Source organism: Triplophysa dalaica, chromosome 9 (assembly GCF_015846415.1).
Source record: "Triplophysa dalaica isolate WHDGS20190420 chromosome 9, ASM1584641v1, whole genome shotgun sequence".
NCBI classification, from domain to species: domain Eukaryota; kingdom Metazoa; phylum Chordata; class Actinopteri; order Cypriniformes; family Nemacheilidae; genus Triplophysa; species Triplophysa dalaica.
In genome coordinates this window covers 8733740-8877918 of record NC_079550.1, presented here as the reverse complement: position 1 = coordinate 8877918, position 144179 = coordinate 8733740, and the positions used below count along the sequence as shown (strand labels likewise).

At 37.5% G+C, this 144179-nt stretch overlaps 1 protein-coding gene across 1 annotated transcript; it reads left to right on the top strand.

Moving 5' to 3' along the window:
- The first annotated feature begins 31637 nt into the window (after positions 1–31637).
- On the top strand, positions 31638–132448 carry zgc:172282 (leucine-rich repeat and fibronectin type III domain-containing protein 1-like protein). Its single transcript, XM_056756133.1, has 7 exons — positions 31638–32160; positions 73159–73364; positions 86335–87725; positions 116862–117454; positions 121491–121604; positions 121961–122279; positions 132189–132448. The coding sequence occupies exons 3-5, from the start codon at positions 86347–86349 to the stop codon at positions 121556–121558; spliced, it is 2040 nt and encodes a 679-aa protein (XP_056612111.1). The 5' UTR covers positions 31638–32160; positions 73159–73364; positions 86335–86346; the 3' UTR covers positions 121559–121604; positions 121961–122279; positions 132189–132448.
- The last annotated feature ends 11731 nt before the right edge of the window (positions 132449–144179 follow it).

Sequence of the window (144179 nt, the reverse complement as noted above, 5' to 3'; positions counted from 1 at the left end):
GCCAAAATCAAAGATGATGCCTCAGAACTGACAGTATAAACTGAAAATATGTTAAAGAAAATGCCTTTATTGTTGTAAATATAATCTATAGGCTAAATTAGAATACCCTCACGGTTGTCTTTAAAATCTCAAACGGTATGAGTTTTTTTTTTATATATATTTGTTGGTGTTTCCTATAGCCAATAATGAATTTGCAAACAATATTGATCAGGGCTAACTGTCTTACTTTGTCGATTTAGCTTTCATTATTAGTGTTGTAAATCCTGTATGATGGAGGATGTGTACAGGTGTTGATATTGTCCTTCAGGTTGTAATCCTATTAGTTTGTAACTTGGCAATGTAATCATGTATAAGAATAGAGGTGTTTCTACACGATACCCTGTAGGCTATTTCAAAACTATATTGCCCGTGCACATGGGGGGTGGGGGGTCTACAAGACACTTGTGCCCAGGGGCCCCTGAATTCTTAATCCGGGCCTGAGAGTAAAACGACTGCATGGCTAGAGATGCGGTCCAGTTACATACCGGACATATAGGGATATTGGCACCAGGTTTCGGTATGCAACCCGTAGAAGCGGAACGTCATTGTTCCCTATGGATGTGACAGAGATGGCAGAGATTTTAGCGGAAGGACGCCATCGTTCCATGTGCATATACACCGTTTACCAAGAGCGGAGTAAGAGGTTCTATGAAACAAAGATGTCAGAAAATGTCAGAAAAGGGTGCAGCATTTGCTGAAGTGATTATGTTGAATATGTGCAGTTTAATGTTACTAAGAATCAAAACTTTTTTCCTATTAAAACGGGATTATAAAACATGATACTCTATCTATGGCATATAACGAAGCTCAGAAGCAAAAGGTTAACAATGTTAAGGTCATGATTCTCATGGAGCTTGTGAACTGATACAAATGTACAGTATAAGAAAATGCAAAATAAATCATGTTATAAAAGTCTGCCAAATGCATAAATATATACTGTATATATAGCTACAGGCAGACTTCATATTAGCATGATGTAAAATAAACCATGTATATTTTTCCATTGTCATATATACTTTGGGGCAAACATTTATAGGCATATAATTCCCAATGCCCTTGTGCATCATATATACAGGCCATGGTCATATTTCCTATTACTTATAAGAAATCAAAGGAGAGTGATATTAAATATATGTAAAAATACATACAAAAGGCTTTTCTGTATCTTTAATTGAAAAGTAATACTACCATATCTAAATTCAGAATGCCTTAATTTCTTTGTTCATTCATGCAAAAAAAAAAATGTGTGTGTACGTTGTAGGTATGATTGAGATTAACGGAACTAGCTGTATTCTCAAAGTAGCTTAGATGCCTCTGAATTATAATTACGAAAGTGCATTAGTACCTGCAATTTAAAAATGAAACAATGCGACGATTTAATGCAAAAGATAAGATCCCAGATGTCTGAGTGAGGTGTTCTTAATGGATATATTACAAAGCACACAATGTTACATATTGCGAGTTTCAATTAATGCTGCATTTTGCATTTGTTATTTGCATCCTAACCATATTACACAGTATGGCATATTTCTGAGACACATATATATTTATTCACGTAATATATTTCCTCCAGCACAATAAACCCAGTTTCGTCTACCCGCTCTTGAAATCTAATACAGGAGTTTTACAATAATATTCCACTTGTCATGACTCATGATACCGAATATAACATATTTAAAAATATTTGCCAAGGTGCAAGCATGTTGCAATTCGTACTGAATTCCGCATTTAGTATCAAATTCAGCATCTAGTTACAAAGCATTTACTGTAATACCAAAAAACTACAGTTTCTCAGAAATGTAATCCAATAAATGTGAACACTCAGACACTTTTCTTGTTAGAATACTTTTCTAGTGATTCCTCCTAGACATCATTGACAATAAATTGAGAGCAAATCCAGGTTCTTAGATGTTCCTCTTGATTTAAATACCTCTGTATGAACTCTAATCTCCGTTAAAATTTAAGGAGATATTTCATAAAAGTTGTTCATATTTGCCATAGTATTAATCTGGAATTAAAAAGTAATTTTTGATCATATTCTTGCAAGAATTAATTTTAAAATCTACACAAAACACACCCATTGTACAGAACTGGATGATGGAATTTTAAGTTTTGTATGTCAACCACATTCCAACAATTGTTTAACCCACAAAAGAGACCAACAATGCTCCAGTATAGTACTTCTAAAGGTTCATGAATGCCAAACATTTCAGTGTACATGGGTCATCGTCTGGTCTGTGCTCAATACAGAGCTTGAGCATCAGGTTAAATACAAAGTGTTCGTTTCAATGCCACCCTCAGTTTGACATACAGTAACTCTGATGAACGGAGATGCACAAAAATGAGTATGTAGATGAGAACTCTTAAAAACCCCTCTTCGTATAGAAACAAAGCTGCGCACTCTAGACATGCTCTTAAAGCACTCACGCAATTTTACCAGTGAAAACAGACGGATTAAATATATACCCTCCTACTCTTCTACGGGCATGCTGTCCTGCTCCTGTGAACTGGCTGGCTTCCAGCAGAGCACTAAAAGCCATCTCTAAACGCTGTTTGAAATGCAGACGAGATCAGAAGAGCAATTAGGCCCGATTATCACTGCAGATGTTAGATGCCACATAGTTGACGTTGTTCTGCACAAATAGTCTCTGTCAAGTGTGACAATCCCCTCTTCTCAATTGCTCACCCCTGGGCCGAATTCTCATCGAGTTGTGTGCTATTCTTAGAATGTAATACTATTGTATACGTCCACTGACAGGCAATGCTGTACTGTACGAGAAATAGTTTATGAATAATGCCAGGCCCATGATTAAGGCAATAGATTATATGCACACTCGCTTCTACGTTTTGTCTCATTCAACTTAAGTTAAACGGGTGAGTTATACATAAATTCACCCTCCTCAAAATTGTCAAGAAGGGTAAAATTGACGAGGGAAAGTGAAGTCAAGGCATCCTTCTATAGCATGGAAACCGATGCTAATGTTGCATAGTTATATATATCTATCACACTAAACAATATATTGTTTCAGCGATTCTTCTTCTAAGAAGCTCATACAAACAATTTGGGTAAGCAATGACTTGCTCAATTTCACATCATGCCATTCATTACATTTGTTCTGATCCCTGTGAAACAAAAAACGCTGCCAAAATGTTTATTTCTTTAATTCTACATGTAGCATTTGATGAATAACAGAGCAAGATTTTCTTTTGTAGTGTGTGATGACGATGATTGTTTCTGTGTCATGAAAGACTGCTGAGTGTGTGGGCTGGCTATGTCACTTTTGTTTTTGGCTGCAGTGAACATACTGGCCACATAGCTTAAGACAACCAGCTGGTGGGACGGCAAGGGCTAACATTTGTTTAATCTGCAATATGAGTGCTGTGACGCAAATACGGAGGAAGGACCTTTCATTATGTTGGCTTCGTAGTGTTTCTTATTTCTCAGGCCTACAGGAGTTTTTTTAAGATGTAAAAAAATAATCTAATAACTCTAAGACTTGACATACAGTTCGGTCTGAATGTATAAGACTAAGAGGCCTAACATCTTACATGCTTCTTATATGTCAAATTCCTGAGCTATTTCATTTAATATTTAAATCTTCTAGAACTCATATGTCATTAAAGTTGAATTTTTGCCATGTGCTGGAGGACATGTTGAAAACCAAGTTCAGTAAGAATGTGAAAAAGATGTTTGGCATGCATTTCATTTTTTATAACTTTGCTACTGCACACGTCGTTTATTTTGATGATGTTTTTCCCAACAAGCTTTTGTCCCTTTTTTTTCAAGTGGAAAACAGTTCATTTGCATATTCATGATGTGTGTATTACTTCACTAAAATAAACCCTAGACTAAGCAACAAAGAAGCAGAAACAAAAAAACGAATAAATAAACCCCAAATGACTGTGTTACTCTTCAGATTGTGTCAGAGATTTGCAACGGGACCGTGGAATTTAAGAGACATTTTCTCTTCTCAGTGGTTTGCTGGCATGGTACTGAGAGTCAAGCTGAGATTTTTTTCTAAGGACTGTAGAAAACCAGCCAAATCCACTTGACCTCCACAAGTCAGCCAGAGCTATTGCCCTGCTGCTTGGCCCAAACCTTCTGGTCACCTTGAATGTGCTGACAACTACATTTTTAGAGATAGTAAGACTTACACATAGCTTGTCGTACACTTAATTTATATTCTGGTGTGTTGTGCCTGTCACATGGTGATGTCTCTCAGTAAGCTTAAACTACAGTAGACACTTAAATGTCCAGTTTGTGAAATTTAGCGGCATCTAGTGGTGAGGTTATGAATAGCAACCAACGGCTCACTTTTGAAGCACTTTAATGGTTGACACAGAACAGAGATGTTGTCACGTTTTCTTTCTTTGCTGAAGAGATAACGTATACGGCTCATAGATAATAAAAACTCAATGCTTCATTATGTGAGGTTTTCATACACCTCTGAACAGTTATGTATATTATATTGCCTTTCCATTCAATAGTTCCTCCTTAATATCACACATTGTACCCTTATAAATTCGATTGAAGAAGTAATTTATCAATATGTTCTTATTTGCAACAAATTGTTGCTGGACGTAGAATAAATATGTGACCTTACAAAGAGTCTCTTTATGTTAAGAATGGTTTAGAAGAGATCTGGACGAGTTTCTGTATTGAAATGAAGCATGTGCTTATTATAAACCTAGATTGTTTATTTGCATAAGTAAAATAAAAGTTTTTTCACATACTTTCACAACAGCTTTAAGTTTTCTTTTAACCACAGACAATTACAGATCGCAGCTTTAAGTAACAAAAGGCGTGCGATAAGAGAGAAGCTGTTTGCTTTGATCAAGTGCACTATTTGTGGTGTCGCTGGATCAAACACGGATCTCAAACTCTTGCTAAGGGCCAACAAGATTGAACAGGCACTACAATAGAGATAATCACACAGTCATATTCAGCAGAGATAAATTGTGATCTCTCCACTTCAGAGAAAAGTAACTTCTCTGATAAAATGATCAAGAATTAATTCTGGCTTGATTTTTCTCTGATTATTTGCTCAATTTGAGTGCTTCCACAATTCAATTAAACCTTACTGCAAGCATAATAATCAGGCACACGATTTGTGACAATGTTCTGAGGGTTTGCCAATTCAAAGAGCCCTGATGGCATTATCCTCCAAGCATGCCGAATACATATGGTATGTAAACCAGCGTGATTGAATAGTTTATGATTAGCACTTTGTCAGGTGACACAACTCAATACAATACATAGACAGAACACTTGTGTTGATCGACAAGGAGAGGAAAAAAACTATTTGTATTTCAACATGTTGCTGTTCCAAGCACTGAATTAGCTTGATTTCCAAATCCTGTTTTGATTCTGGGCCCTGATTCAACTTCACGGATGACATACAATTTAGACTATGTTTACATGGATAGATTCTGTCCATTTGAATCAGTTCAGCCTTATTACAGATCCCGTAAAAACTGTGAACTTTCCATGTCATGAAATCATCTGCATCACATGTATTTCATGCTAAATGTCTGCACGCAGGAAATGCAGGGTTGACAGGGCAAAGCAACGTAATTGCATTTTTTTTGCCCAGCATGTAATTGGCATGTTTGCCTTTCTAACATATCTAAAAATATGCCGGTAAGGTTGCTAGAGTTACTTAATTATAGGCACGTGCAGAGGGGGTGGGGGGTCTTTAGCCCAGGTCCCTTTTCTTCCATGAGAGAAAGTGCCCTTTGTTATTTTAGTGTAAATGTATGTGCTCGCGAATGTGTTTCTGTTTGGGCACAGCTATCAGATGAATAGGATAATCAAAATAACTAAAGCATATCAGTTATTATTTATTATGATTTACATCAAGAGTCTTTAAGTGCCTTAAACAATAACTTGATAAGGTTGATGTCAGACTCCTCATCTAATAATTATCCATTTTATATTTTGCGTTTGCGTTTGCTGAGAGATCTCAACAGCCCTCCCTCAAATGTGAAACAAAGTTCTTGACACCATTAGTGTGTGTGTCTGTGTCAGTGTGCGCGCGTATGTGGTACAGTAAGTGTAATTATAGCAACAAAAATCATATTAATAATAATAATAATTAGTTAAGCTGCTGTATTTTTGTATTTTGTCAATCCTTTTTTGCATCGTGTTGTCATTATTTTTGCAGGGTTTTGTCATGTAAAATTACAAATTAGCACCAACTGTCTTTTTCAGTTTAGTGTGATGGAAATTGTGGGTTTCCCAATAACACCGAAATAATCAAAATGGTTTATTTGCTTGTGCAAAATAAAAAAAATATTTGTGCAGTCATTTATTCTAAATATAGATCATATTTTTTGCATAGAAAACATACAAATTGTGGCTTAATTTCCTTTGTTGTTGCCTGTTCTTGTGATAAAATTTGTGAATTCTACAGGAGACCATTGTTGGAAAATGAAACAAAATTAAACAACTGGGTGAGTGTGAGGGATCGAAAACAATAGTTGTTTTATTATATTAAACATTCTTTTGGAAAACAATGAAACAAATAATAGAAGTGCCCTTTTTCTACTTGAGCCCCTGCCCCTCAAAATGTCTGTTCACCTCCCTGCTCAATATAGACAAGAATTTGAATCAACATCCAGAAATCTATCTTGATTAATTATATAATGGCTGGAATATACTACAACACTTACAAATAGACATCATATACTTGGAGACTTTTGAAAGTTTCAGATAGAAACACACTAACTGATCAAATCTGCAGACTGGCACAATTGTTCTGGACCAAATCAAGCCTGAAAACCTGGGAAAAATCTGAGCAAAAGTCTTGTAGTGTATTCCAGCGTTATGCCTCACGTGGCTTTTAACATGATGTCTCTGCATATACAACAGAATGCTGCATGCATATCGGGTCCTGATCTTAGGTTAAGCAAGGATTATGCCTTAGTTAAATTAGGTTCCCTTTCTGTCGGTCTCTCGACGTTGTGTCGAACCAACAGATGGCGTTTGATTTGAGAACCTTTCATATTCTGACTAGTCTTGAAAAGGCTTATGAAATTGGCAAATAAAATTTGCATGCCGGAGACGGCATGGGACGGCAAAAGTGAGATGGCGTGCTTCATTCATTCACCTTTTGTTCTTCGGAGCCTTCGATGATTATCGCTACAGTCATCTACTATGATCTTCTGAATCTGCTGGAATCTCACGACGTTGTGCAGTTCCAGAGGTGTTCAAGTTTTTTTCTAAAACAGGTACATTTCTACAGGGTGGCATGTCCCGCTGTTCTCCTGAGTGCACCACACACGGGACATACATGATGACTTCCTGGATAAGTCCTGTCTACACTGCGGGGGATGACGATACAGACATTGCGTTCACGAGTGGTCAATTTCATTGGCCTTTTCAAAACTAGTCAGAAGATGATAGGTTCTCAAGTAAAACCCATCTGTCGGTTCGACATAAAGTTTCGTTCCCTCCATCAAGGAGAGAAAAAATGTTTCAGAAAAAACATATCTGGTGTGCATCTTGAGACAAAGCAAGGACACTGATATATTTAAAGATATGTAAGGACAAGTTATTTTCATTTAAGACAGCTCAAACATTCATTTTAGTCTGGCTCTAGCTTTGAATCTTGTCTGTGAAATGAATGCATGAAATCAAACATTGAATTTAGCCTGATTTTCACAGCCAGGGTCACAAATGGTCAAACATTTTAATGTAACCTTTACACAAATAAATAAAAGCTAAAATAGCGTTGCCCTCCGACACTCTACTGAGGCTGTTTCCTGACCAATCCTTAAGATATCATTTCACATAAAAATCATGGTCAAATCTTTGTGCCCCTCCAAAGTATTGTTGTTGTTCTATGTTTGTTCCAATTCACTTGGGACATCTGAGCATTATCCAAAACTTATTTATGCAACATTGAGGAGTACCATCTCATTAGTCTCAATATGTTGTTCTGATCTACTGCTAATACTGTGTGTCTTGTAGTCTATTCTACTGTAATATGGATAATTAATTAACATGTAAAAATAATTTGTGGTACACAGCAGGTGGTCACACTAAGAGACTGGTTTCAAATAGTAGGATATCTCCCGAGCACGAAACTATTATTTTTTTAAGGTACTGAACACCCAGTGGAAAGCAGATTGTAGCCAACTTAATGAAAAAGTTGTTCAAAGCTCTGGTTGTGCACTGGCCAGATTGGTGTGATAAGTGATTTTTTTCCATGACCTCCAAAGACCCCAATGAAATGCTTTGACAGATCTTGAGAGGTCTACACTATAACACCTGAAGAGAGAAGATCTAATAGCAATCCTGTTGTTCAGTGGCAATTGTTCAGTTCTTGAAAGACAAGTTTTTGATGAGTTGTATGCCGCAAATATATTATATATGTTGAACACACTTATAGTATTGGTTGGTGGCACCAAATTAATATTTAATTCAAATATTTCAATATATTTATATTCTGCTTGCGAATACTTTTTTTTATCACATTCAATTGTGCTCAAGAAAAGATGCAACCAACTAGCCCATGCATATTGGCCAAATCTTAGAAATTGAAACTGGTTCAATGTTAAAAGTTTTATTTTCAAAGCCAATAGCCTTCATAATACAGCCTGGCACAACCACACTTGACAGTTTGTTCCATGAATGCGGTGGAGACACATTTGATAGTGAAGGATTTGTTTGACATCACCTTAAAAACACCTGCAGACATGTCAGATCCAGAGGGCGATGAAGGAACAAACCTGTGTTTGTTTATGATGTAAAGCTATGAAGGTGATAGTTCTTATGTAAAGGCCCACAGTCAGGAGTTTGTTGATGTGTCCGATTGATGACTTGTCAAAGTTTTTACTTATGAGTTTGTAAAGCTAATGTATGCTGCTGTTGCAGTAATAGATTGGTTGCAGGTAGAATTTATAGTTAAAGAGGAAGATCCAATATTATTGTATTGGGCAAAGGTTTAAAACGCCTCTGCAGACAAGATGATTCATCAATATGTTTGGTTCATTTTCCAGGAAGAGAAATATTACAGACATGTTTATTTTCGAAGTTTTAAACGCAGCACAGTGCTTCTCAATGTTTAGCTTCGGGACTCAGATTTTACACTGGACACCAACTGGCAACCCATCAGAGTACCATTGTTTATTCTACAAAATTGAATTTCTCTGGTGTCATACTCTCAGACAATAATCGACAGCACAAAATACAATGGTCAGCAGAAACCATGTTTATCATTTAATGTAGTCTTGCTTGTATTTTTTCCACGCTATTGTTCAAGGTTTTCAAAGATAAGGACATATCACTAGCACTTTGCATGAACAACAAGGTATTGGGCTCGATGCTTAGGAATTATGAAATGCATAGTTTGAAAACAATGTAAATAGCTTTAGATGCTTCAGCCAAATGCACAAATGTTTCCAGCTTTAACCAATGAGCACTATACGTCCGGTTTATTTGGTTTTCTATGTGTACTTATCTGATTCTTTGCATTATATTATTTGCACAGCATAATTTTTCCCCCGTTGTTAAATTAACAACAAAGCCTGATGAGATGCCAGGGATGTGAAAGTTCACAAGTGAAGCTCTACAAATACTACATTTTTTATAAAATTAATAAAGCTGAAAGAACGCTTCAGAGGAAATGGAGGGGTTTACCATTTCAAAAGCGGAGTGAAGCAGGTATACACAGGAGTCTGAGCATTTGAAAGTCCCTTTTTAAGTTTCACTCAAAAAAGCCTCCTAACCAGGCCATGACAGATGCTGTTGAAAACCTTTACCACCATTATTTGCCCAGCAGAAACATTTGCTGCGGTCATACCTCCTACCATCTCGCTCTCTTTTGATTTCTCCTCAGATGTTTCCAAATACTGTCTAGAGTTTAACTTCAGTGGGTAATAAAGCAACGCAAATGCTTCTGTTGACCTCCTGTGTATTACTGCTGGCCTTGTTTAACAACTGAGAACATTATTGCCTTGCCTTTGGTACAATGAACTGGCATTTTTTGGGGGGAGGTTGAAAGCCTGGATTAATTTAGAGATAATTAATCCTTGACACGCGCAAATGAGACGTATGCGTCATTCCAAGATGTTCCATTCTTCTAAGGAGGTACTTTTAGTTTCTATGAACAGTGAGCTTGATGGGTTTCTTTATGCTGGTGAGATCACAATGATACGATTAGAAAGACTGTTTGTAAGATTAACTTGCTTTTAATAACCTGTTTCTGTCTCACTGAGATGATTCTGTCAACATAAAGCATCATCTCAAGTGCTTTGCATAAACCAACAAACTTTATTTACTGTGATTTATTTGATTGTATTTGCAGTACTTTGGCTTGAACATTAATCACATGTACTTGATGTGCACTTCTACATTTGTGTGAGCATGACGACTCAGGTTTTGCTTTGGAATTATATGAATATGTTTAATCAGGTTAAAAAACAGGCCATGAGCTGAAACCTCCATGTCAAATCAAATGTCTTAGCTGCATTAGAAATAACACAAGGCATGTCAGCAAACCAAGATATGCAAACCGATAAAGGGGAATCCATGTTTCTGACTTATCCTGTTGTATAGTCTAGGGCTGTCAGAGAGACAGGAATGATTTTACACCTATTTCATTGAAGTGCATTTAATATTTTTCTATATTTTTATGTAGCATGCCCACAGAAAGATATTTTATGCCAAAGGTTCACAAGTCAAAAGATTTAATCCTAAGAAGCATGATTGGACAAAACCGAGGCTGAAAATACGACATGCATGAAAATGTCCTTTCGGATAAGATGTGAGATTATACAGCTGGCAACTTGGAGCGAGAAATTCTGACAGGATGTATTTAGCTAAAGTCCTAATTTTACCTTCTTACCCCCCCCCTTCTCTCTTCCTGTGTAATACACAAACACAAACCTTTGACTCTGAATGCTGTTTTAATCTTTCCATCCATCTGTAAGCATATTGACAGATGGGAAGGAATTTGAGTCTTTTTAATAGTAAAGCTGGTGTTTTAACTCATGTCATTCTGTGGCCTGGATTTAATTTGACATGGCAGAAGGACCACAGGGGAATTCTTTCGTCACATTTCCACATGAGCACGCTGAAACATGCCTGCTTGAGTGGTAAAACCCTTGGCAAAATAAACGGTTACAATATCATTAAATGCAATTCCGCGCAACATTTGATGTCTAAGAACACCTGAACAAAAGCGGAAATACATCACCTCCACTCGAAACCCGAGCGGATATACTGTACGTCACCTAATTCTGACCTCAACCCGGAAGTAATGTTGGAAACGGCGCTGTTTTAATGTCAATATGTTATTAAGCTTTATTGTTACTAAATGCAGACGTCGCTTCCAGGTTTGTATTCAGAAATTAAACATCATAATAGTTAGCAGTGAACAATAAATGAAACGTCAAATGAATTAATTTCTATAAAAAACAAAAATGTGAACACAGATATTTTAGAATTTTATATTTAAAGCAAAATAACATACAAAACAACCACGTTAAAATGTTGAATAATTTCCACAAATTAAGTTTTAATTGTTTTGAGTAAAAAAACTCTTCAGCAAGTAACAGTAATTAACGATCAACGAACGTTCTTCTCCTTCTTTTCTTTTAATGGCGGGTTGAAACCAACATGTTCTGGTGTATATCACCACCTACTGTACTGGGGTGTGTCACATCAGGGTTTCAGCGCTTCGGTGGATTACATAAAAAAATCAGATTTTCTAAACATGTATTTTAAAGAAATTCATGCAACATCAGCTAACATTGGCGAGACATCAAAATGTGCCGTCAAAAATATATAAATCGATCGTGTTTATTCATCCTTTTTGCGTAATTTCACGGAAGCCATATTCGTTGTTCTTGCATTGCACATGAACATATAGGCATTTGGCAGACGCTCTTATCTAAAGCGACTTACATTGCTTTATCCTATACATTTTACATAGTTATTTGCAATCCCCTGGGATCGAACCCACAACCTTGCTTTTAGTGTAGGGATGCTGAGATACTAGGTTAAAATTCAAACTTCGGAGAGCTATTATGCCCTTTCTTCATTATTGAATGGAACTGACGTATTTCCTGTTCGAGAGTGGAGCTCTAATTGACCCATCGGCTGCAGTTGGACCCTTCTTGTTTATAACGGCTCTTCTTCTCACAGCGTTCACGCCCATTTAATTGCATTTTTCAAGAAGGACACTGAGGTAGAATGTAGCTGAAAGGGGAGGATTTGTGACCCTTTAAGGATCCGATTCCAGAAATGGTATTGATTTTCGATTTCCAACTCTTGGGTTTGGCTTAGTTTTGTTTTATTTTGTGTATGGTTCATGTTTAAATCCGTGGGCAATTTTAAAACTGTTCAGTCAAAAAAACATCTTTGTCATCATTATACCAGCATAATTCAGACCTGGTTAAGTAAGGAATAAATGACGACGGGCCATTCAATGATTTGAAAATGTTAATGCACAGCGTCGTGGCCATTACACCTTGTGTGTGCATTAAATTTCGAAAAATTGAGTCAATTATTCTGCTTATACATTTACATATTTGGTAGAAGCTTGAGTCCAAAGCAACTTACATTGCATTGTACTATTCATTTGTTTCTGACTATATGCAATCCCCTGCGATCGAACCCATGGCCTTGCAACTGTTAGTGCCATGCTCTAACCACGGTTACACAGGACATTGTTCAAATGTTTAGTTTCCAAGTTTGACATGTTATCAGCTTTAAAAGGCTCTTGATGGTAGGACTACTTTCTTCTTGCGTATCTCATTTTAAAGCGTCCGTTAGCAACGCCTCTGCTAATGTGTGGCCTAATGGTTGGAGAGTCAGACTCGTGACCAGAAGGTTTCGGGTTCAATACTCATGGCTGGAGGGTATCGACTGAGGTTCCCTTGAGCGAGGCACCTTACCATCACTTGCTCCCTGGGCTCTGCAGTGATAGCTGCCCACTGCTCTGTGTGTACGTGTGGGAGCAACTTGCTGTGCGTGTGTTCACTACTCACTGGATGGGTTAAATGCAGAGGTCACATTTTGGGGATGGGTCACCATATCTGACAATAAGGTCACTTTCATAAACCAGTGATAATAAATTATGAATTCCTTGTATTGTTTCTACCATCATTATATTTGGCAGCATGAAGGGGAAAACGAACCAGTGGGCTATCAGGGTTTATTAATGTATTTTTTTTCTACTTTCTTATTTTATTAATTTGAAGTATTTCTATTTTGTTTTTTTTAAATGCTTTGTTTCCCCCAATCTCGTCCTCAAAGACATGTTTCTTTTTAACAAAGGGTTAAAAACAAAGCTAGCTTTTGTAGCAGTGTCATAAAGCCACTAATTGGGTATTTACTGATGTGCTTGCATTGTTATTGAACACATAATCATTCCTACAAATTAACCACCACACAACAAGTAATTGTTTGACATGAAACAAGACCATTAGTGCTTCTCAGGTGTTCTTTCATCCACTGTGCAAGTAAGTTATGCTTGTGTGGTAACAAATTCCCTCTATCCAGCTGTCCTTTTGAGACTTGTTAGCACACATCTATTGATTTTTTTGCCTTTGCCAAATCTTCTTTCATGATAATGGTGTCGACTGTCATAAGTGCGGCATGGTGAACAAGCTTGCCCTGTTACTGCAAAGCGGTTTAGACAAGCAGCGTGACAATAAAGTTTACCAAACATGATGTGCGGCACAATTATCTTATGAATTAATGTAATTATGCTAATTGAGGCTAAATGGCTGTATCTAGTTAGTTAAGACATGTTCTAACATGGATTTGGCTGTGTGTGCATTTCGGTGACAATAAAATGCATTCAACAACATAAAGAGCATGTTTTACCTTTAAATCACATAAGATCACATGCTGTTTTCCCTCATTCTATCTCGCTTTCCCACTGCGTTTCTTTAAAGGTAATGACTGATCACATGCCATTGCGCTCCTGTAGCTCAGCTGGCAGAGCATTACAGTGTGTTAACAGCACAAAGGTCATGTGTGCGATTCCCAGAAAAAATACTTTGAGATCAAATTTGTAGTTTTTAATGTGCTGCAAGTAGCTTTTGATAAAAGCGTCTGCCAAATGCTTACATGTAAATCTATCTCTTTGAAGCTGCAGGTTAATAACGTCATGACAACACTGGTGGCACCAGTCACAAGCCACACATCGGCATCTATCCTGATCTGCAATGTTCATGTCAACAGACAGAACATTTTTGCCCCCAAAATTGCAATATCTGTCATATACAGTATAGTATATAGTGGAGATGGTGGTCTAGTGGGTTAAACCACTGAACTGGTAATCAAAAGGTTACTGGTTCGATCACAGCAGCCACCACCAGTGTGTCCTTGAGCAAGACACTTTGCTCCATGTTGCTCCAGGGGGATTGTCCCTGTAATAAGTCCCAGCACAAAGATCATGTGTGCGATTCCCAGAAAAAATACTTTTTAGATTAAATTTGTAGTTTTTAATGTGCTGCAAGTCGCTTTGGATGAAAGCGTCTGCCAAATGCCTAAATGTAAATGTAAATGTATATACAGTTTGTGTATGAGTGATATGTCCGATGAACAATGGTCAAAGAAACTATTCTTAGAGTATTGCTTCCTGATTCCTAATGGAAAAGAACAGATTTGTACAGGTTTTTCCCCTGTTGAACACAAAATAAGATATTTTCAAGAATATAAGAAAACAAACAGTTCTGGGGCACTTTTGACTACCATTGTCATTTTTTTTTAAACTATGTTAGTCAATGGTGGCCAAGAACTGTTTGGTTACAATCATTATTCCACATTTGTCCTCTCATCATATCATCTCTTGTGTTCATCAGAAGAAAGAAATCTACACAGATTTGATACAACTCGAGGGTAAGTAAATTATGACATCATTTTTATATTTGTGTGAACTGTCCCTTTAACTTTGGACCAGGCATGCGTATCCGAAAGTTCTATTTTAAATAGTTTGTATACAGTTTAGAGAGAGTTTTGCCATTTTAAAAGTAAAAGAGATTCAAGTTTAGAACAGCATGAGGGTTTTAATGGAACACATTTCAATTTCACTCAAACTATTTTTATGCTGTTGTTTTCACATTGAGCCAAAAGGATTTGCTGACCAAACCCTGGGTTATGTTCTTCATTTTACGGAGCAAATAGAAGAGAGACTTAAGAAATCCTGCAGTTTTTTAAATGCACTGTAGCATTATATCCCATCTCTGATCTTAAAGTAGCCTGTCTCTCTTCACAGATGTACCATTCCATTAGGGCTTTTACTGATAAACTTCATAAGCTTTTTAGGGTTTTCAAATTCTTTGATATTTACACTCGCATTCTTTCAGTAGTGCACCATCTCAAAACAGCATAATTTTCCCCTGCTGCCACCTATCCATGTGGTAAATTTGACAACCTCCTCTTCATATTCTGGAGTCTGATGACAGCTATGATTGCCCACGGGTTGAGCTCGCAAAACAATCCCACAGGTGCTGGTTTAAAGACAGCCACAGACTGCTAGAGGCACACATTTGGACGTTGTTTCATAGGAGATTTTTCAGATCTATTTAGCTGCGAGATCATTTTGTTTACAAGTTTGGTCAACAATGCATTTCTTATGCTTTTTAATAATATTCTGGTGAGGAAAAATATTTGAATTTGTTTTAGCCTTAGGGCAGGTATAACAACAAACAATGTGTTTTTTGTTTGCTTGGTTGAGATGTCTATTAGCAGCGAGTGCATTTTTAATCATTCCGCATTCCTTTGTATTGAAATAAACATTCATGTGGTTAACTTGTACATCTTTCATGAGCCTAAATTTGGAAAAAGTATGATCTATTCTGTTCCAAATGGACTAAAGCCAGTAACAGTGATAAATACAAGAAATCTCATTAACGAATGGAAATGGTGCCTTTCTTCATTTACTTCTGGTCTCGAGCCCACAACAGCTCAGGCGATTTAAAAGTTAAAAGCAGCCGCCGTAAATCATAGTCAATGTTTGGGTGACTCCAGCCCTGTCTAATTTCAACTGAGATCAAAGGATGTTCAAAACACAAATTTATTTGTCACTTTCAAATAGCACTTGCACGTCACTCTTTTGTCATTACCCGTCCCTGACATATCTAATATTTTTGAATATGCTAAATGCTGTCAGAATCACTTGAGAGGAAGAGATGTATTGAAACGGATGATGTAAACCAGCCTGGCATCTGAAATGAGATAGATAGCGAGAGAGGGAGAGACAGAGAGAGAGTATTCGATCATTTCCTCACTCTAAAATAAATTGTCTGGCTGGCTGAAATTAGAGATGGATTAGGTTCTGCTGTTTATGATCGCAACCTTGATTGTTTCCAAGTTCTGCATTAGGGTAATATCCATCAAACTGGAGGGCTCGACAGATAATTCGAATATTTTGGGCATGTGTGGCATGCAGATGTCATAGAGTGCAGCGAGAAAGCTTGAGAAAAAAAGCTGTTATGTTCGTGAGGAGATTTTTGTATATCCGAAGAGCAAGTGCATTTGTCTTGATGGGGTTCAGCTTAATGAGAAAAGAGTGAAAACGCAGCAAACCCAACAGCTGCTGAATTCATTAAGTGTTATATTAAAATGTATTACTATTGAGGCCCTTTAATGATCACAGAACTGCAAATGTAAGCTATAGAGAAGTATCTGTTTCAATATGAATGTTTCATTTAAATATTAAGTTAGTTTGTTTGGAGAAATAAAAATAGAAACAATTGAGACATCTGTTAAAATACATTAAGTTACAACAATACAAGAATATTGTAGATTGTAAAATAATTAAGATATTTAAAGGGACATTTCTCCAAAAGATAGAAAAAAAATCTATCTATTGTAGTCAATGGGGTGGCCAATAACTGAACATGCATTCTTCTAAATATCTTTCTCTCTGTGCATCATGAGAATGAAATTTAGATGGATTTGGAGAGAATTTCAATTTTGGGGTGAACTGTCCCTGTAAGTGAATTTATTTGTGAATTTTCTCTCTTATGGGCAGGTTTGTTGAGTCCATTATAGTCAACGCCTCATCCTTCAATATAATCCTTTTAAAAGCTCCAATGTGTTGTGACAGGTTCACAAACATTCTGTGTTGAAATGTGTCTCTCAAACCGCTGAGCTTCAGACGATGTATGAAGAACAATGACAGGCATCTTTTCTTCTATAAGCAAAAGCTTCTTCAATATAAAAATATGAATCAAACCTCATTTATGCTTATCATTTAAGCAAAGAGTCCTTCAGACATTTTAAATGAATCGTTCAGATGTCTTGCTCTGAACCTCAAATGTTTTCTTCTCTCTTGCCAAACAGTGGGGTATTGTTTGACTTGATGCAACATGCTCAAAGACTTCTGCTGGCCTAAGAGAATGGTACTCAACAATAAATACATCCAAATCCTGTGCTTTACCGTATAATGAGGCTTTGTGTAAACTTGACAGTTAAACGAGTAAACCTGAGTGTGGTATAACAGCATAAACCTTTTAAAGTTTATCCAGCAATCTGCTGTAGTTGCTTGGCATTTCTGAGGATCCTCTGTTTTATGATTTTAAAAAAAGATTTTTGTTGGATTTTGATCTTACTGTTGGAAAAAATGGGAAACCAGCAGCTATTTTTTGTCCTTTATGTGCCATAAATCACAGTCTGCAACAAATCTGGAGCTTTCCTGTAGCTCAGTGGTAAGAGCATTGGTTGTGGGTTCGATCCCAGGAAAATGTATAGGATACAGCAATGTAAGTTGCTTTGGATAAAAGCATCTGCCAAATGCATAAAATGTAAAAAAAATTTACATGATGTGTTTTATAAATCATATAATCTGTAACTGTACCACTAATAGACTTACTTTAAAAAAAGGTTAAAAAAAGGTTATATTCCAGCAGACAGGGCGGCAAAAAGTAAAATAACATTATTTCTGCAAAGTAAAATTATGTGTTGTGTTATTTTACGGCCAGTTTGTAAATTTGCAGTTTATTTTTTAATGTTTTCATTTTTTTACAGTGTAGAATATTTCTATATTAAAGTCAGAGTTTTCCATTCACTCCCACTACAAGGGGCGACAATGTTTGATTTACTTCACACAAGAGCACATATTAAAACAATCATTTTATTGAATCAATTTTCCAATTCAATAACAAAGTTGTTCCCAACATCATAGCAATGATAAAATCTTGTTTGGTTGCTGGAGGCAATGATGTAGGCGTCACCCATGTTCCATCAACGATAAAAATGATAGGAGTTTGGTTTCAAAGGAATCAAACTTTAGACAGTGGGAGAAAAATAATGAACATCCAACATAATTTTTTTAATCTCAAGCTTTATCTCAATTTCATAAGTCTCATAACTTTACTCTTGAATTTATGTGATTGAAGAAATTGACTGTCTTACAATTGTTCCAGTCTTCCCTACTTATAGTTTTCTGGTCACGGAGACTCCAAGACAGTCCTATGATTGAAGCTGTTCCAAAACCCAGCCTACCTAGACAGCATTTTAATGCACCATAGGTATGCTCCCCATATCTTACCGGTTCCTGGATCGCATCTTCTATCAAAGAACTTTCATTAATGACATCATGCGTGTGTCTTGTGGTAGACTTGACCTTATTTAAAATGACATACAAGTTTCTCGCAGGTGCTGAGCCTCCCATCATAAGGGTTTTGAGGATGAAGGCTGATTTGCAGTGAAAACAGGTCGACTAAATCAGGCAACATGCCCCCACATACATTTAAAGTACCTTAAATTATTCCCCACCTGTCTGGCTTTTCTTACCTGTTTGAAGTAGAACGAACAAAGGACGAGAGTATTTCTTTAACATTACATCCTAGTCTTAATGTCCAAAAATTACCGAGGTATTCTGAGGAATATTATACATCTATCAAGAAAAAAGTAGAAAGTTTATGACTTTGCTAAAATATATATATATTTTTTCACTTAGTATATTCGTTTTTATCCAAGAGAACTTACAGTGCATTCAAGATATATTGCTCTATTATTTATCCTTCCAGAGAATCGAACCCATGACTTTTGTCTCCTCCCTATGCTATCGCAGACTAAAATAATATCAAAACCTAAATTTTTTGTGTGTGCTAGAATGACAGTCCATTCAAATATCCCCAAAAGCATTACATTTGTACACCAAGGTTTAAAAGCTTGGTGCTCTGAAGCAAGTGTGAAATAAGCACCTCTGAAGAAAGCAAAACATTTATAATTTATGATTGCTCTATAGCCCTCATTCATACGCCTGTTTAATTGCCCTCTGCAAATAATTGGATTCACCTCTACTCAACGAAAGTCTTTTTCTGACTTTCTGATCTCCACTCATTGGATTTGCACATGTCTGAGCCCCACGCCATTCTGCATTGATGATCAGCTCTTCATTCACTTACCCTCCAATGTGTATTAAAACACAACGGCCCTAGGACAGATTAAGAACCGCTTAATAGAGCTCTTCTCACCTAAAGTGCCGTAATGAGGCAAAGCTGCCCTGGCAGACAAACGTCATTCCATTTCCATAGATGTCTAACCTTTGATTGTCCCTTTTGAATTGCCTCTCAATCTCTGCTCGCAGATGAGTTGATTTATTTATCTTTCACCGAGGTGTTTGTGTAATTGTCTCTTTGTTTTTACACCATTCCATTTTCTGACCCTGTCGTGATGGGCCCTATGGTGCCGTGACCTGATCCGAGATCAGGTCTTGGCTTGGGGGGCAGTGGGCCGTGAAATTAAGAGTCACAACAATGTTAGCAAAAGGTTTGTGGCTGTGTTATATCTCTACAGATGAGCCCTTGATAATTCATAGCCTCACAGCATGCCTGTCTGCTTCTAATGAGGGACAGAATGACATCTGCAGTGGCGGAGGTGCAATGCTGGGTCGCACACTCCAAGGGCCTGAATATGAACATTCACATCTTGTATGTTACAATAAAACTAAATTGATTATAAAAACTGTGCTCATTTCATCACAATAACGGTCTCTTAGACCAGTAAAATGTGATGAAGGGATACTGTGAAAACCGTTCAGCCACTGTTCTCGTACAGATTTGTGGTTTTTGGTAGTGTTTACTGTTTGTTATGCAGAGACCACGCTGTCATAATTTGTTAATCTCAGGAAGGTTAGGTTAGGAGAAGTGCTCATGAATATTTGGCAGGGTGGGCAAGTGAACAAATAAAATGTCTGCAGAGTAAGTCACAAAGGAAGCAATGGCGCTTATCCAGCCAAAAAGGAGGTGCGGTTACAATGAAACACAAGCTGCAACAGTCACATACAGCAGTGGTGGTCAAACTTTTTCATTGTAAGGCCCCCTTTGTGAAATATAAAGACTTAAACTTAGGATTCTATTAAACCAAAAACATATTCAAATATGATGCTGGAACATTAATTATTTTGGTTGGTGGTCTTATTTTTCTGATGTTTGATTGCAGAAAATTGATAGTACATTTCTTTTTCATAATATTCCACAAAAATTGTTTTGAGAAACACTGATATATTTATAAGTACTTATAAACAACCAAATATCAATGCTGCCTTTAAAATTCAACCAAATGAATGCATTATAGAAGATTCAATTTGAAACCATGAATTTCCGCCATCCCATCACATGTACTGTATGCTGTCTGATAAGGGAGGCAAGGATATCATATACAAACACTGTAATGAGCAGGATAGTCTTTGCATAATTTATTCAGTTTATTTTCCCCTCTACATATTAAAATGATAAAACATTCAACCTATCAAATACTTTTAAATGATAAAAAAGTGCTATTACTAAATTTTCTGTTAAAGTCCATTTAGAACTGCAGGTATAACTATTCAAAAACCCATATCCAGTACGTTTACGCAAACCTGCACAACTGTGTCAATGTCCGTCCAACCATAAACAAAGTACACAAATAGAAAGCAAGCATCCTTTAAAATGTGGTATAGGGTTATTTACATTACCACACCATATGGCACTACTGTGTTCTTATATTCGGTTTCATAACTCTGGAGATTTCCCTGGACATACAGGAATCCACAGGGAAATGGAGCTTCTATTCAAACTTCTGCATTAGACACAAATAACAGCAAGCAAATAAACAAATGAAGAAAGACAAACGCACAAAGCAAAAGTCGTCTCATTTTGTCATGCTTTTAATTTTTTTTTAATGATGTCATTTTATCATGGGAAAATAAACATGCATTAGCGAGCTATGCAACTCAAGGATCATGGTTATTTTCAAGTTTTAAATATGGAAAGAAACACACTCTCTTGCACTCTCGAAAAAAACTTTGTGTGTTAGTGAATTTAGCACAATATGTGTCATTTTGTGTTGATTGTGTTAAATAAATAACAAGGGGATATCATTATGTTTAGGGAAAACAAAATGTGTTGTGCTTCATAGGCACACAGGTGTATTGTATTTAACACTACAGTTTTTGAAATGTTGTATTTCATAACTGTTTCACGAGATACATTTGTATTTTAACCTCACCTACGAAGTATTTACGAATTCGTAGCTACTTTACAAGGTGACTGATGTACGGTGTGAATTGCACAAAAACGTATGATCTAAACGCAGCGTCAATGGCGCAAAAGACTGTATGTAGTCATAAGAATTATCCACCTCGAAAAATAGTTACGAATTCCCATGCGATTTTGTGAATTCATACAATCTTATTGCTACGTTGTAGTACGATATGCTTGGTCCCACTGACAGTTAAGTTTAATGGTAAAGTTCACTCTTGTCTTTCTAATTTTTGTTTTATATGATTCACATTGTACAGGTATGTGTGTATCCCCATTAGATCAGGTTGGGAACTCCGTCACAATACAGACAGGAGCTGAGAGTTCTCCAGAGAGCTAAAACAATAATGCAGTTTATCAAGAGTTTGATATTCAGAGTATTCCCTCTTGTGTTCCCATTAAACATGGGAAAAGAGGGATGCGAGATCCCGGGAAATGTTGCCAAATTAATGATACAGAGAGCATGAACACCGCATTTCACTCAGTCCTACGCTTCAAATGATTGATTTGATTTTCCCTCTGGATAAGAGAGGTATAAGGTACGATTTATGAAACCAGGTCTTAGAAGAGAACGCTAGAGAGAGTAAGGGAGAGGGATAATTTACATACAATCAATGTACCCTTTATTATGTTGTTTCCCCTTCATATAATTTTACATCACTGAAGTTGGCTTTGAAGTCATATACTGATCTACAGAGTATATTATATTTTTAGAACTTTAAATAAAGAATCAGATTTTCCAAACAAGTCATGGTAACTCACTATCGAGATCTAAAATGACACACATGGTTATTAATACACTTCTGAATCTTAAACCCATGTGCTATAAGTCCTTGGGAGGAGAATCGCAACTGTTTTTTAGGCTTTGATTGTGTTTTTTTGGTGTTTAACAATGGATTTTCACATTTCTGATAAAAAAAACGATTTATATTTCACATATTTCAAGTCTATTGTTCACCGATGTCCGTCTTACAAAACGACTGGATTTCTTTCGATCTATATAAAGTCCCTCCTTATGAAACGCTCTGATTGGTAAAGCTGACCAGCTCTGTCCTGATTGGTTCCCAGGTGTTAAACAGAACAGCTTTCACAGCCGATGTTTAAGTCATGGAAGCTGTTATTTGACCATTGGATATTTTAGAATGTGTGTAGCTGAATTCTTATTACCAGGTTGAAATGTGAGATGTGGTTATGCAAGATAATGAGGGTTGTTTATGTTTTCTTATGAGTGATTTGACTTATAAACCTTCATTTATAAAACAGAAAATCTCAGAATCAATTGCATTGTATTTGCTTTTAATCTATATGAATGCATTCGGATGAATTCTCAAAAACACTGGCAATGAGATGTCCAACCCAATACAAAAGTGTTTCCAGCAGCTGGGGTGCCAGAAACAAACTGTAAAATGACATGCCCCCCCGTTTTCTTGTAAAGATGCTGTATTTTTCTGTAATAGAACCATATTTAAATATGATATTTTGAAAAATACAATGAAAAATATGTTTAAAAAACAGTAACATTTTGTAACGTAGTTCTTTGACATTATGTGGAAAAACTGTAATAATATCAGAAAATGTCCTGAATTTTTTTTATAAACATGTGAAGTCCAACTCTTACATTGGTGCATTTGGCAGACACATTTATCCAGTGCATTCAAAGGCATACATGCACATTTTTTTCCTGGGACATTGTTAGCACAACGTTTTCCAACCGAACTTCATCCTTTTGGGAGGATAGGCCTATTTATCTTTAAGACAGACTCTTTCATCCCTTTGCTTCTAATGGTTCTTTCCAAGTTGTAAGAGACTACGAGTCTTTTTACTGCTCCTAGGTTCCTACCAGCACTGATAAAGTATCTGTACAAGACTATGCCAGCTGGGTTGTACTTTGCCAGTAACACCAGGTCTGAAGAAAAGTTCCTATTCTATTCGTTTAGAGATGGTGTGAGGTTAATAAATCTCCAGATGTGATTTTTTTCGAGCACATAGGGGTGAAGGACCACAGAAAAGGTTGTAGTGCAGTCAATCAAATCCTATTCAGTTGTTGTGAATAATCATATATTTTGGTATGCACCCATGATGATCAAAAAATGGCCATAATCAAATAATAATGTGTTAAGTATTTTATTCACTGGATTACGCAGTGGAAATGGCCTCATATTACATACACTACAGATGAGAGTTGGCCACTGCATGGTATAAGTTTTGCAATGTAGACTGTACATTATATTAAATATTTGGGGGTTGAATTTCCCAGCAAAAAATACATCATCATATACTATTAAATTACTTGTGCATCCTTCATATTTGGATTTTGCTCACCCCTTCTGGAAAATGCAATAATGTTATTTTCAATCGTTGAATCACATCACTAAAACGAGGTTTCCTTTTCATGTTATCATCTCAATTCCTCAATCTTGGAAATGGCCTCATATTACATACACTACAGATGTGAGTTGGCCACTGCATGGTATAAGTTTTGCAATGTAGACATGTATATGCTTTCAATGCCTCCACATTACAGCAAACTGGGCTTGTGAAGAAATATCACACTGGTTCAAGCAAGAAAATACTTCATGGTTGTAGATGTATTTCACGACAGCTGAAAGCTTGTGTTTGGTTGCACCTTGGCCTGCACATCTGGTGTTGCTTTGCATCAGAACATGAACAATGCTATACCAATGCAAGGTTTTAATGTTCTAAGTTACGTAAATGTTCAATCAGGGGTGGTTTTTACAAAGAAAACAGCTTTATTATAAAAAAAAGATTTTGGTAACTGAATTGAAAAAGTGCCTAAATTACAGGGGACTATTACCAGACAGTTTCACACAATCTACATTTGTAACACAATTCAATAAAATGGAAGGAAGGAGGCAGGAACCGACAAACATTTAAACATTTAATAAATTAATATAACAGCCGGCGGCCCCTCACGGACGACCGCCGGCGAACAAAACATGAACATAAATATAAATACAAACACAACATAAGTTCGGGCCCGGTCCTCTCTCTTCGACGGTCCGGTCGCTCGTTCCTTTTATGCTCCCATCTCCTACGTGATTCGAGCCCGGTGTGCGCACAGCTGGCGCTAAATCACAATTACTCACCGGACTCGAACCACGGTCTCGCCCCGCCTACTCTACTACAACATTATTTACTTTTTCTCCGTTTTCTCAACTTGTATTTATCAGTTCATCTAAGGGATGGTTTTTAGAGGTCAACATTTATGTTTGGACAGCACAATTGCATCACTGGGAGGCCAACTAAGCCATTTGGCAGTTGCCATGCTACATACTGTAGGGCTGCAGCCTCAAAACAGTAATGCTATCGAGATATATGGATTATAACTATAAAAAGATCAAAGTTATAGTCTGATTGATTTAAACACTAACCAAACTTGACAGTATTTTACCAGATTTTGCTGGTGCTGACCTTTATTCGATCCGATCTTTCATGGTTACTATGTGAGTGACATTTACAATTTGTGCAACTTAACCCATTATCTGTTAATGTTTACGTCATATAAGCAGTATAAATGGCACATTAGCAGAAACAATCTTTCGAATGGTTACATGGAGCGAATTATACGTGTGAAGGACAAGAATAAATAAATAAATAAATAAATAAATCCATTTAGAAGACAATGGCTTTTTAAATAAATAAAGATGCTTTAATGGCATCAAACTGGGGACAGTTGAGGAAAAAGACAAAGTGTCGAACAGTGTTTATAATAACTTTTAATGTGAGCTATGACAACAAAGTGCTATATTTGAATGTCTTGGTGTCTTCTGAAAGTTTGTTCATGAATCACAACATGTCAACAATACAAATTTGTGATTTCTGCTGCTTGACAAAAAGTAAAAAAAAGAGATGTTGTGGGGATCATGGTGGGGCAGGAATTCTAGATTTTTTCATGAACCCGATTTCCGATCACGTGATCAGATCTGTGAGGTTACACACAACGTGAAGCATAACTAGTAAGCTGTGAATGATTTTTCAGCATAAGCACTAATGATTAGAGACATTTAAACAAAACTAACCTGCAGTGTCTGCCCCTGTTCATTAGCAAAACAAATAACTTGCCTCAGCTAAACATATTAACACACAAAATGTATTAAAATTCATACAGTTAAACTCCAAATGTCCATCTTTACTTATATACAGCAAGTTTAACACTGGCTTTTAATGTTCTATTCACCCCGTGACTGAGGTAGCTCCCTTCGCTATCATGTGCTAACGTTTTCCACCTATATATACGGTACATTTACGTCAATTCAGACTGTTGATAAATATTACTCACATCGGTAGTTTTGTCTCGTTCAGTCGGTCTCGACCCCTCTTGCGGAACAACTTTGCAGCTAATCCTACTTGTGCTGTCCCAAGTTGTAAAAGCACTCCGGTTTGAAGTGATTTGCACAAACAAGCAGGTTTTTACTTATGGTTTCTGAGGGATTTCCATAAGATATAAAATAAATCCACTGCTGTCTCCTCCTAGGTTTGGACTCTGTGCCGCGACTACATTGCATGTTGTCCACGAACTTTAGCCATGGTGTCACGTACACCGCTGTCGCCTGTGAAAACAACACTTTGTAAATCACTTTGGATAAAAGCACCTGCTAAATGACTAAATGTAAATACAAAAATGTTATTTTTCACGTTTTCTGGGTTGCTAGATGCCATGAAAAAGTGGGGTTTTCATATGATGTCTCCTTTAATATGCATTGCATTCACTTTACACAGTAAGCAACTGTGCATTGTATCGCCTTGTTACGCCACCCTGTACAATCAGATGAATTTTAAGAAGGTTCTTTTGGTTCAACTCCACAGATTGAGTGTGGCCTTCAGTACGCTGAAACTCTTTCAGCTGGACAGCATCCAATAATTCCAGTTAAATTCATGCTGACAACAACAGGTGTTTCTGGCAGGGGAGCATAGCTGCTTCAGCATTTAGAGCTACTTAGCATCCCTCAAACCTACAATGACCACTATAAATGGAAGAATTACTACATTTAAACTTGAAAAGTGTTTACTGCAAAACGTTTAGAATATATGCGAGGGAACATTATTGTAAACATAATAATTTGATTAACTCTATCCCCGCCATTGACGAGTTATCTCGTCATATACAAAAAAGGTTCCCCGCCAAAGACAAGTTATTACGCCAATCGGTGTTTGTACTGTTATAAAGCAGGTGGCGCTGTTACACACCTTTGTAAAAAGTACACAAGCTCTGAACTTTGTACATATATGTTTTATATGTTTTTAATCATTGTTCTGAGTGAAATCTGGGTGGAATCTTTGACCAAAAAATTGTAATTATCTCAGCTGTTTAATCAAAGTGATGCATTTTTTTGAAACCTACCCACATCTAAGGGGTGATAAAAAATGAACAAACGAAGATTGAAGAATACCGTTTATTTTGTTTGAAACCTGAGACTCTGTTCTTTCATGTGATATATTGCTTGTCCATAAATTAATTACAGACAATGTACTGCAAGTCATCAAAATTTAGTGAAAATGTTAAAAAACGCTGGCAATTTTTTCAAAAAAGGCTGGCGGGGTAAGAGTGAAACAGTATTTGTTTGTGAGCCATTAGGGTTCGTTTGCCAATGGTTTTAATAAGCTTGATGTTATATTGAAAACACAAAGAAGAAAGATGAATGCTCTTGAAATGCTTATGAATGTACACTAATCCGAAGCAGGGTGGGATATGCCTAGCAACCAAACTTGAAGTTTGCAAATTTAAAGACTGGTGCAGTGTGAATCTTATATGTTAAACAAAAGATGTTCTGACAAGAAGTTTCCCCTTAGGATACAGACTGTTCAGACGCATTACTAATACAGCAGAGAGCACCTCATACACACCTGTCCTCTCTCGTTGATCCTGTGTGTTCGTGTGATTGATGTTTATGACACCCTGAGGCAATGTTGCAATGTCGTATTTGGTCATAGTGATTTGTAATGGCTGCCCCACACTGTGAAGTGCATGATATAACTAAAACTTTTCTAAACTGAGATAACCAAAGTTACACACATTATGCAACTGAAGAAAAGTGAAAGAGCCATCAGGTAGTTAAGCTTCAAATAAGAAAACTGTACGTCTCTAGGTAAATACTACAGTGTTGAACATGTGTGATAAATTGTGAATAAGTTAATGGCATCATTAAGTGATGTGTACCTATATGTAGAATAAAAAACCTTTTATTAATAAACAAACTATTTTGTAACATTCAAACATTTTCGCACCCATTAAAATACGGCTTAAACTCTTACTCTGTGGCTCTATACTCAAGACATTAGGTTTATATTACCACTGTTACAAGAAGTTATATCTTAAGCAAGCATGAACTACTGTACTGTAATATGACTATGTAACAAGCAGATGGGGATGAGGGCCCTGAGGGAACGGCGCGAGTAGCAGGAGGAGGAGCAGCGAACAGTAATGGACGAGAGATGACCTGGTTCTCTCTCGTCCTTCACTGCTAAAGGATGAGGAGGAGCTCTGGAAGCATAAAAGGAGGAGCGACAGAAGTGAAGGACGAGAGTCGGTCCTCCTTTTAAGTTCCGGAGCTCCTCCGTCAGAGATGCGAAATCGGTGCAATGTGCAGCTCCCGTTCCCTCACGGCCCTCTGCTTGTCACAGACATCATCATGACATCTAGTGATATTCATTATTATCAGTCATCCCATTGCTTTGATTGTTTTACTTTGCACTATCCTGACTGTAAATAATATTATTTATAACGCACAGTATCTGTTTCTCATGATGTCTTCTTTCTTTCTGATTCAGTGATCGGTCTTCTAGATTCCTGCTTTGTTTCTGGAGTGTCTATGTATTTTCAGACCACCCCTTCAGCCTTCTTCTCACTCACATTACTGTTGACTTTCATACTTCTCTTTATCAGTCGCCAATCGCTTTTAATGTCTCTAAGGAGCACTGCTGCAGGCAGTCTCTTCGTTCCTTCACTGGACTTCCATCTTGTGTGACTTTACATCTCTCTTTCTTTATTCTTTTACAGTGTCTTGAGGTTAAACAGCATTTCTCAAAGAATGTAGAGTAAGTAATACAAGGCACACCCACCATACCATTATTATATAATATATTACTATTGTTGTTGTTAATATTATTATGCATAGTAGTTGTAGCAATGGTAACATTTTCATCCGATTTTTTTAATGCAAATTTCAATAATAAAGGTGCAATAAATTATTTCTGACAAACAGGCTGATGATATTTGAAATAAATATCGCCCCCAGCCAAAAGAAATAAACTTTGGTATTCATCGCCCCACCTTCAAAATATCATATGCTTGCTTACTCTTTCTCTCCCCCATCATGACCATATACACCCACTATTGTTGTGTCAATCTATCCGATCCACTTTGTTTTTCTTCTATTTACACTGGCAAAACTATCTGCAAACACAGAAGAGACATCTAGGAGATATGCATTTTTTGTTTCTGTGTTGATTTTCATTTTTAATTTTCAAATCGCCTTTAATCAGCTTATTGTTTACAGTCTTGGTCTGTAGCTCACATATGCACTTACTGTGTAAATGTGTATTTACTAGGTACCGACCCTTAACACAACCCTGAATCAAACCTATAATTAAATATATGTATTTAACACTATTTTGTGGGGAAAGAACAGAACACTGTAGTGCACTGCAACATAAAAAAGATTTTACAGTAAGTGTAAAATAAAATGCAACGTAATACAGTAACTGTAATGTGTGCATTGAGGGAGGAATGTTTTGGGTAATTTTTTTTCAAAGTTTTACTTCAATGAATGATAAACGAATGCTTGGAATGCATAGTAGCCAGTGCGCAAATTAAGGGGGGGGGGGGTCAGGGACCCCCATATGGCATTAGGGACATAAGATACCTCAGAAAAACTTTTACTTTTATAAAAGTAAAAATGATTATGACAAATGTGATTAAATTCATGCTATGGATATGGTACTGTTATAAGGTTCAATAAAAGGAAGGAAGGAGGTGGGAACCGGCGAACATTCAAATAAAGTTTTAATAAATTAAACAAACAAAAACACAGAAGCAAATTGCCGACAGCCACCGCACGTTCAACTGCCGGCCATAAGAACATAAATACAAACTACACACATGTCCGGGGCCGGTCGTCTCTCGTCAGCAGTCCCGTAGCTCGTCCTCTTATGCTCCCGATTTCCTCCATGAGATACGCGCCCCGCCTCACGGCTCTCGTCACATTTCGTGAATTAATTATTTACAAAAATTAGCTAGTTGTCATTTCCCTTTAAATTTTAAACTCCCCGCATCTAAAGACCGCTAAGCGCAGGACATCGATGACATGACTGCTTGATTGGCGTCGCTCCGGTGAAGCTAGCTACATCTTAAAAATGGAGAATAATAAGCCTCCACTCGCAGTCTGGAAGAGGACGCTTCTACTATTTAAAGATGTTATTTTCTCTCACTATATATCTTTCCACTATATTTATCAACTCCATGTCGGGGCTTTTGTATTCCTTGCGCAAATTATTATTAGGCCTGGTTCTGCGTTGCTAGAGATCTAGATGAAGATGAGTGACAGCTTTTTAGTCATTATAAAGGGAGTGCTCGTTGTGCGGTATATGTGCTATAAATAATCTTTTCAGAATTGACTAAAGTCGTATTTTTCATGCTGCTAAGACCAACGGCCACATACGCTGCAAAGTTTGGGAATTACATCAGCATATAAATGCGGGATTCACTGTTGAAATAGCTATGATTGACATTTTGCCATAGTTTTTCCTGAATAAAGCAGACTTTTGGACTGAAATGGTTGAATAGTCTGCTGACTGACAACTCTCACATCCACCTACTGGATGTAACTATGTAAACTTCACTGAAATCGTTGAAAAATCCCCACAACACTAACACAAAGACTGACAGCCGGTCTTGTCACAATTTCTATTTTAAATATGTACTAATCTAGTTTCTTGGAACAAAAAATATTATCACAAACTGTCAATCATCCAGTTGTTTTTAGGGAAAATAATAAATTGTACATTGGTAAACAATGCTAGAATTATTCTGTTGGTCATACACTACTGTTCAAAAGTCATTTCTGTTCACCAAGCCTGCATTGATTTGATCCAAAATACAGTAAAAGAAACCTGTTCTTTTATGTATGTCTATTTTTACTAAATAGTATATCGTACTGCATATTATGATAAAATATATTGTGTATTTTGTATACATTGTATATTGCGAGACTAACCCCCAACCCTAAGTCTTATGGTGGGGACCCCCATAAGACTTTATTCAATTCGAGCACTGATAGAAGCCCTCCTAATCAAATGCACAGGCAAATATACAAACTTTACTTTCTAGCTCTCGAACAGCCAAAGTCCATTCATCCAATTAAAAAGCAAGGCTAACCAGTACAATCACATTTAAATAAAAGCCAGACGGCTTAAACTGCTGATAGAGAACGGTAGAAAAACGAGTGCGTTGTCTTTGAGAGAAGGACATGCAAACAGTTTCTTTGGAAACCGGGATTCTCTATGATAGATAGTAAGGGAGGTCGCTGTCCTTGGTGCTGAAATGACAACCGCACCAAAAAAACAATCACAGCGCGCCATAGCGTTTGTATCCACACGCCTTTACTTTTGGTCAGAATGTTATTTTGCTGTATTTTCTTTAAATTATTAGTACCCACTCCTCACATATACACATACACTCACACCCTATATCACACATTTTCCTAACGTTAAAATGGTGAGCAGTTGCACACGTGTATTTCGTCTGCTGGCTTTACGTTGGGTATGGCTTGTTTCTTGATATTCCTTTAAGGGAAAACGTGCTTATGCTTTTTTCCAGTTTATTCAAACGAAGAGTAACTTCGGTTCTCCCCACATTCTCACATTTTTATAACCACACTCTGTCTAAAGCGTCTTTTTATTCTCACACCAATCGCAAATTCACAATTTCGCAACCAAACGCTATATATGTACTGACAGAAACACTGTTGGTGTATGCGTGTAGAGGAGCAACGATTCAGGCAGAGGCATGCATACTTATTGGCAGTGAGCAGTGAAGATCTACCCCTATAACGCCCACTCTTCACCATGGTCCAAGACGAGCAGACGCTTCGTGCGTATTCGTCTTCAAATTCACCAATCTATCAGGATGATACTGCGAAAGGCTTTCTATTCGAGGATCTACACCTCTGACGGATTTGATTTCCACCCTCTATTTCAGCAGCACATGGATATGTATTCTTTATTACTAGGTGAAACTGAAAAGCCAAGGGAACTAGGCATCTGATTCATCGCACCTGGGAAGGGTCGAGCACAAGAATGGGAACTATTTCTGCAAAGAACGCCCAAGCAAAAGTAAAGCCATAGGTAACCAAATTGCGCTGCGTAAAGGAAGTTAAAACATCGTGTTTATCAGCGCACCTGTGAGGAAAAGAACATTACGGACCGTACAGTGCATCCGTATCGTCTGATATGCGAGCGAGCTATCGCGGCAGTCCGCTGGTGGAGTTTGAACCCATTGCGCGTTGATGTTCTCATTTCCCCGGGTGTAATATTGCTTATTATAGGTAACCCATCCTATCTACATCAAATTGACTTGAAACCAGAGAAAAAGGAGCATCGTTCAGGAGACAGGTGAGCTTTTCTTAAATAATTCCTTAATTGAAGATGCAGCAGATATGACAAAAACTATTTCTTTACGTTTTAGATTTTTTTACGTCTGTAAAATGTCATTCCACGTGGGTCGTTTAGTTTCTGGTTTATTTAAAGAGCCCTCGGGTCATTGTTAGACTTTCGTTGTAGATTGTTTTAATTTGCTTATATGGATGCAATGATAAGGTTCGTTTTCAGGATGCTGAGTAATGGTCAGCAATGCACCAGAGCGACGATTCTCCCAAAGCCATCGTGAATTTGATAGCTCACTTTCTCATAAAGATCTCTGTTTGAAAAAGTATTTACTTCATCCTCACGTTCGTTTTCATCTCGCAGCGGGGCAAAACCTCCTCTTGTGTATCGGGATGTTTAAAGTGGGATTTCGAATTAAGAAATTATGGGGGAAATAATTTGTTCGGGTCCTATGATGGACAGCAGAAATTGTTCCACTACCTAGACATTAGTCGGGTCATCATCACTATGTTATTTTTCTTAACATTCATATCTTATTACGCTTGTAATTTTTGATGCAACTTTACGTTTCAATCAAATGTAAAAAGGACCGTAAACGGCAAATCAAAGTTGCGTGCGCATCAGTACAATCCGTGTATACAAAGTGACAGGAGATGTTTGTTTTATGTATTAACAAAAAACATCCAATTATTCGGACATTGACATTGTAATTGTGCTTTCACATGAACATCAATGAGTACGTTGCAATAACTCGATGCATTCCAGCCATAAACAAGGAAATTGCTTTGAAAAAATCGTATTATGTTTTTCATTTTTTTTATCGCATATCGGATACCTGTCTGCAATCGATTAATGTCAAACATTGGATGAACATTTTTGAATGTCAAATTGCAAAGCTCATTATGTCTTATTCCTTGCCACAGGTAGGGGGCCACGGTGGGCCTGTAGATATGTGCTGGTGCTGTATGTCAGGTGCAGGTGCCTATTTCATTACCGATCATAATTTCATCCTTATATCGGAGTGAGCAACAGATGTTTCCTTTTCCTTAATCCCACTTAATGTGATCATAATTCTATCATACTTGCTGGCTAACTCCCAACATCCAAGATAAGATTTCAACCTTGTGAGGTTAACATGGTGGCTGTGATGAATAAATACATTTCTGCAACCAGATCAGGAAAAAGACATTACTCAGCTATATATTTTACCTAAAACAATCAGATGTATGCCCGGTTTCACAGACAAGGTTTAAAGCTAGTCCCAGAATAAATGTACATGTGACCTGTCTTCAATATAACTTGCCCAGAAATAGCTTAAAATATATCAATGCTATTGTTTTGTCTCGAAATGCACACCAGTAATGTTTTTTATTACAATAATTTTTATAAAAGTGACATAATTATCTTTATTCCAGTTAGGCACAGTCCTAACTAAACTGTGTCTGTGAAACTGGGCCGTAGCCTTGTAGAGTATTTTTGTATACATAAATAGAAAAATTTAACTTAAACATGAGTTCACCCTCAAGTAAATCAAAACCTGTATATGTTCATCATGAGCACAAAAGAAGATATTTTGAGAACTGTCTCTGTGGTTTTGTGTCCATACAATGGAAGTCATTTGGGGCCAATGTCGTTTGGTTACCAACATTCTTAAAATTATATTCTTTTGAGTAAAGCAGAAGAAAGAAAAGCATAAAGGATTGAAATAACATGAGAATAAATAAATGATGACAGATTTTCATTTTTGGATGAACCATGCTTAAATGTGGTCATAAAATAAGATGATAGGAAACACATGTGACACAAAAGTAACAGTAAATGGGCATCAAATAGAGGACAGTAGTATACTATCCATGCCATGTGGCATGGAGTACAATAACACAGAGCTGTATTTGGTAAAAGCACGTCCTGATCATAGGCACATGGCATGACCATCTGTTAAAGAAGTCACCATTTAACTGTGAGAACTGGGCTGGCAGAACAGTCTGGTCTTGCTGCATCTGCTAGGTTAACCACAGCAGGACTATTTTCTCTCATCTGCTGCATCATGCTGCATTTCACTGTTGTGTGAAATGAAGAACCGCCTTTGGGTTTGATTGATTTACATGTTCTTACAGTGTTTATTTTAACATTTCATGGTCTGTAGTGCTGTCAAATGAACTGAATTAACACATGGAAGACTAATGTGGGAAAGCTCAGACTACATTTTACAATACTGGTTGACTACAATATTGGATATCTCTATGAGCTTATACCATAATGTGTCCAAACTGTCCAAAATTCTTCAAAACAATAACAATAGCCTTTTGATCATCTTGGTAAGAGAATTGTACTTAGAAATTGATAAAACAATCTTCAATGGTATTTTACTCAATGTTACTGGAATAGTAAATATTGCCAAAAAGTATGAAATCAGTTATTTACCCGGATGATGTTTCAAAGCCATTAAACTTTATTTCATCTATGCAACACAGAAGGAAACACACTGGCCACTTTTTTTGGGACACATATTCAATGTAATGAAACTGAATTGAAAAAAATAATTTAGGTTGTCAATTTAAGTTTTTTTTTCTGAGAAACAGACAGCAATTTGATCGGTTGAAAGTCATATTTATTTAAAACGGCACAAGTGAAAATTATGATCTTTTGGGTGAAGTGTTCCTTTAATATTGGTTTTCGTCTTTTATCAAATTTCTCTGCTTCTCTCCTTACATTGTACATCCTTATTTCCGCTCAGCTATATGATATTGCAACTCATACCGTTCACCAGCTGTATTACATTTATAGCTGATTTAATAATCAAATGGAAGAGTTATATATCAGCCATATTTGCTGCTTTAGGGAAAAATGTATAATTTAACCATCAGTTGTTGCATAATTCTATAAAAGCCAGTACTTTTGAGTAAAATTTTCAGATTTTTCCCCTCGACCGCCTCCTGCATCCATCATGCGCCGTTCGGCATGCCAAATATGCATACGAGGCCTCATTCTGAGTGCGTGCCGTCCAAGATTTAACACTCCAACCGAGGCCTTTCAAGCACACTGTCATACTTTTCAGACTGGGGTGCGCGCTTCAATCTCCAGAGAGAAAAAGAGAGAGAGTGGGCTCAAACTCAGAGAGGTGCTCAGAAATGTTTGGAATGGAAGTAGATAGAAGAGCGAGCGAGACAGGAAGTTCCTCTCTCTCTCTCCGGGGTGCAGAGTTGTGTATTAATGAGAGGCAGTGATGAGTGGGGTCCGCAATTACCCTTAGGCCTCCGTCACGCCACAGCTGCCGCCGCTTGCGGCTAATTGCACCGATGTATTAGCCAGAGTGTCGCTCTCTTCTATTACCTATTACTATTCCTCCGCCCGCTCTCCGGCGCCAATGGCGGCCTGCCGCTGCTCTAAATGAACTCCCGCCACTTGCTCGACAACAGGCTTTCAGCCAATGGAGCCTAAACCGGCAGACATGTAATTTTCCAGTTGATCTGCTTTGGAAAACGCAACACAAACAAGGAAGATGGAGGGAAGGCTTGAATATGGGTGGGGTGTGAAGCTGAGCGAAGGGGTTTGGCCCATTCTGCCGCACATCAATATTCTGCTTAAACATTTCACACCTCAGTAAAATCAATGGCACTCAGATGGATACGAGGTGGCTGTTGGTGCTTGCGGACCATAAAGACTAATATGTGTATTCATGGTGTTGCAACAAAGGACAAAAATGATGTTCTTAATCGGTTCAGGAAAATATCCTCAAAGTGTGATGAGGTTGTCCAGGGTTCTTTGACAAAAACGGGTCCCTTTTATCCCCAAACTTATCTTTTAAAAAATGTAGCCCCTTGAAAGAAATCAAAACCTTCCTCTACACATAAAAAAGCAATTTAGCAGTTTACAAAAAGTCTTAAAGGTGTACCTCAAGGGGGAATCACAAAATATAGGATGTCTGTTTCAAATGCAAGAAAAATGTAGATTTCCATGTATGAATTTGGCAGGTGCTTTTATCCAAACAGACTTAAAGTGCTTTCAAGACATGCACTTTATCATTATGTTTGTTCCCTGGGATCAAACACATGACACTTTTTTATGCATTGCTAAGCTATAGAAATATTGAGAAATGAAAAGCAATGTGGCTCTTGTATTCTGAGATTGTATCAGTAACACTTTAAAATAAGCTCGTATTTGTGTCATTTCATTAAATTGTGACATCACGTACTCACCCTCTTGTCCTTTCAATGTCTTTCTTTCTTTGTGTTCTGCAGAAGAAAGTAAGTCAGAGAGGTTGGAAACAATAAAACGGTAGTAAACGATGACAGAATTTTCATTTATGGGTGATCTATCAAAACCAAATGGAATATGTGAGAGTAATTTTTTTACCAGAAAATAAGACGAATTACGATTTCTAGAGTGCATTTGCCGCTAGCAGAGATTTGTCATTTACTTTGTAATCCAAAAGAATCATTTTGGAGTCCAAAGTAATACATGTCATAGATTTAGAAAATCTGCCAGCCATGAATAATTTTACCAGACACGAAAACTCCACCAAAAAGTAATTTCTTACAAAATCTTACACTGGTTGTAAATCTATTATTATTATAAAATTGACAATTATACACATTTGACTCCATTCCTAAACATAATGCTCAAATTGTACTTATATAATGTTTTTTGTAGCATATGTTTATATATGTATGTAAATATTTATGCAATTACATGTTTATGTAAATACACATTGGAGGATTTTAAGTCACATATGCACCAAGAATTTAGAAAAAGTAAAAATAAAAATGATATGATAATATGATAAGATATATGATAATTATATTTATATTATGTAATATTATATTTATAATTATGTGAAATATGACCCAGAAAGCATTCAGCATTGGGCTTCACTTTGTCTGTTTGTATAACAAAGGTGTGCTTAAGTGCACTTTATATATTTGTCCTGCACTCAAAGGCCGTCCATTGATCTATGGTTATAGCCAGTCAAACCACAGCCAAAGCCTTTACTAATCCATTCTTGGGTTCCTGCAGAGAAACAGATCCAGCACTGTGGGACACCATCACTTCCTATTTGGCCTTTCAAGGATGACCGAACCCCACTGCCTGACTTCTTTCCCCGCCTGAGTGAAAATCAGTGAGGCTGAGACCTTTATGACAGAGACTCTGCAGTCTGACTGACATCGGGTCTGGTTAAGTCTGAGTTAATGCTGTGCATTCTTCATGTGGGCTTGATGGGCAATTAAGTGTCCATGAATAAAGACACCGGTGTTAGCACGTGTGTGTTATACGTTATGCTGTATTTATTTGCTAATTTTGAGGGGTTGCCATTGACTCGCTTGGTGCTCTAGATGAGAAAAGATATGACTATAGCAAAAAGAAAAAACGAATTGTGAAATAAACTTTGCGAAATAACATTGACAGACGTGTGCAGCCTACAAACAACACAATTCTATGTCAATGTAAAACAATTGCCGCAATTACATCAGCCACTCGATGTAGCTTTTGAGGTCAAGTGTTTTGCTTTACATCCATCACGCTGCACATACTGAATTTTAAGATTAAGTTGATTCAACTTAAAAATATTAGTTAACTCAATGAGTTAATCATGAAGTTGAATTAACTTAAAATTTTGAGGGAACACAGAAACTTCTTTTTTTAAGTTGAATAATTTTTTTTTACATTGGTCTTTGCTTCTAATTTCAATTGTATTTCTATAGTGCATTTCACAACGTGCATTGTGGCAAACTCTCCAAAATGTATAACTTCTATGTGACTTGAAAAGAAATCGTAGATTAGTTCTCCGTCCTTGCAAAAAGCAGTAACATCAAAATACAAAAGTCTTTTCAAATATCATAAAATCTTTTCAAAACCGCAGAGTATTATATTTGTCTCTGCTTTTTCAAATTACCAGACCTGTTCTACTTGTGCTGGTTGCCATGTTTGTCTCTATAGATCTCAGCCAGTGATCAGCATGCAATACAATTTTGTTGGCTTTTTGATAATTATTATTTTTTACATTTATAAGGTACAAATTGTTTCATTAGTTGCAAGTAACATTAGGGTGATGTGCAATTTACACTAAATTACATCCTACAGTGATCAAATTATGTGTAACGCAATAACGCAATAATGCAACTTATTTATCAAAATATTTGTTTTGTAAATTGCATTTACAATCCATTCTCAAAAATCAGATTAGGAATGATTGTGCCTGAGCATGACACATGTGCATTGGCTTGGAAAATTTGAGCCATTCGATCACATGTCAGTGAAGAGAACATATACTAGTCCAAGGCATTTTTGCCAATGTCAGCCTCGAAAATGTAAAAACATTCAGAAAAGTTAGACTTTACTTTACTCAACATTTTTAGTTTGAACTAACCGAAGAAATCTAGTCTTTTCATTTTCCTATGAAATTCAGAGTAAAAGAGGAATTATTTAACTTCTTTTTCATCTGCGTTTCATAAGAATATGAGCCATAGGGTGTCTCTGCAGTAGAGAGGGTTTAAATGCTTTAGTGTTTTGAGATAATAGGATTTGAATCTATAGAGTGGACATTTTTTACATTATAGTATGACATTCTTATCCCAGAGGTGCCTCCCTTTCTTCAGGCCACAAGCTCATGTTGTCATAAATATCACATATACCTTGTGAAGTGAAGGCTGAATATATATATTTTTATAGAAGTGTTTAAACAATTCCTTCCACCCCTATTTAATTACAACAATAAGTCATGACTAATGTTGACATTGCAACGATGGTAAAAAAAAGGTCAATGTGCGTTAAAAGCATAGATATGTTTGCCTGATGGTTTTGGCTCAACCAATAGTGTGAGTTTGGGGCGGGCTTCCCATTTTTGCAGACCAAGTTCGAGCAGCTGGATCGCAGTGGCACACTGCAAACCCTTCAGTAGCGAACAGAACCAGCTTGCATGCTGGGAAACTGCTTTATCTGAAATTGCATTCCTTTAGAGAATAGGGCAAGAATCAACACAACACAGGGAACCCGAATAAATGCAGATATCACAGTGTGTGATTTATCCTCAGTGAATCGCCCAAAATGCATTTGGCTCAGTTTTCTCTCGATTATAGTCTTCATGCCTTCTTTGGTATTGCTCACAAATAAGCAATAGCTTGTGTTTGGTGCCTGTCATACAGAGTGAAACATTGCGAACCCAAAAAACAGAAAACTAGACTTTAACATGTTTTTCATCCGCAATTTTTTACCAGTCGCGTGTGACTGCAGAGAGAACTGTGTTTATCAGCGATGTCTCTTGACACACTCTCTGGATGCACCTTCAACAGTGATGGACTCGATCATCCATGACCCTCTACTACACCGTCTCTCTCTGTCTCTCTCTCTCTCTCTCTCTCTCTCTATATGGTATAAATAGAATGCTCTCAGTGGGCATCTGCTCGTTCTCAGTCACAAGTGCAGCAGGTCAGATTATTGTATCCATACAGACACCTGGTGAGGGGGGGGCTCTGGGTCTTCATTCAGGCTCACCTCGGCCCATGTGCATACAGATGTGTCATGGTGGTTGCATCCTCAGAGTGGAAATATGGAGGGCGACACAGCTAAGATAGTGAAGCAGGAGCTTGATTTAGATTGAGAATGACTATTTTCCTATTCGGTTGGTAAATTTGACTTGAGGTAGCAAACAGAACATAGAATTGGAATTTAAATTGGAAGTTAAAGAAGAAGATGTTAGAGATATTATATAGCCTTGGAAAAAAGATGTATTGTGGCTATTCCAGTCCAGTGTCTGTTGAATTTTAGCAAAATCAAAGCTCAGGACTGACAGCAATGTGAAAGACTGACACCATGACAAGACACATGAAAACTGTTAACAAAATCTAGGTTATCACACAACAAAATTACAAATATGACTGTTGTATTGCTTAATCGGTTCATTTAGATGGTTGAAGAAAATAAATGACTCAACAAACAAATAGCCCTTTTGGAGAGGTTTCTGCATCTTCTTAGTTCAATTTGTTCTCAACTCATCTATATACTACCGTTGAAAAGTTTAGGATCACTTGACTGAAATGCATTTTGTGAACATGAAAAGCATTTATCTATATATTTAAAATTATTTTTGTAGACATAAATCTACTTGTTGAAACATGGGCCGGTTTCCCGGACAGGGCTTAATAGTTGCAGACTAACTTAAATGTTAGAGCTGTCTTGATCGAAAAAAAATAACCTTACACTGACATATCTTAAAATATATCACTTTGATTGTTTTGTCTCAACTTTTCTTTTTTGAAATGTATGTTTTAAAACGACTTAAATAACCTAATTTAACTAAGGCCTTGTCCTGGCAAAATCCCTATCATGGCAACCGCCGTAATAACCTATTTATTTATGTTTACTTTAATCACAACATACTGTACATCATCATAATTACATTATTGTTTTGATTATATATTTTTATTTATTCAATAGATTTGACAAAATATTGATGATGAATGAATAAGTGATCCTTAAATTTTGAATGGTAGTGTATTTTATGTTTTATATTTTATTTTTATAAAATACTGTTTGTAATGTTCTTTAAAATCTGTTGACTGATATCTGCACCTTTCGGCACCTATTGTTGCTCTAGCAAAACTCTAAGCTGATTCTAAGTCATGTACTCTGTTTCAGTTTTAGTTGCAGTGTGTGTAAATGCATGTAGTCAAATTTAATGCTGTAACCCTGACCAAGCCCCTTTTTCTTCATACTTTAGTTACGAAATCTTATAATGAAATAAAAACATGCTCTTGTGAATGGCTTCAATATAATATCTGTAAGACTTTTTCAAAAGAAAATCTGTCTTTAGTTTAAATACTTAAAGTGAAAATAAAGCTTAAATTCTTACAAGCTACCAGCTCTTCATTATTAACGTAAGTAGCTTCTTCAATCCCAAATCGACTATGAGTGGTCCAGGCAATAGCAAATAGGGTTTGTAGTAGCAAAATGATGATGGAAAACTCAACACCTCCTACGTACAGGATAAGGACTAATGCCAACTTTCAATCTTGAAAGGAAATTCTGAAGGAGTACTCTCTGTGGGTAGGAAACACATTTTGCACACAAAACCTTTTCTCACTGCATGTTGTAACACACGGGAAAGGTGAACTGTGTGAGCAACTGTTTTATAACACAGCCTTGGTTTTTTGGTTCTAGCTGCCGTAAACCATGTTCTTTCTCAGGACGTTTTTATTCCTCACTCCTGAACAGTGGTAGACCTTTGCTGCCCAGTGTCCTTTTTCTGACTGATTCAATAAGTACAGTTTGTTTAAAAAACTTCCTGTGAATTGTAATACATCTTGCGAAATTAATTGTTAAATGTGTTAGATTATGAAATAAAATGCTGAGAATTGATTCAATTCTGCTATATATAAATTGTTAATGCATAGCATGATTACTGGATAAGTACATAAACAATCGACCAGACATAAACAAGGCCACAATGCCTCTCCATACCTTCATACTGATCTAAACATAGATCTCAACATTTTATCATTTTTCATCACACTGATGTGACACTATATGCATATGTGTATCCCTACTCATTTAAAACCAGTCGCATGACCAGCATCTCCCACTCTACTGGCACTTTTGGCAGCTATATGTGCAAAAGCGAGAACAGGGAATCCAAACTCTTTGTGCTCGGAATAAATGACTTAATGACTACAAGGTGTTCCTTTGGGAAATACCGCACAAATTGTCGTTACCAAGCAACCCACTCATTATCATCCAACCAATTGCAGAGTCTGCGAATGAGAAGCATTGGGGACGCGTATCTAGCGAGCTGTCAAACCTGCAGAAGTGAGAACAGTTTGTTACTCCATTGATATCGCAATTTTAGCAATGAGGTTTGAGCAACGCTGAGATCTAAGTACGTACTTAATTTATGCAGAAGTGCACCAAACTGCTTTGTGAATAGAATCCATCAGATAAAATGGCGAATTTACCCACGGCAGATTTATATGGAAATCCAAGTGGTTCCTTATGAAAAGGCAATAGGGATATAATTATATGATTTGGCTACGATTGCTAGATTGCTGTTTAAAAAAAACATTTAAAAAAAAACTAGTATCTGCAAGCTAACATTAACATATTTTATTCATTACTTCAAATTACTCCTCCGCTATATAAACATCTAATGGCTGCATGCAATGACTCGGTTAAGAAATAAATGGTCATTCCAAATGAGCCAGCGCAGTGTTTTTCTAAAGCAGATGCGACCCCACAGAACTGAATGTTAACTAAAAATAAAGCGCCCACAGTGAGAAAATTATACCTTGTGTCAGTTGTTTGCCAACTCAGAAATAAAACCTTACGTCCGCACCAGTAGACACAAAGATGGATCTGTGCAGACTCGGGAAGTGCATTTACTCTCATGTCTTTTCAGAGTGACTAAGAGAGTCATTCACCAATAAGCGCGATCCATCTAGTAAAGTCAACTCTCACCTCTGTGTCTTTGTCTAGTGTATTTCCCCTGCATTGTGATTGTCATGCCTGACTAGTTGCAGATATTCAACAATGATCTGTATTGTTTGACTCTGAATCTCAAGTACAAATTATTTTCATTCAGAAGTCATTTTATATCAACTATTGATCTGGCAGCGAAACAATGGGTTAGGAACCAAGGAAAGACAAGTTTTTGAGAAGTGAGCTACTGTTCAATTCCACCTCATTTAAAACATCAAATACAAAATATACATTACTTTATTTGGTCAAAACAAAGTTTAAAGTTTAGGGTCACTAACCCATTCTCTGGTTAAATTATAGAAGAATTAAATATAATAAAAATGAAAGAGTGGTAAACTCACTCAAATGCAAACATTACTTGGAAAAAAAAGAGCATTTGATTGACATTTAAGACAACATTTACAAACCGAACATTTTGTGTTTTATAGCCATTTGTTTTTCATGACAGTGCTGTTTTATGAAAATTTGAACAAAAGATTTGAACAAATGTGTACATTTAAAATGCTCATTTCTGAAAATGGTGATGTCTTGCGGTGATGTATTACATGTTGGGCTATAGGCTTGATGGTATAACCATAAGAACAAAGGCGAAACACAGGACTGTGATATACGTTGACAAAAAGCACAGTGCATCTGTGTATGTGAGCAGATGCGTTGTTATACTTTTTGACATCGTTACTGTATTTTAAACTTTAAAAAAATGCAAAAAATATATAATTCCACCGGACCCTCAGTAAAAAGACCCTAAACTTTTGAACTGCAGTAAGGATGCTGTCAAAGCTTTAAAGTTGCATAATGAATAACTGAATATGATTTATTGCTACAAATAATGTGAGATTTGTTGTTTTGCTCCGAGAAACTATGGCTATAGATTAAGATAGATGGTAAATGCAAAATAGAAACTTATGACTCACTTCCATTGCATAACAATGTTTGTTGACTACAAAGTGTTAGCCGTAGCCGTGGTCCATTACACATCATGTTCTCTGCATAGTGTCAGTCAAATAATCACAACATAAGCATTTACTTTTACTACACTCTAAAAGGCTTTTAGCTCAGAACCCAGTTTTTCAGTCTTACCTAGAATCACCTAGCATTTTGACTACCATGGTTAAAAGCATTAAGATGTAGGTAATTCAATGAGGAGCAGTATTATTTAAACATTATTCTTCATCAAATATGTAAAAATTATCATGAGCTTTGATCACAATTATAAGTAATATATTCTCCACCACCCTTTGTAAGGGAAATAAATATCAACCCAATGATCAATTATAATTATCTGGATCAAATTCATGATTTGGGGAAATCACTTAGCATTACGAGCAGGTAGCAAGAATCGCCATGTTTAGGGACTCCGGATTACGAGCATGAACTACAAACAACGTCACGTGTGAAATAAAACAGGACTTTATTACCTAGACTAGACACATACCAATCTAACATACACACACATACAGTTTAGCATTGGAAGAAGGTTGAAGTTGAAGCAGAGAGATGAACAGAGCATGGATTTATGGCAGTATATGATATTCAGAAGATCAATAGCCTGAACTAAACATCAGTTTCTTCTTGTAAAGCACCTTTGTTAAAAGGATTGATGATGCCTTATGCATACATTAATAAGACTAAGTTTGATACTTGCACGTCTTGCCCATCAAAAGAAATTAAGTGTCCTGATGCAGTTTGTTGAGGCTCCAGGTGATCTTGGCTGAAAGTGATCATAGAGAACCAGTTTTATGCAGAGGATCTGTATCTGGAAAGACGAGGCCGCAGCCTGGCACAAATTTATGGGTCAAAGGTGAAGTCTTCTTCTAGTCCATCCTTTGGAAATGCAGAACGCAAGAAGAGAGAGAAGAGAAACAACAAACCCCCACAAACTGAGAACCTGAAGAACAACTCCTAAAAACCTCCATCAACACACACACTCACTCTAAAACAACTCCAAGAGACTCTTCTCGTGGTCTCTTTTAAACCGTAAGGATGTCACATCCTACAGACATGACTGATCCAATCAGGAGATGGCAACTTTGGAGGGAAAGTTATTGTCTTTGTCTTTCAGATGGTGTTTTGCTTGTGAAAGCTGATTGGATGTTCACTAAGAAGACTTCTAAGAGTTTGATAAAACTAATATGAAAAGAGTTACCAAAACACAACAAACACCAACACTAAGGACATCACCAATGTAGCTCATAGACACCAAACATGATACAAATCTAATAATTCCAGTAGTTAAACACACATTTATGGATACTTTGGATCAATGTTTCAAAACAGACATAACAACAAGAACATTAATACATGGAAACGTTATAAATGAATATATGTACATTTCCATATAAATGCATTTAGGATTGTATGTCTGTCCCCAAAGTGAGTAAAGAGAGTTCAGCTCCCTACATTCCATTCGGGCGTAAAATACTCTTATCTTGATGGTTTGGTGTGAGATGCTATGGTCACCAGAGATTTTGTCCTGACTTGGTGTAAGTTGCAGATTGGGGTAGACCCCCAAGCAACTAGCTTGCTGGTGGGGTGAGGGGTGTTGTTGTAATATTTAAGAAATGTAATTAGTTATGCGTGTCTGATCGGTCTCAGGTACTACAAAGAGCAAAAACTTGTTAAAACACTTTTTCCAAAAATTACATTTGAAACAGAAGGAACGTGGTTAAGGTCTCTGTGTAATATCTGAACAGTGTGACCGTAAAAGCTTGAACCAGCTCCAATCCAGTTTAACCGGTGAATAAATGTGCTAAGGCAAACATCCATGAGTATTTAAATGAGGTTACTGTCATTCTTTTTAGCACACACACACACACACACCTATCTGTGTAAACAAGGCTTATTAAACATTGTTCCTAATGCACAAAAGTGAGCACTCTTTGCCTTCTGCAATTAACCAAGTGCTGTTACCACCCACAGTAAGCAGACTGTAAACAGGATTTTATTAAAAAGAGATGTTTGTGTGTATTTTCTGCATTTATAATGGCAGCGGTAATACATCAAATGATGAAAAAGAGTTTGATAACCGGGCATGGGTTTCTGCAAATTAAGGAGCCGAATTACGTGCTTCAATCACACTAGTGAAGAAAAGCTTTAGAATACAAATATGCCAGAATCACATTTTTCATCATTCCTTTAGTGAATACCACTTTGGAATTGGCTTTTGGGTTTCATAGCTTCATTCAATAAAGGATAGTGATTGAAATTCCATGCAAATACCAACCCCACCATGAAAAAATATTTAAAAAAGTTTGATAGCTTAAATACTGATGTACATCCTAAGGTTTTTACAGCTCTCTTAAATCATTTTTAAAGCAAGGTCTTCTATAGTCAGGTATGCAGGTGCTTGTTTCAGAAATGACAAAATTGTAACGGTCCAAATTCCTCATAAATGGGTACCTTAAATTGAAAATATAATACAGTTATTTTGTATTATGACGAGCCAGTCCTTCTCTCTACAAAGTTTGTTGTCTCTCAAAAAACACGTCCATACCCATGAATATTTCCTTATCTTTTAGACTGATCAGTTTCTGATGTCTGGACTCTACCAACAGAGGTTTAGGAAAAAATTAATAGCCGGACTAATAAATTGGATCTTATATACTTTCTCCGTGAGTTTAGATTTCTCAATGTATGTCACATCCATGATGCTGGAATTGGATAATGAGCCGGGACACAAACTCAAGCAGGACACTGGTAAAGTGTAAACATGCAGCAAATAAAAACTACTCTATTTTAAGAGGGTGACAGTGTATTTTCTCCCCATATTTACAGAAAAATTATATTGGTGGGTCTCAAGATAGATTTTACCTGACTAGGTGGATCCTGGAATGAAACAGTTAGGGAATCGCTGCACTTGACTATTGGCACCAACAGTGATCACGGTTTCTGTACCTCCCTGAATTCTTGCTAAATTAACCCCTGACTAATATCGGCAAGCTCTTTGTGAAGAGAGGGGCTATTTTATCTGTCAAGCATGTGCTTAATCTTGCATTAAAACATGTGATCAATATTAAGCAACCAGGCCAAACAGAATATGATTGAAGAACATCTGGCAGCCCTTTCATATCTCCATCTTTCTCTCACCTCATGTCACTACATGCACCTCCCCCTATCTCTCCTCAAATATTCTTCCTCTGACACTGGACCTCTTTAACGTGTTGTTGTTTTGCCTAGATTATCTGCCGTAAACCCCTTCGATGAGAACAGTAAAGCAGGGCACCCTGGAGCATAATTCTCCTGACAAATATCCATAATGCCTTTCAAAGCACATTTCTGCATTTAAGAAAATGATTCTGGTTTATCAACATACATAATGAGCAACAACAGATAATGTCTTTGGCATTTTATTTAAGGTTTCTATACTAAACATGTTACCATATACCAGCCACGGAAAAAAAACTATTAGAGACTATTTCAAAATTATTGTCAGTTTTTTTCTGAATGAACTATTTATAGGTACAGTGAGGGAAATAATCATTCCATCCCTTTCTGATTTTGTAAGTTTGCCTGCTTACAAAGAAATGAAGGGTCTATACTTTTTATGGTAGGATTATTTTAACTGATAGAGAAAAACATCCGCAGATAAAATGATATATAAATGTTATAAATTGATTTGCATTTCGGTCGGTGAAATAAGCATTTGATCCCCTACCAACTATCAAGATTTCTGGCTCCAAAGATTGGTGATGTGCCTATACGAACCACATATTAGTCCTGTAACTTTAAGAAAGTTCTCCTAAATCAGCTTGTTGTGTTTATAAAAGATACCTGCCAACGGAATCTGTATCTTCCATTTCAACCTCTCTACCACCATGGTCAAGACCAAATAGGTTTTAAAGGATGTCAGGGACAAGCTGGTAGACCTGAACAAACCTTGAATAGGCTACAGATAGAAGCTTGGTGAGAAGGAGACAACTGTTGGTGCGATTATTTGGAAATAGAAGAAGCATGAAATAACTATCAAAAGCCCTTGGAGCTCCCTGCAAGATTTCCCCAATGGAGTAAAGATGATCATGAGAAAGGTTAAAGGTCAGCCCAGAACTATACGGAAGAAGCTTGTAAATGATTTCAAGACAGCTGAGACCACAGTTAGCAAGCAAACCATTGGTAATACACTATGCCACAATACATTGAAATCCTGAAGCACCAGCAAGGTCCTCCTGCCCAAGAAGGCCTGCCTGGCTTTTCTGAAGTTTTACAATGAAAATCAAAATGATTCAGAAAAGGCTTTGGCGAAAGTGCTGGCACTGGTGTGAGACCAAAATTGACTCTTTTTGGAGGAGAGGGGAAAAGCTGACTAAGACCCCAAGAACACCCTCCCTACTGAGAAGCACAGTGTTGGAAACATTATGCTTCAGGGCGTTTTATCTCTGCTACGGGTACAGGGTACTTCACCGCATTGAGGGGCTGAGGGACAGGGCCATGTACCCTAAAATCTTGGACAAGAACCTCCTCCCCTTAACTAGATCACTTAAGATGGGTCGTGTATGTTCCTTTAACATGACGAAGACCCAAAACATATTGCCAAGACAACCAAAGATTGGCTTAAGGAGAAGCATACTAAATGTCCTAGCAAGTCTCTAGACCCTAGTTCTATAGAGAATCTATATAGGAGGCTAAAACTCCAATTTGCAAAGCGACAGCAAAGAAACTTCAAAGATTGACAGTGGAGTGAACTAAAATGTATCCTGACACATGTGCAAACCTGGTGACCAACTATCAGAATGGTCAGACCATCTGTGGTTGCCAACAAGGGTTTCTCCACCAAGGACAAAGTTATATTTGGTTGGGGATCAAATACTTATTTCACTGAATGAAATGTAAATCAATTTATAACCTTTATATAAATTTTTTCCCCTGATTTTGTTTTTATATTCTGTCTTTATCAGTTTAAAGAAACCCACCATAAAAATTAAAACCCTTCATTTCTTTGTAAGATTGCAAACTTACAAAATCAGCAGGGGATCAAATACATATTTTTACCAAATTTCTAACGAAAAAATTATTTTCATCTGCAAAAAATAAAAACTGGAGAAACTGTCCAACATAAAAGAAAAGAGGGCGTGGATTTTGTTCAGAGCTGCAAAGAAAACAAGTACATATTACCTCTTAAATAAAACAGATTTTTCCTACCAAATACTACTAGAAAATTAGAATATTTGGCTATTGCATCAGCTCTGGAAACAATACAATAAAACAAAAAACAGCCCTATGTACCGTTTGTTAAGCAACAATGAGGCTCAAGATACCACAGCTCATTAAAGGAAAAGCGATTTAGAAAACATATGAGCTACTGTCACGGCACTAAAAGTGCTCTTGTATGCCAGTAGCGTCAATACTTTTAGTTGGTTAGTCCCTAATACTACACTCTTCTTTCTCATGGTCTGTTATTGCTCTGTGCATCCCTGCTAATGTGGGAGGCAGAATGTCACAAAGCTTTCCCGTTACCAACTCGCGAAAAGTTGCAAACTGTTTTACCTTCACGTCGCACGCTGTTATTGTTGTCACAGTTGGATTTCAAAGGTTCCCCAGGGCTCTGAGCCTTGAACAAATGTGGGTTTGACTGTTCCCATTGGCTGATCAAAGGAGTGGGGATGTTGTGACAAGAGTGTCTGAGTACGACAGCTTTTGGATCACAAACCCTCAAGACCTGTATTCCCTCAGTACCACAGCAATCACATGAACAACTGTGGGCTGTTGCCACTGGTACCTGAATGACTGACACCATCTGATGTCTCTCTGCTTAAGGATGAGAAAGTGTCATGTGTAGAGTATCATGTTTTCTCTTCCTATCTAGTGTTCGTCTTCTTAACTTTCCTCAGTGGAAGCAGAGTATGGCCCATAGTAGCTTTTGAAGCTTTCCAATTTACACTCTTCGTCTAAAAAAGTGAAAACAACCAGAATGCAATCTCTCTTGTGTGACGCTCAAGAAGATCCGCCTTTTATTGCATCAAATCCACCAACCCACATGTCCTTTGTCCCCTCCTCAAATACGACAGACAAGAGCGCTTACTAAATAAGCCCCTCTTCCGGCTGCACGCAAAATTATCGTCTACCGTCATTGTAAACTGTACATTTTGGGGTATTATTGTGCAATAATACTTTTGATTTCAAAATGTCAAGATATCTGTATTTACAATACATACACACATATTCAGGCATTTTGAGCAAGTAACGTAACACATTTTTGTATTAAAAAACAAAAACACACGATATAGATATAAAACAGTTAAATGTTTAAAATGTACAAATATTCCAAGTATACCAAGGTCAAATAGATGATGAATAATGGCATCACATACTGAGAACGGATCACCTGGAGATCTGCTGGCCATCATCATGCATAATGCAGTAGAAGATGCAGGAGGCAACTGTGAATGTATGAACAGCGGGGGGTGACTTGATCCACTGATTGGATATGTTGTGTGTGATGTTAGGCTTACTAGATGAAAAGATGGCTTCTGAAAAACAAGAGACATTGCAGAACACCCAACATGGACTAAATATAGTTAATTAAGGTTGGGAGTAAACAGACCATTTGGTGTTTTCCAGAAGCATTGGAAATTCTGTCATTAAAAGCAAAGATTGGGATTCAGATGTTTCCAACTTTCCAGAAACCATTGTTCCAATCAACACTCACAATCTTGTGTGGTCGGAACCAAAGCTCACAGCATGAGGTTAGAAGCTTGGTTCCATGTTAGTTTGCACTGTGCTTCTTGTTATTTTAGTAGACAATTTATTTGATCATTTTCAAGTGAACATCTTTATTGTATCAAAGGAAGTTTGTCATACACACAATAATATTTCTAAAATAATATATACAGTACATTAATACGGTTCAAAAACTGTAGTATAGAAATATGACAATACATTCACAGAAAAACTTCATGTAACATTTTTAATGTTGTGTTATTTAAACAAGAATATGAACTTGTTTACTTTGCAATATTTAAGATTTGTTATTTTGACCACTTCGTCTCGTTTCAATTCTCTACAAAAATAAAAAAAATTGTCATTCAGAATTTGAGAGAAATGTTGATAAAATAAAAATTTTACTTAAACATGTACCTATAAATAGTCAATTTATTTAATTATTTTGGATTGGCAGCTGTACTGTATATGCAACATTTCTGCAGTGGTTTGATTGTCAGAAAAGTAAAATTCATAAATTTTTCCACAAATTAAAAAATATCTGACATAATTTGAAAAACTAAATAAAAGACAAATAATAAAATGAACAATACGCAATACCAAAAATACACAAAAGAGAAAGAGACCATAAATGGAATGAATTAGAAACAACATGCAAAAAGATGATTACAATATGAAACCATTTGTATGCATGAATCAAGTACAAAGTGTAGTGATGCACAACGAAAAAATATCAAAAATAAATACACTAACAACTAAACTTCTTTAAATAAACATCTTTTCAGTGTCAATGCAATTTTTTTATATCCAAACAGAAGTTATTACTGCACCCCCTAACATCATTACGGCAGATTTACATCATATCCAACATGAATCAAATGATGGATACCTGACAGCTGTAACATGTTTATTTACCCAACAATGCAGTGTAAAATAGTGGTTAAGCAGCAAGCAACCGTTGTATAGGAAACATACCCCTGGCATGCTTGTTTCAATATTCTAATGATGATATTGGTTCCCCAATTAGAATATTAAGATTAGCATGGTTTCTTCCAGAATACACACGCAGTAAATTGGAGTTTTCTGACCAATGAGTGGTTTTCATCGGGGTTATAAATGGTCCGGTAAACTTACAGAACCTCGTCCCTATGGACCACCTGCAAGGCATACAACAAGAAAAGACGACGAAGCAGTTAAAGCCCTTTTGATGGCATCAAGGGCAAGAAGTGGGCGGAACCCCCTGAGACCTGCTACCCCATGAATAAAAAACACCCTGTCCCCGAGACCACAAATCGAGATCGAGTCATTTCTGTTTGTTTTTCAGTTGTTGTGCAAAATCACTTTGTCGAAGCAGTAAGGTGACAATTAGAGAGATTTGTTTAAAAGCATAATTGACTTGCTTTCAAGCACCATCAGTGGGTTTTGTTGAAAGGTTTTTATGGACCATGCGAGGACCTAATCGCTCTTTCAAGGGCGCAACGATGACAAAATCTCCATTTAGGAACGCTCTCGGGGGAACCGGCCCGCATCATTTTCACGGCTTCTCTTCAGAGATTCTCATCTGACCATCATCCCACACAATTCTAAGTGACATAATTATGTCCACAGGCCATTCTGTCCATCACTTCTGCCCTTGTGGGGTCACTTTGGAATTGTCTCCACTTTTGTGAAGTCCCTCGTCAGAATGTGTTTACAGTCGAGTTGGTCCGAAAGACGCTGCTTTACTGCATCCATGAGGCAAAATATTTCACCCCCACTGTCGTATCACCTCAGACTTAGAGCGCTTGTTAGTTTCCTTCTGTCAGAGTTAATTCAAAAACACATGTCAATTTAGCGCTTTAAGGTCCTGTGGGTAACACGCTTTTGTATTACAAGGGCATTCAGGGTCTGTTAGTACTAAATGCTAACCAGTTAGCCTCCTTAGAGGACCTCTCAGATAGCACTGATGATTAATGCTGCCGGTCGAAGTCATGAAACTGACAGAATATAATATACATATATTGACCATACATAATGAAGGGTTATGTTTTTATTACCTGAGAATGAGCTACATACAGCACGGGTCTGCTTGCATGGATTTCACCATGTTGTCTCTACAGTAGCCCTAAACATTTGAGATTTTGTGAAAGAGTTAAGAAACAGATGTAGTTTACAGAGCTATGTTTACAAGTAGGATTTAAGAAATGGAAATATGTAAACCACAAAAGAGGAAGAGACATTTTTAATACATAAACTGAACATTTATTCAAGAAAGCTAATGGCTAATTCTAACGGCTACGGCTTTAGCAGAACACAGAAAAGGAGACCAGAGGATGTTTTGTTAATGAATATAAATTACAGGAGAAGCTTCACTACACTGAGTTAACCAATATAGATTTAACCATAAAATGTTACTTTTAAACTGTGAACACTGGCCCATGACATCACTGGCATTATATGATTGGCTGAGGGGGCCTGGCGTGATCCATGTTAGCCGTTACGCTTTCTTCAGTTGTAAGTATTAGGGACCTTTTCATCTCCCCATAAGACAATCTCTGCACAAAGATGCCCCCCGGCTTGGTTTTTGTCGGTTACCGATGGTTGCTTTTTATCATAAGAAAGCTCTAGCATGTTTCTCCGCTGTCATATGCTAGAGATGTTAGAGTGTCAGTCATTTGTTTCTGTCAGCTACTGGTACATAGAAAACTTCAAGGTCATGGATTTTCTAGTATGTTAAGCCGTAATGCACTGTAAGTTGCTTTAGATAAAAGTGTCTGCCTAATGCATAAATATAGATGTATTGGATTTGTGAAAACGCAGATGCAGAGATTATATCTGTAATATGGAATAATATGTCAGTTACTCACCCAGACATGAAAGGCCATTAAAAGGGATAATATCAGCAAACGGGACTAAAAGTGGCCACACCCGTTGCAGTATCTATTCAGTCTAGAACCAATGACTTATCTCTCTTTCATTCTGTAATTCATGTAAGCCTTTGTTAGAAGTGGTCTATGGAAAGAATGTCAAGTATGTCAACAATTCTTGAAACAAGGCGTTTTGGGGCAAAAGCTTGTGTGTGTGCCTGCAAGAAAATAAAGAATCAAGTTGTACATGTGATAGAAACGCCTGAGCGTTCATTAAATATGGAGAACGGCTAGGTTTTTTTTGCATAAGCTTTGTGTGATTTGGGTATGCTTTAGTAACCAGTGTATATAAGGGAGTAGAGTTCCGGAGGTTGACGTCACGCATTCTGAACTCCGCCATTTTGGCAGGCATTCAGGAGAGCGCTAGAGTGGCCGTAGCATTGGTGTTGACAGTGGTCAAACAATAATTTAAATCCAGACTCTACAGACTTTACAAATCGTGCTATTTTAACATGGTGTACAGCTGCTGTGCACCAGGATGCCAGAACAGGAGGGGGAACGCAAAGGGCAAATCATTTTATTATATTCCTAAGGATCACGAATCCCCGATAGACGGTTAAATGGTTAACTGCAATAAAACATACTAACCAACACGTCACCACTATGTATCTCTTACTCTCTGTCGTTATGCTGCCAAATAGTAAACAAGACACATGACAGCAGCGCTCGCCTAGTCCATCTGTGCAATCCCAGTGGGCTCCTAACACAACCCCATCCTGTCTGACCACCAGTAGTGGCTTCAATGGAGAGTCATTCAGTTTTTGGGGAATGTTTAACCTGCAAGATCAGTCATATAGCTACTTGCAGCTACCTATAAGATGGCTACCTACTACAAACAAGGACAGCTAGGGTCGATTACGTTAGCTGCTAATACAGTTGACTTACCTCTCCAATGACGACATAGCAGGTTAAAGCCAAGACTCCAAAGTTGAATATCCATTGCAAACTTCTCCTCAATTTTTATCACTCAGGGTTTCAAAGAGTCTCTGGAGAAAAACGATGAAAAGTTGATGAGGCAGTTGTAGATATTAAGATGCTGCAGGTCAGGAAATATATCCGTTTTTTTATTGATACACGTTAAAGCATCCCGCGGGCATTATAGGGCTCTGTTATGTTTAATCTATTAAGATTATATTTATGCTATGCACAGGTCTGTCATGAATATGACAGGAGGCAAGAACCCAGAAGCAGACTGGGGGTAGCAACAAAAGATTTTAATAAACACTAAAACCCATGATGGTGGAAAATAGTAAATAAAACAGGAACTCAAACAAATACTTCGCTCGAAGGGGCAAAACGCTAAGAATAAGTCCACGAAAACACGACAAGACAGACTGGAACAGGGAACAAGTCGCTAGGGAATTACTTCACACGAACTTAATACAAACATAGCAAATGAACCGGCACGTGGCAGGGCAGGTGAGGGGAATTAAACACTAAGGGTGAGAATACGGTGAAACAAGGGGGCGGGGCCAAGACACAGGACAGGACACTTGCCGCCAAGTCACAACAAAGGCCATGTGTTTCCACACAGAACACAACAAGCACAAAAGACATGATACTGTCATGACCCTGTCCACAGAACTAGAAAATTTCTAACAAAAAGGACAGGATCATGACACAGGTCTATGTCTTTTGAATTAAAGTGCGCAGTGAACTCTGTGCCTTGAAACTCATACTGGCACCATTAATTTCATATTCGCTCCCGGCTGTCCTTGCCTGCCAGAATGGCGGTGTAAACAGAATAGATCACGTGACTGCCGGAGATCTATAGTTGGACTCTATTACTCATCAAAATATACTCATGCCGGGGCCTTACCACAAGATTATCAGGGCGATTTCTGAAATCTCGAGAGAATGCGCGAGATTTCCTGTGTTCAAAGTCAGGACTCTGTTTGAAAATCTGTTCTTGTGTGGTGTGCTTTCGTCACATCAAGGCGCACCACACATTATAGGAGCAAGATGACAAATCTAAGATTTTTTTAACAAGATTGAAAAAAATATTTTGTAGAGGCCCTGACATTACTGTGTAGTTAGGCTTTTTAGGCCACCGAAATAGATGTTATACTTCTTATAATTTAGATATCACAGATTTCTAAAATAAATGTTTTAAGACCGGATGTCAAGAATCTATTGAGAAATTTATGGTTAAAAAAATGACAAATTACATCAATAATAATAGATGTTTAGTTGTTATGGAAGTGAAGAAAAGCATTGTGCGGTTCTTTGACAAACAGTTAATTCCTAAAGCTTCAACAATTGACTGATACAATTTGCTGTCTGAATAGAATTGGCTTTCAATTGAGAATAAAATATATATTTTTTCGTAAAAATTGCATGTTATGCACTTACAGAAAAGCAAAAATTTAAGATCCCATGAAAACACTTGATGAACACATTTTTATTTTTGTATTGATGTATTTCCTGTTGAAGCATGAACGGAAAGAACAGAAAATCGTTGACTATCTTGTTCCTTCATATTTAGTTTATCAGTTCAAGTTGTTTGCAAATGTTTTGTGCAGTTAGTTGTGGACTAAATACAAAAACAATTTCAACTCTCTCCCCAGTTTGAAAATAAAACATCAACAACAGCATTTAGAATTAAAACAATGTGTACAGTAGTCTTATATAATTAATGATGCAATTTTACTCATTTCAAAAGACACAGTTCATAAACATTATACAGCACATGTTAGCAGCATGGTGTAATAGAATTGCTCACTTATGTTGTCTTTCTAATCATCCAAGAATAAAATAGCTTTGGCATGATGCAACAAAGGAGGGTATATACAAAGATGGATGCTTTTACACATCAGCCTTATGGTAAGAGTTAGCATAAAGCTATCCATGATTTTGGTCCTGACTAAACCGTTACTTTTGTATTTAATATTTCATGGGAGGACTCTAGGACAAAAATAAATAATTTACATCATTGCTTTTAAAAGATATGATATGATTGTTCTATATAGACTACACTGCATTATGTAAACACGTTTGTTGTTGTTTTTATAAACTGAGGAACGTGACGGATTTAGTTTTTGCCTTAGATATAGAGCTTTAAGCATGTAATAATAAACTCCATAATTAGAGCTACTGGGAATTTTTCAGGATCTAGCGGTAACAAAGGACTCTTTACAGAAATTTCCTAATAGCACATTCTGATCACACAGTGGCCCACATTTGAATTTCATTTATTATTGTACTCTGTGATGCACCGGACCAATCTCTTTAAAATTTTTAAAAATATATATTTACATTTCTTTGCAGTAAAGAAAACTGTGGAAAAAGATGCTCTGTATTTTTTAAGACCAAAATTCTGCAAAGAATTCAAGTTCATATTCAATTTTAAGCAATATTACAGTACTATTTATACTTACGTATCTGCATTTAGGAAGATTTATTTTTATGTTTTTGTATGTGATAACCTGTATTTTCCCACAGTTTTTATGCGTCTTGTCATGCTGTCAGTCTGTTGGCTGACTTTGTCACTCTTGAGGTTTGATTTTGTTGGAATTCAACAGACACCGGACTGAACCACAATACATCTAGAAATGCATATTGAATAAAAAATTGAACATCTTTATTTATTCTGCGTCTCTATATATAGGTTGCATATAAGCCATGTGTCATTTGTCCATTTTTAGATAAATAACAACATTTATTTGGTATTATGATCTTATTATAGCTGGAAAATGTACAAACATGACATCGATGAATGCAATTTTATACATATTTCTGCATTTAAATAGCACACACTGTTATAGCACACCCTTACCATATATCCATGCTGTGCAGTCATGCATATTCTCCTCTAGAGGAAAGTGCACAGCATCTAAAGGTTTGTGCGGTTGAATGCACAGCTCATGTGGTGTTCAGAGACAGATGTTAGAGGTCACGGGGGAAAAGTGGGCTGCACGTTAAAATCTAAGGTACTGTAGTGCAATACAATCCAAAACGGCACAGTGGTTCTCATTTCATTCAACTTCTGCATAAAGCCTAGGTAAAACCCCCCATGGGACATCCCTTACAAGCATTAACTGCAAGTTAAACAAGTAAGTGGTCAGCTGTGGCACACATCGCTTGACTAAATGTCTTTCGGAGGAGTTTAAAAGCTGAAGTATCGCCTTTGTGCTGATTTTAGGCTTAAAGTAAGGCCCTGTCTCTAAATTTCCTGATAAATTAAATTATATGGAGGGTAAAAATACCACACAGGTTTAACAAACGTGTCAAGCCAGATTTGCGTAATGGTCTGCAACGCGCGCACCAGGACGTTCTGGAGAGAATGTGCACATCATTTTGGGCGGCGCTTATATCCAAATCAACTTACTCAAACATTTGATAAGTTCTCGCAATTTCTAAGACATTAACACCACATTGTCTGAGCTGCAGGTACGCTGTAAACAGGTTATTTAATATAGAAGAAATCAGATCACCTATATGACTGTATCTATTATTTTTATATTCAGCTAATTTATAAATGAGCTCGATTTTATTTGTTCAAGAACAAGATATTTATATATTCCAAACACATGGCGGAATGTTTATTCATGCAGTCCAAAGAGTAAGTTCAGTTAATTAACCTGCATTATCATTAAAGACTTCCCAACGCCTAGGTGAGCGTGTCTGTTGAATACAATATCGAAATTAAAGCAAGGTTCATGTGTTTGTGATATGTAGATACATTTTTAATGCACTTCAGTAGAATAAACATCCCGAGGCAGCTGTTTACTCCACTTCAGATCTTTCTCTGAATTTTTCATAAGATACGACAGGTAAATCACAGGCCCCGAGAAGAGCAGCTCTAAATAAGCCTGTGTCCCAGTCAACTTTGTCATTTCGGCAAAAAACGAAATTATAGACTGCATCTTTAACTGCAAAACTGACAGGCAGGAATGCATGGCTTAATGAATCTGTTCAAGAGCATACTCCCCAGCCAACACAGGACGGAAGTTTTATTATTAGCACATTTTGGCAATTTCATGTCTTACAGTTTTTAAATTAATTTGGTAATTCTGTGACCTACATGGACTTGCAATTTCTCTCTGTTTTAAGTAAACCGGAAGTCCAACACAGATCTAACGGCAATTTGTAAATGCTTTACAAGGTGTCTAATTTGTATGAATTCCATACAATCTCCTTTGTACATTTTAGTATGACCTGCATTCGCACCAGTGACGGTTAGGTTTAGGGGTGGGGCTTCATTATTGCTTTTTCCTAATAATTGTATGTACGAATTTATACAAATGAGCTACCTCATAAAATAATTTCATATCCCATCAGATCAGGCTAGAAAGTCAGAAGAAGTGTTTTTGTAAACCACTAAAACCGTCTCTACAGCGGACACGACACTGTGTGATGTGACATGACAAAAGACAATAGAAAGTATTAGAACCCATTATAACTTTACATTTTGTCAACGCTGGATGCGGCCGTTGTTGAGACGGTGAAATCGGTACAATGAATTTAGAACGGATTATTAATTTAAAGCATGCTAAATGATGCAGCCACCACATCAATTTATTGGTTGTAAAAGTGAGATTTATCTGTTATCTTCATATGTTATAACGTAATACTAGGCCTTGGCTTGGATGCAGCCTTAGATCTTGTGTACGCTTGTTCAGTTCATGTTATATCAGGACATTTACAGGACAAACAAATGGAAAATGCCATATTGCAATCCATTATTCAATTTTTTTGTTAAACTTTAGGATTAAAAAATGTAGCTTTTTCAGCAGTCAAGTATCTGTTACTAATTCATTTTATCCTTACTAAATTACAGACTTTAAGCCTCTGGGTAAATGATCAAATTAAATTTGTAAGTTTTATCTAACAATCTCCTTTTGTGCTATTTGCAACCATTTCATTTGGTTAAGGTTTAACTTTAATATATTATGAATATATTCTGTATTATTTGCCATTCAGCTCAATAAGGAGAGTTCTTCATACATTGTTATACAGTATAATACAGATATTATTCTACTGCACTGCCAGTTAGATTCAGTAGAGTCATTGACACATGTTCACAGTTCTGGGCATGTCTGTGCTTAAAGCAGACACAAGTCGGCACAGACTGACTGCACCAGACTAAAAATAGCATCCGCACGCTGCAGAAACTGTTATAAAGGGCAAACAGAGAAAAGGCAATTGCTGGGTGAAGAGGAATGTGGTATAAACTTTATTCCAATTGGCTTTTGACGTCATCAGGGAAGATTATTACGTTAAGCCAACTGCCTATTTTAACCATTTATTCCCCACAGATTGTACAGCAATAAAGCATTCAAGACTATAATTTGAAAAGCTCTATACAATATCTTGAAAGCAGGAAATACCCCCTTTTTGAAGCACTGTTATTTGGTGTAATCTAACCGGTTTCGACATTTTTAGGATATTATTTAGGATATAAATGGGTAATATGGTTTCCTTTATAATCTCAAATTGTCAGTCCTTAAGTAAAGGGTTCCTTCTGTGGAAAATGTAGGAGGTTGTTAAGACTGTCTTGGTTAAGTGGTGTCTTGGGTATTCCGGCTATGAAGTACAGTATTAGGTTAGGGCAAATGGTTTTAACACAACACAGGAAACATGAAGATGCTTCTGTACAAGCAAAAGCTGAAACCATTAAGTTAAAAGTAAGTTTCGACTGTTGGGAATAAACCTCAGCTGAATTAAAACGCTTTGCGGTGCCACCTTCATCTTTAATACAGAGGTATTGGCATTGTATTGAATGCACGTTTCTTTTTATTTTTTAGTTCAAAAAGAGCCCATTGAGAAGTCCCCTAATCTTCTTTTTTTATCACAATAGTTGAAGATTTAATGTGGGTTTAAAGATTCAGAGGAAGACGAGTCAAACCGGATGAAGAGGGGAAATGCGTTAAAGAGATAGTATATAAAAAATCTGTCATGATTTATTCACCCTCATGTTGTTCAAAACCTTTATATGACTCTTAATATTGTGGAACACAAAAGAAGATATTTTGAGAAATGTCTCAGTGGTTTTGTGTCCGTACAATGGATGTCAATGGGGCCCAGTGATGTTTGGTTACCAACATTCTTCAAAATCACTTCCCTTGTGTTCTGCAAAAAATAGTCTGTTTTGGAAAGACATGAGATGCTGTGTAAAGTATAATATAAGTATTACTTTCTAATTTGTCTAACCGAACAATGGTGGTTACCATTCATTTGTAATGTATGTAAACACAACCAATGCAAGTCGATGGGTACAGTCGTTGTTCGGTTACCCAGATTCTTAAAAATATCTTCTTTTGTGTTCAGCAGAAATAAAAAGAAACTAAAAAACTATTTAAAAAACAAGACAACACAGCTTGTGTCACTGAAGGTAACATTTGTCAACTAAGAGCAACTACAAAAAGCTTTTGTGTCACTGTCAGTTGTCACTGTCAGATGTAAAACAGGGTCAAGCCCACTTTGCAGAGCATTGCTTTGTTTTCTCTTACCCTCCCAAGTGTGCCGGGACCATTTAAAAAAGCTTTTCAAACACAATCAGAATGTCTGGAAATGCGCCTGGATCCCACCCGGCTGAACTATTAGTTTAATTGTGATGAAAAACAATTAAACATGTCACTTCACACAATAGAAATGTTTTATCATTCATCAACTGTACGTTATGGAAATAAAGAATTCATAATCGTACATTTATCACTCTCTTTCCTCGATAATAACTGTAAAAGCAAATAAAACAGCTAAATTTAAAATTAAATATAAAAACAGCCCATTTTCTGAGAGGGCTCCGTTCTAGCCTGAAGCTGAGATTGTCTTCAGATGCCTCAAGATGCTTTCCCGCTATTTCTCTCTGTTGCGAAGATGTCGAAATAATGAAATAAATTAGTAACACGATCCCAGAGGGCAAAGCTTCAGGAATAGGTGCGTTGAAAATGTGTTTCACGTCTTTTGGTGTCTCTGCCTCTCCCTGCCGTTCTTCATCTGCTCCTGCAGGAGCATTGCTAAACTGAGAATGAGATTAGGCTGGTTTATTGTAGAACCACATATGCCCTCAGAGATGTTTTATACTCCCCTCTATATCTGACTTTACTCGTTCAACCCCCAACATATGAAAAAGTGCTATTATTTCTGTGAGATGTTGCTAAGGGGCTGAATTCATTATTCACTCTGCTCTGACTTTCCAGTCGGCATAACAAATTGAAACTGCCGCTTCAATTTTCTTCTGGAATGCTGATCTGGTGTAGCAGACATTCAAGTATGCTGTTGTGATACAAGTCAAAACTATGGTAAAGCTATTCCCCTGTACATGTCCTCTCAGAATCTATCTGTATGTTGTTATTTATGTTGAGCACTTATTTTGTTCATTCTGCTCGGTTTCAATAATATATGTATTTTCCACATACCGTGCATGTTTGTATCTCCTCTTTGCCCTGCCTCTCTGAAACACAGAGATTTTTAACAAAGCTCATCGCTCTGAAAAGCCAAGGTGTGCTATGATTGGCCATTTAACCACTGTGTAGTGATTGGTCGAATACTGCAAGCGTGTGACGGAAATGAAACACCTTTTACAATATTCGGAATATCAGGTTCCAAAGCTAATATATTGACAAGTGATAAAATGTCATCTGTACTTTCCTTATCAATTCGTTCCTGAATCTGATCTGGATAAAGATGATGATTAGGCCGATACATTAACTTTGCCAGTGAGACTTGAGCAGGACGTAAAGGTTTGGCAAGGTTTTTAAAACAAATATTATGCTAAATTGTTAAAAACCAAAGCAACCTTTTATATACGACTTTATAAAGATTTGCAGTTAGTGATCAACCAGTGTTACGGCATGTCTCGCGCAACTCAACAAAGACAATAAACCCCATTATAAACACGGCATTTGTTGCATCTAGTTGAAGCATAATTACGGATTATTAGGATTTATGTTGTCTTTCTTCACGTTGTGCACGTGTCTTCATTTGCAGATCACAAACACACTACAAACTCAACTCGTGTTAGTCCGTAACAAAGTCTTTTACAATGAAAATATACTTAGAGGCTGTGAATCTGAATCGCCAGACTGTCCTTTTGCAGTTGTAAGGGTTGGAGTTCGCCCTGCGATGGGTTGGCACTCCATCCAGGGTGTATCCTGCCTTGATGCCGATGACTCCTGAGATAGGCGCAGGCTCCCCGTGACCCGAGGTAGTTCGGATAAGCGGTAGAAAATGGATGGATGGATGGTTGGAGTTCCCGAACTTTTAACCAAAGCTTTTGTGCACAGCTGGCCTTGATCTCTCCCAGGTTCATGAAGCGATCATCTGTGAAATGCGCTGCACACACTTGACTATTTGGATTGTACTGTTCTGGAACAGCATTGTAAATAAAACGTAACCATTAGTTTTTAGTTGTCTCATCGTTTGGAAGGGCAAACAAAGAGGCTTTCTTTTCCAAATGAAACACACAGCGTCTCCACGACATGGCTACGTGGGCGACGATACAATGAGATTTACAGGTACGCCCACCTTACTTGTATATTTATTTGGGCGGTCTTAGTCAAGTCACACCACGAAACGACGTAGATTTGTGGAGGGGCGGTTACACAAGGCATTTCAGGCAGGTCTAGGTGAGCATTCGCTTTCAGATAGAATGCATCTTTTGTTCCGACACTTTACTTTTTGCAAATGAACGTGTCAAATACATGCATGTGCAACTTATAACGCACCAATAACACAGAAAAACATGTATTCGCGCCATATGACCCCTTTAAGATGAATTCAAATCTGCTGATGTGTTTCCAGTTTTGGAAGATCTATTCACAGAAATGCAATGTAATATACAAAACTATGTCTTCAGAGGTGTATAAAGATCTTACATATTGAAGCGTTATGTTTTTATTACCTATGAATGAATTATTTCTATCTACATACACTGCGGGTCCCCTTTCATGGAATTCCTCATGTTGTTTCTACAGTAGCCCTAAACAGACAAACTGCTCTGAAGAAAGCGTTTCATAAATACTTTATCTTCTTTGGCAAAGAAGCAAAAACGTGGCGACATCTTAATCCTGTGTCAGCCACCATAGTGGTTCGAAGGTACAACAGGTAGAAATAAAACCTTAAAACTTTTCAGGGATGTAACTTTCAAGTGCAGTTTCTGTCATAACTGTCATTGTATGGAAAAAATAAGCTAACAGGTTTGAAATGACATCAGGCTGATTAAATTGAAAACAATTTTGCTGTCTCATATTGTCAACTTTAACGATTTTAAAAATCATAGATGTAGCTCAATAAATCAGCATCTTAAATGCATGTTTCTTGAAGCATAACAGCTGCCAAGACGTTCAAACCAGAGTATGTTAAATATTCAAACCCTCACTTTTCCCACACATCTGTCTGTTTAAAGAATGATGAGAGGTTTATGTGGTGCACCGAGGTATATTTTCTCTTCCTCTGTCTTGAGGGTCACTGTGCGGTGACCCTAAATATCTCATATCCTTTGAGTGACAAAAGCAAAACCTTCTGCCATCAGAGTCCATAATGTCTGTGCTCTTATCTGGCTATCAGACATTTTATGTGGTCTCTGAGATGCTTTTTCCTCTAACATCAGATGGTTTCAATTTTCATTTGTGTCATATAAAATGAGACGTTAAGAGGATGCTGGGAACGTTTAGGTCTTCTGGAAATCCACACTCCAAAAAATGTCTGTCAGTTTAAACTTGCTTAATGTGGTTAGATCTAGAAGTACCAAAATAAATCCCAAATGAGAATCCTGTTTATTACACGGCTACTTATTAAATATTGACATGTGAATGCACAAACATTTAATTTAACTTTAATGGACTATAAAAGTTACTTTTTATGCCAACAGAAAGGATCACAGAACTAAGATGTCATCACGTTTTCACTTCTTTGTCAAAGGTGATAGCGTATTTAAGAAACGCTCTCTGTATAGCGGTTTGTCCCTTTAGGGCTACTGTAGAAACAACATGGTGAATTCCATGTAAAAGCACCCAGGTTGTATGTAGGTAGAAAAACTAAATACACAACGCTTAATTATGTTAGGTCTTTATACACCTCTAAAGACATAGTTATGTATATTATATTGCATTTCTGTCAATAGATAACTTCGACAGAAGTTTCCATTTGAACCTTTAAAGCATTTCGTAATAACGTCCAATTTCATTAAAATGATGAAACGCTCTGCTTGCAAAACCATCCACCGTTATTTTACCCCAAACTGAGAGTGGAGACAATAAAATACTGGATGAATGACAGCCTCAGGACTCAAGATAATACTCAAACCTTTGCTGTACATGTACAGGTGGACAGCAGTCCTGTCAGACTGTCAGAAACAACGTCATTGTTGCGGAAACAGAGAACTGAATATACCAGCGAAGAGAGAGAGAGTCCTGCATACAATCCGGTTTTGTTTTAAACTACTGCCTGACCGTGTGCTTAAGAAGACATGATGGATGTTCTAATTTATGCTGTTATTGTTAAATAGAGTGCTGTCTCTTGTGTAAGTCCTTTATAATCATTTAGTCAAGTAAATAGTCAAAAACAAAGGCTGTTGAAAAAGAAAGTTTGCCACGCAAAGGCAAACTGCTCTACAGAATGCGTTTCGTAAATATGTTCTCCTTCGACAAAGAAGCGAAAACATGACGACATGTTAGTTCTGTATGAGCCACTATAGTGCTTCGAAAGTGAGGGGTGGAGTCGTTTGTTTCTGTTCGTAACATCGCCGCTAGTTGGCGCTAAATTTCATAGACCTTTAATATTACAGCATTTTGCGTTTTGGTAAAGCATATTGTTAAAAATCAGTACAGGCTATTTTTTTGGATTTTTCAACCTCATCATTGCTGTATTAAACCGTTATACTGTACCTTTCCCAAGCGACTCTTCAGCCATTATCACACAAACGTCTCTGCATGGCCACACGCTGTCTCATTAGCATTTAAACATTGGTTTTGGCCCTCTTAAGCTCTAGTGTTGGATCTTCTTACCACTGTGCAGTGTTGCAGTGCTATGTGATAAAGGGATTTGACAATGTTGGCTTTTAATAGGAGAGCCCATTAGGAGTGTGCTGTGGTCTCCTCACTGCAATGTTGAGGGGCTTGCCAGGGGGGGGTGTGTCCGTCTAAAAGTATTGCTTAGCCCCCATTAGCATGGCGGCTCGCAGCCTGTCTTAACAATATGCCCACAATGAGTTCCAAACATTGACGTTTTCCCATTTTGCTGTAAATGTCGTTCCTCTCTGGCGATGAGCGGCATCAACAATATATTGTTTACAGAATGAATTCACACACAGATCTTACACTTTGAAGATGTTGCGCTTGTTTTCTGTCAAGAATGAACATTTTCTCTTCATTCACTCTCATGGTGTTCCAATTCCATATGACGTTACTTCTTCTGTGAAATGCTTGGGACTGACAGCTTCAGTCACTATTCTCATTCATCACAGTCAGTCTCTACATTCTGTCTAACACCTCCTCTTGTTTCACAAAGCCTAGGCAAGAACATCACACGGGTCTGGAACGACATGCAAATGTAAAATATTTATTGTATAAATGATTAATTTGTTTTATTAAGAATTAGATTTGTTCAATGTTAAGGAAAAATTCTCTATTTTATTAAAAAGTAGGACATTTAAAGAATAAATCGTGTAAAAAACTCAAAATATAATATGTTTCATGGAAAAAAAACATTTTAATTATAAATCTAATGACCCCCACAGGATGCTTGTATTTGTTTTGAACACATTTTTAGAAACATTTAGTAAATGTGGTGTAGAGAAACCAAGGCTTCAGTATTATGTGCTCAGTGAATTGGGAAAGAAATGCTGGTGGCGTTCTTTTTTTCCTTTTTGAAAACACCCATGACGGTCGACTGTGAGGTGATCTGGCTCTGATTCTCCCCTGCCATTACATAACATGACCACCTGCTGGCATTTTGCCTTCAGGCAAATCTCCACACTGCAAAAGGACTTGTTTATTTTTCCTCTGGTGGAACTGTTTTTACAAAACATGTTTTACAATTATTGCGTGTTGAGGGATAAGGCTAAACGCAAAAACATGGACAGGCATGCACGACTCTAGCTAAATATAGTGCAAAAGATCAATTAGGAGGAGAAAGGGTCTCCATTGAGTATAATAAAAAAGAAGAAAACTTACACCAAATACATAACAATCTTACAGATGCTTAGCAGTCTCTCTACATTTGAAAATATTAGCGATCAGAAAATTTCAAGGGCAAGTGCTGAAGATGTTTACAATATAGACCCCAAATAGAAGTAGCATTTCTCTTTGCTCTAAGAATTGCCTTTTTGAATGTATGTAAAACAAGGTCTATATAACTACATTTTCTTGAACAAAATCAAATAAACACAGTAATTTATATAATATGGGAGCTGCTTTGGAAACGCCTGTGTCTCGATCAGCTCCCTTGCTCCTGAGGTCGTGAATCGGTATATCATGTACACAGGTCCAGGCACTGGTAAGGATCCTGGAATACTTCACGTTGGGATACATATGACAAAAACACTTTCATTATTTTGCTACATATCGGTGCACAAATTATGCAATTTGAGTAGATTAATTGAAGATTAAAGTAGATTTACTGTTAAGTAGATTGTGTTGCCTGCCTGTCTAGCAACATTGGTTTATACATGACAAAAAAATTCTATCGCGTTTCATGAAGTTCATTGAGTTGGGATTTCGGTTAAACGTCTTCAAATCTTGTCACTTGATTCCTGGTAAGGGAACATAGGGAGCTGTTTTTTCCTGTATTGGACAGATTTTTAGAGAGGAAAGGAAGTGAAGTGGATGAGTAAGAGGGGATGGGGTTGGGGTTAAGGAAAGAACCACAAGCCTGGTTTCGAACTCGTGACGCCCGGGACACACCGACGCCATATGTCGGCGCACGCACCACTCGAACATTTGCAGTGCATTGTGGGACTTTTTTGGGAATTAACGTTTCAGTGCACTGGAAGGATTTTGCGAATGAGACAGCCAATAAAATGGCGGACTCCATGGTCAATGCCCTGATTAATGAACAATGGAGTTGATTGAGATGGAGGAAGTTAAGTTGCCAATAAGTTTATGTTTAAAAATTAGTGTTATTTTAGAATTGTATTGTCAATAACCATGATATAAAAACCATGACTATCATGTAAACTCTACAAATCGTCAACTATGCAGTTTAAAATTTAGCCTTGAGAGCCACAATGGTTACAAGTTCATAAACAAAATGACTGATCATCATTTATTTCATTAGAAAAACTTCTAAAAGTCTTTTCTGTGATTTGGTTTTCGCCAGTATTCAAGAATACGTTCAAAATCTGTCATAAAATAACAATACAATTCTCTTAAATTACAATTTTAACATTGAACATGGTTGGGTCAAAAGGGGGAAACCCAACATTTTGGTTAAAAATAACCCAATAAGATGTTCACATTTGACCCAACCATGGGTTGAATCAAGTGAACCACATACCATATTGTAGTGGAGTGAGTGAGTAATTGGCCGGTGAGTAATTGTAATGAGCGCCAGCGACCAGACCGGACCGTCGAAGAGAGAGGACCGGGCCCGAAAATGTTTTATGTTTGTATGTTTGTTACTTTAGTATTTTTTGTTGTAATTTGTTTTGTTCGCCGGCGGTCGGACATGAGGGGCCGACGGCTGTTATTATTTATATTAAAACTTTGTTAAACTGTCTTCCGGTTCCCATCTCCTTCCTTCCTTGCATTGAGCTTTTTTACACATATAATATCAAACCACTTTCCTTATCACTATTTTAGAAATTCTTTAAAAATACATCATTAATTATTGTTTTAGGATCCATACAAACTATTATCATGCTTAAACAGCACTACAGCACTATCTTGCCCAGGTTAGTAAAACAGCCCCATATACCGGAAGCCTCCTTCCTCCTCCACTTATATCCCATTAAAACCTCTCTGATATAAACCAAGCTTTCTTATCAGACCAACTTTGTGCCTATTACATCCACTGGTTATCAACCGCAACCCGTCTGCTGCCTGGAACCGGAATAAATGAAAAAGAATCGAGCAATAACCATGGACTTTTCAAAAGCTGAGTTGTATATTATGAATGCTTTTAGCATGACCTATTTGAAAGTGCTGCTGTAAGTTAATGCAGAACTTTGGAGTTGAGAACATAATCATGAACTATGCCAAGAGTACTACATTTAATACTGCAGTTTATAAAGAGAACTCCACCGAGAGAAACACTATTGGACAATTGCAAGGCAGCGGTGCATTTTTAAAAAGATTTACGTTACAAATTTATTCGGAAATGCTACTCGGGTCGTTTCAGTTAATGCCTGTGTTCCCAATTATTTTTAGATTTATGTGATAATATATTGGATATTGATATTAGTCAGTATTAAACAGTTTTTCAAGATCGTGAAAATCATATTAGTTAATTTTAATGAAAATCTTTTATCAATTTTTTTGTTTTGTGCAAAATTGCTGTGTTTTAAGGTGTCAAGAAATAATGAAAGTATGTATAAATTTTCAAACATCAAATTGTCTAAGACAAAACATGCATTCTTGGGAATATTTCTAGATGGTCTGCAGGTTTTCCAGTGTTTTCTTAAGGGGTAGTTAGCTCAAAAATTAAAATGATGTTATCATTTACTCACACTCTTGTTATTTCAAACCTGTATTACTTTCTTCCTTCCGCAGAACACCAAAGAAGATATTTTGAAAAATGTTGACAACCGAACAAGAACCTTACCCATTCACTTGCATTCCTTTTGTATCCATACAATAAAAGTCAAATGGGACCAATGGTTTTTGTTTAACAACATTTTTCAAAATACCCTTCTTTTGTGTTATGCAAAAGAAAGAAGGTCATACAGGTTTGAAAGGAAAACAGGGTAAGTAAATGATGACGGAACTTTTATATTTAAGTGAACTTTCCCGTTAATTTTCCTTTCCATGCTGTTGGTTTGTTAATCTTTTGTTATATCTCCACAAACCCAATTGTCAGTTAAGAAAATGTGATTGTGTTGCTTGGTGACATCATCGTCAAGAAGTGACATCATTTTTAGAGAGTTACAGGTTAAAAAAATCACTACGATTATATCAACATTTGAAATGTTTGTAACAGCATGTAAAAGAGACCTAGAAAACTCTTATTGCCATATTTCCCAGTTGACACATTTGTTATATCCAAAGACTATTCTTTTGCATAAAAACCCCATTTTAAGTATATAATATGTCATTGCTCTCTAAAGCCAGGCCAACGATTGCTTTCAAAGAGCGCAAAGATCAGAGCATGCACAGCAGCAAACACACACATTAAAAGTTGAAAACACAAAACGATGCGCGCTCGCACACTCTCTTCCCCACCCACTGTGGTATTGAGCCAGCGTCTAATGGACTAGTTTGAAAGGAGAAGCACGTCTCCACGGATCACTTAGAGAAGTCCGAACTCCACACGCAAGTCACAGTGGAGTGGCCCAGCCGAGGCTTGAAGTGTGGGTGGGCTCGATAAAACCCAAATATCTCAGTCAAGCTGGGATCATTATCCTGGTTTAATGTAGTCTCTGTTTGGCTTGGTGCTCTCCTACTTTTATTTCCTTCGAGAGACTTGAGTGCCGTGTTTACTCGCCAATTACAGCTACTTTCTGTCGTTAGAGGACGAATCCTCTCAATTATAGATTTTCTCACATTTCATAAAGGGAAAATGTAAATGCTGTGCGCCTGGATGCAGATCGTAAAGCAGTCTCTTCGAATCAAAGCAGTTTGGCATCACAAACCGAGCCCACATCGAGCAACTCCCCACTGAGTGCGTTCGTGCGATTTACAGACTGTATGACGGTTGGACGCGAGCGTGTGTTAGATTTTGCATTGTCGAGTGGGCTGAGCTTAGACTGCAACACTTTTTCTTTTGAACTTTATCTTTTAGTGTGTTATAAGAAATACAGTATGCATTATTTAGACTTTACTTACTTGTAACTTTAAAAACAACACATTTGTTGTTAAATTAACACTAAAATATACTTTTGGTTGTAGTTGAGTTGTTGTAGCATATGGCAGTTGTAGTTCCACAGGTTGTGGTTATCACGCTTAGCAATGACATCTGAAACGCTTTCTTCTATCACACCCCAAGACAGTAAGAAGTTGAAATAAAAAATTGAAGTTGCTTAGTATGAATCAATGTGTAAGGATTGTTTATAGCAAAATAAAATCAATTAATTAAATAAATAAATAAACTATAAAATAAATATAAAAAATAATAAACTAATATAAAAAGAGTAAAAGCTGACAAAAATTGCTTTGGTGGAATTTAGGTATAATGGTTATGTATGGCATAATTGATTAATAAAACAATGTAGTGGAGTAGGCGGGGCGAGTACGTGAGTCGAGGACGAGCTCGGGAGCATTAGAGAACGAGCGACCGGACCATTGAAGAGAGAGGACCGGGCCCGGATATGTGTTTTAAGTTTGTATGTACGTTCTTTTGGCCGGCAGTGGAACGTGAGGTTGCTGTCGGCATTTTACTTCCGTGTTATTGTTTGACGGTTCCCGCCTCCTTCCCTCCCTACTTTGAATCCTGTTACAAACAACAATAAATAACATAATAAAGCAAAATTGCTGTTGGCTCCTGCCTTGTGTGTTAAGCTTAGTGGATGTCATGACAATCATGCGTTCCTCGGTGATTGGGTGTAAATACTTTGTTTGCCAAATATAGCAATAAGACTTGTTGGTTAAGTTTTAGTCTGTTAATAATGAGTAAAAAGTACCACAATACTTACATCAAAAATTTCAACGTAGCCAGGGTTTTTCCTGGATGAGCCGAGGATGTGCCATCTCGATCTTGTACACACACACGAAGGCCTACCTTACCTTTAAGTGGATTGACCAAATGAACTATGACATATTAAAAGTTCTAATAAAATTAGAGGAAAATTACAATTATTACGTTATATAAAACATAACTTTCATGAAAAAAAACAGTAATGTATTTTTTTTTATCAAATAAAGCCTTTTAACATTTTCAACTAACTTTTCAGCCCACAATAGCCAACTGAATTAACCAGTTTAACTCAATGAGCCAGTCTCATTCACATCTTGCATTCTCTTTGGTTCACTTTAAATGATTCAATGATCTCTTACTGTATATTCGCTAGTGACTGAAAAATAAATCGTTTAAATGAACCGGTTCAAATGAGTCATTCGTGTGCGAGTCTTTCTGAATGCAATTTGCGTTCATACTGGCAAACTCTCTGTGTACAGTATATGCTGATTCAACTATCCCAACTGCACAGCTAAAGACGTTACAATGATGTACGTCATGTTAATTTAAGAAATTAAACATACTTTGATGCAAAACAAACAGAGTTGAAACACAGCTAGCTCAAGTCTTGCAACTCATTTTAGCGCCTCATTGTGTTGATAACGAAACAACGCCTCCACTGTGGCGTAAGGTCCCGACTGCAGTTACTACTGACAGTCTGTTAAATGCACGCAGCTTTTCTTGTGAAGACACCCGACATAATTTTGGTGAGAGTCTGTGGCCGCTATGTAGGAAAGACCCTGGTAACATAATCGAGTTGAGTATCGAGGAGACGTTAATGTTGTTCCAAAAGTAACCAAAAATTCTTCGCTTCATCTGAAAGAGAGATACTAACAAGAAATAATGACCCTTCAAAACAGCCGTGTACAGCAGTTAAGCAGATAAGTGCTCGGTGGTTAATGCACTGATCAAACAGCGGTGTGACACCTCGCTGGAATACTGCACTCACTTCCTGCTCCTCTGTCTGTTTAAACTCACGCTGAGCCTCAACAAAATAGGTGGATAACACAGAGTCACTCAAGCCAGGCCAAAAGTGAGTCAGAGGTTTGACAAAGCGACGCCTGTTCTCCCCAGGCAGCTGGGCTTATTCTGACGACGCGCTGGGGAGAGAACGGCCATGTATATAGACACTAATCTGAGCCCTGTGTCATACCACGGAGGGGAAAAAGAAGGAGAAAGAGAGAGCTTTGAGATCTAAAGCTGCTATGATGAGAGGATATTGCGTTGTTAAGCCAAGCTGCTACCACATCAGCTTTAGAGTCGGCACATATTCTTGCTGCAAGAGACATCACTTTTAGAGATACGATCAGTGATGGAACACATTTTAGCTTGTATTATAGCAACATGACGGCATTTTCCCCAATGGTCAGGAAATAGCATAATAAAAATGTTTATGGAGGAACAATGCTGAAAGGTCCATATGCATACAATCTCAAGATATTGAAATAAGAGGATTTTGTGGGGTTGGCAAAAGTCCCAGTAAAAGACATAAATGTCTCATTAAGAAGTTCTAATTAGCTTCATGGAGTTCAGAGACCAAGAGAGAGAGAGAGACAGAGGAAGAGAGCGAGCAAATGTTGCATGTTTAAAAAGTCCACGAGGCACAATGATAAATGGCTTTAGATAATTAATATTAGTTTTAATAATAAAAATTGGTAATAATACTAATAATAACTATTTTATTATCATCATTAATACTATTATCATTATTGTAACATTGTTATTTTTTTTTGTATTGTGACCCCCCCAAATGTTTCATGTTACATTTTATAGTCAGTCTTCAATAGTTATTGTCAAAATACTTTTTTTCACTGTATTTTAAATATATAATCTTCATTCTTCAGCTTCAGTCCAGTGGGAAGAACGTAACCACCAGCACCGCGTGCGGGAGACAACTGTAAAATAATACTTGAAATAATACCAAGGATTTGTGTCCAAAGAGAATGGAGCTAAATATATTGTGCACAATAGCTATTATCAAGACCGATGTAGGGACGTCTAAACAGCGTGACACTTCTGGGTCGTTATTGATGTCCTTCCTCTTGCCGCACTCAATTTTTTTTTGTTTTCCGGATAAAAAATGCTGCAAATCCACTGTCTGGCTCTTGTTCTCTTTCTGGAAAGGCATTGGCCTTCTTGTCCCTAGAGACATAAAAATGGAGACATGCTTAGTGTCTCGTGTAAATGTCCCTCCCTGCTTCTCCTCTCACAGGTGGATGGAGATCCAAAATCGGCAGAGCTGTCAGTCTTGGCTCTGAGCACCAGATACTCTCATGTTCCTGGGCCGATGCCTTCTGTCTTCGCTCCACGCCAGCCTGTCCACATGTAGCAGCCCGAGCCTACATCTATCTTCAGCTTAGACGCCGCCAGTGGAGGCTTCATGAGCATCTCCAGCCATTCTACGCTTGTCAGATAGAGGTACGGTTCGAATATCACTGCAGTCACCTTCTGTCTGATTGATTATAGTGCGAGGTGGCTACAGTATATAATAAAAGGAATTGCACACTTTTTGTAGTCTGTATAACAACGGAATTTGATTCAAATTTCATCTGACAGTCAAATTTATAGTTAAGTATTGGTTGTTCTGTATGCATGTTATACACAAACGTCATCCTAGAGAAACATCATGCATGAAACCAACAATTATTACTAAACAAAATTGAATCATTGAGTTCTTATAGGGAAAGTTCACCCCAACATGAAAAATATGATTTATTCATCCTCATGTTGTTCGAAACCTGTAAATTACTCCTTATTTTTTTTAAACACAAAAGAAGATATTTTGAGAAATGCCCAATTTTGTGTCCGTATAATGAAAGTGAATGCTGGGCAATGTTGTTTGCTTACCAACGTTTCTCCAAATATCTTATTTAGTGCAGAGGAAAGAAAGTCATCCAGGTTTGAAACGACATGACGTGTCACAATTTCTTGTTTATAATTTACAAATTACTCAGAATATGCAAGAATGATCTGCGGTTCAGAACCCATCAATGTCAAGCATTGTTTTCTTGGCGTCTAATCATCTAGAAATGGAGCGTTTGCGTAATCAAGTTGTCAGGCACACCAGCTCTCCACACATGATTCAATTTACATTTGACTTGGCGCATAATGTTGTTTGTGAGTTGCAGTGTAATGGACAAAAAGACAAAGACTTCAGAGTTTACTTTGCCATTAGAATAGGAATCTATAAAGCTAATAAAAATATAGCTCCCCGGCTCATATATTTTCATACTTATTGCTTCCCATCCTTTTTATCTGTGTGTTGCAATGCAGGCGTGTATAATTTCAGCTCAAACTGTTGGCAAATTTTCATATTTTTGTTATTACATATCATTTCGCAGCTGTTTCCGACTGTTACTTCGCCACAGTCATTAGTCACAGCTTATACTTAGAGGCACACGGATTAATATTTTTGCTGTTATACTTTTAAAGGAAAAAAATATACAGCGCAGGCCTGCTATTCGCTTACTAGCTCAAATCAAGATGCTACACCTGGCACGATAAGGTTATGGCTATGGTCAGAGGTCATCTAAAGGGGGAAAATTGATACTGGAAGCGAGAAGTATGTCCTGCCTCTGTCTGACGTTTATTCTAATTTAAAGTCCTTAAGAGCAGCAGTAAAGCAAAGAGTTTTTCATAGCAGTTTACTGAGGCCCTGTAGGTGATAGCCCCTGTCCACAGCTTTTCAATAGCAGCAGACTGTAAATGTCGCATCAATAGCCCGTAACAGCATTTCTCTTTAGACTGATATGACCCGAATGCCACAGAAGCATCTGAAGAGAATGTCGCTGCTCTGAACAGGGTGAAGAATGAGGCAATGATTTTACCTGAATGCCGCTCCGTGAATGTCCCTCGGTGGAGAGATTGATTAAGATTTCAGAGGTGGTTTTCTGCAGGGAAGACGACATTAAAGTAATTTTACTGAAATTGCATGTCTTTATCGGAGCGAAATCGAGATGAAAATTTATGATGTGAATAATCGTGCCATACATTTTGGTACAACGCCCTGCATCGAACATACAGTAGTGGCCAAAAGTGATGTCCGATTTTACAGTATTTGCTTTTAAAGCCTCCTCAAGTAAGATTCAGCCATCAAAATATGGGGTGTGTGGCACAAAATAGACAAAAGACAAAATTAGCTACATTCTACCTTACTGACGTTTTGGAAAAATGCAGTTAATATGGGAGTGAACGCTGTGTGAAGAAGAGCCGTTAAAAACTGCCGAAGCTTCTGGCATGGGAAACGGGCGCTCCAATCACAAGGTGCTGCCATAAATAATTAGGAGAAATGTCTTCTCATTGGTCAAGAACACACAGTATCATGTATAATAATGAGACACTGACGCGTCATTGATGTACTATAGTACATCGCCACATAACATCCTTTGACGTTGGCCAGATGAGGATATTAAACCCTGAAGGTAAAAATACGCAAAAAAATTGAAATTAACAAATTGTGAATGATGCGCAACACAACCAACTTTGATTACATCTAAATGAATATCGATTAGAGTTTCGTGGCTCTTTATTCAGCATTTCTAGTTGTATTGTGGCCAATACAGTCCAGTATTCTGTTGTGTGTCGTTTTTTGCCAAGTCTTCTAAGTTCTTCCCAAAGCTGAACTTTAGTTTACACTCAGTACAACCATGCAAAAAAAAGAAGTCAGTGACATATTTATATTTAATGATGCAATTAAACAAACAATATATTGACGTTATCAATGTATTATTATTTATTTATTATTATTATTTATTATTATTGATGTTATCAATGTCTATTCAGCATTTTTTGTCAGGCAAAATAATGTGCTGTTTTTGAATTTTCCCCATTCACTTTTTTTTCTGCAAACAGTGATATGATTTTATTTTATTAAGTGACATTATGTAGTTTGTCTAGATTCTGCTGTGCTGATGTTCATTTTATTAATTCATTTAGCAGCGCTTTTATCCAAATGAGAGAGCACCGACAGTAGGTGTGAGGTAAAAAACGACCAGCACCATCAGGGCCATTACAATGCCACTAATGAATAGCAGTGGGGGTGTAAGGAGGGATCTATGTTAACCAGTAGTAATGTGTCAAGACCATATCTGTCAGGCTGACCTTATTCAGCACGTCGAGTTTCATACACTGCTCCAATCGCTATAGATAATGACGGCACCTGGAGAGGATGGGTGGTAGACCATTTCAGGGTCATTGGGGTTATAGGGCTTGAAGCCGACTGATATTATACGTTCATAATACGTGAGGATATCTCAGAAAAGAGCAGCTCGGAAATCAAACCCAATCGCTCCACAACCGAGTTTATTTTCCTGAGGGTATCCATGTGCTACTGAGCTAATTAAAGCAAATATCAGCAGAACGCCCAGCAGAATTTAAGCATTCAAGGGCGTAGGATTTTCCTCCACTAGTTATGAATTCCTTATGGTGAATCTCACAATCAAAACAGTACGCTAGGAAGAGTTAACCAAACCAGAGAACGCAGACAGAATGCAAAACACAGTATGATGCTATGACAGGATTATTAAGTGTCCTAAAATGTATTATTTAGTTAAGATGTGCGCCTTAAATTCAGGGTTTGAGAATATTAAGTCGCGTAAATCAGTAAACAATGAGAAAAGAAACGAATGGAGACAATTGAAGACATTTCATTGTTGTGGTGTTAGAGACAACTTTTAATAGACAAAGTGGCATTAGACATCAATATGTTTTTTGTTTAATTTGTTGCTGTCCTACAGTATACAGTGTTCCATTTTTCATGATTGACAAGAATTATTTTTGTCTTTCAGAGTCACACTTAGAATGTTCTTGCATTCTGTCTGTACTTTTGTCTAATTGTTAATCTAAATATGTCAACATGCATGAGATGGACATCATTGGCGGATGGACCTCCAAGAAGCTGTCCTGTTCAAATCATTTGAAATGCTAATTCTCAGCTCATTTTCTTAAATAGTAGCAGTGCTAAATTGCGCAAAACCCAAACCTAATATTGAGATTTAACTTAAGGAATATGTTACCACTCATGACAGAGCCGAGTACATTGGTATGGCAGAATCACTAAGCATCTTAAAATGGATTATTTACTTGCGGTATGCCGTTTGAGTTCAAGACCTAGAAAACCGAATCACACAAACTGGGTCAGATTCAATTATCTCAGCCTTCTTGACGAAACAGTTGAGTTGATATAATTATCATCCGGTATAGAGGCTTCATGTTTGAGCACACTTATATAAGTAATCGATCATAACAATGGTATGCTTCTTGCAGTGATTTTCTCTCTGTGCAAAGCCCTTGAACTCATTTGACAGTAATTTCAAATGGAATTTGAATAGAAAATAGGTTTCGAATGGGACACATTAGTTAAAGGGACTCCAGCTAGTTGACTCATGTAACTTTTTCAGGTGTAAACATTTTGAATCAGTTGAAAATATGCAAAACAGCAGTTATTTTCATTTAGTTATTCAAGTAATTTAGTTAATTTTGAGAGATATTAATGGACCTACAGTATGATTTGAAAACAGGAACGCAACCGGGTTAGATATTGAGGGAAACACAGTTATCGATACTGTGTTGTCAAAGATTACAAGCACTTTTTGATCAGTTTAGATATTTCCAGGGGGCACGGTGGCTTAGTGGTTAGCACGTTCGCCTCACACCTCCAGGGTTGGGGGTTCGATTCCCGCCTCCGACTTGTGTGTGTGGAGTTTGCATGTTCTCCCCGTGCCTCGGGGGTTTCCTCCGGGTACTCCGGTTTCCTCCCCTGGTCCAAAGACATGCATGGTAGGTTGATTGGCATCTCTGGAAAAATTGTCCGTAGGGTGTGAGTGCGTGAGTAAATGAGTGAGTGTGTGTGTGCCCTGCGATGGGTTGGCACTCCATCCAGGGTGTATCCTGCCTTGATGCCCGATGACTCCTGAGATAGGCGCAGGCTCCCCGTGACCCGAGGTAGTTCGGATAAGCGGTAGAAAATGGATGGATGGATGGATAGATATTTCCACAACCCAGTGACAAACATACAGGGTGACTAATAGTAATGATTTATGGCAAAAGATAACATTCACAAAATATGGAGAAGACTGCAGCGATATCCTAGTGTGCAAAGCATTGCAAGTTCCTGCTTAACATGAATTTTGTCTTCTAGAAAATGTTACTAAAAACATGACTGATGACTCATCGTGCACTAATTTAGTTTTTGCCCAATCAAACACTCCCTAGAATTTGATATTATTTCGACACTTGCTGTTGAAAATAGAATAGAAAATATGTCAATTACATCCCCTGCAAGTTAAATTCAACACATTGCCGTTTGCCCTTTCTGATGATGTAATGCACTGCTCACATGCCTGACTTTAAATCAACTGTAAACAACATTCATGGAAAGATTAATGTTTTGGAAGAAATATTGTTGAGGGCTTAAATCAGTGTGGGCTGTGAAGTGTTGAATTAATGTCTCAAGAGCATATATGATCTTATTTATGTGTTTGTGTGTGCAGTGAAGTTCAACCTACAGTTTAATGGTTGAACACACTCTTGACTCTAACAATTTAGTTTAATGATAACACTATACATCATAATGTCCATTTTTAATATTACATTAATATAGTTTATTACAATACATAACACCCTGTAATCTCGTTGTCCTAGCAATTACTTACTAAATATAGGCTGTTCAATACAAGTTGGTGGATATTGTAATATAAAGTCTGACCTAAGACGCAAACTTGCTTTATTTACAAACAAATTGTATTAGCTATACCTCATGATTATTATTCTGTAGCAAACTGAAATGATGCAACTAATGCTATATTTAAAAACCTACTTCGAAAATATGATTTGGCTAAATTGTGCATGAAGCTCATGTTGTCAAATTGGGAACCATTGTGTTCAATATAGTTATTTTGTAGTTTAAATAGGTCTCACTTTTTGCCATTAAAAATGATAAACTGAGGGAACAAGTTAGATTCAAAAATGGCGTCACAAAACACAAAGGGGATGTTAAATATCACTCAAAAAATAACCATAATTCATGCAGGCAGAACCCATTTGTATTAGCTAGATTTATTCGCAAAGTCTGTCTTCAAAAGAGTGCTTTGGAATTTGCATGGCCATGGGGAAGTAATTTGAAATAATCTTACATATTTAAAAACTAGAAGTCAATGCACCCGGGATTATAAATTTCGGGCCTGGGGTATCAAGTTTGCCAATCAGAAAACACTGGATAATGAACCACAGCAGAATGTTCTGCAATCTCTAACATCACCTGGAGATTCTGCTGAATTGATCACACAGGATTAAAGTATCGATCAGAAAATGTCAATAGGAAACAAGACAGATAATGGATTCTAAATAATCTAGTGACATGAAAACATCCAATATTGAAAAATCCTTGATTAAACAGAATAAACAGGAACTGCATACTCTTACTTGGATGACCTATTAAATATACTGTAAAACCATTCCTAAACCCAATAATAACCTTATATAACCAGAATCAAAGTCAATGAGGCGAGCAAAAGGAATATTTCTAAATGCGTGTGAAAACTCATCTTCGAAAGAGAGCATTTATCTTCAATTTTTTTTTTCGTCACATCAAAGAATGTGGCCTAGAGGGCCAGCTGCATGCAGTAACCGTGAATAGAAGTCTGTCTCACAAAATATGCCATTTCTTTCCTGTCTCTGTCAAAACGCTCTTTTGAAGAGCTGCTCGGTTCTGCGAGAGCCCTGCGCAAAGGTCACGGCCAATTATAGGTTTGTGAATGTGTCGCTGTTTGCGTGTTTTGATTTCTTCCAGGCCGGCGCTTAAAGAGCTCTTTAAGAATGGCCCCCTGCAATTCACTTTGGGTCATCAAACAAGAAAACAAACAGAACTACTGTGTTTCCCTAAGAGAAATGGCAAAATGAATGGTTGACCCAACTTGTATCTTCATGGTTGTCTCTAATTTGACATTTCAGAATTCATTTGGAGTATTTATGAAAATAAATGTTTTGCTTTTCATTTGTTGGCAGGGCCACCATTTCTACATATGGCCTATGACTTGTTACTGTTGGGCATAGCTTCATTTACCAGAATCATTATTTAGGGGCTGCCTTTATGAAAGAGGCTAATGTAAAACATTATAAGAGAAATGTTTGACATTTAACAACAAGATCCCAACAGGAGTTAAAAGCAAATATAACTTTGTAATGTTTATGTGTAACTGATTTCATGGTCATTAATTTGCTCCTGTTGTCTGATGACTCAATAATAAGATGTTTTTTGCATTAAGGGTAAAGCCTGATAAAGCTTCACTTATTTGTGTGGACACTAACATATGAGTGTCCAACTGTTGGCAACAATGTGTCAAAATAGCTTAATAGTGCATAGTGACATCAGTGTCCTACATTGACACGTGCTATGTTGATTAAAACGATTTTAAACAGCATATTATGTGTTTTTCTGTTATAATTAATGAGCATGCAGTGCTATGACTCATGTCAACTGGGAGACAACATGAACTATTTTTAAAACCTAATTTGTCACAGCGGAAAACAACGTGCTTACCTTCATGTTATTCCAGATCATTTTCAAAAACGACAAAAGTTTTACTGCAATTGATAATTTTATCATTTCAAACTTATCCTTAAGCATTAAAATAGAATATGTAAACGTTTTTTCCTGGGATTATTTATTCATGCCTTAAAATTATTTGAATGTAACACCACACCCATTGATCATTCAGTATTTGTAGGCTATTGAATATGCAAATTTGTCCCCGCCTCCTTTCAATCACGTGTGCTCGGATCATTGATTACAGATATATTGATGCATCATTCGATGTGTGAGGAACGCATGCTCCTATTCTAGAAGCAGAACTGAAACATGATCCATCCTTTCACCGTGTCTGTGCAATTTGACGCATTAAAGGGGCAGGATGCGACGATCAATCACAAAACACAGCCAATCAGAACCGCTTTTCTCCATCCACGCCCCCTTTCAGACTGAAGCTGAAGAGTGCACATAGAGATATGTGTCCTGTTCTCATGACTTAAGTGATGCTTCACCGGACGCAATGCTATAATTTCATAATCTAAATGTATGTAAACAAACGTAGGCCTATGCTCGACCTGATTTTACCAAGTGGTTGTTGTCCTCAGTACAACATATTTTGTTGACCTAAGGACAACATTTTTATAAATAAAACCTAAACCCACACCTAACCCCAACCCTAACCATAACGTACCCCTAAAATCAGAGTGAAATGATAAGTGAAAAACAATGGTCTAGAAGCACATAATCATTGTTGGAAGATTAAACTAAATATAAACTGTAAACTCACTGAAATCTGATTGGCTGATTTAAATTTTGTCCCAGGGTCAACATGATGTTGTCCTAAGGATATCAACCACTTGGCAAAAACAGGAGAGCCATAGGCCTATATAGCCAATTAATATTCATAGAGTGTAGAATTTACATCAAATGAGATAGTTGTGTTGGCGGAGCTGTCAGCCGCGAGGTCGCAGAATAAAAAAACGGCCGTTGCTTGTCGCGCAGTGCTGTCATGCTTTGTTAGGACAATACCTCTGACCAACATGGAAAAGATACCTTTTATCAAGTGTCGCGGCATCACAATGCGCTTCCTTAGGAAATGGTGAAACATATTTATGGCTCAAATATGTTAACAGGATGATTACAGGGTTATGATGTCAAAAACTGTATGATGTCAAACTGCAGTTTTATTGGGAAAATACTCTGAGATGGTTTACAATGATGAATATACATGGTTTATCTTAAAGCATTTTAAAACACCACATAGACATAGAAGTTAGGGCAGACATTTGTTTTCACAGAAATAAGCCCAGAAAGGGTGATCAGGACCCGACAGAAAGCTGGCGGCTTCTTGTCACATAAGAAAAAACTGGACATGTAATGTGAATTTGAAATATTTTATTAGCTAACTTTACCGAATGCAGACCTTCCGCGAGGAAAAGCCGTTTAATTTCGTATTAAAGGTAAGAAAACATGTAAAATAAGAGGAAATTTGGTTGAATTATTTGTAAATATAATGTCATTCATATTTTCACGGTTTGACACAGAACCAAGATGCAGTGAAGGGTTAACAAAAACTTTTATTAAAAAACAACAATGGGAAAACACACCTAACAAAACAAGAATCAAAACAAAACTTCCACGAGGGAATAAAGCAAACAAGTTTCAGAAAAACTGTAAATAATAAGTCACAGGAACCAGGTAATCCACGGATCAGTCAAAGGAAGGGCAAACACACGTACAAAGAACAATGCACCGACGAGAGACAAAGGGAACTGAGACAATACATAGTGAAAACATAATCAGGTAAAATTGGACAGGGACGTGATGAGCAGGTGACGAGGATAAAACACTAAAGGGAACTAGCAGGAAGATAAAACAGGACAGGTGAGAGGGATGAACACTTATGGGGCGCAAACGGAGAACAAGGGGCGTGGGCTTAAAGATGCGACACCGGAGAGAGAGCATTGCATTACAAAAACAAAACAATGCCGTGTCCTTTCTCACATAAACACATGTCATGATCCTGCCACAAGACTCGAAAATCATGACGAGAAGAGGCAGGACTATGACACATTCATATTTCATTTGTCAAAAATCCTGTCAAAATAATTTGCTCCATCTGGGTTACCGTGTGTTATTAGCAAACAATGACTTGCACTTTAGTAGAGTTGTTACTATGTGCTGTTTAATGGGATATGGAATCAAACCAATGAATTGATGATAACTGATCTTTCAACACTTTCACTGAATGAGATTTAATAGTAAAAAAAATGTCTCTGCATTCTAAACAAGCCTGCAAGCATCTAAATCTCAAGCAGTAAGGATATTCCGGGCATCATCTCCCTGTGAGAATTAACACAGCACAAACAAATAAGCGCTCATCCTGCATGTTAGTGATTACCGAGAAGACGTCTCTATACCGTTCAGCTTTCATACTGAGAGGGAGCAAAGTGGGTTAGATATGAATGTGCCATGCCAGTGTATCATCTGAAAACTCGAGCTACTTTATGTTAAATGGGCCGAAGACCATCTGCAGTCAAATGATGCCTTTCTATGCGGATTGTAATGGGTACAGAGGCCTTTGAACAAGTAGAAAAGGCCTAACTGCTTTTATTTGAATATGTGTAATTGTTCTCAAAGCGTCTGTTTTAACTTGAGAGAGATGCTTAAAAATGCCAGTTTACGAAAATGATCATCATGATAATCTAATTCAGGCCCGTTTTCGATACTGAGGAGCAAACCACAGGCCCACTGGTTAGATAAAACGCCTGATAATGGGATATGATTGATGCACTCACTGTTTTGCACTGTCAAGCAACATGAGCTAATGGGAATAAATGTATCCAGGATGAATTAAAACTGGAGACATCTGATATCTTCTGTAATAAGCTTGGAAGATCTACGTCTCTCTTTTTTGCGGGCATTTTTTTTTCTTTTCGGTATGGAGGTTGCTGGGACGCCCAACCGGGTCTCCTTTGTGCCAAATTAAACCTATTGTGAATGTTTAATTGAAATGCGATATAGAGTTGCCTACAGCGCAGTTCTTAATTCAGCGCACGCTGGGAGCCACATAAAAAGTGTGACATCCGCCCTGCGGGTCACGTCTCAGACCCCGAGGAGGCATGTGATTACTGTGATTGCTTGATTCTAGAGTTCTCTACTGAATGACATTGATTGAAGCATAAAGAATGTGAAGTCAAGTTGTTCATGAAACAACAATGGGCCCCAACAAAGATGTTGCAACTCCCGTGCAACAACTTTTCACAATGGGTAGAGAACACAACAAGGCAAATAATGTCTTCATGCTATGTAGAAGTGTGCCGCAGCTGGTCACAGCTGATAGTACATTTGAAACGGTCTTCACAGCCTGGATGGAAGGGCATTTTCTCTCCGTTCCTTGCAGGAAAGAGAAGTTTACATTGATTCACCACACCTTTGCCTTACAGTGCCCATGGGCACTCATGTGAAAAGCCAACATAGATGTGCTAATCCATATCATCTGCCTCGCAGCTCTCTGGGCTAGAGATTCTGTAAGTAGAAGAGGCGAGGAAAAGGCACTCACTGGTTTTTGGAGAGAAAAGAGAAAAAGTGTCATTTTCCAGTGCTACCCCGGGTAGTTTCCTCTAACGATCGGGCAGATGTCCTTTTGGATAGGCTGTTTTTGAAGAAGGTCTAGTTTATGGTTTGAAGGTTTTGTTGTGAAATAATCTTTGAGTAATTCCCTATGGAAATTCCTGTGTTCTGTATGTGATTTGGTTTGAGCCTGATTCAGTTGAAATTTCAAGTGCGGTTTAACATGGCTGCCAGTCTTAGAGAAGCTACATTTTATGCTGTAATTTGGGAAACTATGAGTTAACAGCAAATTAAAGTAGTTCCACCACAGTAAATCTACTTTAAAGGTGTGTTTAGCTACATCACAAGCAGCTTTCAAAAAACAACTAACTACATTAAGTCTACATAAAGAGGCATATACAACATTTATTATTTCAATTTATTATTTACTTCTCCCTGAGGTCGGGGTTGATAGATCCGACCCAAGTTCAGAGGTCCATTGTCCCAGTTCGATTGCCGTTCCAGACATTTATTTCTGGAATTGAGGTGGGTATATCTGAAATCCCAGTTGTCTGGAATGCAGCGTAAGTGCTCCCTCGAATGTAGTTTGATCTTATTACTAGTAATCACCCATACAATGATGCTTTGACTTGGAGTGGCAAAGTACCAGCAATAGGAGAAGGTCTGGTGACGCAAGAGAAAGTGAAGGTACGCTAAAGATTAAAATAGAAACGGTTTGTACTGCATATCATTGTGCACTGGCCCACTTCAAGCACTGGATTTTATGTAGAAAACAGTAGATTTCAAGAAAAGGATTTACAGGCAGGGTCAGATATGACTGTAAAAAATAACAAAGACATGTTTGAACGCAATTGAGTGTTTTCTTAGCTCAGGCAGAGTGTCCAATGGCATTTGGTCACACAACGATGCTATTCAAAATGTGGCTTGTTATTGGAATAGCTTGCTTTTTATCAACTGGTTAAAGAACTATTACAATCTACTATTAAAAATTTACCCAGTAGCATTTCCAAACCAATTTCTTCATACTATATGTTGCTTTAACACATTTTGTAATACCAGTGTCTGAAGAAACATTGCATTCCTTTAAAATTTGAATAAATGCAGCTGTAATCCTGCGCTTTTACTTTTTCCAAACCCACACAGAACAAACATTTAATGACCTGTAACGAATTTCACTCAGGCTATTATGTTGTGAAGTCAATGTCAGTGGCTGAACAAAATCATTTCATAAATTTCCAGAGGGGCAGCTTTATGATATAACAGCAGCATGCAATAACAATTATATATTAAATAAACATTCATATAAAAACCGGAAGAATTTCAAAGCTGTGATTCAGCAGGACATATTTCCTTCAGTAACATTGCTGTTTCAGCCGCGTAGCAATGCAGCTCAGAGATTCATTTGTCTTTTAAGATTACTTCAAGACCTGCTGAGATGCACTGATTTCATGAAAGGACGCATATTTCACTGTGAGCTTTATCTGTGACTTTTAAATTGGTTATATTGTGATGTAGAGGAGGGCATGGTACGGTAATTGAATTTGTGAGAATTGTTTTGTACCGTCTCTGATATTTCTATTTTTGCCCCAGAGAACAGCATGCGTCAAAAACACTTGCTGTATATTTAAAGACACTGTGTTCTCGCAGTGTTTACAGAGATTCAATGATATTCACCAAAAAATACAAAACCTCATTTTTACTGATCCTGGTTTGCGTCATACTTTTAAATGACACCATAGACAAGAGCTGTTCTGTTCCACGCCAACAACTATAGACTGACTTCAGAAGACGTGGAACATGAACCATAAGGACTAGTTTTATTGTGTTGCTTGACAATATGACCATTATCTGTATAAAAAGATAAAAAGACGGTTTTATTTCAACGAATATATAAGCATATGGAAAGTATACAGGTTTGAAAATAATGCCTAATGTCTTTGAGTGAACTATTGCTTCAAGCAAAGATTGAGGCGCTTGGATATTTCTGTCACCTTACAACATCCCCAAACATACAGTACTTGGTGGATTAGTATATGCATTTTTGTCTTTTACCATGGTACAGTAATTCCCATTTTGACATCAGTGTACCTGAATTTACACAGCCCTAGATAAACCATTGCATTAGCACCACAAATATCATACTGAACAAATGTATATCTTAAATGCACTTTAAGTTTCTTAATACATGTGTCTGCCAATCATTCATTTTAATAATGCTTAGCACAATTTTTTACTTAAAGGTCAAGGTCATACAAGTTAAGAGTGACTCTTTTTTTGCTTGTCTTGCAGTTACAGAGAGTGATGGAGCGGCTGATCTTCTCCCTGCTAGTGCTGGCTGCGTCTGCGTCAGGGCAGCTGTGCCCCAAACGTTGCATGTGCCAGAACCTGTCGCCATCTTTAGCCATCCTCTGTGCCAAGACAGGGCTGCTTTTTGTGCCAATGGTCATCGATAGGCGTACGGTGGAGCTGCGCCTCACAGAGAACTTCATCACGGCGGTGAGGAGGCGGGACTTCGCGAACATGACCAGCCTCCTGCACCTGACGCTCTCCCGCAATACCATTAGCCAGATCATGCCTTACACTTTTGCTGACCTGAAGAAGCTGCGGGCTCTGCACCTGGACAGCAACCGCTTGAGCGTGGTCAGTGACGACCACTTTCGGGGTCTCACCAATCTGAGGCACCTCATTCTAGCCAACAATCAACTGCACAACATCTCGCTGCATGCATTCAACGACTTTTTGGGGACTCTAGAAGACTTGGATCTTTCGTACAATAACCTTGTGGACATACCTTGGGAAACTATAGGACGACTAACCAACGTGAACACTCTCAACATGGACCATAATCTTATAGAGCATGTCCCACTAGGAGTCTTCTCCAACTTGCACAAACTAGCCCGTCTGGATATGACATCCAATAAACTAAAGAAAATCCCCCCTGACCCTTTGTTTCTAAGGATACCAGTTTATGCCAAGTCAAAAGGATCACCCCATTCTTCCCTCGTCATGAGTTTCGGAGGGAACCCCCTTCATTGTAACTGCGAACTGCTTTGGTTGAGGAGGCTGACACGAGAGGATGACCTAGAGACATGCGCGTCTCCTGCCGATCTCACAGCCAAGTATTTCTGGACCATCCCAGAGGAAGAGTTTATCTGCGACCCTCCTGTGATTACAAGGAAATCTCCCAAAACCTATGCCATGGAAGGCCAGCCCACCAGCCTAAAATGCAAAGCCAATGGGGACCCAGACCCCGACGTACACTGGATCTCTCCGGAGGGTCGTCTAATCTCGAACACCTCTCGTACTTTGAGCTTTAGCAATGGGAGTTTAGAGATCAATATCACCTCCCTCAAGGACACGGGAGTCTTCACCTGCATTGCATCTAATGCCGCAGGGGAGTCCACGGGAACGGTGGAACTTGTGGTCAATCCACTTCCTCAGTTAGCTAACAGCACTAACCGTATTCGAGAACCTGATCCAGGGCCATCTGATATTCTAACCTCTGCTAAGTCGACTTCATCCGCTTACAATGAGACCAGGACTCAAGAGAGGAGGGTGGTACTTGCTGAGCTCACAGCAAATTCGGTTCTCATCAGGTGGCCTCCACAACAACATGTTCCTGGAATCAGGATGTATCAGATTCAGTACAACAGTTCATCAGATGACACCTTGGTATACAGGTAAGATTGGAAAATATTTTGTGAAATGAAAATCTAACAGCTGTAGTAATTGGTTCTGCCAACACACATCCCGTTTGGACCAGGTCTGAGCATTGCTCTATTTATGATATTCAATTTGCTGTTATGTAACAATACATTTTATCATATTCCCTTATGCTTAAGCTCATCGTTCAAAAATAAAACTCTGACAGGCGAAACTTTAGCTGTTTGGCACTGCTGGATGCCTCTGTCATGATAAAAGAGGAAATCTTTGCTTCATCTGTCTGAGGTTGCACTGTTTATGGGCCAGATTTTCCCTGAGCACTTTTCTAAAGCTACGGGATATCCAAATTTCAAAGTGATTGTGCACAATGTTCTTTGGAGTTTTGAAATCCAATTCATTATAGAAGACAGACATATCAAAGATGACTCTATAGTCATACTAACAGATGATTTTCTTGACATGAAAGACTGAGGCAAAATCTGTGCTGGGAGAGGTGGACACAAACCAGGCTAATTTGTCTTTTCTAATATTTAGAATCCAGAGCCGTTGTGATATCTTGTCATTCACAGCCGTCTGGTGTGTTTAATTAGTCTGTACGTTGGGGACAGTGGAGAATTTGCGTCATCCTCACAACCTTGGACAGGAATGTTAACATCAATGGCAATAAAATAGAACAAATTTGTGTGGAAAAAAATAATCAGATGACTGACAGTTACATTAGCCATTTTCAAACAGAACACTGTAAAAATCAACTTAAAACATGTAGTTCAAAAGTTGGGGCCCTTTTGACATTAAATTAGATTGGCTTCACCACTCATCTGAACTTAAATGATATTAAACTGAATTTTTGAATTTCATCTAGTTGTATTTCACATATGTATTATAACTTATAGATAGATGATAAACTAAACGTATCTAGATTTTTTTAAGACTTTGATTTAACTTAAAATTTAAGACACGACTAAAGTTGAACTAAAGTTTTTTTTGTGTATTAACATAAAATTACCGGAGCAACTTTTTTATAACACAAATGTCCTATTCACACAAGAAATGGCTTTTCATCTTTTTAATCTTTAAGCCAAAAGTGGTCAACCAATCATATTTACCTTGCCCGCCTTAACATTTCAAATAAGTGGAGAGACTTTAAGAATGGTGTGCAAATGCTCGTCCTGAGACTCCTCTTTGAAAGTCCAAAATGGTAATTCCCGCAGCTCATAACAATTGACGCCTTACGAAGCGATTTTATCGGTCTGTCCAAGAAACGTAATGTTATATACAACATAATCGGCAATCCACAGCCACGTGCATCCAATTGGAATTTTACCCGAAGATGCGATAATAGCACATATGATAATAGCGTTCAGTTTCTTTCACAGATCAATTGATTCGGTTTATAAGACTGCAGTTTAACCTCAAGGGGCAAGGATTACTTTGTTCGGGGTGCATTAGTTTTTTACTTTTATTCATTTGACTTTAATTAATTCGACCAAACATCTTCATAAATATCTTCTTTGCCATTCACATCTTGGAGGTCACGAGGGACTGTGGATGAGTAAATTAACAGCAATTATTTTTCTCGGAAAACTAAGGAATATAAAATACAATAAAAAAGACAATATCCCTTTTAATTAAATATCATGAAAAGGCATAAATACTGGATGGAATATTTGTGTGCATGTTTTGACATATGATCTATAAGTAACAGCAACATAAACAGTATAAAAGGAACAAAATGAAATAAAATAAATTATGCCGTGGTAAAAAAGTAGACATACTTCAACAGTCTGTTTTCTTTAAAGCGTCCCTGCAATGATGTGTCATGAATTCTGACTTCATTACAATATTAAACGTGCCTTCTCATGCTTAACATGGTCAACTTGTCAAAAAACGAGTTGGGCGTATTACGTAGTATTTCTGTTCTCTTAACAATCCCCCAGCAATCGTACACTGTAAAAAATAATTTGTTGACCCATCTTGACTTGCATTGACTCAGTTAAGTTTGGCAAACATTAGGTCTTAAGTTCACTCAACTTATTTGTATTGTTGAAATAACTTGCAGTAAATTGAGCCCACTTCCTGGATCAATTAATGAGCATTTAGAATTTTTAGTTAAGTCAACTTAAAAACTTAACTTTTCATGTTCTCACAACCTTGAAACAAGTCTAATTGACATTAAATTAAAAAAATTCTTCAACACCATAACTTAACTATTTGAGTTTAATGGACTTAACTTGTTTTGACAAAAGTTCTGGATTTACCGGAAACAAGATTTTTTATTAAATCAACAAAACTGCAAAATCTCAGCATTTATTTTTTAAATAAATACATTACATAATAAAACACAGAATTCTCTTGCAAATATATCAAATAAGAAGAAAAAAAAACATATTCAAACAGCTCACACAAACACGTGCAACTTTTTCTAAGCACAGATCCATCTTGGAGCAAAAATAGTCCAAATAACTCTCCTTGTCGTTAGCAGACATTTTCATTGCTGGAACAAGAGTACACGAGGATTCGCAATATGTTGTGTTAAGAAATCTTCAAATTAAACTGTTCAAAAATTGCCTCATTCCAAATCATAGAAACATGACAATGAAAGAGATAGAAGGGCAAGGTAAGTTAACAGTAAGTTAGAAAATTTCAAAAAAAACATTCTACTTAAAATAGTTCACCTTCAAAATGAAAATTCAGTCATTTAAATGGCCTCCTGTCATTTCAGACCTGTATGACTTTACTTCTTTTGCAGAACACAGAAGATATTTAAAAAAAAAATGGTGGTAACAGAACAGCACTGGCACCCATTCACTTCATTGTAAACAATGCAAGTGAATGGGAGTCTGTTAACAACATTCTTCAAAATATCTCCTTTTTTGTTCTGCAGAACAAAGAAAGTAGGTCGTGTAAATCAATGAATTTTACTTTTGAAGGTGAACTACTCCTTTAAAACAATGAGATCTTTAAAACAATGAGATCTAAAACAACAATGCTCTTAAACATTCTTTACGACAACGAAACATAAGTTTTCTGCCTGATCGAAGCAACTTGCTCTTCAAAGAGTAAACTCTTGCAGTGCAAGACTCTGACCCAAGCCAAATAAACAGCCGCTTTATCATTTCACAAGTGAATTGGATAGTTCCTTTGGATACTCAAGGTTTAATGCATACACCAGGCCCATCAGGTTCAGGAAAGCATTGGGTATATCACTCAGGTGATGCATTACCAATTCTTCCTCAATCACCAGGGCCACGTCATTGTAGAATGCTGGGAGAGGTTCTATCACATTTTCCACAACCACCAGGATTCCAATCACCACACCCTTGATAACATCCTCTTCAAGGTCACTGGGTTTTATAGAATGTAAACAAAAAAAAGTTATTATTACTTTTTCATTATTACAAGAAATGACACAAATATAGTTCCCATAGCTTGATTGTAGATTGTAGATTGTTAAGCTGTATCTATCTTTTATAAATCTGATCAAACTAAAAACTCTTCGAAGATACGAAGTATGCAATACCACTCTATAGGTACTCAAGACTAATATGAGAAACCCTGTGTGTTACGCCCGCTTTAAAATCTACTCATGCTTTAACTGTAGAACAGTTGTTAGCATTCCCATCAATCCCAATGACAGCTGTACAGCAAGCTCAGCCCCCCCTGGTAGCATGCAGTCTGCTTGCTATCACCGTCGTTCACCTCTTCTGTATGGACAGGTGGGGTAGCGTCTCTCCAAAATATTAATCCACAGAAATATAGAATTGTATTAAAACTAGTGGTGGGCATAGATTATTTTTTTTAATCTAGATTAATCTAGATTAATTCCAAAATTAATCTAGATTAATCTAGATTAAAATGGCTCATTTGAATTCTGCCGAAGGCATTCAGAATATGTGTGCTACCCAAATAATGACTAAAAGTAAGTCTTTGAGAACGGGTTTCTCAAGCCAGGTGGCGCATTAGACCAGGGGCTCATCTCCTGTTTCCAAAATGCATCACAAACTGCTTGAGAAAGCTGTTCTACTATGATAATTGGTGATGAAAATTAAATTATGTTCAATAAGATGAACTTGTGTTTACTTCCGCATTAGCTAAGGGATGATTTGCGTTTAGGTGGTACTTGAGACTGGAAGAGCTCCTACAGTACATTTACATTTAGTCATTTAGCAGACGCTTTTATCCAAAGCGATTTACAAAGAGTGAGGGAGCAACAAGCGATATGTCATACAGGAGCCATAATACATTAGATCTCAATACAAAGTTACTGGTTTCAACTAAAGTTAGACCAGTACCTGTTGAGAGAAAATGTTTTTTTTTAACCAATTCCGCATTGCACAAGGTGCAAACAACGTTAGTCTTGTCGATGTTCCTATTGGGAAGCTTCTTAAAAATTAATATTCCCTGAAGCAAACCCGGCGGCTTCATAGCTGCATTCATGTTAGCACGTCACGTTTGATGCGGTAATTTCACAGTAACGTTATGTTGTGTTCAGACCAAACGCGAATGGCGCCTCAAGCGCGAGTGATTTATATGTTAATGAAAAGAGCCAATAGACCTACTTGCTGCGCGAATCGCGCGAATGAAGCCCTGCTTATGAGATGATGAGGCGGCGAGAATGAAGCCCTGATTATGAGATGATGAGGCGGCGAGAATGAAGCCCTGGTTATGAGATGATGAGGCTGCTTCTGCTTCCGCGAATGACGCGAATCACACGAGTTGAAAAATCTCGTTCTCGCCCCGTACAGTGCAGTTAAGCTGGTATACATCCGCGCTAAAATATCAAGGTGAAAGTCATCATAGCTTGCGTAATATAGACCCAGCTCACAACCCAACTTTGAGAATAGATTAACGGCGACATTTTTTTTAACGCGCGATAATAGTCTCACTGCGTTAACGCCGTTAACGGCCCACCACTAATTAAAACTCTATAAAATCTAGTAAGACTGTTAACTCATAAATGTGTACTGAACAAATATTGTTCAACAAATATTTTCGGGGCTTCTTTGTTATTTTAAGTGGTAAAATGAGACGAATACACACAGAAATGTATCGCTTGGCCTCCGCAGATGGTTCAGCAATGTAATGAACTGTCCTCCCGAGCTCAACAGCGCCACGTTATTCAAATGTAAATCTGTGGCGAGAAATGGAGGTGCAGCCTGGTTTGATAGACAGCCATATGGGCAGAACCGGCCAAAGCTCCATCAATCTGTGTATGCAAAGTGTATGTCAGTCCGCACAAGTGCAGGAGTTCAGCAAATTTATCAGATCAACACAGCGAGTGATGCAAGTCTTATTGAATGTAATGATAAATCAAGTTTCTCCCTTAAAGAATTGAACCATGGTTTTATTATCGTAAAAGAGCATTAACCCTGTTTTTGGTAGACTGATTGCCATTCATACACAGTTTAAGTACACGTACCATGTTTAAACTATGCTTTCTGTACCACAATCCAGTAATCTTAAATTTGCTAACATGAAGCAGTGACCAAATGCTTAAATAAATTAATCGCCATCACATTATAAATCCTAAATTCACCTCTTGTGAAAATAAATATATTGATAAGCCTGCAGTAAATATACCGAAGGTCTACATTCTAGAAAGCGAATACATTGCAAAAGAATGAACACGATATTACAAAACCCAAAATTGTATATTAAATGTTTTGTAAATACTTGTAAATGGCTTGTTTGTTATATAAACCCAGTCCCCAATGCAGCCAGTTACAGTTAATTGAGAACTTTGTTTTCAGAATTTTAAAAAACAAGCTTTATCAAACACAAAAAATAAACTTTAAAAATAAGATTTCCTTCAACATGTGATTTTTTTGAGCCGGCCAATCAACATTCGAGCGCCCTCTGAATTAAGCAAAGACAATAGACCTCGAAGAAAAGCGTTCTGTATGTTTTCAGTCATTTGAATGTTAAACAGTTAATTTTATACATCCTACGACATGATCCAGAATCTGCCCCACCTGTATTTATTTCCACAAGCTGCTACTGGCCGTGTCAACAATGACATCCTGACTGGCTGAATAACACGCAGTCTAAAATCCTTCACTACCACATCACCATACAAGACCAAAGTTTAGAGTCCTCTAACAACAAATTAGGTCACTGGCAAAACATCTCTGTGATTGATATGTTGCTCACAAAAAATGTTGTTTCTTCAGAATACACTTGTGAATGGCCGGTGATGAAGAGACATGCTTTTTGGCCGCAGAATGGTGTAGTTGCGAATCTATCAGCAGGGTTACTGGCACATGTTAATGAACCAGACCCTGAGCCCTTGGTTCAAATGACATTGCACACACACAGACTGCACACGGCTTCAGAATGATTAAGAGTGAATTAGTCTAAAACTCTGTGAAACTGGGTCAACGCAAGAAGCCATCCAACTTGCTAAACCTAATGCGCATTAAAGCATTACGATTTATTCTAAAAAAGCTTTTTCTTCTCATCTTCTTCCAAATATCTATCAATAGGCTTTTCCAGCCTAGGACCATGTAGATTGTACCATGTTGTAACACAAAAGCCTATGTACTCATGGAACTGTATAAAGGGCTCTTTGCACACTTGGTGAGCTCCAGGTCTTTGCAGGATCTGGACAGGCACTTGTGGTGTATTTTCAGTGATATTGGCCACACTTCCCTCTGACTGGATGTCACAGGAATTCAATGTACCACTGTCAGCTCATTCTAACACCTCAGACGGCCTATCCAGGAGAACAGACCAATGGAGACAGACATATCAAAATAGGTTTTTACTTTCCTTTCACCAGGGGATGTACCTGAGAATAGAGAGTCGGGAAAGAAAAGCACACACTGAACTAGTACACTTTCATATGCATTTCCTCACAAAATGATAGACTGCTTATGAGATTGTATCTGAGAAGAAAATGATCTGATTTTGACATCATACATGGTGCCAGGGATCTAATTTTTCGATTACGCATTATGTAAACCACATGTTTGGCTGTTCAGTGTTACGATACATGTCTGCTCATATATTCAAAGTGACAGTACACCCAAACATTGGAAATCTGTCATTATTTATTTGGAGTGTCTGTTTACACTGTGAACAAATAGCCAAAGTTGTTTTCAGAGACTGTTCCACTGGCTCCACCCACCTATATCTGATTGGAATTAGGGTTTGCATAGACTAGTCGAGTACTTCAACCAATAGTCGGTGGTGTAGAAAGCAATCGACTACTCCGGCGTGCATTGACCAGAAATTGATTTATTGTTTTGTAGTCTAGTCGTGGGCGCTAATGCATCTTAAGCCGCTTTGCCACCGCCAATAAATTCTAAAGTAGAAGAAATTAACTCAAAATGGGGAATGTCACCAAAAAGCATCACACAACAGATGTGTGGAGTACTTAGTCAAGGATAATACAAATAATGTAATTTGCCAACTCTGTAAGACTTGTAACAGCAGTACGACTCAAATACACAACCATCTGCGATTGAACACCAATCAGAAAGCCAAATGCTAGTCAGGCGAACACCATGTTCAAAGGAGCATGGGTGAATTCTGCAAACGCCTGATTCCAGAGAGGAGAGTCGACAGGTAACAATAGATTTGCTTGTGAATTTTATAGTAAAGGATATAAGGCAAACCAGCGATAAAAGAGCTTGACCAAAGACTGTGTGTGGCAAGAGGACGAAAACAATAACGGCGATGAGTTGATCGAACTGGTAGAAGTAAGATTCAGTTTGTTTTCGTTATTTCTGTTGGAAACTTATTAATTGAAATGTACTCATGTTTTAACTGTTTTACTTATGTTTCAATTAGTTTTATGAATTCAGTGAGTATACATAGTTGGGAAATACGGCTTGAATGTTATGATTGCAATGATTCTAATTGCTCTTTCTTCGGCTTTATGTATCTTACATATATTTTATACGTTTTTTATATAATTATAATGTTTTAACAATTCACGCATGTGTAGTGTATGGATCAAGCCATTCAACCTCTCACTCCCTTTTGTCTAGGTATTAAGATCACATCTTCAAAGACCATAGCAGACCTAGCTCCATGGGGTCTGGTTTTAGGGTTTAAACTCTCAAAGATAGTGTGATAACCATTTGGTTTCCCTGTAGGATGTTTACGACTCATAGACTTCAAAGCGTAAGTAATTAAGTCTGTGTCTCATCTCTAACTTACCATCTGAGGCTAACCAGAGAAACTTCTATGACAAATAGGAACTTATGTGATTTAAACTATCCTTTTTGTAAATCTATCTAAATGTCTAGGTTGTGTGTTGTCGCTCGTGCTATTTTATATACTCTGTATTTGTTAGATATGCAAGTTTTGATTCAGGGTTCATTTGACGTATTCATACGTTCACAGTTCAATGTCTTGCAAGTTTCATATGTAACTACACATCTTTGAAATCCCTATATGATGAGCTATGTTATAAAAAACATAGCACACATCATACTATGCCCATAACTAAGTTTAGGTATTAAACGCAAACTGACCAAACTGTCAGAGCTATGCAAATGAGGTGCCATGAGAAACAAAGGATCTTTCTTAGGCCCCCTTTTCACTTTCATGGCATTGGCCCGCAGACCATCTGGGGGCAGGGCAGGTATGCATTTAAAACACCATCACCAAACCAAGTGTTAAGAACTCTTTTGGAATCGGAAAGGAAAAGAAAGAGGACGAGAAGACACTCCAAGGGACTCCCCTCTGGGGAGTCATTTTAGGCCATGGAACTTTGGACTCGGAACCCAAACTCAGCGTTTCAACAGGACTGCATTCTGAAACCATTCAAGATTTCCATCAACGCGCATACAGATATTGGTCCAACAACAATATTGCAAGTATCCGTTTCTAAATATAGATTAGCTGCGTTAAGATCGTGCCTCTTTGTTAAAGATGATTTTAATGGTTTTCAGACATGTTTTACCTGCCTCGCGGCCATGCCCTCTCACTCTCTCTCTCTCTCTCTGCGCATCCTAGCGCATTTGTGTTTCATGTATTTGTTTGTCTTCATTATGTTTACCATGTAGAGTAGAGTTTAATAAAAGCCATAAAGGCATTTGTGATTGGTTCTCTGCGTTCACGCTCACAAACTTGGTCACTTAAACTGTGTTTCGATCTATGCTACCTCTGCTCTTAATTCTGTTTGGTAAAGTCACGTTATTTATAGTCATGAGATAACGTTAGTGTATAAAATCATTGATGTATCTGCTGGACGGATACATATGGGATTTGTATCACTATCTTTCTAATAAGAATTGTAAAATATGTATGTGTAATGACGATTATTATACATATTTGCCTTTGAGCTAAACTAATTCCTTGACTGAATTTGACGTTTTAACAACTCATTTCAGATATGTTTGATCTTGATAGATCTGGTGGAGAATCTTATTTGATGAGTAAACTCATCCGTAATTTAACAAGCAGCTAAAAACGCTACACATGTTACATAATTTTTGCATTATGCTATTAATTCGTCAACGCTTGTTGACAGGCTACATTATTTTGTTAGATTATTTTTGTTTATATATTGTTAGTACCTTTAGAATCTTGTTAAATATGAAACTAAATTAACTCATGTTTTAACTGTTTTACTAATGTATTAATTAGTAAAACAGTTAAAACATGAGTTAATTTAGTTTCATATAAGATTGTTTTTCATAAAAACAGTATGCATGCTCATATATTAGCAAAAAATACGAGGTGAATGTTAAGATTACAATATTGCGTAGCTGTTACTTTCTGTATGTTACAAATATAATTAATATATGTCATGTTACAATTAGTGTTTTTACAAGCACGTATATTTCGAAATTGTTGCATTAGGCTATGCTATTAAACTCTTGTTGACACGAAATGTATATATGTATTTTCATTTACGATGGTATAAACCACGAGTAGTCGAGTAATTCGAATATTATTTTGATAAGAAATCAACTAGCAAAAATCTATAGTCGTGCAACCCCTAAATGGAATAGAGAAAGTGTATGAACAACGTCATTGTCACTTCATTGTCACACGCTCTGTGGTACAGTTTGTCCATTTAGGGCTACTGTAGAAACTGTAAGGGGACCCGCTTGTATGCAGATACAGTAGAAATAGCTAATTTTAAGGTCATAAATACATAACCCTTCATTGTGTAAGGTCTTTATACACGAATGTAAACATGTACGTTTCAATAGATCCTCCAAAACATTACACACTGGACCTTATAAATAAACACAAATCATGTATTGCGCAAGTACATAAAAATCACTTTCTATTCACAACAGTAAGCTAATAATATTTATAATTTAAGCTGTTTGGTTGGAATCGTAAGAAAGTGTCAAGGTCATTTAAGATAAAGTAACCACAAATTTTATGTTTTGAACAGAGATGGCGGTAGTGAGGCAGAAGTTACGGATTACAGCTTTTAAAAACTTTTCAACTCTACTCACACTGACAAAAATCACATTTTGGGGTCTAATATACTTTTAAATACTCCTATTTCTAAAAACATTCAGTGAACAAATTCAAGTCCCAGGCTACTCATTGTTTGCGTCATTCATCGTAGCTTTGACGTATTTTGTACGGTGGTATAGTCATTGTGAGCTGTGACTAATTCAACTTGATAGAAGAATAATGAAAACATGCCTTAATTGTCATTGAAAACCGTCTGCTAGCACAGCATTGATTAAGTGGCTTGCCTCATAGAAATGTCTGCTAGAGAGATACCATGCACATCTATCAGCAAGTACAAACTAGGATCAGGTTTAATTTTTCATTGTGGTATAAGAATGCTCAAAGCAGCAGAAGCATGTGTCCGCCTTTCTCTTCAAAGGAAATCTTGTGAGGGTAATACTTTATTTGCCGAGTGTTTTAGTTTGAAGAGGAAGAGAGCACAGCTGTGTTCCTTTAATAAAGATCTTTAAATAAAGCCTTGTGTTATACACTGCTAAAAATAAGCTCATCTTGGTGCTAAAAAGCAGCCCTTCATTAATATGTGACTGTGCACTTTGGCGTTTAACGGCATAACTGCAGAATGAATGTATAATGTGTGATTTTCAATTTGTGATGTTGATAATCTTTTGAATTGTTCTTAGTGTACTCATATTTATAGCCAAAAGTAATACTTTAGTCAGACTGACTGACATCTTCACTCCAACATCCCTTAGGCCAACCTACCCACATGTTGCTCCAAACTCCTGTTACTTCATCCCGCTTTAGTTAAGTAGTATTTTGTAAACTATCAACAACGTTGTTTTCCGAACAATGGTTAGCCTGAAAGTACTTTACTGCACCTTCCAAAAATAACCTTTTACTTTACTGTCATGCTACACAGCTACAGAGATACATAACAAAGTTAGCGGCGATGCTACTTTCAATAAGTACTGTAAATGTCAGAAAGGTTTTAATCTTAGCATTCCGCTAATCGCTTTCTTAATGAATATTAAAACAGCGCAGCGAACTTACAGGTTTATGTTTTCTCCAGGCCCCCGGCAGATGCTTTTAAAGAAATCCAGCAATTATTCACTTCACAGGCAGACAAAAGCAAAGTCCAGAGCTTCTCTGTATATCCTGCTTAGCAAGTTAACGTTAACATCCTAACAGCCTATCAATTTAAATGTATTTGGCGAACCCAGATGTCCTATTTGCTACACCGATATTAATTAAGCACACCTGCTGCGATCACATGCGTATAGGCTCAGTTCTATTAGTGTGCAACATTTATGAAAAGGTTTTGAAAGACATTATGAAAGTTTTGAATAGTTTACTTATAGTAAATGCTTTATTTAAATGTGGTTTTCTGTGGATCAAAGAATAAGATATTTTAAGAAATGTGTCAGGGGTTTTGAAACCATACAATGGAAGTCAATGGGGGTCGACATACATGTTTGGAATGAAATGAGGGTGAATAAATAATGACAGAGTTATTTTTTTATTATCCCTTTCGGAAAATGGTTGATGGAATTAGATACATTTACGCTTATACAGGTAACTTGCAACACAAACAATCATGTTAAACATAAAGAAATCATTGCCTAGGTTTGTTTTCTAGAATAAGTGAATGATTCTGGTACTTAAACACATGGATGTTAACTCAACTGAAAAAGAGCAGTCCAATTCCGATACTGTTCTTATTTGGCTAATGCATTTCAGTGTGTCCAGATCAGATTTGTAGCAGACTGTTGGCTACGCACAGGGAAAACCAAAGAAGATTAACATTGCTCCTTTAATTTATGCACAAGGATTACATGTCTGGCACGTATGTCTGTGAAACCAGCCAGGCATTATAACACACTAGCAGACTATATATTGTGCTTTTACAGTAAGCCATAATAAAGCCTAAGGCAGGGGTTCCACAGTTTTGGGTGCAGTATCCTAGTGTACGGTAAAGCTAAATTTTAGGTTCTCAAAACACATTATACACATTCAAATCCATTGTCTTAAAGGGATAGATGGAACACAAAAGAAGACATTTTGAGGAAAGTCTCAGTGGTGTTGTGTTCATACAGTGTAAGTCATCGGTGTAAAGTGTTGTTTGGTTACCAACATTCTTCAAATTATCTCTTTTTGTAATTTGAAGAACACACAAACTCAAAAAGGTTTGGAATGACAAGAGGGTGAATGAAAGATGAAAGAATTGTAAGTTTGGGGTGTACTTTCCCTTTAATGAAACATGAGACACCAATATCGTCTTTCCATTTCTAAGCAAAAAACATGAGATACAAATACATTCTTTCCATTTCTAAGCAGATTTGAAAGCTGGATGTGACGGAAAAGACCAACCTGCTAGCAGAAGACCAGTGACCACGTAATTTTCTCATGATTTATTTGGCCGTGGTCAATAGTTGTTGTAACTTGCTTGTCGCACATGTAAACACACAGCCCACGTAGCAATAATGATCGCTGATTGCTGAGATTGAAGGGGGTACGTATGTGTCACATGCACGTTTCCCCGGGTAGGTGTAAAAGTAGCTCTGCTCAATCAGTCCTGATTAGCAGATGGTTAATGTGTGAACTGGGAGGCAGTGAAGGTCTAATGCATCCTCCATCATGAATGACTGATGAGCTGATTAAAATGTCTCGCAGCAAGGGCAACTCCAGATTACAGTGGAGGAGAGCATTCTGCCCACGCGATGGACGTAATAAGTGACGTTTCTTCAGGTTCAGATTATGGCGTTGCTATGGAGGTGTGTTACCATTTCACATTTAATGATTTGAGGCTTGGTACGAAAGGCTATTCATTATCCGTGTAGATTGAAGGCTGTTTAGATTACGGTCCCCTTTATAGATCACAATCCAAATTTTGGGTTTGTGTATTGGCAATTTGACAGTGATCTTGTGAGGTGATAATGCCATTGACAGGATGTGTTTCTACTTTACTGTCAAAGCACACTTTATGAGACGTTATCTTTAATCTAGTTTGTGGCATATCAGACATTAATTTTAGTCAAATCGCAAAAACAATTGGATCTGAAGAAACCGAAATCCAAAGAGCTATCTAATTTACAAACACAAAAGATCACTATAATGATTTAAATTATGTGCATTGTTAATTAAATGTGTTCTTTTGCTTTTCAGTAATAAAATTTCAAATCTATGCTTGGTGGACAATTCAATGCAGGAAATATCTTAGGCTTAGATCAGTGGTTCTCAACTCTGGCCCGCGAGATCCATTTTCCTGCCGAATTTAGCCCCAACTTTGATAAAAGGCTAATCAGTGACTTTAGGAACAGACATGTTCAACTTAATGTTGGGCTGCTCAGATTGTTTGGCATTGCATTAAAATTTCGGGAGAGCAATTCAAATGCATACCGAGCAATCCGCACTTAAATCACTATGGCGGTACTAAAATGTCATACTCTGATAGATTTGCGCAGCGCCGCATTGAGTTGAACGCATCTATCTTAAAGACGATGATTAGCTTGTTCAGGTGTTTTATATCAGAGTTGGGGCTAAACTCGGCAGCAAAATGTATCTCGCGGGCCAGAGTTGAGAATCACTGGCTTGGAATATAATAGAGATAAAGGGGATGGCCTCTATTGACTTTAGCCAGTAAGTACCCTCGCCAAGCATAGTGGTGGCAGTTTACATGGGCAACTACTCATATTTTCAGTGTTGTTGGAAAATGTGAATATTCAGTAACTGTGAATTAGCACAAAGGGGTAATGCATACGCCCTTACGTGTCAACTAATAATGCAGGCTGTCAAAACGTTGAGTTTGCATTTCGAACCGTTCTACTTTTTGCCTCCCAGGAATTTCATCATTCCTGCAGCGGCCCGGATCAATTTTTAATTATGGACGTCACTGTGTCCCCCTCCCTGTACCAGAGCGAGACTGCACGCTTTAATTAAAATGACATGCCACAGCCCAACAGATAAAAGAACGGCATTGATAGAGATTTTAATGACAGCTGACAAGCCAATCTAGCAAATAAAAAAAATCACACAGAATCAGGGATATGAGAAAACAAGACTCCTTGCCTGAAACCATGTTGTTTTCTCAAAGACTCAGTCGTCTGTTAATCTTTGCATGTAAAATGTTCTAATAGTAAATAGCTTTTAATTTGCCATTTTCGCTGCATCATCCTTCTATTGGAGATTGGTTTCTGTTGGAGAAAGTTTTCTTTGATCTGTTCTTTTTTTCTCATCTTTCTTAGCACAGTTGTTCTAAATGAAGCATAAAATTAATTTCCTTGTGGGGGTGTAATTAGCATGGATTAGTTAGGTGACACTGGGGATTTCTATCTGGATTTTGGGTCTACCGAGAAGATGAATTTTGAACTAATTCACATCATTCATGAAAATCCACCTTAAAGGGCTAGTTCACCCAAAAATTACATTTTTGTCATTATTTACTAACTCCTCATCCTCATGTCATTTCAAACCTGTATGGCTTTCTTTCTTTTAGAGAGCACAAAAGAAGATATTTTGAAGATTGTTGATAACCGAACAGCAGCAGTACCCATTGATTTTGTGTCCACTCCATACAGTAGAAGTGAATAGGTACAGCCATTGTTCTGTTACCAGTGATCCTTCACAATATCCTTCAAAATGTCTTCTTTTGTGTTTTGCAGAAGAAACAAAGTCCTACAGGTTTGAAATAACAAGCGGGTAACTAACAATGACAGAATTATCATTTTTGGATGAACTAAACCTTTAAGATGGTTCTGCTTTATAACATAGTGTAGCTGGTATCCAACTGGTCTTAGCTGGTTCAAACTTATATAGATTAGATAAAAAAAGTTGGTTTTCAGAACACGGTCAAGTTCTACTGACCATCATGCATTAATGATCAGTTAGACCAACTTGGTTATCATGTTCCAAAACACACCTACAACTTTAATGATTTTCAACAGTGTGGTCCATTTTAGAATCACTCTTCTCTGCCTCGCAGAGGTTTTGATACGAATGCGTAAATCCATACCACAGTTCAGTGATCAAAAGAACAGACCATGCAGGCCAAAAATGTATCCGTTGTAATGTAAGTACACACGTTCCCTTAAGCCACCCAGCAAACCCTTTAGCTAGCATGTGTGACTGAGGTTTCACTTTAATGCAATAAAAAGCATTTTCTAAGCCATACCATCTCTATCTAGAGCTACTTAAAGACCCTGCGCTTACAGTGAAACCGGGCAGATTTGTAGAAGTGATTAACGCTACCATATTTTTTCCCGTTTATCAAATCAATCGATCCTTCGAAGGGGAGATTTATGAGACTGTGCTATGCTATCTGTTCTAAGCCTTTTGCTCTCTCTTCTCTCTTCTCTCTCTCTCTCTCTCTCTCATTAACACTGCATTTCTGAAGCTTCAGTAAAATTATAGCCAGTGGATGTTTTGAAGTGGACAAAGCATTTTTTGATAATTTGCAGACGGAAACTTTCAAGGTGACTGAACTGATGGATTATCAGAGCGTCTTGCGAAAGAGGCCGGTTTGACAAATGTTTGATCTTGACCCAGATCCGATAGGCCATTGTCCCTATCTCCATGAAATTATAGCTATCGCCACGACAGATGTATAAAATGGTATAGCGTCGCCTCTAAAGTTCTGCGAGTCAAGAACCGATACTGTAAGACTTAACATGCCGATTGTCGGAATCCGCTTGCCACAAAACCTCCATCTATCCATAACAAAAAGCGATTTTAGATGCTGTTGCGAAGCACCGTTCAACACTCCTCTGCTCTGGTCTGTCAGGCAGTTACAGCAAAACTGTTTCATCCCCAGAGCTCCCTTAGAAGGAGATAGCATTCAGAAATGCAGCAAGCACTCAGCAGGACTGTTTAAGCATGTACCGATTTAATTGTGGGGATACTTCCCAGAGCTGCCTGATCACCCACGGCGTTCACACAGAAAGATGAGACACAGCGGTATGACTGCCTTTGTTCTCTACCCCCCTGTCTTTTCCAATTGTATATTTCTTCCCATTATAACTAGCTCAAATATCCATGGCTGATAGGAAAAATAACCCATTAGATTCTTACTTTCGAGAGGGAGAATCCTGTTAATACGAATCTTTAAAGTTCAATTAAGGGAGTAAGGTGAAATAGAAATATGTTTAATAACGCAATAAGGAAAAAAACTCTGGTTGTTTGGGCCACCGGTGTGCATGTTTGCATTTGTGCATGAATAACGTTAAATATTTTCCTGAACACAAATTTGAAGATACAGCCAACAGACAAATGTTTGCAAGGACACATACGATATAAGGAAGGCATATATGATGATAAAGTGCTGTTCCCTGTCAATACTTCACACGTACTTTAAACCAATGCCAGCAAAGCTGGTGGGACCTATGGCGATGGAGGCTTATGGCTATTTAAGCAGACACATCACCGCAGTGTCCTCAGATCTCTTCTCATTCAGCAACGATTCTAACTTCGCTACTCGACACTGACTGCTTCACCCTCGAAAGGAATCTGCAGCGGATTCAACCTCCTTTTCAGCGGCTTCTCTATTCAGCAGCGCCAGCCTTTCCCTGCCGACCCTAGAATAGTATATATTCTTGATGACCCTCTTCTTCCCCCACTCTCAACTCAATTGATGGCGCGGAGGAAAAAGGTAACGAGAGGTTGCCTCCACTCGATGAGTCTGTGGCCGCACACCTGTGTCTGCACACTGCCATTGGATGGACGGCGAGCCATTGAGACGGTTCCCCCAGCCCGGATAGAATGACAGTGGTGTCTTAAATAAATCACAAGGGAGTCCATTTTTCGAGGTGCCTTTCTCCCTGGTACTCCACCTCTTTGAATTGCGCTCACTGAGGGTAACACATGTGTAGGGGAAATTGAACCAGGGGGCACACAGCTGTTCAGAAGGATCTGTTTGTAGCCCCACTCTGGACGAACATGGCTCGGATCGTGGACCTGTCTCGGCTGCTCCTGGCAGCCCCGTGGCCTATTCCCCTGAGACGAGACCTCCTCTCTCAGGCAGGCAACAGGAACTGCCGAGCTGTCCGAGCTGTGGGCTCTGCACCACTGGCATCTCTATGAAAGACTACAGTCATCCCGGAGATTGTCATGACTATCTCTCAGGCTAGAGTGCCGTCTACGAGATGACTCGTCACTCTACAATCCCTGTTTGGGATGTGTGTAAGAGCTCTCTCTTTGAGCCTCTGCAGTCTATTGACCTTCGTTCCCTGACGCTAAAAACGCTCTGCTGATAGCCCTGTCAACGGTTAAACACATATGCAATGTACAGGCACACTTGATGAGCCCTGCCTGTCTTGAATTTGGTCCTGACGACTCTAGAGTGGTCCTAAAACCTAGACATGGCTAAGTACCGAAGGTGCTCTCTACCCAGTTTAAGGCACAGGTAGAGCTGCTTTCTGCACTCCCCTCCTCCGAGCAGCTCTGCCCTGTCAGAGCACTGAAGGTTTGAACGAGCATTCCGCCCCCTTCAGGCGCTTGCAACAGCTTTTTGTTTACTTCGATGACCGCACCAGAGGGTCCCAGGTCACGAAGCAGAAACTTTCTTAACGGCGAGTTGAGGCTATCATGATAGCATATTCTTCCTTGGGCCTTCAATGCCCCACGGGAGTTAGAGCCCACTCTACCAGAGGTTTTGCCTCGTCCTGGGCTTGGTCTAGCGATGCGTAAAAAGCAGAGATTTGTGAGGCGGCCTGTTGGGCTTCGTCGTCCACATTTACCAGATTCTATCGCCTGGATGTCCCACCCTTACTGCTTAATGGACTTACACTAAGTTGCTGGCCTATGGTTGATCCAACCGTGCTGGCACTAGGCACACTGTATTTGGGATGATTCCTGGACTGGGCCACCTATTAGCTTGGCCCTGTCCGCTCGGCAGTGCCCCCCTGCTCATACTCGGCCCCCGAACCTAATTCCAGGGCAGTCCTGAGTTATCGTTCCTCTTATAGCACAGCAGGATTGTCTTGGTGCCCCATAGCAGCCTGCAATGCAGTACGAGTGACGTATCGATAGGGAATGTACTCGGCTACTTACATTTCCTTGGTTCCCTGAGAACAAGAATGAGTACTGCGTTCTTTGCTGTGGCGGGCTCATCGCCATAGTTCCGTGCAGCTCTGCTGCCATTGGTTTGAAATTCTACTTTTCACTAACCAATTGCCGTGCACTTTCACTGTGTTATTGGAAAAAAGCTTCAGTCATCAGAGAAAAAGGAGTTTTCCTCCGTAGCGCCCTGCTACGCAGTACTTATTCCCATATCTCAGAGAACCAAGGTTACATAAGTAACAGAGTACGTTTTTACTCTTGCTGTGAAGGCTCTCTTATTAAAAAAAAATACCTTGTGAAATGCTTACAGTTTGGTTTCCATTCATTTCAATGGCAGTTGGCAATGGCAGCGTTTTAGACTTTAATGGCTGTGTGTTGAGTTATTTTGAGGGGACAGCAAAAATACACTGTTATAAAAGCTGGATACTCACTACTTTATATTGTACCAAAGTTTCATTTCTTCAGTGTTGTCACCTGAAAAGATATAATCAAATATTTACAAAAAAGTGAGGGGTGTAATCACTTCTGTTAGTACTGTACATGGCTAAGCTTGTCTCTCCAATATTTTCCATTAAGAATGAGATACCAAGATCAACCGCTAGATGTCAGTATACCATACAGTTTATTAAATTGCGATAAAGTTACATGATGCATTTTGCAACTTTTTTTTAAATAAAATTAACGTTTAATACAATTATTATACAATAAAATAAGAAAATAAATTCGTAATAACATAAATTATATAAAATATCAAAAGTTATATTATAAGACCGACAAACAAACACAGTACGGAAGTTACCTGCAGTCCAGGCACACACGTCTGATGAATGAACAAACAATGCTATTTTAATTTGAGTCAATTTTTTGCAACATTGTCATACCAGTAGAATTTACACTGTATTAATGATCCTGGTTTTTGATATCACGGTTATTGACATTAACGACCCTAATAGAGACTACTAAATAAGTGAAGACCCAAAATTTAAATTATGCCACCATGAGCTAATCTTCCTTTATTCAGCTTTTTGTAGACAAAAACGCATTTTATAGGGACACCAAAGGATAATGTTGAACTATTAAATATATATCTTTTTGTATTTTAACCGTACATTTAAAGTAAATTGCAACTATCAGTCTCTAAGCATACTGGCTAGCATCTCCTTTTGTGTTTTACCGCCTACTGAATTTTCATTTTTGGATGACCAGTTCCTTTATACGCAAATGACACGGTTCAGGTCAGAGATGTTGCCCTTCTAGATTAATATAACACAATTCAGCTGTATCTCATTTTCTCTGCCCACTCCTTGATGCCATTCTGAGTCTGTCGGCTCCCGTTCAGCCACGCTTCATTTGGTCCAGCTCACTTTACACCGCATTAGCTCGGAGACGGCACTAGCTCACACCAGCACAGGCGGTGCCTTGAGGTCCGCCGGCCATGTGAGGACAGAATCAACATTCTTCAGAAGGCAGTATCAACCCGTCTCCGCCTCCATTTCAATGTCAAAGATATTCTCTCTTACTGAACGCAATCACACCCAAACCAGGCATCTATTCACGTATCAGCTGGTATCACACCTTCATTTACTGTGATTATTCGAATGCTTTGAGCGACTTTCAGATTGATGTCACATAAGCCAGTGTTTGCCTGCAGGATACAAGCGCTCATAGGGATTTTTATTGCTCTCACTGCTAAACAAAGGAACGTGTGAGGTGAGCTAATGTGGCACAATGTGCATCACTTTGGTTGCTATGCAAATAAAGTGCCTGTTTTACTTTTGACTTTCAAAGGTAGCAACAAATAAAATAGAATGTCTAAAGGGAGGGATGGATGGATCTGACTGTTTTTTCCAATTAACTCTACAGGAAGTTACTGTAATGAGTGGTTCCGTGGTGGCACCGCTTGCCAGAAATGCAATTTATAGTGACACAAAGTGCTTTGAAGTCTTAGCCGTTGAGGATAATGTCGGCATCCACTCTAATTCTGAAAGACTTATGTGTAATCGTGGCTCTGAAAATGTTTTGATGAAGAAAAATGTAAAAGTTGATCATAATATGAGCTTGTGAATTGTCTGCAAGTCAGGTCTACCTTTCAGTTCCTCAAATGTGCAATCACACAGCTGCAGAAAAAATACGAGACACTCCAAAATGTTTGTTCAGTTGCCTAATGTATATTTTTTAAAATTCCAAATATACACCCTCAAAGACGATTTGTTAATTATTAACACATTGTTTGTGTTATGCTATTTAACACATTATGTGTCATTTTGTGATAAATAAATAAATAAATGGGACAACACAAGTTGTATTTAAACATTTTGTGTGTTATCCCAGAAATACCTTCGGGTTTTTTGTAATTGTGTTGTTTTTAACACAACCCTTTTCAGAGTGTAAATATTGTTTTTTGTATTGCATATGTCTTTGGATCTTAAATAGTGCAACAATATTACGGCCAATCTTCATATTTTCTATAACGATGATGTCATCACCCCAGCGCGCAAGGTTTTATGCACATTCTCCATACTTAGTGTCTATGTGTAGCCACATACTGATTTGGTATCATGTGTACACAGATATTTCTTGAGACAACACAGTGTTTACAAAATTAAAAGGAAAAAAAGATCGGTGTGTTAATGCCTATCGACTTAAATGCCTAAAATTGCATGTTTTCCCCCCAACTTTTTGCAATTGATTTCTGCAATTTGACATGTTTTAAGAAAACCATAAAATTCCTTAAAATTACAACGTTTTTCAACAGTTTACTCCCAGCTTGGCACGCGTTTAGTCTTTCACATTGTTGCTTAAATTAACTTATATCAGTCCTAAGGTTGGAAAAAAAACGGTAATGAAAATGCCAGAATACATGCATAATAAATGCTGATTGAAGGCAATACTCAAGTGGCCCCTAAATTTTATTCCAGATCTGTCTATCTTCTGAACAAGACATAAGCTAAAATAAACCTAAGAATGTCATGCATATGCATTGTAATACATGGCTAACATTAGGCTTATTGATATGCAGCAAGTACAGTGGACCACTGTAGAAAGCAGGCAGTAAAAGTGTGGGAATGCTGTGTGGGATGATATGCATGTATAAATGCATGTTTTATAAGCAATAAATGCAAACAATCAACACCCTAATTGAAGAACGCTCAACATTCTATACAGGGTATAGCAAATGTATGGCTAATTGTAAGGTTGAGTTGAGAGGTTATAGAGATTCTTTAATGAGCTCGTACATAACTGAACAGTAAATCCATACTCTTCACATTTATAATTAATGTTGTATTTCTATGTGGACCCACGCATACATGCTGCAGACACCGCATGGTTCAACCTGCTGTCATTTAAATTTCCTGCTGAAACCAATGTGGTCCATTCAGCTGTGCACAGGAACAAGACTGTGAATTAGCCGTGGTGGCCATTTACAAGCAGGGGCGTGTCCGAGCCAAGTGGAAATGCATTGCATCAATTATTAATAGGATTTACATTTCTACCAACAGCCTCCATTTTCTCCTAAAGTAAATGTTTGCAGCCCAAATATTGTAGGCCAACATTCTATGCGTTTAAAGTTTACATAAAACCATATGAAAGACTGTCCTGTATTATAAGAGATCCTTACGGCTGGTGGTTCTAGGACTAAGATCACTCAGACTTTCAACCCAAAGCCAAGTCATCCATTATCGAGAATATTTGTGTGGTGAAGATCACTCAGGTGAGATTATAATAAATGATAAATGAATATTGTAGTCCACATTTCAGCATTCGGTCATGCCGGTTGTTCTTTTAGTTACATGAAGATCGTCATTGGAGACTTGAGGAAAAAGGATGAGTTTACCGCCCACCAGGTAACCTTGGCAGAGATGTTTTGAAACTCACCGCACATCAATAATGAAAATCCTGGCGTAATGCACAAGGTAGATGCTGACACGTAGAGGCCTGCCGCTGTGAACTACACATTTGGGATGAAGGGCTCTGGATGTACCCTAACGGGTTTGTAATGATGCAATTGTTATGCAGAAACATCAAATTAATAGCACAGAATTTAAATAGGGAAGGAACCAATGGTAATGAAGTGTTATGAAACACAGTAAAGCCTAGAGATTTCATTACCCAGTGGCTGTGTCTAATGTCTTCATCTTCAAATTCAACTCATTTGAAGGGATTTTTGAAAACATGCCAGACCTGCAAATGCATTGTGACTTTAGCATGCAGACTGGAAACTGAGCTGTGTTGTATGGAAGGAGAAGCAGAGATAGAAATTGAGAACACCAGAACACCTCCAGTTGCCTGAGGCTCTTGCTCTCCATCAGTCTCTTCTGGGAGTCAGGAATGGGCCAGACCAACTTCCCTTTGTCCCCAAACTCTGTAGGCCTGCCAGCTGTTTGACAACCCAACACCATCTCTTTATAAATTTCTCTGATGAAGTGCGGCTCCATATGACAAAGTTTCAAATTGTTGTTTGGCTGAACATATTTTTCTTCCTACAACTTTCACACGACCAACTTTTGCTATTTGTTCTGATTTATTGTTTTTCAGTGATATTTAATTAACAAGTTTGTGATTTTAAGCCCCCCAAAAAATTGTCTTCATAAACCGTTCAAATAACGCTTCTGAAATTAAATTCGATTTTTCGATTAAAGTTAATAAATTATCAAAGATATTTAAGTTTTGGTAGTTTTTCATTTTAGATAACACTTTTTTAACATTAAAGACTAGACAGTAATCTAATCATAATCAACAGTTAGGATAATATGGCAATATTAGGAAATTAAATATTAGTGGGTAGTTGACAGACTAATATGCAAATTTATCCTATAGTGGGACAACAAAAATTGAGGAAAAACGAACAATAAAGATAAATCTCTCTTACGCTATTTTATATGATAAACATAAAATAATAATATACAACTATGTAATACAAACAGTTTGTTATCAAAATTTCGCAATGTCACACCATAGGACACATGTATGATTTATTTGTCAACTATATATATTTGTTCATCGTTGTGTGAATATTAAATGTAAAGTATAAGTAAATGTTATACCCTCCTGTTATTGGTTACTCGATCATAAAGTGTTTTTGATTCCATTGCAACGATTGAATAAAATCAAGATAAAATAAAGTTAAAATAAAACCAAAACTAAAAGAATTAACATGGTTTACAGAATGAGTTTAATGCTAACTTTAAGTGAAATATATTTCAGTCCTTTCAGAAATAAGATTGAATGTACAGTATTTAGGCTCGGCAGACGATTATGTTCTGTGCGTCTGGATTTCTTCAAATCAGATACCGTCTGGCAGATAGATTCTATTCAATAAGACCTGTGACATTCAAGTCAGAATGAAAAAGAAGTCTGGCTTAAAAGACAACCAGACACTTTAATCAATGCACCATTCACACAGATGCATGCATGGCTTTATGCATTAGTCTGCCTCTATTTTTTTCTCATATGTTTTAAAACGATGCATGTTACAGTGAAAAATACTCTGCTATTATGTTCTTGTTTTACTTGAAAAATTGTATTTAATTTACTTACAAAGAGTTTAGACACCAATGTTTTTTGACCATCTCCATGGAGCTTTAGCAAACCTGTTGACCTTGATCTGGCTTCCTATTTTGCCATCCTCAGTCATGTCTGGAAAATACTTTCAAGTGTTTGATAAAGTTCATAGCCCCCACCACTGCTGACGTCATGTTTAAGTCACGGCATTAGGTGGAGGCAAAACAAAGGGAGAACTGGACGCGGCCAATACAAACCAGCATAGATTCAGCAACATAAGGATTTTACAATATCATCTTGTTGTGTTGATTAGTGCCACAATCGACAGAATACAGTCTCCAATTTGATATTTTAACACTTACCTTCCCAAACAAAAACACTGACAACAGCTGTAGTTAAACACAATAAAACAAACGGACTGAACAGAAACGATCAACAAAAATGCTCTGGTATCACTTCGGCTGTTAGCTGTTACATCTTCAAAGATACAATGTATGCAATACTACTCTATAGGTACTCAAGATAAATATAAGATTGGCAGAAACCCTGTGTGTTACGGCCGCTTTAAGATTAGAAACAACTGTCTTTTATTGGTGTCGATTATGTAATGTAGGTGACATTTTTTTTAAACAATCGCAGTCCAAGACAGTGAATGACCTTACATGTTAAAATTTAATCTGATTTTTTTGTTGTCACGGTCAAAAAGCAAGCAAACAAAACTTGCTACCTAGCAGGTCAGTGGGATCTGCCTGCCTCCAACTAAGCTTCGCCCACAAAAACGCATCACAATTTTAACTAACAGTAAAGGCGTCGATAGTGCCTGCTCGAAGGACTAGCAGGATTTACAGTAACTACAGTTTCTAAGTAACTTCCCCAACAATTCCTTATTTCTCATTCTAACCAAGTAGCTGGCTGGTATGGATCATTCAGACTATTACAGATGCAATACACTTTAATAAATAGCTTTTTCATGGTTAGTTAGCAGGTGTGCTTTCAGCGCAAGTCTGATGAGAGATAAATTGGTAATTAATTGGGCAAGGAAACCAAGCAGAGCTGACTGTTGTAAGCTGCTGGAGCTCACATCTCTCTGCAGAAAGATTCAGCTCACCAATGTTTTCTGTCTAGTTAACAAACGGGTCAGGTTCGCAGGAGAGTACAAGCTTGGCAATTTTACCAATAAATAAGCTTAGTCGATGCTAACGTATGGTAAAATCGCTCCCCGTGTACAGAAAATCTGCACTGTGTGCAGTGTTATACAGTTTTTAGGTCACTCCCTCAACCCTAGAACTGGTGCTTATGTTGTAGTACACAGTCCAAAAGAACAGATGGGATTATAGACTACGACATAAGGAGGCAAAAGGGTTTGGTGTACATGTGTTTATTTATTTATTTTTGTCTTTAAATGATAGAAAAACTGTCTAAGGGACTTTTAAAAGTAAAGGTGCTAAAAATTGCCAAACAGTGTTCCATCCAGTCAAAGGTCCTTTAAAGAACCATCTCTTTCTTATCTTTTTATTATCTGAAGAACCTTTTTCACCACAAATAACCTTTTTGTGTAACAAAAAGGTTCTTCAGATGTTCATGGTTCTTTATGGAACCAACAATTTCTTGTCATCGTGAAGCACCTTTATTTTTAACATTTACTTCCGTCAGGAGAGATGCAAAATGTTGTGATAAGAATCACCTGCCTTAACTTCCTTTATTGTGAAATTTGTATTGTGGCCCAGTTGCACAAAGTCCTCCATTGTATTATCCTTGTATTTCTTCAGTAGCTGTTTTATGCCTTTGAATTCATTTCTTCAGCGTCTTTGGTGGAGTACCAGTAATATTCTTAGCAGTGGAAACTGCAGCAGTCGGTCTAATGTCATACAGAAAGGAATGACTGAAAGATAAGCCCTTGACCGCATGCAAATGAAGTTAGCGTGTGTGAAGTGCATGCCTAGAAGTAATGAATTAAGATGTAGAGGGATCTGACGCATGTCACCTTCAATGGCAAAAACAAAGATGCGTAGATTCATTGTCAATGGAACAGAATCAAAGTCCTCTTCAAAAGAAACTCTTCAAAGATGGCTTTAAAATCAATAGCTAGACGTTGCAAACCTTTTCCTAACACATTGTAACATGTTTCAGAGATTTCTCAATTGCCTTCTCTCTTCTGAGAGTAGACGCTGTGAGATGTGGCTTTAAAAACTCCAATCCTTGACTTGACTTGAAAAAAGAAAAGGAAACAACAACTTCCGATCTGTCTTTCCAGTGACCTCTGGGAATTAAGAGAGGGATTTTTTCTGCTGTCTGGTTCAACAGTTCATAGTGTTGTGATTTTGTAGGCTTACTCAATCAGCACATCCCTGAGTGCAAGATTTTCTTTTTACCTGCACATTTTTCAGTATTGCCCTCTGCTGCAGTGATGCATCAGCCCAGTCCCTGAATAATTACTTTCCTTCTGTTCCTCACCAAACCGATTTCAAATCACTTTAAAAGATAGCAGGTGACCTTCACTTCTACTATTATTGTCTACACACTTGTATTGTGTGTGTTTTTTTGTTATTTGCTGTTATATTGATTTATATGATTTGAACTTTATAATTATTTATATTCGCTTTCTTGCAAAAGAATTTGTAAGTGCTGAATTAAGATTGGACCAGATTTAACAGAAAGGTCTGTTGTGTTTCTTTCTCAACCACATGTGTGTCAGATCTGTGCTCTATGTCAGGCGAGTTCAGAACAGTGGGTTTGTTTCATCGCAACACAACAGGCGCAATGTGTGGGACATCACTAATAAAGTTTATGATTCCCACTGGTAACATTATATAATCAACACCCACATGTTGTGTACAAGACTCATATTCTACATATTTTTTTTGAACTTGAAAGATCATCTTAGTTATTTTTTGTAAAATATCTGTAGCACAGTCCTGTTTCCCATGTACATACTGTGTACTTATTACAGTTAATATAATTATCTGGGTAATAACTAGGTACTAACCCTGAACCTATCCCGAAACCTAGATTTATACCATGTTGTTTCCTTATACTACCCAGTAATTTCTTAGTTAAGTACACTGTAAGTACACTTTACGTACACGTACTGCAAAATAAAGTGCAACCATAATATCAGACAGTTCATGGCCAACATTGACTACCATACTTGGGCAAATCCTTTAAAATGTCTTTGTTCTGTTGAACACAAAAGAAGATATTTTGAAGAATGTCGGACAGCAAACAGTTCTATGGTACTTTTGACTACCATTATTTTCTTCCTACTGTGGTAGTCAATGGTGGCCAAGAACTGTTTGATTACAAGCAGTCTTCATTCTATCTTTCTCTGTGTTCATCAAAACAACTGGAGGGTAAGTAATGATCTTCATTTTAATTTTTTTCATTCACACTGTTAACCCTCTTTAAGTGATAATACTCTGCACTATATGTTGTGTATCGTATTATACAGTAATCTGCAAATGCTTGGAAAAGCCATAGATTGAATGAATTTTGTCTTTCTGAACTGAAGCTAATGTGACTGTTAAGGTCTCTATAATGGATGTAATTTTTTTTTAAATCTCTCTGAATGCTGTAGTTGGGAGAGTACTTGTTTTGTCACTACAGCAAATTGTCACAAAAGTACTTGTTTTGACAAATGGACTGTTTTCAAATACACAATGTATTAAACTACACATCTAAAGGAAAAGCATTTACTTCTCATTGACACCAGGTAAATACCAATTGTAATCTTTTGATTGTTCTTAACTGTGAAAGTCTTATTTATATATAAAGAAAGAACGCTGTAGTTATATTTACAGCATATAGTGAAGTTATAAAAGAAAGCAAACATTTTAGATATACTAATGGCTTAATATACTAATGGTCAAGGGTGTCGCAAGGGAGACCTTTGTGGATGCACCGTCAACAGACCAATCAAGAGCGACCAAATGTCTAAAATGATGGACTGGTTGGGTAAAATATGGACAAAACCATCCAATGGGTTATCAATAAACCCATGCTGAGTTGTTTCAGCCCACATTACTGTACTGTTTCAAACCATGGTTAATTAATAACCATTGGTTCCGTCCACATTTTCCCAACCTCGGTTTGAAAACCCCCCAGCATTTTGTAAAGTGTGTGTATTTTCACTATATACTGTGTAGTTGGCCAACTTCCATGTGAATTTGAAGGCATTCTAAAACAGAAATGCATACTGTAGATAGTTCATCCTACAGTGACTGCTACGAAAGCTTTCTGATAAAATTTGCTCCCATTTGTGAGGTGATGTTGCTCAACAGGGCCTGGACTCTGAAGCCTTGCTTTATAGACCTTGATGTGTTTGCAAAGGGTCATTGTCATGTGTCCCGTTCTATAAAAACATTTGTCTGTGGAGATTGCATGGGTGTATGCTTGATTCATGCACCTGTTAGGAGGGCCATAGCTGGGAATTCTGGACCATGTGACTGTATATTACTGTGGGTCCATAAACTGTTCAAATAAAATAAAATTTCCGGGCATCCCCCTTGAGTCATTCTCACCTTCCACCTCCCTAACTACAGCCCGGTCTGTTAGTAACAGCTGTATCTGAAATAGCAAACCAGTATTTTACAACTGGGTGTACAGACACGTGGTCAAGTAAGTTGTGTTTGAGATAGGGACGACATGTATGTATGTAAAAGAAGAAACACTTGTGGCAAATATAGCTGCGCAGTGCATAACCAGAATGCTTGAGTTAAAGTGAAGTAAGTGATAGGGTGATGTCAGCTGGACAAAATAGTGTTTCTCTGACATATTAACATTTTTTACTTTTTTCTATTAGTACTCCACCTACCGACTCTCATTCCACTGCACATATTCCATGTTGTAAATTTCCACATAAATCAATTTAATGTCTTGGGTTTCGATTTTGACATCGATTATGTTGATGGAACCTTTTAATAAACAGCACAGATTTGCCTGTTGTGCATATCTCATGATGGGAAATACTTCTCCGTCACCCTTACAAGAAAGATCACACCGCAGCATAATGCACACATTTCAGAGTTTAAAGTTTATATATTCAAAATTTTTGCAGAATTAGCATAAACTAATTATGTTATAAATATATAAGTACAGTTTCCTCTGGTCGTAGATAATGCATGAACAAAGTGGACAGGTGTTATCTTAATTATATTCTTGTTATATTCATTTATCTGAGGAATACAAGATAACATTAAGTTCTGCTTGCCTTGCAGAATGATTCCCTCCACGAGTTACGACTTCATGGTGCGAGATCTGGTTTCAGGGCGGGAGTACGACCTGTGCGTCTTAGCGGTCTACGACGATGGCATGACCTCGCTTACAACCACTCGGCAGGTGGGCTGTGTCACGTTTGTCACAGAGACGGAATACAGCCAGTGCCAGTCACTCCGAAGTCACTTTCTGGGCGGAACCATGATCATCATCATCGGAGGAATCATCGTGGCCTCCGTCCTTGTGTTCATCATCATACTCATGATCCGATATAAAGTCTACAGCAATCAAGGAGGTGACCCCGGGAAGGGAACCGCTATGACCAATGTGCGATCGCAGACCAACGGGGGGCAAGCGTCGGGGCAGGTCCCACGCTCCAGTTCAAAAATCGTGGAGGGCCAGGACTCCACGGGAGCGGGTTCGGCTGGGGCCGCTGCCAGTTTGAAGGAGCCCGATTTGACTGTGCAGATATCGGAAATGACCTCAGAGGAGGTGGTTTCTCCCACGCAAAGGCATCAACGCAGGACTTCTATAGAGTTAAAGAGACGACCTTCGTTGTCCTCCAAAGAAGGAACAAGCTTTGAAGCTTCGGGAGGTGGGTAAAAGATTAGTAATAGATATCGAAAGGAAATGTTAAGGAAGCACAAGGAAAAAATGTGTCACTTAAACACGAATGCAAATTACTTTTGTGATTTGAAATGCTTAAAGTAGCTTGCAGGCAATTGAACATTCACATAACCCTTGACAGCAGGCTCGTAACAATGCCCGGGCACTTTATTGCTGCTCGGAGAGCATCTATATAGACTTGCGTAATTGCCAGGAATAGAGCTATTCACATGATTCAATGAGCCACATCCAAGTATTTCTTAAAGACCTTTTCCTTTGTGGAATTTAGATTTATGGGTCCAATCAGGTAATTGCAGTTTCTAGATGAATGGTCATGGGATTCGAGAGGACATAAACCTTAAATCGTTAATCGATCAAGTCCATTCAGTCAAGAGCCAGTGATGCAGAAGGTTGAACTTCCAGTATTTCTCCTGATCCTGTCAGTCATCAAGCAGCTGATGGCCAGGAATTAAAAGAAGACGTCAGTCCAACTAAGATAAACAGGAATTAAAACGTCTACAGAACAAGGTTATTTTAGGTCTACATCTCCAAATTTACTTTACATTATAGGTTATTTTAACAGACATGGCAGCAGGGGTTTCGACATGAACAGTTTTATTACTTCATGGCATATAGATTTAGATTCATATCTAAAATAAGCAGGACCTTTCCAGAAAGTAGCTGGATATGTTTTTGCGTAGGAATGCATGATGTACAGTATCAGCTATCTCTATCTGTTGCATGTTGATTCTTGTACAGTGTCTGCAGGTTGTCATGGCAACGGCAAAGTTTAAGGTCGATCTAATTTACACAGAACTAAAGCTCCATCTATAAAAAAGTTTATAATTGAAGGCTTGAAATCTCCTACCAGTACCACAAAATTATTTTATGACGGGATTCATAAACTTCAAAGTATTTGTGTTATTTGTAACCCTGGACCACAAAACCAGTCACAAGGGTATATTTTATGTAAATTGAGACTTATACTGTAATGCAGTGCATTTAATGCGTTAATTATAATTAATGTGATATGGAAAATTAACGCAATACTTTTTTTTAAACAGATTTAACGCACCTGCCCAGCCACAGACATAAGTAGGTCATCTTACATTTTATACAGTTGACTGGTGACATATATGATGCTGGCAGCAACTATCTGCGTGATATATAACATACAGAATACTGTCAGAAAGAATCAAATCAAAGATATCTGTGCAAAAATGACCCTGAATGAGCTTTTGTCACACATTTATTTAATTATGCATAAAACAACAACAATATCATAGCAGTGCTATTTTTGTCCAGAAAACTACAAGTGCACATGACATTTTGATTTTATACAAAGTTAATTACATAATAAATACATTGTAAGATATATGTTATAGACAACATTGTCTTCTGTCCTTATTTTTTAACAAAATATATAATTTATATCAAGCCTCAGGAAAAGTGTTGCACGTGTCTGATAGTTACAATAAAAGTATTTCTATAAAAAAGTTAAATAAAAACAATACTAATAAATTGGTGATAGTTTGCCCCAAAATAAATTTGCTTATTTACATGTTCTTACCCTTATTCAAATATTTGATATTTCTTAAGAATGTTAGTAACCAAACTGTTTTGGTCTTTAATAATAATAATTCAGCTTCTGAAAAATAACTAAATTATATCCGTTTTAGCTTCTGAACATTTTAAGCTATTTTCTGTATTGTTTTATCATGTCTTTAAATGATGTGATCTGTGATTAAGTTGCGATAATTAATCGCAATACCATGTCATTAATTCGATAAAAAATTGTAATAGCTGCACAGCCCTAATTCGTACGTAATCTGTAAACTAAATAAATAAGATTTCCATTGGTAAGGGTTAGAATAGGACAGGATTCGGCCCGAGATACAACTAAAATAAGATTGGAAAATTACATTTAAAGTTGTCCATGATAGGCCCTGTAGCAGGTTGTTGCTAAGAAGAAACAGGTTTGTTTTAACACTCTCTATTGGCTCACCACTTTACTGACATTGTTGAGAAAAATGAACCCGAAAGTAGACATTCTAAACTTTACATAGATAACAAATGTGAGTGGGTAAATCCCAAAGAGCGGGCAGCAGTTAGCAAAGTAGCTGTGTTTCCGGTCCTTTTTGTTCACGATTTTGCTGTGTCCACTCACAAATATAAAGTTTTTATACATTTATCGTCAGAAATGTACTAAATAGATCCCAAGATCTTTACTTAATATCCCAATGATTTTTTGCATAAAAGTAAAAAAACATAGAAGTGTTGTGTTTTCTTTCAAAATGCACAACAAACAGTCTTATTTGTTGTGAACAACTAGCATCAGATCCTCACATCAGAAGATCATTACCTCGTTGTAAATCAAAAGACTTTGTACCGGCAGACAGTTTGTTTTCCCCTGGTAGTGCATGTGTGTCAGGATGCCATCTGTACGTCTTATGCCTCCAAAGCTTGCTTTGCATTCTGCCATACTTGATTCTCATCGGACAATCAGCGGCATTTGGGCAATAATTTACAGTCACTTTTTTTATAATTCATGTTAATCTAGTAATTTATTTGCAAGGGTCTAATCTCATTACTATTATGCATTCAGTGTACACATACGATATACTGTAAAAGTATCTCATTGTATACTCATTTTTTCAATTACAACTTTTAAATTAAAATTAAAGAGTTGATGAACCATTTGCAAGTAATATGCAAGTTAATACTGAAAAAAAAATGTTGTCTGTGAAAGACATTTTTAAATAAATATAAATAAACTCCTGATGGACTGATACAAGTTAAGTAAATTTTACCTTTTGTAATGCTGAATTGAAGTGTATAAATGACTAAACTAATGTCAAATTACAGTATGTAAATGCTTTAAATGCATGTAAAATCGCCATTGACAATGATATGGTGAAAAGTGAAAGATGCTCTAGGTTAACACACTTTGTTGATTCTGGAACCCAATTTTGGGAGAAAAAACCTGTACTTACCCCAAACCCTAGCTATAATTTATCACTAAAATCTGAGGAAAATGATGTGTGAATGTAATGGTGAGGAAATGTGTAACCTTAATTGTCAGCTTAAACTATGAAGTGTAAATGAATGAATAGCCATTGAAAATGATGTTGCCTTAAGAACATCTCTTACTTGGCAAGATCAGGAAAGATGAAAGATTTACAGAAAAGATAAAGATTTAACAATTTTTATTATTCAACCTTTAAGTTGAATGTTATGTGAATATTAAAGTATCTGAAACCTTTTTGTGTGTTTAAAACTGTACACACAGTACCGTAGATATAAATAACTAAATGCAACTTTAGCAGCCGTTTCTCTGGGCCTATGTAGTCCGCCAAATTGGAAAGGTTCAAGCCGAGCTGTGTTGTAAAGTCTGCGGTTTTGTGTAGAATTGGGTTACTGTTTAATGGTTGCCGTGGGTTGTTTTTACCACAGGTTAGGAGTGGAGAGATTATGTTATCTGCGAAGTGTTTTGGCATTCTAGCAAACTTCGAGTGCCATCAGTGGACAGTTCCAAGATGGTGGACACGCCTACGTGTCTGAGCGCTTAAAATGAAGCATCTAGTAATGCACAGAGCATTCAAATAAAAAAAAATTGCAAGCTGTTAGTAAATTCGCTTTCAGTGTCCATCCAAGCATAAAAACATTACATGCTAGAGTCATAGTTTACATACGATTACTAATGAGACATTAACAGGGTAACGCACAACATCATGAACATAATCATCATGTAATTAGCACAGTAATAACACAGCCATTATCACAAGTAAATCCAGACTAGGTGATTTTAACACAAACCCCGCAGGAGTTTATGTGATGCTTGCATTCTTATTTCCTACAATACTTAAAACAATTTCATATCTGCTACTAGGTTTCGCATGTCATCTTTCACCCTAGCGGCAGTCAGTCGTCCTTGAGCAGTTATACGAGAGAGCCGGGGGACAGCACTCTCCTGTCACTAACACAGCCTAGCCCATCCCTCACGGCCATTTCTTTTTCCACCACAGACACTACAAGCCCTCAGGTCAGCGACGAGAAGAAGGTTCATCGAGATTGGAGCGACTTTAAAATTTGATGACTCCTCCTGCTGTCCCGCAAGAGGCAGCCATCAACCCTGAAAAGTAATGGCACATTTCCTTCCCTATTTCTCTTCTGTTCTACTAGTGTAATGTGAAAAACGAGAGTGCACGAGACTAAAAAAGCGCAGGTGCAGGTTGAAATGAAATCGTATGTTATCCGGTACATAGAAAATACGTTTTTTTATGAGGTCACAGGCGTGCATGCTACAGTCTTGCCTGGTACATATTGCCGGTCTATTTCATCTCAGTGCTGTGTAATGTGACAGATGCACTTTCTCACCATTATGCTTTATGTTTCCAAAAATCTGTAGCACCAGCTGGGACATCTGCAGTTCATTTGGGTTTTGGGAGCGTTTTATTTACTCTGGTCTCTATTTCTTTGTTTTAAACCCCTCCAGAGCACACCAGGTCATCTTATAATAGGGAGGAATATGGAATAATTTGTCCGAACCCCCGCTGGGCTCTCTCTCCTGAGTATTCCCTCCTCTCAGCGTATTCCAAGGACTCTCCAACCGTTTCCTACCGGAACATATTTAAGGACTCAATCCACTTCTGCAACAAATGGAACAGAGCACATATTTGTTCTCCTTTGCTGGCTTTTGGGACGTATTGCCTTTTACATACCTGTGGCCGAGACTGTCTGTGTGATTGCTACTGACTACAGTATGCGTTGTTTACTGGACGATCTGCGTTCAAGAAAGACGCTACTATAGATAGGTGAGTGTATTCTCGAACCTTCACATGTACCTTGATGTCTCTTTGTATACTTATCAGAGAAATAGAAAAGTTCAGATTTGAGGTATCAGAACACAGAAGAAAGTCATTCTGGTCACGTTGGTTCGTTTGAAACACAGATGTGACATTAAAATTAAATTGATTGTTCAAGCTCCAATCCATAACAGTTAAAAATCAACAAAAAAGTGTTACTAAGCAAGTACATTAAATCAGTATTTGAACTGTGTTCTTGTTTTACTCTGATTCACAATGATAAGCTTTTAGTAATAATTCAATAATAACCAGCTCACTCCAGCCCTCCCTTTCAAAGCACTAGGGGGGCTGACACAGGACAAATATGTGCACACATTTTCGCTTCTTTGCCAAAGAAGATAACATATTTATGATCTGATCTGTAGAGCAGTTTGTCCGTTTAGGGCTATTGTAGAAATAACATGGTGAATGTAAGGGGACCCGCGCTGTATGTAGGTAGAAATAGCTTATTGTAGGGATATGAAAACAACACTTCAGTATGTAAGATCTTTATATACCTCTGAAGACATACTTATGTATATTATATAGCACTCAATAGCTCATGCAGTGATGTACTTTATTTAAAGAGGCAGTTTGTAACGTTTTTTTCAGTAATACATCCAAAAACCACTCGGCCATTGTTATGTATTTTGTTCATTTGAGTACTTACAATGTCTCCAACTATTTGTAAATCGTGACAAAATGTCATTTTAACCAGTGACATGGGGCCGTGTTTGGCAGTCGCCTGTCAGTGGCGTCATATCCGCACTACCAAAGAAACTAGATGGTAAGCCCGCAAACTTTAGTAAAAAAAATCGCAGAATGCAGGAAACCAGACTAGATTCTGTCATATGATTGGCTGAGGTGCCTCATATGATTTGTGTAAGTCGTTGCGTCTTCTCCAGACCTTGCATCTCCCTGATAATAACAGTCTCTGGCAGTATCCGAGGGTTGCCGTAGAAACCATGACAACACAGTCTCGTGGATAAATGTGTGTATTCGTTTTTCAGCGTCTAACAAGCAACTATCTTTTTTTGCGCAGGCATTACGGTGCACAATTATTCATTTCTGTTTACAGCTGATTCTGTCAGCAAAGACATTTTTACAAGACAGAGACGCTGATCTAGCATGTGAGTTAAACAACTGTTTAGATTCGTTTACTGACAGAAAATGTATAATAATTATATCGATCAACAAGGTTAGTCTTATTGTTTCAGTGTTTTTTTCTTAATTTAACACGAGTGTTGTGTATATATTTAAAGAACAAGAAGTAATTGTTTGAGGTAATTTTACTAAATAGTAATACATTCATTTTCAGAATTACATCTAATTCAAAATAATGAAATAAAATCACGTCATCAAACGCAACATTTAACAAACTTGATTACTTTACATCATCCATAAACGTGATGTAAATGTAGTGTGACATGTAAAACGGGAACATGGAAGGTCTATTCTTAAAGCAACTCCTGTAAACACCTTAATCGTAATATTAGCTTGCTCAGAATACGGCAAATAATTTGATTACTGACGTCCATGTAAACATAGTCTGTAATTCATAACTATGAAACCATGAATCAACATTTTATGACGTTTCAATTTGTTTTCATGAGCCTTAGCTAATGGCCTTTTTTAACATTATATAATTTAATATTCTCAGTTGATATTTAAAAAAAGCATTATGATATTCATCATTTGGCTTTTTATCTAAAACAATCTACACTAAAACAATTCTCATCATCGCATTATTGAGTTTTTTTATTATTCTATAATCTAGAACTAATATTAATAAGGAATAAATAAGTGATCCTAAACTTTTTAATTATTGTGTACATGGCAAACTATGACTTTCATCCAAAAGTCAAATAATGAGTTAGTGATATTACACAAATTCAACATGTTTGAGTTTTGTGTGCCTTACTTTTGTGATCTACATCATACTAGAGTAATATTTACTGTACTACTTTTAGTCCACGGGATATTCTTATAGATTACAAAAATTGGTGAAGAAATAAAAATGCTAGGATTCCAAGCAACACATGTGTGTCAATGTCAATGTTGTCACGTTTACAAGCTGACATCAAGGGCCATTAGTTTTATGTGATTAAACCATTTCAACAGAACTTCTAATGTAAACCTCATCAATTAGATACAAAAGCATGTTAGGTGGTTTTCTTTGATGTTTCATATGAAATGTTTCTTGAATGCCCTTCTTTTTTGAGGAATACAGGATTTGCACACCTTACAAATGACCACAGAATGAGTCTTGGGAAGCGCCCTAGCTCTTTTGTTGACATTGGCATATCTGTCCTGAGGTCACAGGCTAATATCTGACTGCACAGCAACCATATGTATCAGACCTTCTACCCAAATTCATGCTCATTCATGTGGAAAAATAATTACCTTCATCCAAAATCACCACCTGCATTTCATCCCCAGGTATTGGCTCAGATTGCAAACAAATGCCAACATAAGGCCATAGTAAATGTCAGGTTTGTAAAAGTTTACCCAATCACGGCCAGACGTCAGTACGAGATTATAATGAAGAAAATTCCCAATTACTTTACAAGGGGACTAAAGCATACACGTGTGGATCGAATCTACGCTCCGTAACAGCGTGACAGTCCCATGAATAATTGACCTCATGGTATTTTTCGCTAGAGTCGTAAATGTTACTAAAAATTCCCCCACAAGCATAATGCTGTCAGAACTGAGGGTTACCAGAGCATGTCAGAGGAAATGAAGGGAACGCCGCACGCAAACGGAATCCACCAGGGAACGACACACACACAAACAGAGTAGCGCAGGAGTATCTCTCAAAGATACAGATGTTTCTGAGGTGCATTGGAAACTGTATTTCTGTCGGTAGTTGGAAGTGAACACCAGTGATGGGAATAATGGCGTTATTAATAAATTCAGTCACGAGTAAACAAACTAATGACTGATTTCCCCATAAAAACACGGTAACCTTAACTGACAACAGAATTCAGCGATACTATAATTGAGCTCACTAAAGAGGTTTTCATCCGAGTAGGATCTTTCTTATCCAAAGGACCTCCAAAGTTTTTTTCTCTGCTGTGTGTGTTGGAGGGTGGGACACATAACTGATTTTGATAGGTGTGTGTGGGAGTGGGGTGGGAGATAACTGCATAGATGATGATTGGCTTAGGTAAAGTCCATTTTCGTCTTTTGCCAAACAGAAGTAGAGTAGGGCGGGTTTTTACACACAAACACAGTCGCACACAGTACACCAATGCCCAGAAGTCAGAGGCAAGAGCAACAAGTTCAAATGTAAGTTAGCTTTCGCAAACTTGAAATATAAGCTCCACTTTTCCCTAGTTATGGAGAAACACAAGGAATGAATAGAATAGAGTAGAACTTTATTGTCATTGTTTAGGGAACAATGAAATACAGTTTGCAGCTCTTCACGATTGTACAGTTATAGAAATAAAATATTGAATGTCAGAACAGCCATGACCTACATACATTAACCAGTATATATTCACACAATAATATAAAACATATAACAAGTATAAATCCTCTGAGGTAGTGCAGTGACAGTGCAAGTAAAGCAATAGTGCAGCAGAGTAATATTGTAGGGGAGGGTCATTGCATCTTTATAGGAGTTTTTACAGCACATTTTAGTTTGGTTGGTAGTGTGTATATGATTATGTATTTTAGCATCTAACTGCTTGGGGATAGAAACTGTTTTTCAGTCTGTTGGTTTTGATCCCTATGTGTGTCTATACCTTCTCCCAGAAGGTAAGGGGGAGAACAGGTTATGTCCAGGGTGAGCAGGGTCTTTTGACATGCAGTTGGCCTTCTTCTGAAGTCGGCCAGTGTAGATGTCATACAGTATGGGCTGTGACATACCAGTCACATGCTCAGCTGCCCTCACTACACTCCGCAGGTCCTTCCTGTTCTAATCATTTATTCTATTTAGTTTCCATATCATTCCTTAAACATATTTAATATTGGGGGTATCCAAGATGTTTAACCATATTTGAACTTCTTTTTAAAGGTAACGCATTAGTTACATTCCCTGGTAATCAGTTACTTTATAGTGATGTAACTCAGTAACTAATTCAATTACTATTTGTGAGAAGTAACTAGTAACTATAACTAATTACTTAAAATGTATCGTGCTTAACACTGGTGAACAAACAGCACTCAGAAACTTCATCAATTAGGTTGTGAGTCACCAGATGAAATATTGATTGAGGTTAAAGACGTGTGTGGCAGGGGTGCGTCTGACCTCAATAAAGATGTTTGCTGATGACATATTCAGTCGTCGAAGCTGTGTTCAGTTAAAGGAGCAGACGAGGAAAATCGACGAGCCAACGATTGGGGTTTCACCTGTCTATCGATCAGAAAATCAAAGACTCTGTCGTGCATGACTTTGAGAAATGAGAGCAGTTAAAAGTCTGACAGGGCAACTCGAAAGACAAAGTTAAGATGCATCGAGTTGTTTATTTCATCTTTTTAGAGCATGAAGCTGAGAATCAAACATCAATCGACAAGCGGGACTCAAACTACAGAGTATCAGCATATAAATCTTCAGGCCTCTCTCAACACATGTGAATCAGTGGTGACAAGTTGAGACACAAATGAGTCGTTTTGTAAATGCAATGTCACAATTGTGTCCAAGATAAATCTGCTGTTAGCTGTTTTGCCAGCTTAAATTAAGAGTTTACCAAAAATACAAATTCTGTCAGTTAATTCAACCTTGTGTCATTCAAAACCTGTACATGACTCCTCCTGCGGAATGCAAAAAGAGATATTTTTCCTTTTGATGAAAGAATGTCATACATTCGAATGAATGTCATTTCGGAATAACATGGGTGAACAACACTTTTATATACATTAAATTCAACATTAATTGAAAGCATTCCAAGTCAAGTTTTATTTCACCTTTTTTTTACTATTTTTTCCTGCCAAACACAATATAAGATGTGTTGTGAAATGTGAAAAGTGGGTTTGTGTCCTTATAAAGAGAGTCAATTGTGGCCAATGATGTTTTGTGTTCTGCAAAAGAAAGGAAGTCAAACAGGTTTGGAATGGCATGAGGGTGAAATCATTTTAATTTTTGGGTGAACTATTCCCTAAGCAATTTGTTACTCAAGTAAGTCAGTGTACACCTTAAAAAAACTGTACGATTTACGTAAAGTAAAAACTGGGGGAAAATTTACACAAAAAATTAAGTACATTTTACTTGAAAAACTGTATGCTAAACTTGCTCAAATGTACACTATCAACACAAAAGTAAATCCTATACGGTAGTTGTTTTTACTGTGTAGACATAACATTTATATTTAAAGAATTACAAAAAGAAAATTACATTACTTACAACGTTTTCTTTTATTTTTTATTCACATTTTCTTTTCTATTTGATCAGCTTTGTCAAATATTTCTCAACTACTTCTAGTAAAAGATATATTTTTGACTCTAAAGAACCAATGTTCCATTAATCTTACCCCAGCTTTTGTATCTATAAATCTGTTTGATCGAATACTTTAAAAATCATAAAAGTTTAAAGAAATCACTTTCTCAAAATGGAAGTATAATTGGATATACAGTAATGTATATAATGCCAGACGTCTCGAAAGACTATATCAAGACTTCTATTTTCTGCTGTCAACAGGCCATACCCTCTCAAAAATGACTGAGCTTTAACCTTTCAACACTCCTCCCCACTTTCCCAGTGGTGCTCAACGTTGGTCCATTTTAGTAACAGTCCTACAGAACTCACATTACCCAGCATTACAGATGCTGGAAACCCTTTGCCACACGTTTGGACTTGTCAAGCCTCATTTCTTAGCCAATTAAAAAAGTCATTACATGACTAATCACTTCTTCACGCTGATGACACAGCGATAAGCTCCGTGAGTGCATTCTGCCGCCACATGCTCATGCAGGTTGTCCGCTTGGGTTGCTCATTTGGCATTTCATATAATAAATTTTACATTATATACATTATCATTTAATACACAATATAAGCCATGGAAAGGACTTCATAATGTCCTTTATCCATGCCGGTGAAAAAAGCCCTGCAATGTTTTTCATAAGAACTACAGACGTAATGTGCAATGCATTTTGGGAAAATACATTTTACGGTCACACACCTCAGTCCATGTGAGCAAACAGCTGTACAAAACCAACTGCACAACTGTTTTACACACACAAAAATATTCTGCCCGTTTAATTATAGCGTCATGTAGTTTTGTTGTTTTGTCTGTAAACAATGAGTTAAAGGGGTCGATGGCAACGTTATCTGGCCTCTGTCTTCTAACCCAGAGGGGATGTTTGTTGATACTTTAATTCTTTGTTCCACCTTCCCCTCTTTGAGATAAGAACTCCCTAATTACTAATTACAAGAACATTGTTAATCGCATAGTACAGCCGCGCTCCTCGAAATGTATTACTGGCTCAGTGCAGGTTTTGTTTGTGTTGTGATTTTTATATAAGACAAAAAGCCGTAGAGTGTAATAGAATGTGCAAGAAATTGCAAGATAAGGATAAAGGCCTGATAAAAGTGTGACCTACTGGCTGTAAAGTGTAGCCCCAGTAAACTAGATATCCATTTTGTCATGCATCCGATTTTTTAGATTTTCCACAAATTTCACACATTACACTGTGCATTATGGAGAAAATTCTCCACAATATAGAGAAGAATTCAAGAATTCAAACAATCACAACAACGCCAGGGCAAATACTGCAGCAATTGAAGTGATAAACAATGAGATGCAGAAGTAATTTGCATGATTTATTCTTGCCGTGATGCATGCTGAGACAGCAACATTGATGTTGGGGGGAGGGAGGTGGCCACATTAGATCAAGGAATGCTGTTTTCTGGCCTTTATGATCTATGAGTGTTCGCATAAACAATTAATAATTAACAATTCAATATATTAAAATATAACTAAGTTTCCTGCAACAGTGCTTTTGTTCTTAAAACGAAAAAAAATACGTGGTCATCATTTATTCACACTCATGTTGTTCAAAAATGATTAATACATTTTTATTTTGCAGAACACAAAAGAAGGTTTTATGTTATTTGTGTTTCAAGTTTTTGAGAAATGTTTCAGTTGTTTTGTGTTCTTACAGTGGAAGTCAATGGGGGCCAGTGTTGTTTGGCTACCCATATTCTTCAAAATATCTCCTTTTGTGTTCTGCAGACGAAAGAATGTCTGACACATTTGAGATGACATGAGGGTGAGTAAATGATGAAAGAATTTCGCCATTTTTGGGCCAACTGTCCCTTTAAATCTACGTTTTGCAGATTTGAGGCAGATCTTAAGCTAGTTTTAAATGCACACTGAACGAAATTATTTTGAACATTCAAAACACACAAAAAAGTTCCACTATAGTTAATTTCCAGGCAGGTCAACATGTCAATCTGTGACATTTAAATCTGTACCGATGAAACGTGTTTTCGCAATACAAATTTGCAGGTCAGAGTTCATTACATTTTTGCATTTAGAATTGTAGCGTTATAAGAACATTTTATGAATTCAGATAAATGGAAGGGACTGAGACACAACCTAGCTAAATAAAAAACTTTTGAAGTAAATAACTACTTATTAAAATTAGAGATATAAGAAGGTAAACTCCAACGAGATAAGAGATCATAAAATGGTTTACCTCTCTCTCGTGGTTGGGCGTGCAATCCCCAGTGCACCATTTGCATGACAGACTGCTGTTTTATTAAAGAGCTTCTGTGATTTATGCCCGACTGTCATTCACTGTTTGCCCCATGGGCTTCCACAAAATCCATGGAACGACTCTTTCATTTGATATCTAACAGCCAGGCTGGATTTAATTGCATAATCAATAGTGCTGACGAGAAACAGGGTGTGGTGATATAACTCATAATGAAAGATATAATGGCAGCAAAACCATCTAATAAGATTCTCAGGGTCCTCGATGCCGTACTTGGATTCATATATTAGAGATTAGCATTGGATGTATTTAGACTAAAGCTTTTTTAAACTATGAAGACTCGGAAAGAATATGGATTAAGATGACGGAAAGAATTTGTATTAACATAACATAGTGAATAATGACATCCTTTGCTGTATGGCCCATCTAATGGTCCCATGAGAGATTACTGCTAGCTCCTCCAATGCAATTCGGTCCAATGCAAAGGGGACTGAAGCTTTTGAAGCTCAAAAAGTAAAAAATGAATGTGGTTCCACATTCTAAGTGCTCTCTTCTGAGGTAACATGATGGCACTGAAATTAAATGCATTCCATTCAATGTATTCACATGTCATCATCATCATCTTCCATTGAGCTGTGGGAGATTACGAAATTACAATTTGTTCTTTATTTGCTCACGCCCATGTTGTTTCAGATCTTTAAACATTTCTTTATTCTGTTGAAAGATCTTTAGGATAGCATAGGAAACCAAAAAGTAGAAAACCAAACCGTTCTAGGTCTCCATTGACAACCATGTTAGTTTAATTTCCTACTATTGTTCACAATGGTGCAACAGAACTGTTCCATAACAGACAATCTTTCAAATATCTTCTTTTGTGTTCAAATAAATGTATACAGGTTTGAAAAAAGGTGAGTAAATGATGACACAACTTTCATGTTTGGGTGAGCTGTCCCTTTAAAACCTTTAGAAGAATCTAGGCACTGAAATCACATGGACTACTTTAATTTTTCAAAAGTGCTTTGTTATATTTTTAGAGGATACAATCCTATTCACTGTAATTATATGTCAAAGATTAATCATTACTTTAAAAACGTCTTTGTTCGTGTTTTGAATGACATGAGGGTTTGTAAATGATGAGCGAATATTCCTTTAACTTTGGTTAAGTAAGAAAAAAAAGAAAAAAGTCGGAGACGCTTTTGAGTCAACTGTAGTGAATGAATGAAGCTCCTCAAACACATGCATAATTGTTGTGAATTATAAATAGATTTTGGACGAGAGTTTATAAAGCTGAGGGATCAGGCTTTCATGACACAATGGGATTGTAATTAAGCAGTTTATTTGTCTTGTTTCTTTAACCGGAATAGCCCCTTCGACGGAACAACAAGCGTATCTTCTGTCTTTGTGTGAATTCTCATATATCTTAAAAGTCTGTTTACGTCTTCACAGTTTTCACTTAACAAGATTAAATACCGGAATCCCTCTGAGTTTTGGTCTGTTACAAGGAAAAAAACGGCTGAGATTAAAAACAAACAAAAACGTAAACTTCATTTAATATGCAAACGCCTGTAGCTGTTGATCTTAGCGGCGTTTGTAAGATCTTGGTTTTGTGTCTTCCGTCATGTCTACTGTGTTGTTGAGCGCCGCAGGGCTTCAGACAGATCCGTCTTCAAGCCCACATGTGGTCTGAAATGAGCACTATTTGATGGAACATATGGCCGCTCTAGAGGCCAAATTCATGGCCGTGAATTTTCTTTTGTCAGAATACTAAAAAAAGAAAAACATTTGACGGATTGGTTTTGATATACTGTAAGGAATGGGAATCATGTAGAATTAAAACGATCTTTGTTTGATTGGGCTTCCTGTTAAAGTAAAGTTTCTTAAAGTTTCTGTCAATTATTTACTTGAAAATGTCTAATGATTGAAAAAAATCATTGGCTTAGTGGCCACTCCAGCTTTCCGTGCCGATAAATGACCATTTACACTAAATGAGGAGACCACCATCCTGGATATGAGTGAATGTCATTGCTGTTGATTCCTTTTTATTCAAATTAGAACAATTTAATGTCACAATCAAAATGTGCGAAACAGCATTTCAAATGTCTCTGTTTTTTTAAGGCTTCAGCCTTTGCATTTTGGACTGAACTGCCATTTCTGCTTATCTTTTCACAAGCTCGACACCTTTTGCCAAAGGCTCTAATCATGTTTCTCTGCTTACTCTAGATATGCATTACCCTCCACCCATTCAATCATGCTAACCGCACCTATGAGAGATAATTCAGATGGGACTAAACGGCATGTCTGTTCTTCTGCACCGTCATCAACACGCCCTCCTCTTCTGGCTTTACAGCATCAGTCGCAACTCATCTGCACACTGAGAACTGAACGGAAACTGGACTCGAACCAACAGAACAATGGTGGCGATCAGTCCCAACTGCGAGCACAAATATAGCTGTTACGTTAAGTTTATTGGTCCCCTTTATTTTGCCATTTTCTTTTGTAACTGTACATAAATCAATTTAAAATCTTATAGTTTTGTACATGTAATTTTTATGGTGTGTGATTTTTTTATAAAATAAAAGGATGAATTCTAACTGGCTCAAATCTTTGTGATTTATCCAAGCAGGTGTTTATATTTTGTTTGTAAACTGGGGTCTTCCCATGGTCTTTAACAATTAAGCATTTATACAAGAGATTCACCGATATATCGGCCGATAACAGCTATTTTCTACACTATCGGTCGATATTTTAATAACAGAGCCGGTATAATCTGTCAATCAAAAGAGGGCAGGAAAATGAAAATGCAATTTATTTGTTGCTCTGTGTTAAGAAGATGTTAAGAAATATCACCAGTTTGATATTCAATGGGGTATTAGTAATTGTTATGAATTAGTAACATTCAGATAGTCAAGAAATATTAATTTAATCTTCAAATACGGTATTTGCAGATTTAATTCTGAATAATATGCTATCGGGGAGAAATTTAGTTTTGGTGCATCTTGAATTTATACTCCTAGCATGTATTTTTCTCGCCATTTATAAACAGTGTGACACATTAAACAGACAGTACATCTGTGCCTCACCGCTTCAGCTTTACTTGTGTAAAATAAGTATGACATATGCCAGAGGGGTGCAGTTTATCACATAGTCACATAATGTAATCTAATCTAATCCAATTTGCATTACTTGCATAATAGTCCATTGCACATTGAGTCTGAAATCTGCGTCCGAAATATCTGCAAGTTAAAAAATAAATACGACATCACGTTGTGTCATGTTTACACACTGCCTCCTATATTTTCATCTCTCATAAAAAAAATCAAACCAGGTTCAATTTTCTGCGTTTTTCCCATCCGATAAGCATTTTGAGTGGCCCATTTTTATCACCTCAGAGACACATCGTACAAACGAGAGCAAAATACGAAAAAACGCATGCGAAAATATCGGACTGTATGTGCAGAGACCTTAACTGTGAAAAACTAGACATGCAGGAACCAGTGAGATTTTAAGTGATCTATGTGTTACCATATTTGAATTTAGTGCTCTATCAGATGCCATAGGAAAACAAAAATAAGTGCTAATATGCACTCATGGTGTCGTTGAAAACTACCAAAAAACCTTCATTGCGAATTTTAAAATAACCAGCAATTCATCTTATGAATGATTAAAATATTGATTTCTGAGATTCTGTAACCTGGATACCTTGGGTTTGTTATATGAATAAATAGTGACTAAAAATGGCTGTTTAAATAGTACCTTACTTGAAACGAGTGGATGCTCGGATCCCGAAGCGGTATTTCTTTTGTCACGCTAGAACGAGGTGATATTTTTATATTGGAAAATAAACCCCAAATTATTATTTTGTCACACACGCCTATCTTTTTCTCATCAGAGGATGTTTATTTAACCCACTGGAGTCATTTGGATTAACTTTAAGGCAGAAGACATGAAATCATATCTGGGATGGCATGAGGGTGAGTAAATTATGAGGGATGAGTAAACGATTCCTTTAAACTGAAAATCCTGCGATGATCTTCTTCTCTCATATCGCCTGAAAACTTGCATGACTTATTTCCCCTGAAACACAAAAGGATTAGGCTTATTATTCAAAGCTGCTGTTTTCCATACAATAAAGATGCACGTTAATCACCGGCTGCCAAGCTCTGCTGCAGCTTTATTTGCTTCATTAAAATAAAATCACACATTAAGACTTAATATGGGATTTAAACCCTCTCTCATGCTAAACAAAAGCTGTTGCATGGGACTAATACACCGATCACGACACCTAAGGCACCTCTTTGACCATTTTGCAAAATGTAAACAACACTTATCCAGAAGCATTTCTGTTTCAGTTTTTTTGACAATACAGTACAAAAAGATGTTAGAACAAAATACAACCAACAGAGCATACATAACTGAACCTAAACCAACATCCGCAAGACTTCATTATGTGACAAACACAGGAAGTGCTTGTGTGTTACGTCTTGCATATTGGTCTATAGTTAGCCAGGACTACCACTAGAAAAAAATCAACCCCTAAAAAAACAAGCAGGTTAAAGACACCCCTGAAACAAGGTTTTTTCAATAAACAATGCAATTGATCACGATCCAATTCCAGACGTTTAATATTTATATAAATACATTAAAAAGCACAGAAATGACACATCTTAAAAAAGCAAAGGTTTTTCTCACTTTACAAGGACACTGGTCTTCTCGGGGTTTTGGATGCGCAGTGTGAGTTTTCACCTTGCATTACAAATGATTTTATCAGATATATTTATTATCATAACGTTATATTGATCATTTCACCGGGTGAATGAAAGTATGGGTTGAAAATCTCAGCTAATTCCCTTTTCAAATATTATCATACATAACATAAAATAGTTAGGCCTACCTCAGTTAGTTTCTGGATATCCTTCAAACGTTGAAACACTATATCCTGACCAATGTCCTGATTTAAAGGGATAAGAACACAGTGTAAAAATGTATTTTGTTCAATGTCGTTTATATGAAAGACAAAAGTAAATACCTGTGGTAATTCAGTGCCAATACTAATGATATACGGTACAACCATAGTATTTATAGAGTAACAACCATATGTTCAAACATTTATGTGTGAGGATTTGTGAACCATGAGGACTTCAATCAAAGGCAAGGCTAACATCAGAATCAGCATACGGCATCTCGGGTCATGTCAACACCATTAAATTCTCACACTTTCCATGGTATAAAGAGTCAGTAATTACTGTTCATAAAAAGTGTAAAAAGAGAAAAATAGAAGAACTCACTACAGTAAAGTTTGCTACAGTGTGGATAATATTATGGATTTGGGACGTCCTCATCTACAAAGGATCCTGCATTCATTACAAACTACTTATCCTTCAAGCAGACTTAGAATTTCATCAATTTCTCCAGTCCTGACACAACACATAGCTAACTCAGAGTTCAGACTCATATCTTTTTTAGTCAGACTGACACAAATTGTCCATTAGTGACTAAGTGACTGGATAAGGCCAATCTTATGCACTTTATCCCGTTCGTCTTGAGTTATCATTTGTCATTTGTATTTTGCAGCAGTATCTAGATTTTCTGGAGACATGTATTGTCAAAATAAACCTATTCTGCAGAACATCCCCACACAATCACTCATGGGAAACCATGTATTGTCAAACCATACGCCAATTTCCTGGACGCAGTCTCCAAACCCAGTCATGAGTTAAATTCAACTGCCAATAAATATTCTACATGTGAAAATGTGTATTAGTCAACAACTGTATCTGTGTCCAGCAAACAGTATTCCTTAAACTCCAGCAGGTATGATGATTGTCTAACACAAGTGACCTTTATTACAAGCCCTGCCCAAAAAACGTCAAAACGGAGGTGAACTGTTGCCATGGCAATGTGTCCCATAGCATCCTTGTGGATTTTCTCAGAATAGTATTATTATCAATTTTGCTAAAGAAAGTGACGTTATTTTTCTCATGTACATGAGTTCATTACAGGTGAATGCCAAATGCTGCCCTCCACCATCTTCTTTTCATTTTCCTGTTGTTTTCTGAGAAAACAGTCTGCTTGTCCACCCGATAAAAATAAGCAAAGCAAAAATAACAAAGTGAATAGGGGCAAAGGAAAATGCAGGGCAAAGGAAATCCATAATTTAGAAGCTGAGCAGCATCCATAAACAGCCGTGCGTATCCCAGTGAGCCTTTCCGTTAACAATCGGCTGAATAATCACAGAGATCACAGAGCGGGCTGATGCAAACCAGACAAATGTGTATCCATAATTAGGCCTGGTTAGGAAGTCCAGTCAAGACAGATCAGACTATTGCTTTAATCTGAGAAAAGAAGGAGGGGCGGATACATTTTAGTTATGATTTTGTGACGCATACTAAATAGTGTGCACTGTATAGAAAGAGAGAGAGACCAAATGATCGTTTGCACCCAAATTGATAATGATAACTGTATAAAGTATTAAAAATCATTTGGTAACATTTTACCATAAGGCTGTATTTGTCAACAATCAGTTAATGCATTAGCTGACATAGAATAACATTGAGCAATACTTCTACAGCAATACAGCAACAGGACAGTTTCAACATGTACTAATACATTTTTTTAAACGTACACAGTACAGTACTTATCGTTTGTGTGTGTGTGTGTGTGTGTGTGTGTGTGTGTGTGTGCGTGTGTGTGTGTGTGAGAATGCGCCTTAAAGGAACAGTTCACCCAAAAATTCTGTCATACTCAGTTTTGACTATCATTGTAATTGTAATCTGTTTCAAGCATTCTTCCAAATATCTTTCTCTGTGTTTATCAGAGCAAAGAAATGTATACAGATTTGGTACAACTCTCGGAAATGCATTAAAGACTTTTATTATCGGGTGAACTGTCCCTTTAAGGGTTGAATTCAATAGTCTGTTTATCCCGCAAACCTTCCTCTTATTCATCAACAATGCCCACAATTTCAGTTTAGCAAGTGAAAATATTGAAAAAAGCCCTGCACTTTATTTAAATAAAAATGTCCTCCTTTAAGTGTAAACAAGCCTACATTCTATAAATTAATCTCATTATAGATTGTATCTTATTCTCAAAACTCGAAGCGCAATAAAACAGCCTGCCATTACCATCTGTGGGAAGCAGGTGCTAAACAGAATTTCATTCTGAGAGATATGTTTATACATTTTATGTTGATCATGGTAGAAGATATTTATCAGACGATAGAGAAATCACATCCAAGCTCACTATTAGCATTAACTGTACAGTCCCAGTAAAGTACTGTAAGATGGAACACAGTATAGTCTACATTGTAAAAAATGTCGGGTTATTTTCGACCCAGCGCAAAAAAGGGACAAATCCAACTGTTGTGATAACCCAGCAAAATGTTAAGGTGTGACCCAAAAGCGAGTTAAAACACCCCAGCATAAGATAATTTACAGCCCAACAGTTGGGTTTGTACTTTTTGGGTCCAACGCTTGCTTGTTCATAACCCAATTTTTTTAGTCTACTACATCCTCCACAACCCAACGCTCAGAACTCACCCTGCAAACCAATAACATTGCCAATAACTCCATAACATTGCAGACATCCTTAAGGAAATCAATCCTCATTGATAGCTAATTTCTTCAATGGTGAGATCAGCAACTGTTTTCACATTACTACACCACTCACAGTGGACACACGCGACCCACATCGGCTCTGGGCCCGTGTCCAATGTTACAGAACAAATGCAAAACACCATATCCCCTGAAGTATGGATGTTGCTGAGGAAGGAAAAATTTGTCTCTTTTTGGTCTCCCTTTCATCCCCCTTTTCCATGTTCAGTTCTCGTAAGCCTACCCTTGAGCGTCAGTCACAGCAAACTGACCATCAAAGCCAGATGTCAGTACTTGAGCAAAGAATCCAAGCCATGGCGTGTGAAGGAAAAAGCCCATCTCTGGGGCCAGGGCTTGTGGGTAGCATCGACAAAGCAGCTGGACCAGCACAGATTGAGTCAGAGCTTTTGATCTCCTGTCTGGACCATTCCAAGAGACTCAGCCACTGTGAAGCACATGGCTGATGTGGTTCACTCAAACCCTGGGTACATGCATCTACCTCACAGGCTTAGACTACGGGAAAGCGGGTTAAACGGACAACAGGATTTTATTTTCTGGATGCTTCAGCAGTGGTACTGTGTATCATTTAAAGGAATCTTATCATAGTTTATCTATCATTTACTTGGTGATGGAAGACGGAACAAATGGAATTACCACGATAACTTGTGTAGTTGTGACAAACCACCCCAATGACTGATAAAACCCACTGTTTCAGAAATGCATTTCTCGATAGAAGTCCTGTGAATTCAGTTAGTTTTAAGGCTGCAAGCTATAACTTTTTGGGTTAAAACAGATGCTATGAAGCAAGTAATAAAGTGCAAGGTAAGCTTTTAATAATGATTTCTAATTTGAGGCGTTGGGTACGATTCCTTAAGAAATGTCAGTTTTCACGTGATTTAACTTCAACACACTTAAAGACAAATCTGTAAAGTATCTTGCAATTGTATGTTTAAAACAGATATGGCAACAGGGAGGCTTAGTTATCAAAAACGCTCTACAAACAGTGTCAGGGTTGCCAAGTCTGCACCAGTTTTTTTTTCTCTGCGAATTAAAATTGTGTTCGTAAAAGTCATTTTAATAGTTACGAGGTTATATGTAGAAACTGAAATGTCCTTCATAAAGCTCTTAAAGATTTAATTTTTGGCCATAATTCATTATTATTAGTTATTATTATTTGCAAGACCTATTATTAGGTCTTGCAAATATCTAACCAATACAAAGAATAAACAAGTGCTTGTCAACTTTGACAACACATTATTTTATCATTAAAAAGATAAGTGTTCCTGAAAAAAAGCGAATTTGGACATCAAAGGTTTCAGAATGACATGAAAAGAGGCATTTAAGACCCTATGCTAATGCATTTTTGTTTGAAACACATATTTTTCTCTCGGTTTTGGCCTTTCCTTCACACTGAGATGGTATTTGTCAACAAAATCGGAGCTTTTTGAAAAAAAACACACTTGAAAGTGGATACATTTGAAAACACCTTTTTCGCATTGTTGTGTGGATGAGGAAACGGAGGGGTTTAAAAGCGATGACGCATTTTTCGTCATGTGACGCAGTGTTTCGGCTGCTCTCCCGTTTGACAGCATTCACAGTTCACGGATACTTTAGATTGCAGTTTAGGAGACTTTAATTTTTATATCGCAGTTGTTGTTTGGCATCTGGCACAAGGTAAGTTTCACTTTCTTTGTTGCTGCTTTAGAGTCTTGGGTTACAGCAGTTACATAAATATTACCGTTTCTTAAATAATAAATGTGTTTTTGATCACATTGCCACGACATGATAAGGCAGAAAGTAAATAAAACCCTGACAGAAATGACACATGCTGATGTGTCTTAGGTATTTCGAGTTTTGGTGTTTGAAATGGGGACATTGGAGTGGTTTTGATATGCAGATCTGGCAACCCTGATGTTTATGAACAATAGTTTCTCCACTACTTCTTTTCTTTAAACCGAATGAATAGTCATCACATGCATTTTATCTAGCTGATGCGAGAACATTGTGTAAATTCAAAGATTTTTTGGCTTTGGAAAAAGTTTAGAGATCTGAAACTCTCACTGAAATGTCTTCGCAATCAATCTTCACTTATCGTCCTAAAACATTTAAGGAAATTTGATCTCTCACGACACGACCCCTTTAAACAATAAACGCCTGCTGTTTTGATAGCATGAGTTCTTTATATAAAAGGAATTACTTTTTTCCTGCTTCCCTCTGATTAGAGCCCTATTAAATAATCTCATTTTAACGTTGCTACGGACTGCCGTCTCTGTTTGGACAGACATTATCTCTCTTCTCCCATCATCCCTCTGCGGCTCACTCAACTCACTTTCACAGGATGCATTATCAGTGAAACCCTGGACCACACAGATGTCTGCTGATGGAGAATGAATCATTTCTTCTTGAACTGGGACATAATGCAAAGAGCACTTCCTTGATTATACGGCCATCAGGGAACATATCTGAGCACAGACTGGTGGCTAATGCGCTCGGCTGTATTATTAAATCAATCGCATATTCTGCTTTGTGAGAATCTAATAGTGTCCTCGTGGAAATATGGATAGCGATCCTTTCTTTCCACTGCATGGACACATACATTCTGCGAATCTGAGAGAAAGTACATGTTTAGCAGATGTGAATGGCACATGAAGAGTCTAAATATAGTTTAAATATAAACTCATGATTCAAAGACAAAAAGTATGTTTTCTGTTTTGACATTGAGTTTAGTGTTGTTTTCTTGTATTTATTGTGTTGCTTTTTCTATGTGAAGAGCTGAGATAACATGGAGAACAAATTGAGACCTTGCTTGAGTAATGTATGCCTCTGTTCCCAAAAAGCCCCAAAATCGCATGTGTCTCATAGTTTCAAAATAGATCTCACAAGTGTCAGATTCTACTAAGACAATTATCCAAGCTATAGTATCTAGGTTAATTGTGTTTATAATCTTACCCTAATAATCTTAATGTTAACAATTCTGAAATTTACGTAAAATTTTATCTCCTAGAGAATATAAATGTAGTTAAATTACAGCCAGGGGAAATTCTAAATAATCAATTCATAGGTTGATTCCTCTACAACAGGGGCTCTCAACCTTTTTGACTCCAAGGCCCCTCTCTGTATTAAACAATATTTGAAGGCCCCCCTCCGACCGACAAAAACTCAAAATTGCAGCCTAATAAAATATTTCAGAGCATGATATTAACTTGGAAAGTGTATATTCAATATAAGTATAGTTGTTTTAAAATGTAATTCAATGGCCGTTTTGTCTGTTTTTAAATTAGTCAATCTGAGGCCCCCTTGGAAGTCAATTAGGCCCCCCTGTTGAGAACCACTGCTCTACAAAGTGTAAATTATGAAACTCTCATATATTGCTACGTTTGTATGAGCATCCTGACTGGCTTGCCACACCAATATTGATGATGCTAGTGGTAAAAAATGCCACACTTTATTTTAAAAAGACTCATTAGTTCTCTTCCAAGCAGAGCCGGCGTTTGAACATGCAGTCTGATAGTTTTATAGTGTATCACATAATACCAAACCATTCAGCAGCAGCGGGACCGAATCAATAACCGCAGAAAGTAGCAGACCAAAAACGTATTAATATACTGTGCACTCGCTCACCCTGTTATTTGTATGAGGGGAGGAAGTGTTCCCCATAATTTAGACGCCTGACACTCGTTTTTATCTATTGATTGACTTCCCATCCCCCCGTGTTTTAACCCGCCGTGACCCACAACACGACCTCCGTCGTTTGTCTACCTGCTGACCCGTGACAGCATACACAGATGCGGCTGTCTCCCCTCTCAGGCCGAATTTCTTCGTCCTTATTCACAAACCAAGAAGCGAGGTTGACTGTGGGCAAAAAAAGGGATGATTTAACCTTCACGGATGGGTGAGCTGAGAGGCTATCGCCACGAGACTTCGTTTATTTCCAGGCACGTGTCCCTGTCCTGTTGCTGCGCCCTCCAAACATGCCCCAGATAAGCCAGCAGGAGCCTGGCAGAGACCGAGTAACGCAGAGCTAATCCGACTCAACGGCAGGGCGGTGGAGCAGGTTGCCCTGGGAGTTAATTGTGGTGCTGGCAAGTTAAATGAACATCCTCAAACGGACCAGTGGAGAGAGTGAAGAACGTTTGGGTACATAAAGAGCAAAGAGTCACCAGCATCTGCACATTACACTTGGGCCAACAGTTAAATCTTTTACTATATGTAAAGAATGTGAACTTGACTTATAATGATAAATAAATTGACTAATTTAAATATTATACAGGATCAAACAGGAAATATTATATGAATTCAGAATACACTTAGGTCAAAATAGTCATTTAGACAAAAAATATTTTTTTATCGACTTACACTTACTGTGTTGGTATGGTCATGCAAAAAAAGTATCATAAAAGCATGAGTGGCCAACATCATCTGATTGACCAATCAGAACATTTCCAGGTAGTCTTGTAATATAAGAAGAACAAGGAACAGTAATGCATTACACTTTGTTGAACATGGCAATTACACAACAAACAACCGATCGAATCAACAAATAACATGAATGCCTTGAAAAGCTCCCTCACAGGCAAACGTTTTCCAGGCTATGTTCAACATTACATGGTAGAACGCCTTCAAACCTTTACACGTTCTGGTTGCCGTCCCATTTTATTCTTTACTTCAGTCAAGGAAAACAAGTCAACATGGACATGTGATGTTTGATTGCACGCAGTAGGGGCAGGACGGATGGAGGGCAGGGGGTAATCAAGAAGAGTACGAGAGAGGTAATTAGAAATTCACAAACTATTTATTTGCGTATGGAAATTGAAAGGCGTTCACAGCAGGGCCACGGGTACATCTCAAACTTGTAATGTTTGTATCCTCTGATGTATGCATGCATATAAAGTGTCTCTAGTGTCTAGACACCTAAAATGTATAAAGTGTAACCAATTTCAATGCAAGATGCGTTTATTTCAAAGAATACATAGCGTCATTTGTTTACATATGCTAATATTTTGCTTGAATTAATAGAGATAAATGTAACTTGAAATTCATGAAGGGGTTCATATTTGATGTAGTTGCCATCAATGTAGTCATCCTTTTATTTTAACATGAAATAGTAATCTTACAGACATTTATTTTCTTACAGTTAGTATTGCAAATTGTGAAGATTTTGATTCACAGACTTGCTTAGTAGCACTATGAAAATAATGTTTTGACTTTTAGACAAAATGTGACGACAGCTGAGGTGACAGAAAAAATAACATAACATTTATGTTCAATAAAATGTACAAAATAATCAAATGTTTGACATGTTTTTTATATCGAACATTTGCAGAAACGTCTAGAAATTGTCTACTTTTGTAGTTTGAGCATTATTTTTACTGTATTATAAAAATGTGTGAGAATGGCATAAAATAACAGTTAAGGGGCTGTGTCTCCCGAGACGCATTTAAGCGGCTGAGACCCGCATGAGGTCTGCTGAAAACGGCAGCTGCAAGTGCAGCGTTCTGCCCAAAGTTGAGCATTTTTCAACTCTGTGCGCCCGGTTGAACGCCGGCGCTGATCGTAAGAAAAACGCATAGCACCAGGACTGAGCCAAAAAAAAACGTAAACTGATGGCTTTTTTAAAAGCGCGGTCTTTGAAAACAATTGAAAAACATGCCAGCCACAGGCGTAAACGCCTCGATGAACACACAGCGCAACAGTGTAGTTTTGTATGTAGATCATATATAAAATGCTGTAATATCAATACTCAAATTTTTACATTTGTCATTGCTTTCTGTAAATCTATGCATTTACTTTAAAGGTATTTTGCAACTATTCAAAATCCTGTAAAATGCAATAGAAGTCAATTTGATAACTGAATAGCAATGTACTTTTCAGGGCCCCAGCATAAACTTCTTATGTCTAATTTAAAATATTATTTATGCTAACTTAAAAGTTTTAATTGAAAACAAAAAACATTAAGCAACTACACACTATTTCATTGAAATTAAAAGTTTTACTGAAATAATAAATACACTCACACATGAAAAGAGTTACTCATTCAATTTTTTTCATGCATATTTCCCCCTAAGCACTATATATAGGTGTATTACCTTAAGAGTTTTCCAACAAATATTTTTTATTTTTTTGCACCGAGAGTGAGATTTGCAAATTGTTTATGACGAACAGGGTAATAGTCATGTTGCTGACTGCTGAAATGTTGAAAACATGCCAATGATAAACACAACCTAGAGCAGGAAGAGTCAACAGCGGCAGATATGTGGGCGTCACTGGAAGATTTCCTGATGAAACAAAAATAACAAACATATTTTCTTGTATGAGGCTCCTTTAGGATACGTCGTAGATGTGCTGCTGGGGAAGAATCTACACTGTAGTTGCCATGCCAACAGGTAAAGAGAAGCACCTGCTACCTGCGGTTGCCGTCAGAATCCCGGCGGACTGGGGCTATCATTTTCAGCCAGCCTTTCCCATTTGATTAAAGGCTGTAACCAGCCGAACACAGTACGCCTTGCATCTCCCTCTTGTTGTGGTTGTGAAATTACCCTGGACTTCATTAAGTGGCTCATTACCTGCTGTCAAAGCTATCAGAGAGCTCTATTCTGCCGGCCCCTCTTCCTTTCTCTTTCCA

Coding starts and splice junctions, on each gene's coding strand:
- zgc:172282 (XM_056756133.1), top strand. CDS start 86,347: ATGGAGCGGCTGATCTTCTCCCTGCTAGTGCTGGCTGCGTCTGCGTCA. Junction 87,726..116,861: donor GATGACACCTTGGTATACAG/GTAAGATTGGAA, acceptor CTTGCCTTGCAG/AATGATTCCCTCCACGAGTT. Junction 117,455..121,490: donor AAGCTTTGAAGCTTCGGGAG/GTGGGTAAAAGA, acceptor TTTCCACCACAG/ACACTACAAGCCCTCAGGTC.